The sequence below is a fragment of the Dermacentor silvarum genome, chromosome 11, assembly GCF_013339745.2.
Source record: "Dermacentor silvarum isolate Dsil-2018 chromosome 11, BIME_Dsil_1.4, whole genome shotgun sequence".
NCBI lineage: Eukaryota > Metazoa > Arthropoda > Arachnida > Ixodida > Ixodidae > Dermacentor > Dermacentor silvarum.
The window spans coordinates 80,312,757-80,455,920 of NC_051164.1; the positions used below are offsets into that span (position 1 = coordinate 80,312,757).

Sequence of the window (143,164 nt, forward strand, 5' to 3'; positions counted from 1 at the left end):
GCGTGGCCCCCGCACAGAAACACTTGCAGAAGCGGCGGCAGCAGCGCACGCTTTTGCACTCACGTGAAAGCATCCAACAGAGGAGATGGGTCTTTCTGTCCGACGGAAAGGTCTGACCAACACCAGGGAAGCTGGCTCTTTGACACAATGAAAGGAGGTGTGAGAAAGTGAGGGAGACGGGAAACGTCCTTGACGGGCCTTTAGGCGTTTCTTCTCTTCTTTTCCGGAAATAGGATAATCGCGCCTGCCCAGAGTCCGCCGAACTGCAGACAACACTCGAACACACTATCGCCTGTCACTGGAGAGCGCGTTTTGCTCGCCTCCCCCGGCTTGACCTCCCTCTTCCGATCCATGCTAACGCCCTCTCCACGTCTCCTCGCCGGCCCGGTTTGTGTCGGTAGGGGCACTTGGCTTCTACGCCCTGGCAGCAGCCGTCAGTCAACGAGTCAACCGCGCCGCGAAAACACCGTGGCTGGGTGTCAGCAGCGATGTCGCCGGTTGCGGGAGCGACAGTACTGCACGTGTTCGTGAGTGGAGTGCCCTGTCACTTTCTTTTTAGTGATGCCTGCTTTCCGTCGCGCTCAAGCTCTTTTTGCCTCTAAGGGGCAAAACTGGTTGAGCTGGTGCGTTTGGCAGAAACACGAAAGGTGGGGATTAAGCGGTTTTGCCGTTACGTCGTGAAGGTGATAGCGAAAACGCGTATGGGATTCCCGGGCGAATTCCGCCCTTTACGGCATGGTGTGTCGCGGAAGGGAGAATTGTCATCCACCCGAATCTAGCACGAAGCTGAAAGAGCCACACTTCCCTGCCTTGCGGGATTCCTTAGAACTGATTTGCCATGGTGTATCATATATGTCATTATATGGTACACATGAAACAACTTGTAGCGTAATTAGAATCAATAAAAAGAAAATCCTACATATTCACGAGGAACATATGTTATCTCTAACAACGAAAACACAACTACTGTAGCACTGAAAATAAATGCTCAGGTACCAAAAAAAAAAAAAAAAAAAAAAAAAAACGTCGGCACTGTGCCAACATGATAAATGCTCGGGCATAAAGAGGTTATCTTCACAATTTATAGGCTTGAAATCAGCGCCATAAATTTACCAGGGTGTTTGTTGATTGTTCATTAGCCTACGGTGATGTCTTGCTCGATAAGGATATTTCGGTGGTTCTGTGAGGCAAGCATTACTTGCTCTATAGTTGTGTAAAGCATGCGGTTGACTTGTTTTGCGGATTAAAGCAGAGATTTGTTCCCTTGTAAGGGAATAAACTTGGTGGGAAGATGTAATGTTTGTACGTGCTACACTCTTATTTCTTAGCACTATTATTGGTGATAAAAAGCTAAGAAATTTAGAATGCGAGCAGTGCTTGATGATGATGATGATGATGATGATTTATTGGCATCCCCTTTGAAACGGGGTGGCGACAAATAGTCACCTAGCCTGCTTGATTTAATCAGGTATACTATACATGTTCTTTGCCTCCTTCTCCATGCGTGGCCAGCAACAAATAACTGTCGGAGGAAGAGGAACAAGGTTTTCTTTAAGGCTACTTCAAGCTTTTAAAAATTGTGCAAAGCGAAAATTGACATAAAACCAAGGTGTATAAAAGATCCGGTCCATATGTTGAAGCTATCAATTAGTCAAGCGTTGATATGACATCATCAAAATTTTCAGAAATATATTAGCGGGAGCTGCGAGAAATACACGCTGTTTTTTTCAGCAGTGTTTCAAGTTTTTTTTTCAATGGTTTGAATATTATTTGCAAGATTTCTGCAATGGGCCATTTGCAAAAACTGTAGTGACCTCTTGCGCCAGAATCTGGAACCTCGCCACGCGGTTCAAAATGCATTGCTTCTGGCAGTTAGAACACCGACACGATAGCATCGTTTGAGCTTGTTCGCTTGCTGCAGTTGCGCCGGCTTTTATTGGTTATTGAGGAAGACTATCCCTAATCCATTTTCACAAAGAGGATAGGCTCCTTACAGTGCCGTCTGTGGAACAAAAACGGCTTGCAAAAATCTGTAAGTCGGCTGCTGTTGCAAGGCTGCTTTCAACAAAAACTCTCGTCTTCGAGCTACATTTCATCTCAGTGCGGTCACACGCCGCTCATTCCATCGGAAGCGCGAAGGCTTTCCAAGAATTCATCGGGAAATTTCGTGGGTCCTCATGTTAGCTTCGTGGGTCCTCATTGTTGGCGTTCGACATCATCGACTACCGCGGAAACCCCTCGGAGTAGGTTGGTGTGCAGGGTTCGGCGACCCTGCACACCAGGGCTAACCTGTTGACTGGACACAGTAGTCCGTTTTGTCTGTCTGTGGTATACACTGTTAAAAAATTTACACCCTTAAAAGCGCATAAATGTGTGAATGGGTCTGTAACACACACTTACACCCTTTTTGGGTGTAATGATGCGAGTTAAAGATTGATTCGCTTTTAAGGGCTGTCAATTATTTTACAGTGTATATAGTGTTTTCGTTCGAAAATACCTTTGTCGTGCATGCGCAGCCGCATTTTTGCTGCGTACGGTCAATTGAAATGTCGGTCTTCGTGGTCATCAAAGATGCCAGGAACTGCATGTTTTATCATATATGTAGCGTCCTTCGCTTTCGGGTAAACCCCGATAATTGCCTATTTTCTCACCCCGAACAAGTTTTAAGAAAATTGGGAGTTCCGCCCTTTCGTAAAGGAATAAGGAAACATGTAGGCGTTACAAAAAAAAAAAAAAAAGGCAATCAAGCCCGCCTTGTTTGACCATTTCGTCAGTTTACATCGTACGGCAACAAGTGTATCGTATTGCGAGAAATGTGAAATCAGCACCAAGTGAGACAGGGCATAGCAGATGAATGTCAATGATGTGGATGGCAATAGAATGTGAATGTACGGCGTCTAAGCGTTGGCTTTAGATTCCTGTTGGAAAAGACAACTTTGTAAATCATTCGTCGACTATGTCTCTGCTGAGTTACGTCAGTACTGATGTAAATTCTCTAAAGACTTAGTTTGGACAATATCTCCTAAAGCGATGCCCCGAGTATAACATTCACGTTATTGGCACGACACCATGTACAGCATTCACGTGTTATAGCAGGACACCATGTTGCCCGCTATGCCCCAGCAGTGAACTCGGCGCTGACGGTGCAGTGCATTGCGAACGGCAGCTGTGGCTTTGCGAAGACGTTTTCCCAGCTAAGGTATGCAGCTTCAAAGGCCTGGCGATATAAAAAAAAACATGTAGTTGATCCCTCTTATATAGGAATCGGTATAGAACACGAAAGTGAAACGTGTCTTCACAGAAGTAGTGTAATGTTTATTGCACATTGATATATAATGTCTATTGGTGTTTTGTGGCTAAAGCGCCCTTAGGCGTTGATGCACCCACGCTGACGCCTGGTGGCACGTCTCCTCCATCACGACTACCAACGTCGATGACCATGAGCAACCGTCGTGCATATGGAAGCTGCACTACGCTGCACACGCTAGCACAACGCGAAAGACGAAGCACGTAACTGACACACTAATACAACGCGCAAGACAAAGCACGTAACTGAATCGTCACCGAGTCAAATCAGCGCGTACAGCGCGTCGTAATTGCAGCCTCCGCGATCAACTTCAGAAACATTTTCAGAGCTAATTGCGGAGGCCACGCTCCGCTGTGCTGAGTACGGTGAACGCCACCTAGGTGGCGTTGGTAGTGCTTCTTGATGCCAGCGTCCCTTCGAATGCTGGCATCGAGGCGTCGTAGTGTTGAGACCACCGAAGCGTTCACTGTCGGTGCGCGTTAGTCTCATAATGCAGTACTTCTCTTTTCTGCTCGTAGGCGGCGGCACCGCCCCGAGCAAGAGCGCGGGTACACGGAGGAGTGTTAGATATATAAGGCGCGTCTGTGTAGCTCTCTGCAAATGCGTTTGTGGCGCAATGGGTTAAACGCTCGGCGATCTATCGTCGCGGACCGAGAGGTCGTGGGTTCGATTTCCAAATTTTGCATGTTTGTGGAACTTTTTCTTCTGGTTTCTTTCTTTGTATTATGTTCTATGACGTATTTCCGTGACGGAAATACGTCAGTGAAGTCTTGGTGGACCCCGGCATAAAACACTTTCGTGTTAAAAAAGACACGTAAATGCTCAAAATGCAAAATCATGATGTATGGAAACAAGAGCTTGTAAGACAAGGAAAAGCGTCAAGTCTCTTGCGAAGCGTGCACTCATGCACTACTATTTGTGTTTTATTTCTTCCTCCAATCAATTGCATTTGTTGCATTATTAATTGCTGTTTTTGCTTATGCGATTTCTTTAAGAAAGCGTAAACAATGCCTGCCAACGTACTTAGATTTAGGTGCACGTTAAAGAACCCCAGGTGGTCCAAATTTCCGGACTCCCCCACTACGGCGTGCCTCGATCATAATCAGATCGTGGTTTTGGCACGTAAAACCCCATAATTTAATAATGCCTGCCAACGAAGATTTGTATATAGATAAGTTCCTCGCATGACTTGTGAGCAGCTTTATTTTTTTCAATATGTGCTCCTGCCGGTGATTTAGCTTGTTTAATTGAAACATTAGGTGTCCTACAGGGAACCATTGCATCTATAATTCGTTCGTGAAACTACCAGGAAAGTCCCAAACTTTTGGCCAGACATCAAAACCCCCGATTTCTCACCGAAATTCCTCTTTAAAAATAACACCAGATTTTTATTTCCCGATGTTTCAGAAACATAAAACCCTAAAACGAATGGCCCTACAGTTACATTAGGCGACATTGGCCTATAAAATCACAACCAAGCATTTTTCTTGGTTCTGAAAATTAGCTTTGTTTAGTCCTATCTGGCCAAACAAAGGCTTTTTCTAATTTTTTCACAAGAAACTCAAGATTTCTGCAGTAAAGGGCTAAAAAAATTCACCGACGATTACGATACTCCCTAATGCGAAATTTTAGCGCAGCTCTATACGCGTTTTCATTTCGCGATATATTGGCTGGCGTGGACAAATCTGTCTCGCGCGACACCTTGCAAACGGAGCGAAATGTGGCGTGACTGCCTCGCTAATCGGAAGATCGCGACAGGCAGCGCGTGGGCGACGCGCGGGCGCGATTCACAGCAGCCGCCGCAGACAGACCTCCGCTCATGCAGCGCTTTGCTTCCATATATGGTACCGTTTGACGCGCTCGCCGCATGCCATTGGTGAACAGACGACGGCGTGCGCCAAGTCTTGTACGGCACTATGTTTTTCTTCTCACGCTGCGCTCCCCGTTCGCTTTCATCTTTCGCTGTGCTCGTTCGCTCGGTTACGCTGACGCCGACGCCCGCCGCATGAACGGGCGCCCATGAGCTGCGCTCTAAACGCTATCTCGCTATCTAAGATGAATAGTGGGTTATGCTGTAATAGAACATTGGCGCTTCTGCAATAGCAAGGAAATCACTGTCACGTGATGAGTTCGCTGAGTCGGAAAAGACGCAAGAAAACGAACGACGGGTGCCGACGTCATCCTGAGCTTTCCGTAACAGCGTACCGTGACGTCACTGATTTTGACAGCGTCTACCAGGACTACATCGCAGTCTTAGGAAAACAGAGTCGGTCTACCTAGCAAGTTTCGTATTTCTTTTTCGCAATAAAGAAAAGGCATCTATGAAATCCGTGACGTCTCGCTGACGTGCTCGCGTTGATGCTTAGGCGTGAAATTCAAGAAAGCGATGTTTCGCTATTCTTTGACCTTAATTCAGTGTCTATTTCCGCCGACTGAATGGAAACGGAGCTTTCAGCGACACCGTGACCATGTCACCGAAAGGTGAGCGTGTTTAGGCCCTCGACAGGAGGGGAACTGAAGCGCGGAGCGGAATTCGCAGAAAAGCCACAATCTGTTGTTGAATGTGGAGACTCGCATGTGGTGAATGATGCACGGATGGCTTATTTTGCGGTGTTTACACCGCTTTCGGCGACACGGGCTTCGTTTACGCGGATTCGACGCGAGCGGGTTGAGTCAGAAGTCGAGCTGATTCAGACCCGACTTTACTGGATTCATGTAAACCACTTTTAAAGCGATGCCTTCTTTGCCTCTTCTCCGGATTTTCCGGGCGCTGCTGCTGTGAACTGGCTCGTGCGTGCCGCTGGGTTTCTTGCAACACCACGAGATGGCGCTAGCCTCCGCGCATCCCGGCCGGTGCCGCCGCGTCAGCGTTTCACAGTTTGTGCATGCGGCGCGTGCTGTGCTTGCTTTCCAGTGCGACAAAAATGCAGGTGCTGGGCTGTGATAGTGTAAGCATTACAATCGTCCATAGTCTGACGAGAGCGCTTGGAGCTGGCGTCTCAACAGCGTGCTGGCCACGTATGGAGAAGGAGCACGTAAGCACGCGCCAGCAAAATGGCTCCAAAGCGTTGCACTCAGCGCCGAGGAAAGTGCCAGGCCCGAAAGAAGCGTCGCGCGGAACACAAGCGTCTTCGCTACGCAGCCAAACGTGGGCAGACTGCGAATGTATGCTGGCTCGAAGACTTGAGGCGAGGCGACGACGCGTGGCGGCCACGAAAGACGACAAGCGCTGTGTGCACTACGACCAGAAGCGACAAGCACAACAATGACTATAGTCAGTCAAAGCAAACAGCATACAAAGCTTCGCTTACATCGATTCCCACAGTGCGTGGGCTCGGCATATCTTTATATACAGGGTGTTTCAGCGAACACTTACGAAAAGTTTTAAAGGTTGCCTGTGGCAGATAGCACAATTCTAGTTCATGAGTTGGTCTACTCGAAGAGGCGGACATTACTCGCACAAAAAACTGAAATGCATAATCGACTAATGAAAAAAAATTAATAATTAAGTTTTTAACTAATTACCTTATGGCTCATTGCGATTTACAAATTGTAGCCGCGGATTTCGCAAGGCGGATCCACTTGGAACGAATTTCCCGGATAACACCAGTTTCGAGATATTAATTCCCGAAGTTTGCGTACAAATGCACTGGCGTTCCAGATACGTATATTTATACATTGAAGCAAAACTTTCTGTTGCATTGTTGCGATTGTCATTGTCACCCTGCTGCTTCTTTCCTCATTAATATATTCCATGCTTCGGTACCTTCCTTCCCGAAGAGTAGGCAGGTGCTGTGCCCTTTCCAGTGGCAGTTTTTGCCACTCTGCTTCTTGCTTTCTTTGAGCGCAGATAGCTTCCTTTGGCTCTTTAGGCCGTTTTCGTGGTCGGGGTGGTCGGCACTTATACGTTCGCTCGCTCTCTTGGTTATTTCGTTGGTTACACTGATAGTCATCGTTGATGGTTAGTGCAGAAGTTTTCTTTTTTTTTTCAGATATATTATTGTTTTCAAATAACAATATTAAAACAAGATACGACACTGATACTTTTTGTAAAGATTGACTTCAGAAAAATCTTTCCGTGCTTGAATGGTCCGCGGCCCCCGCTATTACTGAGCTTGGTCCCTCGGCGCTAAGGATAACAAAATCGAAGGGAAAGAAAACGGTAGGTGACCCTAATCTTTGACTTAGGTGTGGCATTCGCACCTAGGCGTTGGTGTTCTGCGCGTTGGTGTGCGGTAATCAGTGATTTCTAATTAATTATAATTATTCGATACACTTCAGTAACTCAACTTGTAACTAAACTTATGCTCTGATATCATATCTATAATGAAACCCATGAATTTGGTACTGCACTATTTAAAAAAAGAAAAAACTTTTTTCTCCGAATTTCGTCCCCAGTCGTGTGAGGAGGTAAACCGGAAGTGCTGCGCAAGAAACAAGAGTGTCGATCACTCGATGCTCGTGTCACTAATAATTACGAAACACAGGTCATACTGTGTCTAATAAAATCGGGCAGTTTATCTCTGATATTGAAAGGTTCTGCGTCGTCAAAAACACGAAGCTGATTTATTTGCTGTATAGGTGTTTTATCACTTTTGTGTGTCATCCTGCTTAGCTTTTCTCCGACGATTTATCGTTGAAGGAGAAGCACGCGCTGTGTCGGCACCTGTACTGCTATGCGACCCACGCGTGGCCACTTTCGATTCCTCCGTCATATCAGTGTTATCGCGTCTCCGCGCTCGTTGTATCAGCGTGCTCTCGCATCGCTATCACTGTAGCAGCCTTCAACGTCGGTCGAATGCACTCGTACACCACGACGTTCAGCAGATGACGGGGCATGCGCTTGTCGATTTAGAGTGCGACGAGGCGCTCTAAATTAGGCCTAACGAAAGTTGCGTCATTCGATCTACCATTCGTGCTGCCGGTAGTCGTCGTCACACTAGTCCTTCATTTTTTAGGTCCGTCTTCCTCTAATAAGAAAGCTTTGTCGTAAAAAAACATGTTTTGTAGCAGGCGTCCCGCTTTTGTGATGCCCTCTAGCAATCGTTTATCTCGAGGCAAGAGTTCGCACGTTGTGCGAAAGTAGTAAAACCGCTCATGCCGCGCATGACTATAGGACATGCGACAGAAGGCCCCCTGAGTTAATTAAGTGTTTTATAATGCTGCCGTAGGTTGCGCAAGATTTCGCTTGTCGACTTTAAGCAAGCCATGTTAACAGGCGTGCGTCTGTTTCTGTTACGTGCCCTATACCGTTCTGCCGTTACCGCTACCACTTGCCTCCACCTGCGCATGCGTGCAGTTAACCCCGCGCGTGCGCAGAATGCGGCGGGCTGTAGCGATAACAGTATGCTAAAATATACTCTCTCGTTTCTTACTATTTCATTGACAGGCGTTCCTGCTTCTTGCTGGACAACCGGGCCGTGCTTCTCACTCAGCTGAAGGCAAGTGGTGACTCAATTAGAGGGCATTGTTACACCAAGGCGCCACACTAATTCTGTACTATCAAGGTCAAATGAAATACGAAAAGCGGAGCGACTGCCCGTATCACAACTGGAGGTATATAAAGTGCGCGCCGTCGGGCAGTGATCGTTGTCCACATACGCGCGCATGTGGTTTTCAGGCAGTGTGCGGGGCTGCTCGCCCTAATGCGATAATGTCTAATATCCTGTATCCTGTATATCCGATGCTTTGTTTCATCACCCCACCCGCTGTAGCGGGGCAGTAATTCGTGTTTTTCTTTAGCGAGTACGAGTGCGTCCAGCGGAGATGTTATACTAGGAGGATGACAGCAAAGTTGAAAAAAAAAAAAGGGGGGGGGGAAAAACTCGAGACGCAGACAGACGAAGCGACAGGAACGTGGCTGAACTAACAACTGATCTTTATTCTTGAAAGAAGCTTCCCCCAAGTCCGTACTGAACATGCGCAAGGCACAACATAACCCACATTCACGGTAATCACCTTATCTTTACATGGCAACACTGTTCAAGATATTGAAGCTCTTTCTTAGGAACACCGGTGGCGCGCTTACACACTTTTCGGGGCCAAGGTTAGAGATGTGACTGAGAGTTGATCGAAGCCTTTCAATGAACTCTCTTTCCTGCTGCGCCTTGGCCTTCCCCACGACTGATACATAAAGATCAGTGGTTAGCGCAGCCACCTTCCCGTCGCTTTGTCTATTTCTGCCTCTCGATTTTTTTCCTTTTTCAAGTTTGCAGGCATTGTCCTAGTATAACCATGTACAAACTAGGCTAAAGAAGTCACTATGAAGTGGAGAGGTATCGCTGAATCAGTTCGTTGTCGCCTCCAGTCTTAGGGTGGTGTTTCGGTGACGTCACAGCGCAGACGTCCCTGTGCACTGGCCTTTCCGCAGGCGATGCGTTCCGCGCGAAGTCGTCCTCCGTGGCCGATCAGCAAGCCACCGTGGAGGGCCTGCTGCGACGGCTCGTTCCCCAGTGGGAGTCCCAAATCACGCTGCACGTCTTCCAGGGAGCCAAGGAACAGCGACAGGACATGTTCGTGGTGCGTATACAATCCCCGCTTGCACTCGCTTGCAGTCCGCGATCCCCTTGCAACATTAATTCAAGGAAGCTCCTCAGGCCCCATCGGGAATTTCGGTTATACATGCACTGGACGTCGTAAAGTGTTTTCTAGGGAGCATTTGACAGCGAAATCTTTAATGCGAAGCATTCTTTGTCTCATTATTGGCACTTCGCGGTAAGTAGGTATAGGTAGGTTCCTTTCTCCCCTTGCTTTAGTATAAAAAGAAAATAGTGTGGGACCGATGGTGAAATCGAACCTCTGCCGTGGAGCGCAGCAGCCCGATGGGCTCTAACAATTAGGCCACCATCGTTGTTTTCCCCTTTATTACCTTGCTTAATTAGCACATTGCAGCAACAGACAGACAAATTTGGTAAAGATAAGGGTGACAGCCGCTCAAAAACGGACACGAGTTATTCAGACTTTTTTCATATCAATCATAAAGTACATCGATCCACTCAGGAAGTTCAGACTGTACCCGGTATATCTATCACATATGCAACAGTATCGATAAGGTTTTCGCACACAAGACGTATAGTTGACATCTGCATGCCTCACTTGCATACATCTTTCATATTCTGTGGAGGCCTAGGAGCATGATAAGGTCATATTGTATACGCCTCCCGTGTTTTCATATGGTAGGAATCTGATTCAATATCGGTATAGAGGCAACTCCTTATGTATGGCACGCTGGATGATGTCGCAGAAAAATATGGAATCCCAAAGTCTGTGAAAACATGTTCTATTGTTTCCGATTTCTTACAAAGTAAGCATTCAAAGGACCAACGTACGAATAAGCCTTTCTCTTCAAGCCAGGTCTTCACAGAAAGAGTATTACTACGCAGTTCAGAAAAAAAAATTGTCGATGACTTAACTAGAAACCTTTTACTCACTTCAGTAGATTTACTCCCTGACCTCCACTGTATATTGAGCGATACATGGGTATAGGAGACAAAGTATCAATGAGGTCATTGTACAACTTCTCTTTAGTTACTGTGCTTACGAATTCGTCAGAAAACCGGGCACTCAGTATTCGACAGGCGAGGATTACTTCCTGTAGGTATACCCTTTGACAGGACCACTCAGTACACTGCGTGACGACACCAGAAATTCCGGAAGAAGACCACATAAGTGTATCCGCATCACTGTGCGGAGGAAACTGTCCTGCTGATCTCGAAATAAAAGAAATCGCGACAAAAGCTGTCACAAAAAAGAAAGAAAAAAAAATGTGAGTGAGACCAAGGCCTCCATCCTTAACTGAACGAAAGAGATTACACCGGCTGACTATCTCCTCCTAACTGGATGCCGAAATAAACACAGCAATGACGCGGTGACGCTTTTGCACATTGACTCGCGATGTATGTAACACGTTAATTCGGTGCCACACTTTAGACAAAAGAAAAAATATTACATATTGCAGATCTGGCAAACACAGCAAAATCACGACAAGCTTGTCACCCGTTAGCATTTCCTTATGTTCTTTTCTCGTTGCACAGTGCCTCTGTGTCCTGATAACATTCAAGGGGCACTCTAGATACTGACTAGGCAGCTGAGACCACTTCAACTTTGCAAAATATCCTGGCTTATCATCCCAATTTTCGCGCCAGACACCACTACCCTTCCAGTTTAGCTGACATCCTGATTGTTTACAATACTTTTCAAATACGGATACATTCTCGCAAATGCTGCCTGTGTTTGAGAAAAACAGCGACATCTTCAGCATACGCGAGGACCCTCACGTGGAACGATTGTAGTACGTAGCCAGTTAACTTATCACTATTCAGGATATAGGGAAACTGTGGCTCAATGTATGCAGCAAAACGCGAGGGTGATATTGAAAATTCCAGACGCATACATGAACGCACGTGCACAATATCGACACCTCACCATTAACAATGACACGTGCAGTACAACTTGCATTGGACATTTTTACGCCTTCAGAAATGACATGACCCACGTTCATATTATCAAGAAAATTGAAAAGGATTTCATGGGATACGCGATCAAAAACCATAATTTTTTGCAAGGCCAAATTGAAACAAAACAACCCGATCCTCAAAGACATCATAACATTAAAAAATTGTACGAGCAACATGGGTACTTGTGGCAACATGACGAGCTTTAATAGCACATGTTTGATGTGGTTCAGCTACGGTATCTCTATGACACTTTGTAACTGCCTCTTTGAAACTTTCATTGTAATTTTGTAATCGACGTTGGTGAGCGTTATTGGACGATAAGACCCCACCAACCGTCGGCTGCCAGGGTCATCTGTTTTCGGAATTAGTGCAATATACGACGAGATGAATGAAGGAGGTTGTACGTTATGCGATTCAGCCAATACACAGGCTTTGTATAAAATGTACCACTTAGTCTATCATCAGGTCCCGGTGCCCTTCCTAAAGCCGAGTCATCTATTGCATCTTCAATTTCACGGATGCTAATTGACTGTTCAAGGCGGGATTTAACGTCTTCTTCAGATTTTGGCACAAGTGGCAAAAACTCAATTTTGAAGCCCAGCTCTGTCGATCTGCTGTTACCTAAAATTTCATTAAAGTAATCCACAGATGCTCGGCGAATTGTGTTAGGATTGGATGTCAGCTAGTTTTTGTAAGTTATTTTGTTGATTTTCTTTTGACGAACATATCTGTTTTTTTCGTCTGCTAATAAGGCACTTAGGCCTAAGGCATTAGGCCTACTGACCTAATGCCTTATAGGCTGCTTAGCCTTATACCATTAGGCTGCTTAGTGGGCATTAGGCCTACTGGCCACTAAGCTACGATCGTACCCACATTTCGCCTCGTTCCTAGGGCAGGCAGTTCATTGAAACACTGGGCGCATGAGCCACGTGCCACTTCCTCGTCTTCTTTCTTTGCGACAGCTCGCGCTTCGAGGCACCGTGTTAGACTGTACTATCTCCGGGACCGGCCCACTTTCTCCTACACTTTCCTCGTAGCATTTTGCGCTACGTAGAAATTGCGACGTTCCATTACCTTCATGATCGCCCAAGCTAATCATGTTTTAACATATCTTCGCTGGAGTACAAATGCCATCGTCGTTTTAACGCACCCCACATGACGTAGCCAAATGTGCGTATGATTGTATAAGACATGTCTACTGATGACGTCACAATCCGTCGTTTCTCTCGCCTAAACGCTCGTCCACAACCCATCTAGAACCCGATAATCGCCATGTCGTAAGCTCGCGTCGAAGGGCCGGCGTGGATATTCCTTTGCACTTTGGACACTAACGCATTTGGCAATTCTCTCGTCAGCTCTTCCGCTGCGGTCCTACAGTAAGCGGTGAATTTGAATGTCATGCCTGTAATGTATTTTTCACTCATTTTCACTGACTGATTGATTGTGCACCGGTATCTTTTCCGATCCCAAAGCTGGTACAATACGGCAAAAACTGGTGCACACGCTGTCGCTTCTATAAGCAGCTTGTTGCAGTGTGGCGTGACCGCACGCACCAATTGTCTCAAAAGGCCAGTTGGCGTTTTGCGCTTTGGATGGGCAAGATATGGGACGTTTGTAGGGATCCAGGTTCGATTTCCCTATTGGTAATGTAATTTCTTTTTTGCTGAAGACGCCCGAAACGAGGCGAGACAGGAATCTATACCTACTACAAGGTACCTGGCATGAGGCGAGGAAATTCTTCGCATTAAAAATTTTAGCGAGGCATGTATAGCAGGAAACGTTAGCACCGAATTCATCAGCCCACAAAAAACAACAACAACCTAATTGTACGATTTTGGATTATATAAAGTGCCTGCGTGTCTAAACCATGGTGGACACTCAAATAAAACAATTGAAATTTGCTGCCAGCACACGCTAGGCGTCCTGGTCACATTAGAGGACTTAGGCAGTAATTTTGCCACTTTTTAAATCACACTGTGAACGCAAATATCTCTCGTGCGGGAGCGGAAGCGTCAACATGAAATCATTTATGGTGAGTGCTTGATCTCCCCATTTACGAACAGCTTCAATTCTAACATGTTTTAACCACAGTCAAGAACATGCGATCACACACATATTCTTTTCCCGTTCCTGATGTTGGAGCTCCGCTTGCGTACTAACGAAGTGTGTTACACCAGCTAGGTTGCGTGCACCGGCTGTGATGACTCGACACGGTTCCTCTGCCCTCGTGATCGTCCTAAACACGTGACATGCTAACCTTTGAGCTGTATCCCTGCAGATGGCTGTCGTAAGTGAAAATTCTCGCTGTCTTGTGCACCGGCACAGCGCCTGCAACTGTGGAATATCATGAAATAACATGCATTGTTGAGTAAACACCCACTGAAACACATAATACTGCCACGGCAGTAAACACGTTCAAGATAACAGTCACTGTAAGTACAGTGATATAACTCCTGTAAAAAACACGTTGTAACGGGTTTTAGGGACAATTTCAGTCATAAAAAGAACTGTGAACGCACTTTTTTGTTTATTTCCTTCCCACTGTACATAGGTGGAGACGTTCAACAACAGCGTGTCCATAACGGGATCGAGCGGCGTAGCGGTGGCCACAGGTCTTTACTACTACCTGAAGAAGTTCTGCAATGTTCACGTGTCCTGGTCGGGCACGCAGACAAAGACTGCCTCGGGAAAGCCGCCTCTGGTTCCGAAGCCAATCGTGGTCAAGCTCAACGGACGGTGAGTTCGATCTATTTGCGTGGCTTAGTTGGATACGCGTCTACTTTTCCGTCTCACCTGTCCCATGAAGCAGTGTTCCGTAGCGAACAAATGTTATGCTGTCATATTTCCCTTACTGCAGGTTCCGCTACTATCAGAATGTATGCACGGCCAGTTACTCCATGGTCTGGTGGAACTGGACACGCTGGGAGCAGGAAATCGACTGGATGGCGCTGAATGGAATCAATCTGCCGCTTGCCTTCACGGGGCAGGAAGAGATCTGGAAGAGGGTGAGACTTCTTGCAGAGGTGACGGACATGGTCGTTGTTGTTGTGACGACTTACGGCCGCCCTGAGGTAGGCTTAGCGGACGGGCCTCCGGAGGTAAGCCTAACGGCTCGGCGTCCGGTTGTAGTCCTTAACAGCCAGACATCCGAAGATAATGACCAGGCACGCAAATGAAAACATTGCTGAGAAGGCTAAGAAATTTCTTTCGTTCCTTATGTCGCCGTATACCAGAGATTTGACGTACATATACGACTTTTGCGAAAGTTACATGAGCCACTGAAGAACGGTGTACAATCGTTTGTAAAAGTTGCTTCACCATATTGAATTGATTCAAGTGTGTTAGGTTATATATTGGTGAGGATCCCAAACAGGCGCATGCATAATCCTACTTAGAGCGGACACTTATAACGTAAGGCAATAATTTGACTTACGTTCAGCTCTCGTAAAGCAATAATTTGCTCGTTCAGTTCTAAATATGCTTGTATGAATAGGAAACTGCTGAAATGTTATTGCATGTCCGCAACTTCGCGAATTCCTACATGGCGTGTAAGCTCCGCACGTTTGGCAATGATTTCGCTGTGTGCACTTTATTCCTCGAGATGGCAGAAAATCTCAAGTCGTAGGGATAAGGGGGTGCCAATGGCGCTACGCCTAGGCACACTGCGCGACGCGGTCTGGTACAAGCTCGAGAAAGCAATCGATTTTCATTTATTATTGCGGCAGAAAATCCTAGATTCCAAGGCGATAAAAGATGGCAGTCTCACGGAGAGCCCAACGCACGGCGGAAAGCAAGTCGCGCGAGAGGCCGGGGGGGGGGGGGGGGGGGAGGGAGGGGGGGAGACGCTGTGCTACGGCACCAAATGCTTATCTTGCAACCCAGCGCAAGGGAAACTGGCAACGCAATCTGCCAACTGGCTGTGGTGGCTCGCCCGCACGCCTAGGCTTTGTAAATGCCGCTCAGTTTCCGTTGAAGCGATAGACCGCACCGCTGTTGGCGCACGCCTGCCCATCAACCGCGGTCTGGTACAAGCTCGAGAAAACAATGGACGACAGCCACGTGGACATTCGAAATTTGCTATCGCAATTACGACCGCAACTAACACTTCGAACAGGCCAGCTAGCTATATATAGTTCACATCACTAAGGGTTCCTTCGTGCGGGAAAATGGCAGTGGCGGTGGAGCCTTCCGCACTCGTCGTTTGCTGGTGACTAAAGAGGCTCGGGCACTGTCGGAGGGATCTCGCGTGACACGCCCGGCGGCGCTGATAGAAGCTTGATATTCCGGTGGGCTGTATGCGAAAGGAAGGCTTCCCTTCTCCCCAAACCTGCTTGCGTCCGATGCAGGCATGCACGCAGATTTGGGGAGAGGGCAAGCGTGTTTGCCGCGCGTGCGGCCGTCACGGGACGCGAGGATTCCCGCAAAGTGCAGACTGTGAGACTCCACTGTGAAAGCTGCGGATTCTTCGTATAGGGCGTGAGCGCTGGGGGAGTGTGACGTCACACCGGAAGAGACAGAAGATAAGTCAGTGAAGTTCACTAGCGTTTCACTCGAGGAGTGCTCGTGGCTGCTCCTGTAGGGGTGTATTTCTACAACTATCGTACGCACGTTCTTTGCACGTGTAGGAAAGGGAATGCGAAAGTTCAGTCGGTCATCTGCTGGCCACAGAAAACAGTGAACTTCTTAAGAACGAAGCTCTCAACGATGAACAATTGAGACGACGCATTTCGAACACTCGCAATCAATCGTAAAAGGCTCATTTACATAAGGGAACAGCCTCCTCCCCACTGCGCAGACACCACGCGTTATTGGGCTTTAGCGTCGCATTAATGTTTTCTCGATGTGCGCTCTTTACGAGTTAAGCGCACCCACCGCTTATATTAAAAGTGCACAGCAATGGACGCATCGGCTTCATTCATCAATGTTCACGATTGCTCATAATTCATCAATGAAAGGAACAAACACAATGCAAGAAATGCAAGTACAAGCTCGCCATGCATGGATTTGAGTAAGACGGTTGGCTGCTTCTATAAAGTGTCTAAAATCTTGCCTAACTCGTTGAAATGATCTAAGTAGTACGCACTTGTATACCCTAAATTATCTTACCGTATTCTCGTATGGGGAGCTTTACAGTGTCCGGCAATTATCAGAAACTTATCCTCACACAAAAACGCGTTTTCCGTGCCATTGAGGGCTTTTATGGCAGACTTCGGGACCTACCTAGGGCACCACTTTTCCAAGGATACCATATACTAAAGACAAATCATTTATGTCGTTTCTGTTTGCTGAAACATACAAACAAAAATAATTTATATTCCACTACTGCGAGTAATACATCCAGCAAATATGTCTTCCGGCGGAAAAGTAAGCGAATCCCCACCACCTGAGCTAACTACTGTGAACCTACATTAAATTACCAAGTCCATGCAATCATAAACCGCTATTCTTTTCATGAAGAATATGATTTGTCCGCAACGCGTTTTAATAAGATCATTAAACAGTTTTTTATTGAAGTGAATGAAGAAAATATCTGAAACGCATGAGGTTTTGCTTTGAGTCAATGTTCTCAGTGCATCTTGCACAAATATTTTACTTACGACGAGTTAATTTTGTTGCAACGATACATTACACTATACATTAATTTTTTTGTGTGTATGAAAGCGTTTTCAGTGATTAGTTTTTTTGGCTGTGCATATAGCAAATATAACATTTTTTTGTTCCCGGTATTGAAAAATTAAGGTATGACCGATTAATTTGATAGCATTGTTCAATAATTTTTTTTATATAGACCACAATCATACTACTGCGTTGTTGTTTTGCTGTATTGTTATTTTATGTTTATGCTGTGTGTCAAGCATAAGTTTGTGTACCGGGCCAACTGTGTGCTGGTAACTGAGGCCCAATCAGGCGAAAAGCCTACTCTTTCGGTTCCCTATTTTGCTTAAAAAAGAATTAAAAAAAGAACTTCAAACTTAAGCTAAGTTGGGAGCCCCAAATTATTTGACAGCCCGTGATCAACGGCATCCCTCAGAGTGCAGCTTTGAATTTCAAGCCACGCCTGATCAATCGAAATGTTTTCAGCAAGAAGATGCCTTCATAAACACAAGCCGGCCTCATACGCAGGCGTTTATGTGACACGCATTCGCCACATAACGCCAGCCCGAGCCAAGTTTTCCAATAGCTGGTGTGCTGATACGCGCATCATGAAGTCAAGTGATGGAAATAGGCCAGCGTTCAGAGCGATACTTCTGTGTGTTTTTCTTATCGACTCCGCAAGTGGTTGTTCAGCCGCAACTTTCGCGTCATAGTTCTCGGCAGGCTTTCACACTGAGATGGGCGTTGTCAGAGGCATATTGTTGCAGGGGAGCGAACTTGCCACTATCTGTGACAATAAGAGTGTTACTGACGACGCCACGCAAGTACGGGTCGATTGCTGCACAAGATCACGCAAGACGCAGATTTGTTTAGGCCGTGTTCATTGTTCACACGGAGTGGAATACGTTTTTTTTTATTTTTAAGTGCGAAGCACTATAGGGGCCCGTGCTGTCGGCGTCTATGGTCTATGGGCTGTCATCCATGGTCACGCGCAAGAACAGGGTCAAAACAAGTGCAGAATTGATCAAAACCGGTTCAAAATGAACTAACATGATTCATAATAATGTAAAAGATAGGAATCATCAAGAATTCAGCCTATTAATTAGCAGGAATTCGTGAAAATCGTGAAAATCTTGTAATGTGATCTCATGTCGTCGTGGTCACGCGCAAACACAAGTTCTCAAAACAGGGTCAACACAAGTGTAGAATTGATAAAAATCGGTTCAAAATGAGCTAACATGACTCAGAATCATTTAAAAGTTAGGAATACTCATGAATTAATCGAATTAATTAGCAGAAATTTGTTAAAATCGCTTCTAACTAGCATGGGCAAAGCTTTGGCTCCACGGATTGTGCGCTGCGGCTTCCCACCAGTTATGGCTTAGCACAGGTGTCAAAACGGATGATGGATTGCTTAACACAAGATAAACGCAGGTTAAAACAAGATAAGCACAAGGAAAACGCAAGGGAAACACCGGCGAATCACTGCTTCGCACTTCCCCAGCTTTCACGTTGAGTGGAACCAAGGCCACTGTCCCGGACCGGTACCCAATTATTATTATTTTTTTTTGACGTTGGCAGCGCGCACGTTTCTCTTAACCTATTTCTCGATTCTCTTTATCTGTTTCTTTGTTTCATTTTTTTTTTACTTGTTAATGTATGTTTGACTGCTGAGGAGGAGGCCGCGAGTTCCGATTTCTGCACGGACACAAGAAACACAGATTGCTGGAATGATTGCAAAGCTTCCCCACTGCACGAAGAACCACATGGACTGTTATCATTGCTTGAATACACAGCGTTTACCGGCAGTGATGGCTCAGTGCCTATGGCATTATGAAGCTGAGGACTAGGTCGCGCGTTCGATTCGTGGCCACGGTGGCCGCATTGTGATGCGGGCGTTGCGCAAAAGCGATCATGCATATCGTGCTTTGGGTGCACCTTAATGAACCTCAGGTGGGCAAAATTAACCTGGACCCTTCCATGGCCTCGGATGCCGTGTCGATGGCGTTGCGATAAAGTAGTGTGCCGCGGAACGCTATTACTGAACGAACAACACGAAAAATCACTTACGTCTAACGACCTGAGCGCATCACGTTCAGAAATCTGCAGTGAAACCCAAAATGAAGACTTTTTTGTCCGCTGTGGTTGATACCTTGCTCTTTTCCTCTTGCAGACATTCTTGAAACTTGGCGTGAAGCAGGCTGAGATTGATGGATTCTTTTCTGGCCCAGCATTCTTGGCGTGGTAAGCTGTCGAAAAAATAAAAAGTGCCTGCTGTGTAATTTTGAAGCCCTCCCATCTCTTTAACACTGCACGCACCAATACAGGTTTCAATCTCACACTGTTCGGGTTCCCATTTGCGATGAGGCAAATGCAGTTGTCACCCTTTACTTTCGCTACATACTCTGTAGTTTTACTTAAACAAACCCATCACTGCGAGTGCTCAAAAGGCCCTACTTCTTACATACTGTGTGAACACGTGGTTTGATTCAGATGCGGTGGCTTACCGTGCAGTACATCCAGCTTCATTCAAAGGAACAGTAAATAAACTAATATGCCTAGCTAGATTACTAAGTTGCAGTTATGAACGTTTGCTGATTTGCGTCGCCGCTGTAGTAATGTGTTTCCGATAAAAAAGACATCATATACACTGCATTGCTTTTAAAATTTTGGCTCATTTGAGCCAATGGTGAGTTCTGAGAGGCATCGCATGAGCCTTTGTCCCCTTCTTGTACGCAGGCAAAGGATGGGAAACTTCCGCGGTTTTGGCGGTCCACTTCCGGAATCGTGGCATGTTCAACAGGTGGCGCTGCAGCACCGCATACTGCGAAGGATGCGGGACTTCGGCATGACACCCGTGCTGCCAGCGTTTGCTGGACACGTTCCACGAGCAGTGGAAAAGTACGCACTATAGCAATTATGTCATTTGAGAAGGGGCGACTTAGTTTCAACTGCGCATGCTCAGTGACTGCGCACTGCCCCGCTGCCACCAAACGCAATGGTATGTGTAGTTATACGAGTGTCTTGTGCACACAGGAACGATATTGAACAGTGCAATTTTTTTTCGTATGGGTGATATTTGCTTCGCCTTGACTGTGTAATATACATTTCTGATTGCTCGTAAGCATCTGTGACATTATTTCATCCTTCTTGTTTGACCTAGAGTAGACGGAACGATTTTCTGCTTCCAAAACGCCTGTATGATCATGAGATATTAATGAGAGACAGAAAAAAAAGGATGTACATCAATGTGAATTACTGCAAAACACCGAAAGAGCGGCCCCGATCTTTGATATATTTTTAACATTATTCATTGATGTTACAGGCGTTCGTCCTTTATTTCGAGAAGTTCTCAATATGATGAAATAAGAAAGCGCTCACTTTCGTATTTTAGGTGGGTAAGAAAAACGCCGTTCTTTCTCATATTTATTCGACGGCTTCTGTGAGGAAAAAAAAGGCTGCAGAGTGACGGGCGTGTTAATATACATTTAAATAATGATTTCAAGCCTCTTTGATGGCAACCTTTTACTTGTACGTGGGTCATTTTTGATGCGAAAGCATCAAATGGCCCATTGAGCGAAAAAGCCTGGCGTCTGTCGTCTGGAGCAGAGAAACGGCACCTAAATTCCCCATTGGCTGCGGGGCTACGTCACGTGCGCGCCTCGAAAGAGCACAGCGGGCGCAAGGGGACGGCTGCTGAAGCGCTGGCGTACCAGGTGTTGCGTGAGGGGAGAGGACATCGCTGCGACGCCACGTCACCCGCGCTCTTGGAAGCCTGTGTTATGCGCGCGTTCTAACTTCGCCTTGGTAATTGCTATAAAGAAATTAATGTATAAAAGTAGGATAAATTCGAAAGGAAAAAACGTTGGCGGTAGTGAGTTTCGAACCTACGACCCCACGCTCAAAAGCCGAGTGTCTTACCCAGTGGATGACGTCATGCTACTTGGACCGAAATTTCTATTGCCAAGCCCGGCGTGACGAAGGCGGTGACGTCAAAATCACCGCGGCTTACAGGGGAGCGTCCCCGTTAGATTCTATGGCAGTCGGGCAAGGTGGCATGACGTCTCGTATTAAAGTGCACCGGCCTTGTGGTGCTATCCAGAGCCGTTGGCCAAGCGTCTCAACGCGCTCGCTTGCCCGCGAGGAATTGGTAACTCGAAGGACCGCTGAGCGGCGTTCAAGTGGACATTAATGCTTTTGCATTCACAACTCATAAGTGCTTAGGTGTACTCTGACGTTTTAGTCTCGGCATATGGCCGCCATGCTTAATGTAGGCGAAGTTACCCGAACCACTATGCTGTTCAATAAAGAGTTCACTGTCGATATATATATATATATAGAGACGGGTAAGTTCGTCATTGTGAGCATCCATCGTGCTCTTTCATGCTCAAAAGCCAGGCTTACTGACATCTCTTTTTTTTGTCAATCATGCAGGTTGTTTCCAAACACAACCATGGCGAGAACATGTTGGCAAAACTTTCAGGAAAAATATGCTTGGTAAGTAGCCTTTATTCATTGCTGCTAGGTTACTTTGTGAAGGAGGTTTTCACAAGCTTGTGTGCTTACGTTCTTGAACCGATGCGCACATTTTTTTTTACGGTAATGGCAATTCGTGTACAGATTGGCACATGAACAAAGGTCATGTCTTAAATTGGTTCAGGTGATATGTAGTATTTTTCTTTTTTTTAGCTTACGTAACTTTTATTGCCCGCTTGTACCACTCTCTTCCTTTGCAGCCCAACATTCGTGTATCCAAACGAGACTCTGTTCGTCACCATTGGAAAGCTGTTCTTGCAAACGGTGAGCCAAATGATAGCCTTAGTGTTAAGGTAAACACGGTACTTCAGTATAATGAGTTGCGTTACTTCTAAATATATGGTCTTGCTTTTCAAGCAACATTAAAATTCACTCTTTAGGCATACTATGCAACTATTTAATGCATGCATGGTGCACCATTTATCCATTAAGCGCGATGTTGCCTTTTTCCTTTGTTTTAGGTTATTATCGGACTCGTTAGGTAAGCAGTCGTTTTAGCGGCAGTAACATTCCTTCGTAAAATATGCGTCTGAGTACGTGTTTACATCGGCCTTCAGTGATATGAATTGTTTTTTTACTGGCTGACAATTTGAGCGAAAAATAAAAAGATGCATTTTCCCCCTCAGTATAGTACACAATAACTTCGCAGTATGCAATCTCTCTATATATAACTCCGAATGCGAATTCTAATCCGACGGGACTGCTCTTTTTCTTTTTTTTTCGCGAAAGCGACTGAGTTTACAATACGCCGCACGACATTTTGTTTGGCTTTGTTTATTATAACAAAATGGTAAACTTCTAAAAATTTCAGCAAGGCAGAATATTAAAGTTCTCAGTAAATTTCTCATTGTAATATGCTCTTCTTCTGTCTTGAAATGATGCCGCGCAGTAACAGGGTCATGACCACAGTCAATAATTAACGCCATGACTCAGGTTGGCGCACGAGCGTTCATTGGTTTAAGCAAGTTTACTAGGGAACACAGAAACACATAACGGCCCCAAAGAGGCCACGAGTATCGTTGTGATTGACCTGTGAATTTAAAGATTTTATTTTTTCTTTCAGTACATCGAAGAGTTTGGCACTGACCACTACTACAACACTGACCTCTTCAATGAGATAAACCCTCCTTCCGGGTAAGAGGCGTCATTTGGGTTCACGTGTCATGACTAACGAGCGCTAATGTCTACTATTCATTGCCATAATCACAATTTAGCAGCCTAGCAACGTGTCTGATGGTGTAGCTAATCCAACTGAGCAGCATTCATGTGTTACAGATGGACGTCGTCAGTTTCACTTGCTACAGCAAAAGGCTGACCGAGGGTAGAAGCTTAGCCTAGTAGTAATTCTCTGATAGGGAGTGGATATATATATATATATATATATATATATATATATATATAACTGTGATGTAGGGCGAGTCCGGTGGAATGGCACAAATGTGGAAATCCTTCCTGTTTGTTATGCTGCCATATATGACGCAAGAACTCGATATGAACGTTCCTTAGGAGCTTTCAGTGGTAAAACGTTAATTCAGCGCCTCGTTCAGTGCATTCACTGGAACGGGGTCAGTGAACATGAGGGCTCTGACTAGTATAAGCATAAATTAAAAATTGAAACTGTAGAGCACGAATACTCTCCTATTTCCTCGACTTCGAGTACAACGATACCGCGGGTGGGTTGACAAATACGAAAAAAAAAAAAAAATTAGGCGCGAAACCGCAGACTTGTACGACTTCGCATAATTGCAACCCAAGTTACAGCGAAATAGAAGAATAGGCCTTGGATCCCGGCAGCTATTTTGTTAGGGTCGGTATGTTTTTTCGGCGTGAGGAACTTCCTGTTCCTGTGGAACTTTTTCGCAGTCCACTTAGGCTCTCTTCGGAGCCTTCGCGTGCCGCTCAAAGCCACAAGTGTTGCGCCGGCGGCGTTGAACTCATGACCGCTTACTTAACGTTTCTGAATCAGTAATCTTGAACATTGAAAAATATAAAAAAAACGTTGGAAATAAAAGAAGCTTTATTCGAACGAAGCACAACCTATAATTCTTGATATGCTGGGGGGAGTTTCTGTTTGACAATAGTTCAGCAAATAATTATCATATACTAAGTAATTTTTACTCATTTATCTTATTATAACTTTTTTTAGTACGACTCTACACTCCATGGTCAGACATCAATGTGAACAATTTGCTTTAATTTTTTATGTGTAATGGTGTTTGATATTTCAGAGGACTTAAGAACGTAACAAACACTTAGTTTATTGTCGTTTCTTTGCGAATAGCTTGCCGCTCACTTCGCCTGCTCCTTTTCGAAAAGGAAATGCGTTAATTGCCTGCGGTAATTACTTTGACCTCCAGGAACATATCCTTCGTTCAAGCATCTGGAAAAGCAGTTTTCGCAGCACTGACCGAGGTGGACCCTGAAGCTGTTTGGTAAGATCTCCGCACTGCAAATACATAGTTTAAAAAACATAAATGCCTTTCTTATGTGTTTTGCTACAGCACCTAGAGAACTAAAACAAGTGACGCCAGAAGGAAAACTGGCAGGCAGTTTTCACTCCGATAACCTGACTCCGCACGCATATGTCAGTACCGAGTGGTAGCCCTGATTGTTGCGTACCCGCCGTAGTTGCTTAGTGGCTATGGTGTTGGGCTGCTAAGCACGAGGTCGTGGGATCGAATCCCGGCCGCGGCGGCCGCATTTCGATGGGGGCGAAATGCGAAAACAGCCGTGTAGTTGATTTAGGTGCACGTTAAAGAACCCCACGCGGTCCAAATTAATCCGGAGTCCCCCACTACGGCGTGCCTCATAATCAGATCGTGGTTTTGGCACGTAAAACCCCATAATTTTTCTGACTGTTGCGTCACTAAAGTAGTGAGCTGCCACTGCAAAACGTGCATTGCAAGAAACACGAGCGTTGCTGTGTCCCGCTGTGAACGTGTGCACGGACGTCAGAGTACGTCCGTGACGAACGCGCACGCCGTGGTACCAAACATCCGTTGCTCACTTTTAAAGGCCTTGCCAACGCTTTCTTTTTTTTTTTTTTCACTTTAAGTTTGAGACTATTTCATTACGCCACCACTAAATTCACCTGAAGAGTGCTTGTTGCATTTGTCCGGAACTGACTCTGAATGGAAGACCGCAGATTGTTTTCAGAAAGAAACGCGCGAACGATTGGCCAATTGAAGCAAATTGAAGCGTCAAGGTAACAATCCCGTAACTCTGCAGCAAATACCCGTAGCGTTTTTGTAAACAATTCTTCTTTGGGTATCACAAGCCAACTGAAATATATGTTGGTTGACCACAAAAGATACAAATATTTATAGAAGAAACCTTTTTCGCAACCTTGATAGCGAAAGCTCCAATTTTGAAGTAAAATGCAGCGTACGTTGATGTTTGTGTGCGGTTGAGATCGATGCTCTTCCAGGTGCAGCTTGCAGAAATGCGATTTTGTGTTTGTTGCGCAGTTGTAAAATTTATCGTCCCAATATTATCAGCTTTGTCGTCAGTCCGGTTGCAGCGCAGCTAGTTTTTTGTTTTCATTCTCCAGTTTCCACTTGAAATTATTATGAACCACTATCTTATTTGCCGATTCTCTCGAGATAGGCAGTCATCGTAGCCGCCTTTTGTAATTCGAATAAAAGTCATGTCTGCGAAGTAAGCACGTACCTCAACAAAGATGCAATTAATGTAAACCGAAGGCCATGTAAATAAGGCATAGACGCAGGGAAGTTTTTTCTAATTTACTGGGGCATTATTTGTAACGTATAAGGGAGCGTTACAATTAGCGCGCCCAAACGAATCAGCGTAGCCCAAAAATAACGCATAGCGGCACTGCGCATGCGTAGAACCTGAACACCGTACGGCTTCTTTTGCACTGTTCGTGTGTGCACAACCGGCCGAAAGCGTCCCCTAACTTTCTGTCCCATAATTCTAAACCTTCCCGCTGATCCACATTCTTTAAAAATGCTTTGCCACAACTATCGCCAACGCTGGAACTACGTAAGTTTAATGTGCTGGTTGGCGGATAAAATAATATTAGGCTAAATAAAATAAAAGAAGCGTGACGAACGAGGCGTGAAGCGAATCTGACACATAAGAGTGGTAATGTTGAGCGATGTTTGAAAGATTTTGCGCATCGTTTCCACTTTATCCATGCCGTTACTGCTGCTCAAGGGGCACATATAGCTACCGCATACAGCTACCACACCCAACTGCCACACTGCGCGTGTGGTAGCTGTGTGTACACGCCTCGCATAATGTACCAGGTAGCACATGACAGAGACGTTAGCGGTAACGGCAGAGCAGCGGGGCTATTATACAGGGTGTTTCAGCGAACACTTTCAAAATTTATTTAAGGTTGCCTGTGGCAGATAGCACAATTCTAGTTAATGGGTTGGTCTACTCTTAGAGGCGGGCATTACTTGCACAAGAAATTGAAATACATAATCGAATATTTAACAATAATTCACTAATTAAGTTTTTATCTAATTACCTGATGATCCATATTGCAATTCACAAATTCTAGCCGTGGAGTTCGCAAGGCGGATCCACTTGGAATTAATTCTCAGGATGACACCAGGTTCAAAATATTAATTCCCGAACTTTGCGGAGAAATGCATTGACGTTCCAGTTAATTTTGTGCTCGAATGCATAAAACGACGTTTTGTTAAGAAACTAACTGGAACACCAATGCATTTCTCCGCAAAGTTCTATAATTAATATCTCTAAACTGGTGTCATCCCGGGAATTCGTTCCAAGTGGATCCGCCTTGCGAACTCCACGGCTACAATTTGTGAATTGCAATATGGGTCATCAGGTAATTAGTTAGAAACTGAATTAGTGAATTATGGGTAATTATTCAATTATGCATTTCAATTTCTTGGGCAAGTAATGTCCGCCTCTTCGGGTAGACCAGCTCATGAACTAAAATTGTGCCATCTGCCACAGGCAATTCCTTTACGAATTTTTAAAAGTGTTCGCTGACACACCCTGTGTATGTTGAAACACATCGCGTTGGGCCCTATTAGAGAGTTTTAGCCCACCGCTCCCGCTATACCGTTACGGCTGGCGTCGCCGCTACCAACAAGGGAAGCGTGCGCGAGCGAAGGCGTGCCGCGTGAATTCGAGGCTTAGCTATAGCACGTACATGCAGTCGTCGCGGTAACGATAGAGCGGTAGCGTTATGGCAAAACTCTGCTTATCGAACAAGCCACCTGTAAATTGAACACGTGGTACACAAGATAACCCGCTCTTCTTCTTAGGGTGCCACCTCCTAATTTGCTAGCAAGGTTATGCTTCACTCAGTGCATCACTTTCCCACTCTGTAGGGTCATGCAAGGATGGCTGTTCGTCAACGACCCTTTCTATTGGACGCCAAAGAGGGCGAAGGCTCTTCTGACTAGCGTGCCTCAGGTAAACGAATAATGACGTCACTGACCGGTTTCCTTCGCGATTCAGTGTTCTATTTGCAAAGTGGCTTCGATGATGAATGAATTAAGCACTCCAAGCAGATAATGCTGACTTTGAGCTCACACGTCTGAGAGATAAGAACCTCAGTACATCGCTGTATGCAGATTCTACTATTAGCATTCATTTTGTTGCTGTCCACGTGGTACGATGCAGTACACCAGAGGAATGGGGATTGTTTTTTGTTGTGGTAAGCAGCGGCTTCTTAGCTGCATGCTGTGCAATAACGGCCTTTAAAGAAGTGGCCGGTAAAAAAGTGTAGCAGTAAACAGCCTAGTGTTTCCGCTGCCTGAAACTTATATTTGCAGCATGTACATAATACTTGCGGCCGGCAAGCTTTATTACCTTACTGACTGCAAATGAAAACGGCGCTGAAATAAAAGTTTTCGGCGCTACACGTCCCTTCTAAACATCTTACGCCAACCGTATGTTACAGTAACACTAAAGTGCATTACTTGTTTTGTCAACTTATGCAACACGTGCTATACGAATGTTATCAGTCACTGATGTGATGAAGAAATCAATGATTCCACTTTTGGCCTTCTACGACTGTCAATCAGCTAGTAATATTTTGTCAGTGGTGACCACCGTATTTAGTCGCATAATTATCGCACCATTTCTTTCTTTCTTCTTTCTTTCTTTCTTTCTTTCGCGTTTTTTTTTTCGAGAAATGAATCCGAACTTGGGGGTGCTATACGTTCGCCGGAAAATTTTCCGAGAGAACGATCTAGGTTCCCCATAGAAAAATAAGTGTCTGTAATTATAGGGGTTCTCACGCCAGTCACTTTAAGCTCAAAGGAAACTATCAGACAGCATTTACCTTTGTGATAAGACCACAGATGCTACACAAGCGGAAACTTCAAAGCCCCTTTGTTTGCTAAACTACTCGTAAGTGCTAAAGGTCACTATTGCTAAAATCTGCCAGGTTATGTTATCACGTTACGTGGCGGAATTGTGCATATGTTGACTGCAGTTTTTGTGCTGCATGGAATTTTTTGTTGCTGCATTCGGATAAATTTAAGCGTATGCGCTCTGTGTGCACTGTTATGGCGAAATAGGCCCGGAAAAAGAAATGGCGGAAACCTCGGCTCGGCTGCCAGGCGCAATAATCACATGACCGGGCTGAACAAGCAGACGACAGTAGCTACAACAATTTTTGATGGTACGATGATTACTTGACGAAAAGAAATTCTAATATTTGATGGTCAATGTGAGGGGCACGAACATTATGATGCGAGTAAGTATGACATGTGAAAATTTGTCGTCGATGCTATTGTAAATACGTAGTACGAGTACGACATGCAGCAAGCTCATCAACTTAAGGCAAAGCCAGCTTGCTATAGACACTTGTACGTTCGCAGGGAAGAATGTTAATTCTCGACTTGAGTTCTGAGCGACAACCCGTGTACGAGCAACTGTCCATGTTCTACGGCCAGCCATTCATCTGGAACATGCTGCTCAATTACGGTGGTGTTCTTGGAATGTACGGCTCACTGAAATCCGTAAACGAGGTAAGTTGGCATTTTATGTTATTCTGGTTACATTTTATGGCAAAACGAGGTTTATGCACACCTTTAGGTACAATATTCTAACAGAAAATGCAGATAGACAGATATTGCGCTTCATTATGTACAAGGCAGCGTAAAGATGGCAGGCAAGGTTTGAGAGCAGAGACAGCTAAGTTTATAATTTAAGGAATTCAGCCTCATCCTACATGAGATGTCGTCGAGCACTGAACAGCTTTATTTCCGCATTTGCAAAGCGTGCGAGTAAGCTGATAATTGAATGTTGGTTAGTTAAGGTGAGTGAAAGAACTTGTCAGCTATTATAAACGTTCATGATGTCGGCCGCTTCTGTGAGTGTTTACCAGTCAAAAACATAACGGTTGTCTCCAATCTCATAATAATTGGAGAAAGCCGTCACAGAAATAATCGGTATCTACACTTCAGCTGGATTTTGTGAGCATGGTTTAGAAACGTGAACTTCCCCCCCCCCCCCCCTCAAAAAAAAAAAAGTGTCATTCAGGTTCGCCCCAAAGCGTTGAAGCATTGACAACGACAACAAGGTTTAGCGTGGCGTTGCTTGGACTCCTGGGACGGTTTTAATTGTACGTGCCTGCGACATGTTACACAGTAGCTAGGAACTTTCGGATAACGAATTGAATAGTGCTTCTCTTCGATTCGGTCTTCGAATTGAATAGTGACAATTCCTAAATGCGATTATTTTTCGAATACCTTAAGAATACTTCAAGACGTCAGCTGCGCCAATTAAACATTCAATTGGAGCAAAAGTACGGCAAATTTTCACCCCCGTGGGCGTGGTATAGACATAAAAGATGACAGCCTTTGTAGTGGAGCAGTCTACGTCGCTTAGGTAGCTATATACTTTACTTGCTATACAGCGATAATTCGCGTTATCTGAAGAGTCCTGTACATATGCGAAGAAACTCCTTGCTTGCTGCTAATTCTCCATTCGTGCTGTTAATAAACAACGCTTGATAACGTACTTGTAATCACAGGAACTTGCTAACATTATGAATACAAGGATGCGGACATCATGTTATATTAATCGCGGTAATGGCTGTTGATTATTCGAAAACGATTCGATATTCGGTTCTAGTCGATTCGTTTTTGGCACTATTCAATTTGTATTCGATTCGGCCTCGAAAATCACCATTCGCACACCCTTAGCAGTAACGCTGTACGCATGACAACTCCTGCTGTGTAGAAGGAACAGCGCCGTATCAGCTGCCAGGCGTCTCACAACGCTGGCTGGACGAGGAGCGTCCCCAGTGGCGTTGCGGGAGTTGCGCCTCGCGGTGGTGCACAAGATGTGATCGACGGGGAACCGTCGGCGTTCCTCAGTGCCCGGTGAAATATTAGATAAGGTTAGCTTGACGTTTACCCGTTCCGCTCGGAGCTGCGCATGCGCACAACTCAGCGGGGACGCTGCCTATAGTGACGTGCGCACAACGCTCGTGCCAGCAACGGAAGGCAGAACGCTGCTCTGCCACCGAGGCTATTTTGTGTAGCGTTGACGTCGCCGTCGACTTCGCTTCGTCGTTGCTGACGCCAAAGGCACTCCGCGTCCCTAAAGACCTTGTAACCTTCCGCGCGCTAGCCGCGCATGCGCCATCGTGTGGGACAGCGAGACAACGGCTGTGCCAATGGCGTTTTTGCGCCTTGAATATCTGCATGATTGCTGTCGCAACAAAGTATGCGCACTTTGGAAACACGCCCGTTCGTAGAAGACGTGAAAACCGAGTCCATAAACTACGCATTTTACCCATTCTGTTCTCACGGAATTAAACGCGTCGATTTAGGCCTAACTAATACGTCTGTATAGACCAACAAACCCAACAGTTGTACAGTTGTTTCTTCTAATACACGCCTACTTTCGTTTACGCCGTCTCAAGTTCGTGTTACGTCGCCGTAGTATTGGCTCTGATGCTTATAGATCAGAGTTCATGCCACCTTTGGTGACCATATACGTACGCAGCGTGACGTCGCACTTTCGAGTAACTGCACTTATTGGGTGCTCGACTTTAACATTACCATGTCGCGTTTCATACCGCGAGTATAATACAGCCTTTTCTAAATTACACATTCATGCAGTGCTTTCTTCGCAAATGACACCGTCCTGCGTGAATATGGACTATTCACATAGGCTCCATAAGACAGTAGAATTATCTCACAGAAAAAGTGTGTATATGTGAACTTATTCTGCATGATGTTTACAAATGTGATGTGCACTTTAGGGTCCGTTCATTGCCTGGAAAGCAAATGACTCCACTATGGCCGGGACCGGCTTGACACCAGAAGGTATCAATCAGAATGATGTTATGTTTGAGTTCATGAATGAGAATGCCTGGAGATCGTCACCCGTCAATGTCAGTGAATGGTGAGAACTGTGCTTTTAGATTTCACTTGTGCCCGCATGCTATTCGAAATTCCTGATGTATTATGCATGCATTTTACAAAACGTCAACGTGATGACAGAAAAAAAAGTTGAATTGTCTCGAAGAACTTGTCGATTTAGGAGAGCGCGATATGCTTCAACACAAGGATAGCGATGTGCTTCTAAAAAGATTTCGTACACATTCTGCGAATTCTGTTTCACAAATTATTCGCAGGAATGCATAGGAAATCCTGGTCAATTTCGCATGCTTCCCGCACGAGTATTAAATAAATGTTTGAAATTACAACAAACGCATACGAAATTTTCTAGTGATGATTTTTATGGAAATTAAATGCCATTTTGTTATTGTATAACGAATTTATCTATGGGAGCATTTGCTTGAACGGCCGGGTCGTGCTGCGTACACCTATACATGTCCAGCATGATACTCAACAAGGCCCTATAATACATTTTTTTGGGTGATCTTTAGGGTGATTCATGCCGTAAAGTACAGCGTTTTCTGACCGAGTCATGCGCGACAGATGAAGGTGTATAAGCTCAATCTGGTTAAAAAATAACACAGTGTCAACTGTGGTATTTATTTTGCAGGATCGAAAACTATGCATTAAGAAGGTATGGCAAGGAGAACGCCAACGCCACTTCTGCATGGAGACGCCTTGCGGTGAGACACTTTCGCTTCAGCTGGGCGTTGTTTATTGTTTTTGTTTTGGTAATCTATAATGTTGAATCGCGTTGACGATTTATGCAACAGCGCATATTTGCCATTAAACGCCGATGGTATTTATGTATGTACAAGGGCAAATGCCTTTGCGCACACTTACATCATTCAACGCCCTAGGAACAAGCGGCGCCAAGCCGCGCGTACGTGCGGAGTATTGTTACCAAGTCACTGTTAAAGCTGGTCAGCAATTCCGAAAAATTTAGCACGACGCATCACTGGATGCAAAGGGCACTATACGGGAAAGGTGTGGCGCCGTATTTTTAAGCGAAACATGTCACTCTAACCTAGTCATGTTTGCGAGACATATTTCCTAATAACTCGTGCTATAGCTTTCGGTTCATTTTCTCTAGATGCAGCAAAAATGCGGCAAAAAGAAATTGGAGGACTGTATGTGCGAGCGAAAGCATGCGACGGTGAGCCGGCATTCACGGCTCGCGCACACAAGGGCGGGAAGCGGGAAGGAAGCGCGCAGTCTTCCAGTCGCGCACAACGCTCCGGAGGGAGGGTGGGGACGTGGAGGGGCCGCGCCTTACTTCGGCCGCGCGCTCCCGCCGCGCCGGAAGTCTCCGGGGGGAGGACGCGTTCTGCGCCGCAAGCGCGCAGAACGGATGATATTTTTGCAAGGAGGAACACGCGGCGCGCCCCTGTATGAGTGGTAGAAATGCTAGAAAAGGGGGGGGCTTGTGTTAGAGTTTCAGCGTATATGTTTTCTCGTATATTCAAACTCAATACTAACTAAAAGAATTATTATTAGCTCAGTGTATTGAAAATCGATTGTGTCATTTGGATATTTATTGTGACATTAACAGGGAGTCTTAATATTGCTAGAGAGCACGTTGGAAGTTTGAGGAATTAATGATTCCCGCGGGCAGTTTGTTGTGTTCCAAAGATTCTAGTCATGTTAACCTATCTTTTTTGCTTTCTGTGTTATTATGTTCCGAGTCTCCATTATCTATTGACCACAACAAGATATCTTCCGGTTGACCTCTCATCCTTTCCTCTCTTATTTCTTTCCCTCTCTGTCTCGCTAAATATGCGCGCAGAAGCATTCCTAAGGAAACACGTACGAACCACACTGAACACGTAACAATCATTACGTATTGCAACGAAGCCGTTGTCTGCAAGACAAGGCTGAATAGCTCAAGTGGAACTTACTCCAGCTAACTTTCGTCAAGGGCTATATGTATGTTCGCTGTGTCGTTTGATTTCAGGAAAGCGTTTATGACTTGAATCCAGCCACTCTTTTAAAGGATCATGGCCAGTACACACTTGTGGTGCGACCGTCACTTCACCTCAAGAATAAGGTGAACTTTCTTTTCATGTATGTTGTGGACATGACGCGTAACAATGTGAGCGAGTAGCAGCATACTTTAGCATTCAGAATGATCTTACAATTTACATTCGTCTAAGCAATGTTAATTTCTAACATACGGCTTCGAAGCACATGCTCTTGGTGTTAAGATGGCCTAGTTGTCAGAACAGACGTCAGATGATAAACATTCAGCGTTTGTAAAATAGTGCTACAACACAATGTTTTCAACTTTTAAGCGAAGCATGCTAGTTATGTGCATGACACTGGTGAAAAATGTTTGCGAAAAAGATTTTGTTGCCATACCGGAACAGATCAAAACAATATACTATACGTCTCACATGATTATACTACCGTTGTATGTGGCAACATCGATATTGCCGTTTGTCAAGGGTCTTGAGGTAACGATACTGCGCGCATAGGGAATTCTTTCAAATTTCACTGCTCTGCCACCATACAATGGGATACAATGGGATACAAAATGGATATAATGGGATACAATAGGATGCAAAAGGATTGTGTATCAAAGTTAACCTTCTGATACTTCTCACAGACTTGGTATGATCCAGCAGATGTTTATGCAGCATGGAGAGATCTCCTGAACGCTGCCACGGATTCCGAAATTGCAGGACAAGAAACATTCAGGTAAGAGTAAGGCGTGTTGTGAAAAGCTGAGACTGTAGATGGACTGGCTGTTGTGGTTCGCAGAAGAAGACCAGACCCGTCGTCTGACATATGGACGAAAAATCAGGTGATAAGGAGACGCAGAGATCAGTCGCAGGTACGCAGGAAACATACGATCGGTAAAGGGTGCCTCGCAGACATGTTACATGTAAGACTGCGCTCCCCCAATCGCAGCGCAACTAGATGACGCACATTGTCCAGAAAGAAGCGCGAGGGAGGAGCCCGGTTGTTGCATGACGCGTTTCTCAGCGTTCGCACGCACCGGTGCGTGCCGGGCTTCGCTACGGCGGCGCTGATTGTTCTCGACAGTCACTGTGAGATGGGTTCTGCCAAATTTTCTTCTTTTTCCTGGTCAGGGCTTAAAGCACCACAATAATATAGTACTGCTACTCTGCATTCATCACCATTCTCGTGGCCGACTGGCAAAACATGCTGGTCTTCGCGGGGGTGGGAGGTGGACAGGCATGCCCTTGACGGGGGATTCACGTGTTTCTCACGTTAAGGAGTTGGTCCTGCCGCCGGGTGGTACTGCTGGTATCTGTCCGGTCTCCTCGATAGGGGGAGCCATGGGCAGGTTGCGGGGCCCTGCGTAAGCGCAGAGGCACGGTTTCGGAATCCCGGGATACGTAGGGCTCCCCACAGTACCATTTTTGTTAACACTAAATTACGTTAACACCTTAACGATACACTTATATAACTTTTCATCGGGCCATGCTTAAGCCGGTTAGTACACCTAGTTGTTGTTTAGCATGAAGATGACGTGACGATCATCATAGAATGACGATCGTCATAGTATGATATAGCATGACGATCATCGTTATGCTTAAAGGGACACTAAAGGAAAATATTAAATCAACGTGGAATGTTAAAATATGATCACAGAAACCTCGAAACGGTTGTTTCGTGCCTAGAAAATACTTGTTTTATGAGAAAATTGCATCTGAAGCGTCCGCGTACCTCTAGCGCCATTCAAATCGCCCGCCCCGAGCAAGGAGCGGTGACGTCATGGTCTCATAGTGACGTGACGCCGGTGAGTAAAGCTTGGTAAAGCGCCGCCCGCAGACGGCGCTACGGCTTTTTTGCGGAAAACGCGGACGCGCGGCCAGAAACAGAGCCAAGACAGAGCCGACGGCAGTGCGAAAGCGGAAGGAAAAACGTGCGCCGAATTGGACGTGCCGTCGCGCGGGCCGTTCGGGCATCCCGCGACATCACATCGACGTGGCATTCTCTGCTACTTCCAATTTCAAGTGCGAGTTTAGCGAGCCAGTAACACTTGCGCAAGACTACGCGATATCGGAAGCACTGAAACTCGAAAGTGCGCGGCGTGGAGTCAAGTCAAAACGAAACCTTTAAGGCCAACCTCCATGCAGCGAACTTTCGCGACGAATTTCACGTGACAAAAAATCCAGCGCGAAGCGCCGTCGCGAATTCGTCACACCACACTCCATGCAAGCAAGAGCCGGCGAACGCCGCCGACCATGCGGTCGACGCAGCCCGCGAGGAGTCATTGTGGCCAGACGAGATAGGCTACGAAAGCGACGTTGGCGAATGAAAGCAGAAGGCAAAACAGCGCCTAAATCAATGTTTTTACACTTAAAATAAGGCGCCTGACCTGAAAAAGTGCGTACAATAAGTGCTCGCTGTTAGCCGGAATCTATTTAGACTAACTTTTCTTTCTTTTTTTTTTGCGAATACCGTGACACGTCGGTATTTCGCAGATACTTATCCCTCGTCTGTCACCCTGTGTTTGTTTACGGCTCTACCACCCATGTGCACGTTTAACGGTTTCCACCCAAGGGTAATGCCAAAAAGTTACTTTTTCTGAGAATCTAATAGAAGTAGACAAGTAGCATTTTCTTCCGTCTTATATTCCAACGGAATTATCTTTTTAATCCGAGTGGTTGAGTATTATAGTGACGTTATTTTTCGAGGAGTGCCTTCGTCATCGGTAAGTACCTGAATGTCCCCGGGGAGTCTGTTATCGTGCCCTGCATTTACCTCAATTTAACGATTACTAAACCTCTGTTCGCGATTATATTGACGCCTTAGACGTTCTAGAGCATTACTCTATCACTTTAGCTTGGCTTTTTATTTGCCTTTAGTGTCCCTTTAAGGCAGTCTGTTTATGCTGTTTGGAGATAGTACCGAGATCAGGAAGCTCTGGAGATTCCCAAAACATCCGCTGCAGATCATATACGCTTTTAATGAAGCACAATTACTTCAATAGAGTTGCTCGACGTAGAGTCGGCAATTGGCTGCGTAGTCACGCAGTCGCTCTTGCTCGGCTTCTTCGATTTATTTCATTCGTTTTACGTTGCTTGTAATGCAATTGACAGAGCAAAACGTTCGTTGCTGGCAAGCACGTGACCTGTTTTCTCGTGTTTAAAAACAAAGGGCATACAATGATTGCCATGTGGACAAAGTAAGAAGTGCGAGAATTAACGATATGTGTCGTCGGCAAATTATCACAGTTCCTTTGTTAATCGTCTACCCGAGCCATTTCGATGCTTACAATAACAGAATAGAGAATTTACACAACATGCTGGAAATTTTTCAAAGTGGTAGCGATGCATGAAGCGAGCCACGAAACACTGCTCGGAAACAAATGCTGAAAGTGCCAACGTCGAAATGTGCACATTACTTGAAAATGTTTGAGGAAGCTCATCCTAAGAATAAAAAGTAATGTCAGTGAAACTTCAGTGTAGTTGGGTAGATAGGGAAGCTGCAACAAATTAGCAAAACCTATTTCTGTGTGTGCTGTACGTTGATGTTGACAGAAGACTAATTTCCTGACGTGAGAGAACTGCTGGGTATGTCGCGCTTATGATTAATGATAGTTAGCCTGAATATTGTTAATTGCTATTGAAACCGCAAGGGAAACTGTTTTCACTAGTACAGTTATAGTGAGTTTTGAGAGAAGTAGGCTATATTTCACGGTGAATGGTATACATTGCAGGTACGATCTCGTTGATGTGACACGCCAGTCTCTCCAGCTGCTTATTGACAACATTTACGTGGAAGTTAGAAGCTGCTTTTGGAAGAAAACGAAGAGTGCTTTTGGGTAAGTGTGACGACTGAATAACCGAAACGTGCTTGATGGAACAGCCCAGCCGGTTCATTTAGAGATATGCTTGCTGCTTAGTTATGGAGACAGTAAACAGGTTAAGCCCATATCCTCACATATTATGCTACAGTTTTACACTTATTGATGTTGTATGCTGCGAATTTACTCAATTATACAGCGACTGATTTTACGCCTCTTTAATGCTATGTTACATATGCCGTACGTAATTCATTGGCTTATCGACTACTAATCACCACATGCATGGCGCGGTTTGACTAAATCTGGCACTTGCACCACGGAGCACCTCACCTCATCATCATATCCTGCTAAAACAGTAAAACTCAAATAATTAATATTTATTTCTCAGTAGCAATGTATGAAATTTATTTGAATCAAGTTACTATTTTATGTCATGACCCAGGAACTGCGCTTTGGTCAACAAAGTCCACAAGTAAACTTTCGTATAGCAACGTAGTACAAAGGCCAAATAGAACTTTCGCATCTGGGGACAAAAATGGACGTTGAGAGAAAAAGTGAGAAAGAGAGAGAGAGAGAGAGCAAAGTGTTTCATAAGAGGACAAGCGAAGATGTTGGTCGGAGGAGCGTGTCTTGGACCTTCTATACCCCACACTGGGGTAAAAGGAAAGGGTTAAAAACGTATAGGAGCATGCGAAGTGATGATGAAATAATACAATGAGACAAGCACCTGCGGTCCGATCTGTCCGATTTGACCAGTGCGTCTGACAACTGCACATAAAGACAACTGCTATGTTTACACATAACTGCATGAAATCGTGTATGTACGTACATAAATGCATAGTTTCAAATCGCACAGCCTAAAGAAATCATTGGCAGACATCACAACACCAAATCGCAGCCGTTTGTCCATGCCGGTTTCACATATATAGTCTAAAAAGACATAGGCACCTTGGGAGTCATAAGCCTAAAATATTCGCTTTTCCGTACGGGCACCAAGACATGCGACTTTTACGTGTTATGATTTGACTACTTTCATTTTATCAATGCATGGGAATGGCTTTCAACGTAGTAACTTACTAACCAGAATTACTTATTTTTTTTTCAGGAGGCTAGCTGTGCTCATGACAGAGCTGTTTAATGACCTCGAAACTTTGCTGGCGTCTGATCCGCACTTCCTTCTTGGAACGTGGCTACGTGATGCACGAAGTTGGGGAATGACAGAACAGGTACCTTTATTTATTTTTTGTTTGTTTCACGTTTTATCGTAGACAGATATAGGCGCTGGCGAATGCTTGTACCTTGCTGTTGTACCGGTCACATCAACCAAAGCTTGCGCGCTTATTTCTGTCACAAGTGAAACGAAAAAAAAATTGCTGGCTGTCCCTAAATCGAGAATAGATGTAATCATGAAATGGCTACCGGCAAACCGCTGCGCACCGCAGCACGCCATACTGTGCACTGATCCATATGGACGCTGCCCAGCGAGAAGAAGAAAACCGGCTGGCGGCGGCACGACAGGCAGCGAAAGACGCCAGGGAGACAGAGCGCACTGCCCAGCTAGAAGAAGAGAGGAAAGCGCCTGAAGCAGGCGCCACGCAGCGTGGCGCCATCTCTCGAGGCGATGCAAAACCCACGCCGTGGAACTCACGGACTGCTGGCGCTCAAAAGAGCACAGGCAACCCTGTCTCAGCGTCAAAAGATTACAATCAAGTGTATGGTGGCCTGTATCTGCCTTTTGAACGTCGCTTCTGGAAATGACAAAAAAAAAAAGCGTACTAGAAGTTACAGCTTCAGTGATATTGTGAACGAACTTAAGGAAGAACTCGGAAGCAATATTTTTTGTAACTTGTTTGGGCAGTAACTAGCGTAAGTAATGCGGTCCTGTACAAAGGGTTGGGGGCCAGAGACCGCAGTTTCTTAACTTTTGACTGGTTGCCCGAATGATCTCGTTTTGTTCTCGTAACGATGCCCAGATGTTCTCGCTTGAGTGCCCGGAGAACGGCTCTGGCTTTTGGCTCAAGGTCAGCTGAATGTCGCCGTCAACGGTAGCTAGAAGCATTTCACGATTTAAAAAAGTTGTCGCAGTTTCACCTGAAAGGCGAAGCATCAATTGCGATAGCAAATTTGTAGAGAGCTATATGGAGTAATGATATTAGCTTTATCAGCTGTATAAACTTGGACATGCAGCAGCACCGAAAACACGCAGAACTGTTGTCGACGCCGTCGGCGTTTTGCCCGCGTTCGCTCAAAATGCGTGCGGCGTTGGTGACTGTTGCCGGAGGCACTTGGTGCCGCAGCTAAACGTCTCCTCCCTTCCCTCCCCCTCCCCCCTCCCCCATGGCCTCTCGCGCGTCGGAAGAAGGCGCGTTTGCTCTACATATATGGTGATTGTAAAGGAGGAAAGAGACGCCTACTTCTGCAGCCCTTAAGCGAGCACGGCGCAGAACGCGCGTTTGTTCTCCGCCGTGCGTTCACTCCCCCTGAGAGCGCGCGCCCCTCGCGCCCTTTCACTCGCACATACAGTGTTCGGCGACGATTTCATCTCCATTGACGTCATACGGAACCTCACGGCGACGGCGACGCCGACGGCAGAAATCTGCTTTTGAGTGTCCATATAATTGCTATCGCAATAATAATACGCTTGGACTGTTCTTGCTTCTTTGAGGCCAGTATAATAAAGGGGACAGTATGAAGAGTGGTAGAACGAGGAATGTCGCGAGAGCCAACGTTTGGATAAGGGGTCTTGCCTTGTGACATTCCTTGTTCTGCCCTCTTCATTACTTGAAGTCTCCATCTTCCCGCGAACTTCTCTATTGTTTAAAGCGACATTAGCTATTTTATGTTAGCACTGACAGCGCAGGCTGTCAGTGCCTTGAATTTGGATCCGTATATCAAATCGTTTGCTTTTACCTTCAACACAAGGTAATCAAGTCAGGCACGAACGGGAGAATCGCCATCCACCCGACTTTATTGTATAGCACGAAACTGCAAAGGGCATCGCAAAACGTCTGCGGCATTCCGTAGAAATGGTTTGCCAATGAATGAGACGAGTCGACGTTACCGTTGCGATTAACGAGAATAACTTGTCTCTTTGGACATGGCTGGAACGGTGGGGCCAAGGTGACCGTAAGGATTCGGGTCGCTAAGGGGCTTTTCGTCTCGAAACAAGGCTGAAATTACAGAGTGCATGGCTTCACATCGGAGCGAAATGAACAGTGCTCGTCTTTGTTTCACACATTTCTAAGCACGGTGGCTTGTGTGTTGCATTAAATTGGTGTATACCGTGTGTCCCAGATAACATGAGCCAGGCTGTTCAAGGGAAAAAAATAGAATAAAAAAAAACGGCAGATCCCACACCCTGTGGGAATCGATGTCATGCAAAGCAGTCTGCGGGGAGCCTACCAAGTTAACGAAACGACCATGAGAGCACCAAGACGTAGGCGGCTTTTTCATGAACTACATGACACGCATGTCATGACATTAATGTCATGAGTCCCCGGAGTCCCTTTTGCCACACCTAAGAGACCTTAGGGCGAAAGCCTTAGTCAAACTCGTGACTATGACTCCGACCATCATCCTTTAGTGTTTTCTTTACTTAGTGCCCACGTCCGAACCAATTCCAGTGATTTTTGAGTGTTAATATTTTTTCGCTCAGTCATTGTCATTTTACTGAGTCATGCTCAAGACTATGACTTCTACCAGCATCCTTTAGTGTTTCCTCCCTTAGTACCCACGGACGGACCCATTTCAGTGGTTTTTGAGTGCTATACTTTTTTCGCTGATTTATTGCCATTTTTGCTGAGTCATGCTCATGACTATGAATTCTACCACGATCCTTTAGTGTTTACTTCTCTTAGTACCCTCGTCAGAACCCATTTCAGTGGCTTTTGAGTGTTAATCATTTTTCGCTGAATCATTGTCGTTTTTGCTGAGTCATGCTCATGGCCATGATTTCTACCATAATCATTCAGTGTTTTCTTCACTTATTGTCCATGTCCGAACCAATTCCAGTGATTTCTGAGTGTTATTCTTTTTCGCCGAGTCATTGTTATGACCTACATGACACGCAAGTCATGACACTGTCATCACCTATCATTTATGTTCGTCATACACTTCTGTCACACTATACCAACTTTGGTACCTACCAACTTAACGACATGACATGATATTCATGTCATGACATATCATTTATGTTCGTCATATACTCTTGTCATGGTATGCCAATTTTTCGTTCATACCAAGTTAACGAAACGACCACGAGAGCACAAAGTCGTAGGCAGCTAGATAGATAGATAGATACTGTCAAAGTAGCATATGTTCGCCAAGAAAAGCTTCGCATTTAAAAGATGCGGTACAAGCTACAACTATACGATTTACGGTGTATGGTTGGCAGACGTTTGACAAGCGAACGCTGCAAGTCGTATCTTGCACCGTGCTCAAAAAAAAAAAAAATTTTTATCCGCGTTGAAGAGCTTGGATAACGTTAGCTGGCACACCCTTTATACATCAAGCTCAATGCAAGGGATCTTGTCGTTGACATGCGAAGCACGCTTAATTGGCCTTTTTATCGCGTCCTCGTTTTCATTTTACTCGACGCCGTAAATGATAGGCAGAACAGACGCTCGCGCTTCAACAGATGATCCCACGGCGAAAAACGTATTTCGCGTTGGACACTTTCTTGAAACCACACAGGAGTAAATATACGTTGCTGTATATACACTGCCGTAGTAGGGATGCTTTATACTCACGCACGCTCAAGCGCTAGGCATGTAGGCGCACGTATTGGGGCCCACTATGCAGTAGTAAAGATCAAGATATTTTATGCCGTAGTAGGGAGCCTACACGCAAGCGCTGTTTTAAAACAGCACTTGCATGTAGGTTCCCTATGCCGTAGGCGCACCTAGCGCCATCTGGCCAATATTGTGGAGTCGAGCATGCCCTTCTCGTTTATTGTTGCATGATCGCATCGTCTGCAAAATGAACGTGTACGTTCGCTTACATTATAAGAACTTTCAGGTTAGGTTATATGTTAGGCTAATATATTACCAGGGTCCTGATATTACATTGCAGTTGCTAATCGATGTCCCTTTGGGAGAACGTTTGCTACGGCAAGCAATATGGAACATAGAGCCCAGAAATGTAATGAATTAATATATTAGGTTAAAAACAATACTGTCTCACTGAACATCTTGATCAGCGTTGCAGCACTGTCCAACTCTCACAAGATTTGAAGATATATTGTGACAAACTTCCCCTAGATCCCCCGAGCGATTATGGAGGTATTGTATGCTATAGATAGTCCTCTGGTGCGGCTGCAATTGATAAAGCACTCAAACAATGAGAACATCCCTTCGTTGAGGTATTCTTGGTTGTGTCCTAGGGAATGGTTGATGAGTTGTTTCTCGCAGTTCGTTATTGTTCATTTTTCTGTCAACTATGGGAACTGTGTTTTATGTCCGGAGTGTCTTCATTGGTGACATTAGATGCCTTTATCTGAGTGTAGCTTACGATACGTTTCATTCACACATTATGGGTCGACGCAGTGAAGAGACTTGCTTTGATTCGGAATTTTCGATGAGTGAGTCATAGTGCGTCTCTCGGATATGCGAGCTGCGAGCAGTCAGCTTGAAAAAAAAAAAAACCGCATATCCACGGGGTGAATGATGATGAGTGGGCGAAGCTCCGGAGGGAATCATCGGTAAACCGTGAATCTTCCGTGTAATTCGCCCAGTCTCGCCGCACTAAATCGAACGATTGACTTCCACCAATGACACGCGCCATATGTGACGTCATTCCTATTTTATAAAAATAAACAGCGTCCTTCATTATAATTGCACCATCTCCCGCTTAAGGGGACGCTAGCACAAACGCGTTAGAAACGTGCAGTACTCTCTAGTAAGGGGGAGAGGCCACAGCGTCTTACGCAGCCGTTTACACATGCCGGAACGTGCACCGCGTTTGCCGACGCCATCACATGACTGCTGAGAGAGTATAACCCCCGTATTCATAAACGCTCCTCGACTTGAACTTGAGTTGCCACCGCCTTCAACGCGTTTCGAACGCGCTGCCCAAGGCAGTGGCAAGTCAAGTTCAAGTCGAGGAGCGTTTATGAATACGGCGGTAAGGCGGAGAGGCCACAGCGTCTCACACCAGCTTCTTACACGGGCCGTAACGCGCTAGCACAAACGCGTTAGAAACGCGCAGTCTTTCGTTAATGTTGGGTATTTATTGTCATCGTGGTGCGTGTGTCCATGTGCGCTTCGTGGCGTAGTGGTTAGCGCCGCGCGTTCGGAAGTGAGGGGTCCCTGGTTCGATTCCGCGCTACGGACACAACTTTCGGAATTTTTTCTTCTCATAAAAGTAGACGTGGCTACCTACTACGACGACTACTACTACATACTACAGAGGAGGTACAGACCCACACCCTAAGGAGCTTCGCCCCTAAAAAAGAATCGTCGGCCCTTCCCCTCCGTGAAGATGGTTAACCATCGAAGCTGAAACGTTCGGCCCCGGTGTTTATCACTGGGTTAATCCCGAAGGTTCATTAAAGTATTTCTCAATTATGTGGTTAAACAGACGTTCGGCTGCGACGGAGAGAACGACGTCACTAACGGTATGCCTGCAGTCCGCCGTTCTCGCTTGCGTTAGATGTCTCGAGTTTGCTCGGCGGCGTGGTTAGCAGCATTCGCCCGCCATTGCTGCTTGCGATTCTTCGAAATCAAATTGCTTCAAAATTAAATCTGTCCGTTAAGTAAGATAATGAATGGCTCATACCCCCTTAAGCAATGGCTCATACCCCCGAAAACGCGGCCTCCCCATTGCGACGACAGAAGAGAAGTGAAATTCTGCGCTGGAATGATGAGCGGCAACGCAGCCAGCTGTGGAAGACGACGGCGACGAACCCGGGAGCAGTAGCACGAGCGCGTGCCAAGCACGAGCACGAGAAAACCTGCTGAAGGCGGCACGACAGGCAGCGAAAGACGCCAGGGAGACAGAACGCACTACCCATCTAGAAAAAGCGAAGTGCCCGAAGGAGGCGCCACGCAGCGTGGCGCCATCTCTCGAGACGACGCAAAACCCACGCCGCGGAACTCACGGACTGCTGGCGGTCAAAAGAACACAGGCAACCCTGTATAAGCGCCAAAAGATGACAATCAAGTGTATGGTGCCCTGTACCTGCCCTTTGAACGTCGCTTTTGGAAATGACAAATAAATCTTCAGCGTACTAGAAGTTTCAGCTTCAGTGATATTGTGAACTAACTAAAGGAAGAACTCGGAAGCAATATTTTTGTAATTTGTTTAGGCAGTAACTAGCGTATGTAATGCGTTCCTGTAAAGAGGGTTGAGGGCCAGAGACCGCATTTTCTTAAATTTTGACTGGTTGCCCGGATGTTCTCGTTTGAGTGCCCCGATAACGGCTGTGGCTTTTGGCTCAAGGCCAGCTGAAGGTCGCCGTCAACGGGAGCTAAAAACATTTCACGAGTTAAATAATAAGCTTGGACTGTTCTTGCTTCTTTGAGGCCAGTATATTAAAGGGGACAGTATGAAGAGTGGTAGCACGATGAATGTCGCGAGAGCCAGCGTTTGGATAAGGGGTCTTGCCGTGTGACATTTTTTTGTTCTGCCCTGTTCATTACTCCATCTTCAGTCTCCATCTTCCCGCGAACTTCTCTATTGTTTAAAGCGACATCAGCTATTTTATATTAGCACTGACATCGCAAGCTGCTGCACGGGACTTTCAGTGCCTTGAATTTCTGCTATTGGATCCGTATATCAAATCGTTTGCTTTTACCTTCAACACAAGGTTCCCTTTTGTGCCTGACTTGAGTCAGGCACAAAAGGGAGAATCGCCATCCACCCGACTTTATTGTATAGCATGAAACTGCAAAGGGCATCGCAAAACGTCTGCGGCATTCCGTAGAAATGGTTTGCCAATTAATGAGACGAGTCGACGTTACCGTTGCGATTAACGAGAATAACTTGTCTCTTTGGACATGGCTGGAACGGTGGGGCCAAGGTGACCGTAAGGATTCGGGTCGCTAAGGGGCTTTTCGTCTCGAAACAAGGCTGAAATTACAGAGTGCATGGCTTCACATCGGAGCGAAATGAACAGTGCTCGTCCTTGTTTCACACACTTCTAAGCACGGTGGCTTGTGTGTTGCATTAAATTGGTGTACACCGTGTGTCCCAGATAACATGAGCCAGGCTGTTCAAGGGAAAAAAATAGATTAGGAAAAGACGCGGGACAAGCTACAACTATACTCGCGGACAACTTTCTGTGGCAATGAAGGAAAGCTGCGGAGGCAAAGCGCGCAGAAGCGAGAGCGCTTCTGAAAAGAGTCCCTCGTTTTAATCCACGTTGGTTTAGGCTGGGGAAGAGAAAACATAAACAGCTTATTAACAACAGTTAAATAAGACAGAACACACCACTGAGCGTAAAAGTTTACTTATTTTGCGGCTTTTACCTTCCGCGTCTGGGGAAACGCGAAACCGTCGCACGTAAAAGCTGCGTCGATTCAGCGTCCGTTCCGAGCAACCAAAAGCACTGTCAAACGCTGCCGGACTACTTGGCGCGCTAACACATGTGCGAGAATCCACGCGCCCGTAGCTTTCCCTTCATTGCCACAGAAAGTTGTCCGCGAGTATACAAGATTTACGGTGTATGGTTGCCAGAGGTCTGACAAGCGAACGCTCTAAGTCTTAAACTCGTATCTTGTCCGCGTTGAAGAGCTTGGATAACGTTAGCTGGCACACCCTTTATACCTCATGCTCAATGCAGAAGAAGTTGTCGTTGACATGCGAAACACGTTTAATTGGCGTCTTTTAATCGCGTCCTTGTTTGCATTTTGCTCTACGCCATAAATGATAGGCAGAACAGACGCTCGCGCTTCAACAGATGCTCCCACGGCGAAAAAGGCATTTCGCGTTGGACAGTTTCTTGAAAACACACAGGAGTAAATATACATTGCCGTAGTAAGGATCCTTTATACTCACGCACGTCAAGCGCTAGGCATGTAGGCACGCGTATTGGGGCCCATTATGCTGAAGATCAAGGGGTTTTATTCCGTAGGCGCACGTAGCGCCATCTTCTTTTTTTTCTTTCTTGGGTTTTTACGTGCCAAAACCAGTTCTGATTATGAGGCACGCCGTAGTGGAGGGCTCCGGATAAATTTTGACCACCTGGGGTTCTTTAACGTGCACTACAACGCAACCACACGGGCGTTTTTGCATTTCGCCTCCGTCGAAATGCGGCCGCCTCGGCCGGGATTCGAACCCGCGATCTCGTGCTCAGATAGCGCCATCTGGCCATTATTGTTGAGTCGAGCATGCCCTTCTAGTTTATTGTTGCATGATCGCATCGTCTGCAAACTGAACGAGTACGTTCACTTACATTATAAGAGCTTTGGGCTTAGGTTATATATTAGGCTAATTTAATATCAGGGTCCCGATATTACATTGCAGTCGCTTATCGATGTCCCTTTGGGAGAACGTTTGCTACGACAAGCAATATGGAACATAGAGCCCAGAAATGTAATGAAATAATATATTAGGTTAAAAACAATACAGTCGCACTAAACATCTTGATCAGTGCTGCAGCACTGTCCAACTCTCACAAGATTTGAAGAAATGTTTTGACAACCTTCCCCTAGATACCCCAAGCGATTATGGAGGTACTGTATGCTACAGGTAGTCCTCTGGTGCGGCTGGAATTGATTAGGCACGCAAACAATGAGGAGGTCTTTAAGAAACTCGCTGTTTAAACCAATGCTTTTACTTTATAGCAGGTGGTCATTCTAAGTGGAAACATACTTAGTAATGTTTCTGCTACAGGTTGTGCAACTGTCGCATCAGCTGTAGGGATCCTACATGCAACGCCGTTTTAGGGTGGTGACAGCCTTTGTAAGGGCACTTGCCGCCGCCAGCTAAATTGGCGGGTTAATTGTGGCGACAAAAATGGCGAAAGATCAGCCGACGGACCACACTTCCCGCAACCCTTGGTGACGTGAAATTAATTAACTTCTTTTAATAAACGTTGACCTCGGCAGCCAGAGACAAACGGCGCGTCTGAGCGCCGTACACGGCACGTCTACGTTTTAGTTAAACAGATCAGTAAGGACAGTCTTTATTACAGCACACTTCGAAAAGCACCCTTTATATATTATGTACAACTGGAAGGCAACGACAATGCTTAATGCAGTTCACATTCTTGGCGTGAGATAATCCTACCACGAGCACACCATCGTGCCTTATAACTTCTTGCTTTATATGTGTCACACGACATGCAATAGAAAAGTAAGTTTGATGTGTTCAAATAAAAGGAAAAGGCAACTAGTATATTAAAGATGTATGCAGGTTTCTTGTGCACACTGGCGGAAAACTAAATTAAAGAAATTTAGTAGATCACGTGCCAACATGAGTACATCAGAGCGGGACAAAAAAGGCAGAAAGACTGGGGACAAAAATGGCTTCCCACAAAATTTGGCGGTAAAAGCAGTCAAAATTTTGGTGTTGTCACCACCCTAAAACGTCGCTTGCATGTAGGCTCCCCAATCAGCTGGATTGTAATGGGATTGTATACGTACTGAGAACAGTTGTCATTTAGAGCCTCTACAGTTGACCAGACGTGCAGCTGGGAACGGAATTGCATACATGTATCAATGATGTAAATAAGCCTATTTTAACGAAATGTACTGCATGCAAACTTTGTACGCGTATTATTGTGTGTTTAGGTTTGCTTGTTGTTGCTTATAAAAACAGTATTTTCTCAAATATATTCATTTGATTTGAAAATTACGCTATTCGAACCCAATTTTGAGCTTACTAGACCTTCTTGCTATTCTTTTTTTTTTTCTCTCAAAATGTGGCCACTCAACCATAATGCGAATGCCATGTTGTGCATTTAGACGTTTAGTTTTAGAGTGCATAAGTTTATAACCAGCATATTTCCTGTACGGAAAAAGCACTTGCACGCTAGTTATATACGTCGAGAACGTGCCCCAGCGAAAGGGGATGCAGGCTCTCGAACTAGTGCAATACAAAACTCGCGTGACCAAAGTAGCGTGGCACACTGACTCCTCATTTTCGTGGCATGGGCACGCATCTGTGCCTACTTTTTCACCAAGCAGTGATTTTCGAACCTCTTAAGTCGCCGTGAGAGTAAAAGTATTTAAAGATCTCTCACTTCCAGCGGAAACTTCTGGTCTATCTAACCGGTTTTCTCGGTTTGTGTTCCTATATCATTAGCTGTTTATACATTCATTTTTTGCTGTGTTGGATTGCGCATTGCTTATGTTATATAATCAGTATACTGCTATCATTATGCTTGTACTTACATGTGTATTTCAAGATTTAATTATTCCTGCTCATTTATGTGCAACCTTCAACTACCAGATGCTTGATTAATTACTTCTAATATGTCGATTTGCAATGTTTCATAATCACAAACCTAAGGTGATGTGATGTCTTGTTCGTTTACTTCTGTTATGTTGATTTGTATTTTTTCCCGCTATTTTTACCTTAGTTGCAATTGGTATGTTCTACATTTTTGTACATGTACAAACAGGAGGTCCCCCTGACAGTTTTTACTTTGGGACCTCTTCCTTCTGTGTTACTATTAATTTGTAATTGTAATAATATCTAATAATGATTGTTTGATTGATTGATTGATTGATTGAATAGCAGCAGAGGAGGAGATGCTAGAAAGGGTGCAGGCACCGCGAGGAGGAAAGCGCGGATGCGCCGCGGAGCTCAGAGGCGCTCGCTTATTACGTGACGTAACAGGGAGGGGAGTTGCGGAGTAGTGGGAAATGGGGGCGGTGACGTCAGTTGTAGGTGCTCCAGCACATGCCTCACTCGGTGAAGTAACAGAGGCCGAAACAGGAGTGAACACATGTTTATTGAGTTAGTCGTTTAAGTATTCGACTCTGGCGTGACGTCATGTCACTCAGGCCTTGACGCATGCGCTCGTGCCATTCGCTGATACCACACTCGGGATCACGTCACTTCGTTCACCGCGCGGCTCCTCCACACGTGGCGCGATGACGTCCCGCCGGCTGGCCCGCAGAAGTACCACACGCCTTATGATGAAATTTCCTCAGCTGCTGGTGCGCTCATTCGCTGAAGCGTGTGATCGCGCATTGACACAAAACCTGTCACTGACTTTGAAAGCTATGTTTGATGGGCTCTGCGAAATTTATTCTGTTTAGTTTTGAGCAGCGCCGTTCTGACGCATTTGGAGTAACGCAATATACGTTTGAGGCAAAGAATATGCGCCGCTATGATTTCTTGTCTACAGTGCTAGATGCTGACAGTCTTTCTGCGGCAACTATGTTTTTTTTTGTACTGCAGGAATCTGATATATACGAGTACAACGCACGTAACCAGATCACACTTTGGGGCCCGAAAGGCGAGGTGAGACTTATTTGTTTGTTTCGTACTTCGCAAGCATTTTTTTTCCACTGTGGTGAACGTACTCTGGTGAAATGCCACTGTAACGTTTCAGATCCGAGACTATGCTGCCAAGCAGTGGTCAGGGCTTGTGCAAAGGTGAGCGATGTTCAGGAACAATGGTCACATTGGTCCGAGTAGTGTATTTGGGTGTGTCAGGCGCTGCGTGTTTTGGCGAAGGCTGGTTATTTGTATAATGCGATAAAGTATATTTTTGTTGTGCGAATGCATTGTTCGCTGTAGTTGACGTAGGGAAGTGTTTCAGAGGGCCGTCAGACATCCCATAATTAGAAATTTACTTTTAATCTCTTTAGATAATGTTATCTGTAATTATTCTGTTAATGTTAGTCATGCTTTTCACGCGGAATACGATTTCTCCTTGCAGTTACTACATGCCACGCTGGGAGCTGTTCCTGAAATCTCTGTGGCAGAGTCTTGAGGAGCACCGCCCTTTCAACGACACACTGTTTGAAGAGCAGGTTTTTAAGCTCGTTGAAGAGCCTTTCACGTTGAGGCAAGGAGCGTACCCCACATGGCCGCAAGGTAGGATATTTACAATTTGGCTTATCTGCCAGGTAACGTGCAAGCAAGCTGAAGGCAAGCGTTCAGCGCTATAATCTGTTTAATGCGAATGAGTCCTATCCACAAGCAATCCTGTGCATTCTGACCGGGAAAGAGGCATCCTCTTAGGAGGAATCAACACGTCTTGCGATGTTTTTTTCCCTTTTGCGGTCGGTGTCCACAACTGTTCTTTTACATGTTACTCGCAGCAGCTATCTTTCTCGGTTAATTCCATACTTTTTTATCCACTGTCAACACGTAGAAGTTTGCAAGTGCGTTGATACGAACAACACTGTGCCGATCCGGTTAATATTTTACTGCAAACAGTAGTTCCCAGCTGATAATAATGGTCCGATCGGGTTTGGTCAGCCGCTTTCCGCAACCTTTTATAGTTGCTGCAGATGATACTGTGACTTGACCAATTTGCAGATCTTAGGGGCACGCCATAGGTATTTGGCAGCGAAAGTGATACCACTTGTCAGAAAACGCGCAGGTATGCGTGATTTTCCTGTATTGGGCGGAAAAGCCATAGGGTTTCTCAGTAGCGATTTGGCCTGAGTGTTCAGACGAGTGCTGGCAGGTTTGCGCCAGTCAAACTTTTAAAGGCTGTATCTTTTCTTGTCCAATTCAGTGCCCCAGTATCAAGAACACACAAAAAAAGTCACAGGCCTACGCGGCACACGCAGCACAGTCACAGCGTAAGCTGGTGGAGCGGCTCAAGAGTAGCTCCAATTTATGCACCACGCACAACGGGGTCCTAGCGGCAGTTTGTTCGCCTGGTTTTGACGGAAACGACCTGAACTGTCCGCCCGGCGTCGACGGCGAGCTGCGGCTTGTAATGCTCTCTGCACAGCAGTCTGCTGAGCCCGATCAAGCCTTACAACTGCAACTTACATGTCGGGCATGCTGCGTTTGCAGGCATCTTAACTAGATGGCGCCACCATACTGGCGGAGGCTGGGGATCGCGGTTTTTTTTATTGCGCGCCTCGTCTGAATGGCATCTCGTCGTCTGCGCCTGCGCACGATGCGTTTGCAGGCGCCTTAACTAGGTGGCGTCACCATACTGGCGGAGGCTCGGGTCGTCTGCGCCTGCTTTAAAGGGCATTTTGCCGGCGCCCGATAGTAAGCGCTTGCGTGGCTCAGTGGAAGAGTATCAGGCTCCCATGCAGCGGGCGCGGGTTCGATCCCGGCGGGAACCGGGTACTTCTTTCGCATTTCCAGCGATAGCGGTTACGTTCGCCGGACGCTCGTCGGCGGAGGCGGCGGCGGCGGACACCATCGCGAACCGCAACGGCTATTGGAATGAGCGCATAACAGCTTACGCTGTAGCATATGCCGACGATGGCCAAATGAGATTGACATCTACCTGTGTGATTCCAACCTTTCATAGTTTTATGATCATTGTAGTTAATCAGGCAGGGTGTTACAGCTATGCTGCGCAAATCGTTAAAACAATCTGGTTCAGGCTTCGCGGGCGCTACCGATGCAGTTGTGCTCGCTAACCTTTTCGATGGCCAGTTCACACTATTTATCACTGTGAGTACTAACCTAATACGTAACCTTAAAGAATAATTAGCTTTTTATTTAGTCACCGCAATTCAAGGCCTTTAATCCAGAAGTAGAAGAACACATTCAGAAACGTTCGAACTATTTGCTTCCAGTAAACAAAGCAAATATTGTTCAATTGAACACTTTTGCGAGCGCAGAAATGTTGCGCTCACACGACTTGTCACGCTGTACTTGCGCGCTTTCTTTGGAGCCCAAAAAAGGGACGGCGCAGGTGTTCTCACGGAAAGAAATTCATATCGTATTTATGACTCTATATAACTTCTCGATATAATGTTTTTTTTGTTTTAATAAAAGCTTGATATGTTAGCTGAGTATTCGCTGCTTACTAAAGTATATACTGATCTCATGAACTTTTATGAGTCCGACAGGATAGTGAACAATCCTGAATTGGTTGTATTTGGGTAGCCTGCATATATGTTTTTTTTTGTCCTACTACAATTTACTGAAATGTTATATATAGGTCCCCGACTCGATGCTTATCGCTGAGTGTTTCTATGAATTAAACAATCTTGGGACGTAACTGAAGTGATACTGACATCTTTCAGTAGAATGTTTTCATTACATGTAAAATAATTGAGAAGACGTCACAATCTTTGTACTTTAATAATCTGTTTTCACATACATGCAAAGCATCGTTGTGTAGACAGTGTGGTAATAAAGAAGCTGTATGTTCGTGTTAAATTGACAGTGGCTGTAGAATCATGTTCTTAGCATGTCCAGAGGATATGCTAACCTCTGTGTGCTTGTATTTCTCGAGTGTTTTTAAACTGAAACGAGGCTTCATTTTTGCTGTGACAGGTGACTCCATCGCCATCAGTAAAACGCTGCACAGGAAGTACGGGCCCATGCTGTTTTGAAATCATCCAGAAGAAAAAGAGCCATCGTGCGCCTCAGTTAACGACCAACTGCAACAAAAATCTGAGCCGTGCGCAAATTAAGCCTTCTTTCTGGGTTCCTTTGTAGAAAACATACCTTCGGACCAGGTTTTACGCTCGTCACTCAGTATGTCACGGAAAGCTCGCAAAAATTGTCATTTTTAATACGGAAGCTCAAAGTCGCCGCCATTACCGCTCACCGGAAATGAATGAGGCAGGACCCGAAACGTCAGTATACCGAAGCCCGTCCAGGCGCAGCAACGAGATGCAGCACGCATGCGCGGTTCTCGGATCTGCGCCATATCCGCTTACCGCCAGGTAATCTTGTCGTCTGCTAATATGCATATTTCTAAGCTCCCGAGACGTTGGGAGGTTACCAGCCTGGCGGCTTCGCCAAGATTACCCAATTGCATATACACTAACTCGCATATAATCAATCCAGCAAATCTCAAATTTCGTTGCACTTGGTCTTTAACACCACGTGATCACCTCCCCACATTATAAGTAATCTTGATCTGATCTCGCGCGCGGTATGCACCATTGGTATGCAAGTGAAAGCCTGCATTTGTGAAGTCGCATTTCGAACGTTTTCAGATAAGTGTGCCATCGAGAGCAACCAATGCCAGCATCGGTGCTGACATTGGGTTAACCGAGTCCTGCTCTTCACAAAAAAAAAAAAAAAAAAAAAAAAGAAAATGCTGCCATCGCATTTCGCAAGTTTGCTCTCCTGTCTTTATCTTCTCTGCCTATTAGCGTGTAAAGTGTCGAGTAATAAACTGAATATTTAAGTGTAATAAACTTCTGAAATTTAACTTTATTATGTGCGAGAGTTTGTACAATTATGAGGAGGGCGAAAGACAAGAAGCCTCTCTTCCATCAAACTATGCATTGCGCTTGAACGCATCACACAAGACCTTTTGAATTTCATTGACTTTCTACATCCTGCATCAGCATTACCCTACTGTAAGTACCGACGTACCGACAAACGATTGTGGTACGCTATCATCATGGAGGCTCTGCCGTTACACGGAATGAGATGACGGCGTGCGCTGCCGGCAGATAGTCCAACAAAACTTGCCTTCACACAAAATGCTGAAAATAAAGAAATGAGCGGCGACGCGGTGCAAAAGATGTGAATATAAAGTACTGGCTAGAAAAAATTGAGACTCAGCTGTAGTTGACGTCTACATAATGCGGAGTATTCATGATTTGTAGAGAGAGGTTCTATGAATAATATAAGCGTGTACTGAACGGTTATGTAGAAATTTTATGCTGTAACATGTTTTATAATTTATAGAAAGTAAGACAAAATATTTGTATTGACTGACATGGTTGAAGCAAACTAAACTCTGTGGCACATACGCAGTGGCCCCAGGGGCCACGTAGTGTGAACACATACCGAGGCAACCACGTGTACAGAGGGGTCCCCTGTTAAAGGGAGCACCTGAGTGCGGAGCTTGTCAAGGTTTTTCTATCTCGCAAAAGTACAATCGCCTAGGTTTACTGCAGATAATGTGTGGTCTGACTCAGTTCGATTTACCTGTGCAGTGCACTGCCATTGCTTTCGCAGCCATTTTCAGCTAGGGCGCCAGCAAAGAGAGAGGTGCGCGTTTGTGTGTTCCCTGTAGCAGTGAACCACATTGTACATACTCAGTGCATATACCCGGTCACGCTGTGGCATATAATCTTAGACATCACAATCGCCGGGATCGGCCCATGTAAACGGTGACTAACCGTGATCGGCCCACCTAAACGGCGATATACACCGCCCGCCTCCTTGGCTGCGAAGAGTCGACTGCACTTGGAAAAGAATGCTTCGCATTACAAAATGTATTCGCCGTTCACAAAGTTGCTATCCCTAGGAAATTGTACAGACCCGTTGTACGCGATAGGTCGAGAATCGAGCAGCGATACGAAACATAAGTGCAGAAATAGAATGCGTACGCATTTCTCTTTGCATCGCAGGCGCCGCGATTCAAACCACTATATTTTCGGTTACGAGCTCAACACTTGAGGCCTCTCGTCTACCAGAACGGCCCAGGCAGCGCATATCAAGTCAACGGCACACCTAGTGAATTTGGTGGCTCGAGCCATTCAGTCATTATCGTTCTAGCATGGGTAAGAAAGCAGTTATTACCCGGTGATTCTCCAAACGCGGGCTGCTTTGGTCGCGTGTTGTTCAAAACACAAATGCCAACAGCACCCGAGAGCGATGCGAATGCTAAGAGCACGCGTTGTGAATAAAAGATTTTCATGGCCCCAAATGACAGGTAAAATGCGGCGATACGCATGCCTCTCGACCGTCATTGCATATGGCCGCTCATTACCATAATTCTCGCGGCTCGTCGCACCACAAATTATGCCGGAAAATCTCTGCAATGGTGGCCCAGCGCAACGTCACGCAACGTCAAAATGACGTTTACGAAACAGCCCTTCCTGTGACGCTCCTCACGGGATATTCCTTCAGCCATACAGCAAGCTGACATGCCGGCTATCTTGGAACGCCACCACATATTCGCAAAATTGCAGATGCATTGCACGGGCTTCTGCACGCTACCGTTCACTTTCTTTTTAAAGCGCTAAAGTCGCAATATAGGGACCACGAAAAAGTATTAGTCGATAAAATTTGCAGCTCTACGTCACGTTTCGTCATTCTGATGAAAACGCAAAATTGCATTTTACCAAACTTCCGTTTTCCGGCACAAATTTCAAAACACGTGACCTCTGGACAGCCAATGAGATAGCCAAGATGGCGGATAATGGCGGCGGCGCAGCCGCCATGCGTGTCGAGAATAGAGCCTTTGGAACGAAAAGCGTGCCAAAACCTATCGCCAGAGATATTAGTTAGTGGTGCACGATTGAAGCGCGACTATGTGAGGGGGGGACAAACACTGAAACTAGAGGCCGCTCCACCTCCCTCCGGAAAAAAAAAAGACTGCGCGCTTCGTTCCGGCTTCCCGCCCTTGCATGCGCATGTTTCACCATGCTTCACCACGCATGCTTTCACCGTCGCTAGCTTTCACTCGCACATAAAGCATACGGCGTGCGGCGACGATTTTACCGCCCTTGGACTTTTTACAGTACCTTACGGCGACAGCGACGCCAACCGGAGAAATCCGCTTGGAGTGTCCATATAATTGCTATCGCAATAAAAGCCGGCAGATCCCACGGCCTGTGGGAATCGATGTTACGCGAAGCCGTGTGCGGGCATCCTACCAAGGTAACGAAACGACCACGAGAGCACCAAGACGTAGGCGGCTCTTGCATGAACTACATGACACGCATGTCATGAATTCATGTCATGAGTCCTCAAGAGTCCCTTTAGCTACACCGAAGAGACCTTAAAGGGACACTAAAGAGAAACAGGAAGTTCAGCTGGAATAAAAGAGGGACCTTCAGGAATGCATGCAGTTTTTGTTGGGTGCAAAAATATGAGTTATTAGCGGAGAAATTCGTAAACAAAGACCAAATATCTCTTCCTCAATTTCTCTCACCCCAGATTTGGCGCTGAAGCAGTGTCGTCACAGATTTCATTGCTCTCGGCGAATCAGAATGCGCTATGATACGTCACCGCTAGCGTAAACGGCCGAGGCACTGGATGCATCATGGCTGCATGCATGGTCGCTGCGTTTGCGTTCGCCGCGATGGATACCGTTGCTGCAGCTAAACCTTGCAACGAAGAGCTCGCCAGGGAAGCAGGACTGCATTTCAGCGATATTCAGTGAAACGGAGCGCGAAATGATCCTCCGTGCTCGAGCGGTAGGTGTTTCCGCGTGCGATGGCGGTGAGCCGCCGGCCGCGGCGGCGGAGAGCTTCGTTTTCGTCGACGGAAGGTGAAGCGTCCAGTCCGCCAGGCGTCGATGTTCCCGACAGAACAAGCGTAGAAAGCTGCGCACGTACACGGTATGGTTATTTCGTGGCTTTATTTAATGACATTCAGCACTCACCGAGCCGCCAGTTTGCTGCTGCAGGGGCACCGGAAAGGGGTTTGATGAAGGCCGCATTGAGGGAACAGCTGCTCGAGAAAGGACTGGCCTCTGGGGCACGCCAAGATACTTTCCGAGGGCGAGAAATGCAGAGAGCACACCATCGGTTTCTCTGGCTATTTTGCCGTTTTATCATCGGCAGAGCACTGAGCCATTGCGAACGCCGGGCAACCGGGGCTCACCGCGCGACACCACATGAAAGGACACAATCGAGTCAACACTGCCGCTGCCCCTGAGCAAGCGCCTTGGTCCATTTATACAGCCCTCAACACTACACACACGAGGCATTTGCTGGCTGTTTCCCGCGAAGTCAACGTTTTTCGAGCCACGCAACACGCAACCAAACACCGTAGAGCGGAACAGGCGCGCGACGATGCATTGACCAAAAACGAAACTACGAAACCCTAGTGGAGATCAGTGGTATCGCCATGCCATTTACTCTTATTTATTTAATTTTGTGCTAAACTTGTACTTCCTCGCTTGAAACGGTTTAAAAAGTTGGCAAATGCTGTTTATGTACGTTTAAGGTGTATTTCATTTTGCGTTTTATTAACAGCGATAAATCGCTCTCGACCAATCGCGACCGGCCTGCATTTGTAATCTCCGACGTCAGAACGTGTAGTGCGGGAAATTCGAAGGGGCGTCAGCACCTATCCTTCAGTTTTTCGCTATTTTCTCGCCTATTAAACATCTGTTTGCAGTAAGAATGGTATGGCTGTGATCGTGAAAGGATAATCTACCATTTAAGCTCAACTTCCGGTTTCTCTTTAGTGTCCCTTTAAGGCGAAAGCCTTAGTCATGCGCATGACTATGAATTCTACCATCAACCATCGGCCTTTTGCTTCACTTAGTGTCCATGTCCGAACCCATTTCAGTGGTTTTTGAGTATTATTCTTTTCTTTCGCTGAGTCATTGTCAGTTTTGCTCAGTCATGGTCATGACTATGACTTCTACCATAATCCTTTAGTGTTTCCGTCACTTATTACCCACGTCAGAACCCATTTCAGTGGCTTTTGAGGGTTAATCTTTTTTTGCTGAGTCATTGACGTTTTTGTTGTGTCATGCTTATGACTATCACTTCTACTACCATCCTTTAGTGTTTCCTTCACTTAGTACCAACGTCCGAACCTATTTCAGGGGTTTTTTAGTGTTAATTTTTTTTCGCTGAGTCATTGTCATTTATGTTAAGCCATGCTCATGACTGATTTCTGCCATCACTCTTTAGTGCTTCCTTCACTTAGTACCCACGTCCGAACCCATTCCAGTGGCTTTTGAATGGTAATCTTTTTCGCTGGGTCGTTGTGATGACCTATATGACACGCATGTCATGACATTTATGTCATGACCTATCACTTATGTTCGTCATACATTCTTGTCATACTATGCCAATTTTGCTACCTATCAAGTTGACGGGACAACCATGAGAGCACCAAGACGTAGGCGGCTGTTTCATGACCTACATGACACGCATGTAATGAAATTCATGTCATGACATATCATTTATGTTCGTCATATACTCTTGTCATAGTATACCAATTTTGGTACCTACCAAGTTACCGAAACGACCATGAGAGCGCAAAGACGTAGGCGACTAGATAGATAGATAGATAGATAGATAGATAGATAGATAGATAGATAGATAGATAGATAGATAGATAGATAGACACTGTCAAAGTAGCAAATATTCGCATTTAATAATGCCAGGTATCCTGGTACACAGAATTGTTTATTTACGGTCGGACTCGTCGGTCGCAGAAATGGCGCCTTGGCCGCCGGTTCATTAAAGCCCCGATATATAAAAAGTAGCGCCATTCTTAGATCTTGCCGCCACCGCGCTCACCCCGGCGTTTCCTCATTGCCGCCTCCTGTCGCCCCAGCCTCCTCCGCTCCCCCATTGGCCAATCCGTGTCACGTGGAAGCACGCGTTGCGCTTTTGTATATTTTTTTTCTTTCCAGCGCGCTCCGACTGCCATTCTCGGGCCTGTGCGACGAAAGTGCTGTACGCACAAACGGATCAAACGTGTCAGGGACAAGAACTTCGTTGTGATGGCATGCTGCTGCACCTTAAGTTGCCGCAACCGACAAGGCGAGGGCAAAAGGCTTTTTTTTGTTTTTCATCCGGCGTGCGCAAACGCTTGCTGCACACTATGATATTTGCGCCGTCTCGCATCGTCGCGTTGCTACTTCAAAAACGGCATTATTAAGACCAGTTACTGACTGACGAAGCAAAATCGCGCCTCAAAAACTTCTCCGCAGGGCACGATCGAAGTTTTCCTCAGATTTCCTCTGGTAGCGCGTTAGCTGTCTTCTGCCACGGCAGGCCCGACACAGGCGGCGCCACTGTCGATATCGCGCCTCGATCGCGCTGGTCGCGCCGAGCGCGATAGTGGAACGGAGGAGGAGGGAAGTGGATGGCGCTACTTTTTATACGGTTCATCGCTCAGCTCGCTTTATCGGCAGAGCCAACGCTCTTTCCCCTTTCCTCCTTTCAACGGCGAGACCGACGCAGTGCCAGCGGTTCGAGCAGTTCGAGCACCGCAGCTTCAGCAGTGGCGTCTGTCCATCTGCGATGCGGTGGTTTGCACATTTTGCGCGATGGTTGCGTGCTTGCTGGCCTGCCGTGAACCACGTCGGCACGTCGAGAATTCGCAAGAACTTCGACTTCAAGTGTCCCTGAGACGTGGCTACGACGTATGCCGCACTTCCAGGTGCCACGGACCGACGCGCCTTTGCACACCATCACCGAGCACGCAAGGCATAAGGTATGGTGACGGCTTTCTGATCTCCGCCATCGCGTGCTTGATTAATTCTTCACAGTTATCTTAGATTTTGTTAAATCGCTGCTCAGTTTAGTACTTTGTCACCTTTAACACCACTTTATGTTTCCGTAAGAGTGCAAGCAGCTTGAAGGCGACCGCGCTCTTAACGCAGATCGCTTCCTTCTGCAAGAACGCGATCTTAATTTTCGTATTCGACATTATGTTGTGGCCCCTTTTTGTTCTAACCGCTATTGATTTGTGTGCCGCAGGAATTGTCTACGTTAGCTGGATGGTCAGCCCACGAAGTCGGTACTGAATTACCAGCGTAGGCTGATGGGTGCTAGCTATTGATTTATCTTCTAAATGTTAGGCGCGTTGTGGCTCTTGTGATGTGCTCTCCAGCAGAGCAGTCAGATTATTTGGCGACATTGAAAAGTTTCTGTTCGCGTCCCAACTTGGTTGGAAACTCCAAACGTGTTTTTCATTCAGCATGAGAAATAATTGGTTCTGGTTATGGATACCGTAGCCTAGACTAACGCGTTTCGTGGGACGTTGTTTCTTCACAAGTAGTATCGCGCTCAGTATGGGCTACACCGCGGGAGCGCGCGGCCAAGCGCCCTGTAAGTGGCGCCGATCGTGACATGTTTTCGAGTTATCAGGGGAGGGCTTGGCTGTTCCTGCGAGCGCGCATCTCCTCCACTTGCTTTCACCCTCTCCCTCCTTTATTTGAAGGAACTTCCTGCCATTTATTTTGATCGTTCATTCTGTCTTTACTAAAGAGAAATTCGAAGATGATACAGCAACTTAGCCGCCGACCAGAGATGGCGTGCGAAACTTATCAAAGAATGAGCGCTATCTTCGTCCAAGAAGGGCTATGCAAGTGCTTTTTACTTACACTTTCTGATCGCGTCATGTTTCTAGCGAAGAGAGATACCCGGTGACGACACAGGCCATGCAATATTTTCAGTAGATAGTTTTAGCAGAGCTGTGCTGCCAATGGCCAACGCGTTGCCGTTGATACCGTTCGGGTATCATTTCTTCTGTGGCCGCAGTAGCCGTACTTTGCTTGTTTACCGGAACTACACCTGATATTACGTTCGAATAACACCAGTTATTAACATATACCAGTCTCCAGTCAGTTCGCCTATAATTGGGAGCCGGCAGGAAACGCTTTTCTTGGCTACGTCAACGTGAGGTCGTGTGCAGTGCTCTTGACTAAGAAACTTAACTGGCTTCCCAAAAGATTGTGTGATCAACAAAGGAGAGCTAAATGCGGCTGAAATGAGAAAAGTGCTTCCAGTATTTCATTGAAAACAAAAGCTGCGCTGCTTTTTTTTTATTTTTGTGTGATAAGAATTGACATGCATAGCGTAAGATGGTAAAGAAAAGCCAATTTCTCGCAGTCAAAGAAATTAGAAACAGAAAAATAACTCGAGTATTATAATATATCTTCATTGGAATACAAAGCAAATAACATAGGGATCAAGCCCTAGTCAAGATAATTATACGAATAACAATGCGAACAAAGTATACTGTCTGGATTCAAAAAGCATAGAAAGGAAAGGCAAAATTGTAGTAACAACAGAAATAATGACATTTTCTAATATGAAAGGAAATATTAAAGGGCAAAAACACGAGTAACGAGAAAATAAAATGGATGGAGCGGTCGTCACGCCTTAGTAGCGGGTCATGGCCACTTGAACGGCAATCACGTTCTGCATCCTAGACGGGAGTGACGCGTTATTCTGCTACAGCACCCCATAGCTCATCAGCGGATGATCTGTGCAATCCTGTTTTGTAAAGCCCGATCTTCATTCTACCCCTGAAAGCCACCTGAGACACTGCACCCCTCGCATGTTCAGGAGCTCCTCAACAACCTTTGCAGTGTGGACAGGTGACAGATCTTGTTGGAGCAGGAAGTCTCCTTCAGGAAAAGGCCCATTCAAAGCACAAGGGATCATGACATAATCAAGGATGTCTCAATACCTTGCCGATGTCAGCGGTCCTTCAATACAGTGCAAAACGCCAAGTCAATCTCGGGACATTGCGCCCCAAACATTGACAGCAGTGCGGCCGCTCGATGCGACTTCCTGCACGTAAAGGGGGTCGTTGACAGGGCGCCACACGCGTTGCTTTAGGTTGTCAAGTTTAGGCAGTCAAGAGCACGTTGCCTGTTGTGAAGGGAGACTCGTCGGAAAAAAGTACAGTTTTCCAATCGTCTGTGGTCCAGCTGGGAGACGTATTCGGTCGCGAAGTTAAGACGCACCGTCTCGTTTGCCTCGGAGAGACGCGGCTTCTGGGCCGCAACGTGGCTCCTGAGTTTTCCTTCCGCTAGTGGTCCCTTTATTGTCGACACGCTTGCAGACACACGAGCGTCAGCACCGATATCCTTCGCCGTGCTGAAAGGACTTGCCTGCGCGGCGTCGAGGGTATCCATGTCCTGAGCAGCAGTCGTTGCACGGGGTGCCGCTGATGCGGCCTTCATCCCTATAAGCTTGGATGGTGCGATTTGACAGTCTGATTCGACATCCGCGTCATCTCTGCTATTTGCCATTGAGTATATTGCTTCAGGGGCAGTGGAACTATTCGCAGGGGTTCAGCGTTTCGCACTCGGGACATTTTCCCAAGTGAAGAACGTATTAGTGTTTCATTGTGCGCACTACACGCAGCCACTTACACGCAATAGGGTGCGCGGCGCATCAGTCCGGAATTCCCCATGAAATGAAATGAAGTCATACACAAAGAGCCAGGCTAGATATCACCTGTTTTGTGAAGCTCCACTTGTCGATCACGAAGTTTGGTCGTCAAGCCAGGGCGGCAGTTATCATTTTCGAAGCTAATATCAGCACAGGGCAAAACGAGGGCGAGCGTGAAAGCAAGCAAGTGGAGCTCCCGCGGTGTAGCTCATACTGAGCGCGATAGTACGTCACGACATAAGCATGTAGTTCAGGCATACATGACGACACATTCTCATTTAGCTCATTAAGATGTCAAAATACTCGAAAATCGCGTACACCGAGTTAGAAAAGACAGGAACCTCGTCTTGTCCCGCTTGCAGTCGTTCCGCAGAACGAGATAAGTCTGATAGTAAGGCTTCACCCTTTCTAACTACCGAAAGCAGTGACTCACTGTGACTGCTTCGCATACATAGTCTACCCCGAGGCATCTACTCCCGTTTGTCATACCATAAGCTGATGTACAATTTGGTTATACTCCGGCGGATCGTTTTGAAATCGATCACGAAACTGTATAGTATCGTTGACTGCAGATTTACTACCAATATACGCAAAATCACCTTTCTTGAAATTTATTAGGCTAAAGTGGCGCAGGGCTCTCCAATTCAACCATGACGTAAGCGCAAAGCCCGCACCACGATTTGCTGGCGATTGCGCATCGGAAGACATCACCCGCGCGCCGGTTATCTCACGTTCGCCGTGAAATGATACGCTATATAAGTGGCAGCTAGGGCAGCGATGACTTCAGTTTCTTCTGTCTGCATGTCGCTATCATACACGACTGCGCGCGTTCTTTCGGCAAGCGAGTGAGACCGATTGTTAGCGTGATTTTCGCAGTCAATGTCTGCGTCGCTGCCTTATCGATTTCTCAGCGGCTGCCTCGGAGGCTAAAAGAATTTCACCTCGCACATATAAGGGCAATTTGTTGACCGTGCGCAAGCCTTTCGTCACAGGCGCTTCCTTTTAGTGGGGTTTCTTTTAGTGCAGCAACACTAAGCTGATATTGCGGCAAACCGGTTATTCGAATTCGAAAACCGCATATCCGTAGTAATCGGTTAAGTTGGTCAGTTATAATGTTCGGATATTCAAATATCTGGATATTTGTACTATCGCGCTCCGAATGAGCTACACCGCGGGAGTGCGCGACTAAGCGTACTTTAAGGTACAGTGGCGCCGATCGGGACATGTTTCCGAGTTATCAGGGAAGGTTTTGGCTGTTCCTGCGAGTGAACATCGTCTCCACTTGCTTGCTTTCACCCTCTCTTCGCTTCGCCCTGTGGTGATACCTAAAATCCCTATATAAGAAAAGTATACCGCCATCCTTTGACAAACGCCGCTTCTCTCTCTCTCCTGTATCTCCGATTGGACGATGATAGCGCGCGCTTTTCACTTCTTTATATTTTCTTTTTTTGCGCCACCATCGACTTGGCTTTCGCAAGCAAAAAGTAAAGAAAAAAGCAAGCGCTTTAGGAGAGGAGGCGGCGGAGGAAAGAGTAGATGGCGGTACTTTTCTTATATAGGGACTTTAGTGATACCAGCTTCGAAAATGATAACTGCCGCCGTAGCTTGAGGCCTTCGTGCTCGACAAGTCGATGCTACACAAGACAGGTGATATCTAGCCTGGCCCTCCAAATAAAGGAAGCCGAATGTGAAAACAAGCAAGTGGAGGCGATGCGCACTCGCAGGAACAGCCAAACCCTCCCCTGATAAACTAGGAAACACGCCCCGGTCGGTGCCACTGTCGAACCTTACAGCATAGAGTAACGTACGGATTACAAGAGTGGCCACTCCAGCCTAAAAGCGGCCGAGCTACGCAGCTTCATGCCGCCCGCTAGAGGGCAATTCAACACTCCCTGTCTCCAAGGGAACGCGCGTAGTAGTTATCTACTGTAGTAACTTTTCTAGTGCACTGTACGTCTACTTGTCTATGTGGCTGTAGACATAGAGTTTCTCACTATATTACCTAGAGGGAAAACTGGCGCTGCTGCGCTGTGGTATCCATGGGAATGCCGGTATATTGTGACTTCGGATTGGCATCGTTCTTGGAGAGCCAGAACGCCTTGAAGACGCGCCTGACTAGCACCGTTCCGTCTGTCATAATGATTCGTTTACTGCTAAAACAGCACGTAAGAAGCTGCTTTACCTTTATTATTACACAAAAACATGTTTTAATTTTGAGGACTCGCTATTGGATGCACAGTTATATGAAACGTAAAAAGTATCAACTGGCCGCTAAAGTTAGAGGGCAGACGACATTAGCGCTCGCTTTAAAATAACTTGAAAAATTTTCTTCAACCGCTACAGAAAACCTGGCAGAGGCATTGCAATATTGATAAAAAATACCTTCGCGTGCGAGGAGCTGTCCAGCCGAAATATTGCAAACAGTGACTTGGAAATGCTTAGTGTGCAATCTGGTCGCCTCGCGCTTTCAGTCGTGTATCGCTCACCTCAGGGAAACGACCAATGTATATTCTTTGAATATACTTGAATGGGAAGTTTCTTACTTTTCTGCTGGAAGTTATCAATGCTTCATAGCAGGTGATTTTGACATTGATATGGGCGATGACCCAAATTGGAACCTAGTGCGCGTCTGAGCTCTCCGAACGCCGAGCTATGGTGGCCGTGCCGCGTGGTCTGTTTTAGGGTGCCTCGACGCCCAGCGCCGCCGTCCAGGGTGGAGACAACCCCGCTGGCGCCGCCATATTGAGTCCCACGAGCTGAGACTCAGCTACGCTTGCGTTCATAAATAGTGTTACTCGCGGCGCACTTCCAAGTGCTTTGCCTTGATGAGGATTTTTTTTATCGGTATCGCATCTGCACAACTTTATAACCAATAGCCGTTAACTCGTCGAAGGTCCAAGACGTAAATGTATGACGTCGGGAACATGCCCCAAGTTGCCTAATTCAATTTACATTTAACATGCCGTGTGTTTGTTTGAAATACGCACTATTTTTTTTTTTGCGCTTCGATGCTTGGTATATAAGGTTTGCGACCCCCTGTGTGTGGCAGTTTTTCTTTTTCGCTGTTGTATTTTGGTTTACACGTCACGCCTCCTTTACCGTAGCCAGCCACTCGCGCACGGCGGTTAGTTTCCCTTGCGTTGCGCGTGCTCTTCGCGTTCGTTGCAATTATTTGACGATATCTAGTGCAATTTTGCTTTTTTTGCCCACAAGACTGTGTGCTGACAGGATTAAGCTGGTGTAAAAATAACTGCGATGTGAAAATAAGGTTTAGGTAGTGCTGTAGAGAAACATGTAACGTTACTTGTCTGTGTCAATCTTGCGTAGTACACATAAGAAACCAAACGATGCACAAAATACATTTACTTAGTAATGTCTAGTACAGTCAATCATGAAACATGAAAAATTATATGTACTGTGTGGCGCCTGAAGGTTATGTTGAAAGACGAGATAAAAAAAATCGCAAGGTAGGCTCGACACACAATTCAGGATAGTGAGAGTTTAAAAAAAAAATATTCAATACATGGGGGGGGGGGGGGTTTCAAGTGAGTACATCAACTACATAGAGTACATCACACAATATAAATCGAAAACAAGAATGCAAACAAGAAAACGCAACCGCAGGTAATATTAATCAAGATATCCAGCCAGAATACATCAGCTACCGTCGAATACGTCGCATCAGCCAAACACATCGATGGCGAGTACAGAACATTTTATAAATAACCATTAGAAGACTGATAACTACATGGAAAAAATAAACACTGCATACATATCGCGTACAAAAACCGTAAATGAAACTAAGACAGTCAAATACAGATTAGCAATGTTTTTCACTTCGAAAATATAGTCCATGATGATGTAGGGCTGTTGACTTTAACAGACGGCGCCCATCCTGTCGATTTCCCTCGTACTGGTCCTCTTCAAAGTGTTTCTAAGTACAAGTAAAACAACAAAAGTGATTATTGATATGAAAAGTTGCGTTGTAAATACAGAGAACCCATTACAGTGCTTAAAAATAAATTTTCGCAGAAGTAATGCTGTATTACGTCGCTTCACACGTTTCGAAGAAATGCACAGGATACAACAGACACCATGCCAGAAAGCGCCGAAACATTTTGGTCCCATGATGCCCCTTAACTCTACTACACCTGGGCATACTGTGCCCCGCAGGGGCGTCTGCGTCAGCAGGCGTTTGGTGAGTTGCGCCACCACGTACCCGAGCACACGAGGGTTGGACCCTCCCGCGTGTAGCCGTGCGTGGCTTAGCCGTGTCCGGGGAAAAGAGGATCCTGGGGGTTGAGCCGATGCCGGGTGCTCGGACCTTCATGGCCCCTCGGCTGAGGCAACACACCTCTTTGGCCTCCGCTTCACGTAGACGGCACCCCTGGACTGACCCACCCAGAGGAAATCGGTAGTCGCCTTTTCCTGTCCTTCTCTTCAATCTTCGTCTTTCTCCCTCACTTTTAATCTTTCCTGTCTTCTCTTCTCTTCCATTTACTTCTAACTTTCCTGGCGGCGAGGGTTAACCTTGTGTGTTATAACCACCCTTGGTTATACGTATTTGGTTATAGCGGGAATGTACAGCTGGCGTTTGTGGGACTTGTGTTTACAGGTCCTACATCGTCCCCTTGTTGGGCTCCATGGTGGGTGGCTGGCGTTCCTGCCGAAAAATTATTATTTTTGATGGCTTTTTCTTTCCCCGCATTACCCGATCGCCCCCTTAAGCGGGGGCGCACCGAAGATGTATTCAAATTTTTTGGCCGGCAAACTGAAAATTTTCCTCGATTTCACGTATTCCATTGTGAAAAACCCGAAAAGGCGGTCAGAACGATCTCACCTTTTCTTGTTTCAAAATGCCTGACAGAGACAATAGGGGCCGGCTACAAAGCTACGAAATTGGCTAGCGGCGACCTTCTTCTTGAACTCCGAGATATCAAACAACATGAGAAACTGCAGACTCTCGTATCAATTGGAGACCCCACATCGCACTATGAACACCAGTAGTGGTGTTTCGGATGATGATTTGATGGAGCTAAGTGAGACAGAACTATTAGAGGGATGGAGTGACCAAAATGTGATCAATGTCAGAAGAATCAAGATGAGGCGTGACGGAAAAGAAATTCTGACCAAGCATCTCATTCTAACCTTCGGCTCAAGTGTACTGCCCGAGACTATCGAGGCAGGCTACGTAAAGATCAGAGTCAGGCCGTATATCCCTAATCCCCTGCGATGTTTCAAATACCAGAGGTTTGGCCATAGCTCACAGAGCTGTCGAGGTCGAACTACTTGTGCCAAATGCAGTGCTTCTGAACACACATCTGAGTCGTGCAACAATACTCCACATTGTGTAAACTGTGATGGCGAGCATGCCGCATACTCGCGGTCCTGCCCATCCTGGAAAAAAGAAAAAGAAATTGTCACGATTAAAGTCAAACAAAACATTTCGTTTAAAGAGGCACGAAGGCAGGTGTCCTACCTCCCAAAAACCAGCTTTGCGGATGTGACGCGTCAGGGGGCAGCGTCGCAGCGGCTTCCGGCTGCTGTCCGGCCCACACGTAGTGAGCCGGCGGTGAAGCCATCTGCCCCCTCGGCGGCTGCAGCTAGCACTGCTCCGCCATCCCAGAAGGGGCCATCGACCTCCGGGCTGGTGGCCTCCAAGGTCTCGTCCCTCGAGACGAGGCCTTCACCGCGAACAAACCGTTCTCAAGAGCGGGTGTCCAGCGCTCCGCAAGAGCCGATGGACACATCTTCCAGCCAGACGGCGCAGCCAGCGCCAAAGGAGCGGCGAGAATCTCTCGACCGCTCCAAAAAAGAAAACGCCCGCATCACAGGGCCCGACAAGGGCTCTGTAAGTTAAGTTAGTGTTTTCACACGAGACACACAGCACAAACATTGTCTGCAACATGAACACACAGATACTACAGTGGAACGTCAGAGGATTACTTCGTAACCTCGACGACATCACAGAACTCATACATAAATTTAATCCGAAGGTGCTGTGTGTACAAGAAACACACTTAAAGCCTACACAGTCCAACTTTCTGAAGCAATGTGCCATTTTTCGTAAAGATCGTGACAACGCTTCTGCCTCGTCCGGAGGTGTAGCCATAGTTGTAAATAAGTCTATTGCCTGCCAACAGTTTGCCCTACACACGCCTCTCGAGGCTGTATCCGTGCGAGCAATTTTATTCAACAAGCTTATAACCATTTGCTCCATTTACATACCACCCAACCATCACCTGAGTAAAACGGAATTTTACAGCCTCATCGACCAGCTCCCAGAACCATACATTATCACTGGTGATTTTAATGCTCATCATACTCTTTGGGGAGACTCGCGATGCGACGCGAGAGGTCGGCTCATCGAAAACTTCCTTGTTAACTCCGGTGCGTGCCTGTTCAATAAGAAGGAACCAACATATTACAATATCCACCATAGTTCATATTCATCAATAGACCTGTCAATTGGCTCTGCCTCACTTTTCCCTGATTTAGATTGGCATGTAATTAAAAACCCATTCGGAAGTGATCATTTCCCAGTAACCCTAAACTTAGTAACCGAACATGACTCTCTTCCCCATGTCCCTCGCTGGAAACTGGCCTCAGCTGACTGGGAATGCTTTAGGGAATCCACGTACTTATCACGAGATTTTATAAATAATTTTACTATAGATCATGCCGTATCATATTTTACTGCTTTTATCATTGACGCCGCTGAGAAGTTCATTCCTCAAACAAGTGGCACTTCATTCAAAAGACGGGTCCCCTGGTGGAATAACAGTTGTAGACAGGCACGAAGGAAACAAAATAAAGCTTGGGGCAAACTACGTGAATGTCCTACGGCTGAAAACCTAACAGAATTTAAACATGTTAAGTCCCAGGGAAGAAGGACGCGAAGACAGGCTAAGAGGGCAAGTTGGGAGAGGTTTCTCTCAGGTATCAATTCGTATACTCAAGAGGCAAAAGTATGGGACAGGCTAATGAGGCTAAATGGAAAAGAAATCCATCCATTGCCGCTAGTGAACGACGAAGCGAACAGCTTGGAAGACCAAGCTGACGCTCTTGGCGAACACTTCGAGCGCGTGTCCAGTTCGAATAATTATTCTGACGCATTCCTTAAGCACAAACAAATCGCAGAACGCAAGGCTATTGACCGTAAATGCAGACAGAATGAACCCTATAACATGCCATTTAACATCGCCGAATTGAGAGCCTCCTTGACTGCCTGTCGGAGCTCTGCACCTGGACCCGACAGGATCATGTACGACATGATTAAACACATTCACAGTGATACGCAAATAACGCTACTCGCACTTTTCAATGCTATATGGGCTGCCGGATACCTACCTACTGCATGGAAAGAATCCCTTGTCGTTCCGATTTTAAAACAAGGTAAAGACCCCACATTAGTAACAAGTTACCGCCCAATAGCCCTCACAAGTTGTATCTGCAAACTCTTTGAAAAAATGATAAACCGTCGCCTTTTACACTTCCTTGAGTCAAACAAAATTCTTGATCCATATCAGTGCGGCTTCAGAGAAGGACGGTCTACAACCGACCATCTCGTGCGCATCGAAGCAAACATTCGTGATGCTTTCATACATAAACAATACTTCTTATCCGTGTTCCTTGATATGGAAAAGGCGTACGATACGACCTGGCGTTACGGAATCCTACGCGATCTGTCGGCAGTGGGCATCCGCGGTAATATGATAACCATTATTGAAAGCTACCTACACAACCGCACATTCCGGGTTAAAATAGGTAATGCACTGTCGCGTCCATTTATACAGGAAACAGGTGTACCCCAGGGAGGCGTGCTCAGCTGCACACTGTTTATCGTGAAGATGAACACACTTCGTGCCTCATTACCACCGGCTATTTTTTATTCTGTCTACGTGGACGATATACAAATGGGCTTCAAGTCCTGTAACCTGACCGTGTGCGAGAGACAGGTACAGCAGGGGTTGAACAAATTGTCTAAGTGGGCAGACGAAAACGGTTTCAAAGTTAACCCCCACAAAAGTTCCTGTGTTCTTTTCACAAGAAAGAGAGGCCTGATTCCAGATCCTTGTGTAGGACTGTGTGGACAGCAAATATACCTGTGAACAAAGACCACAAGTTTTTAGGCATTATACTTGACTCTAAGCTAACTTTCATCCCGTACATCAAATATCTCAAAGCAAAATGCCTAAAAACAATGAACCTAATGAAGATTATATCTCACACAACATGGGGCAGCGACAGGAAGTGTCTATTGAACCTTTGTAAGAGTCTGATTCGTTCACGACTAGATTATGGGGCTGTAGTATATCACTCTGCCGCCCCAAGCGCACTAAAGATGCTAGATCCCGTTCACCATCTAGGTATCCGACTGGCCACAGGCGCTTTCAGAACAAGCCCTATCGAAAGCTTATATGTAGAATCGAATGAATGGTCACTCCATCTGCAGAGATCATACACCAGTTTCACATATTTCCTCAAAGTACACTCTAATCACGAACATCCGTGTTCTAAGACCGTTAACGATTTGACGTGTACTACACTTTTTCATAATCGACCCTCTGTGAGACGGCCTTTTTCACTGCGTGTGAGGGAGCTTAGCGTTGAAATGGATGTCCCACTCCTCGAACATCGCATAATGCCTCCAGCTAAACTGCCACCTCCATGGGAATGGCAGGTGATAGAATGCGATATATCTTTTGTAAAAGTTACAAAGTACGCAGCAGACCTCGAAATTGGAATGCATTTCCGTGAACTCCAATCTAAGTATTCGTGTGCTGAATTCTACACTGACGCATCAAAGTCGCACGCTGGCGTATCTTACGTGGCAATTGGTCCCTCTTTCTCTGAATCGGACGTATTGAACCCTTATACAAGCATCTTTACTGCAGAAGCCTATGCGGTGTTGTCTGCGGTTAAACACATTAAGAAGTTAAAACCACAGAATGCAATAATATTTACGAACTCCTTAAGTGTCGTAAAGGCACTAATGTCTATAAGAATACACAAAAATCCTGTTTTTATTGAGCTTTACACATACCTGTGCAATATTTATTCATCTGGCAGACATGTGACAATATGCTGGGTTCCTGGCCATAGAGGCATTGAGGGTGATGAACTGGCAGACAAAGTGGCCACATCAATTACATCTCAAGCAATTAATCTTACCGCTGCTATTCCTGCCATAGACCTCAAGCCTTTTTTGCGAGCGAAACTGCGAAACCACTGGCAACGCTTGTGGGATGCCGCAACAAATAATAAGCTCCACTTGATTAAACCACAGCTAGGCTTCTGGCCCTGTACAACAAAAACACGACGAACTGATGTCCTATTCTGTCGTCTCAGAATAGGACACACATATGGTACTCACAATTTTCTGTTGACTGGTAACGAGCCTCGAACCTGTGGTCGATGTGGTGAGAGGCTGAGCGTCCTCCATGTCCTCCTGGAGTGTCGGGAAGCCAAAACAGAGAGAAGGAAACATTTTCCTCTTGCATACAGCTATTGTGTCCCGCTCCATCCGTCCATGTTTCTTGGTAAAGAACCACTTTTTACAACCAAAGCAGTCCTCGCATTCTTGAACGATGTTATCCTACATGTCATAAGCCCAATAAATTCGTAGCGCATCCTCTCGCCAGAGGATGCCGCTGTGACAGTAGTTCAGTATAGCACCTGCCTCCAGGCCCTTGTGGTTCAAGGGCTCTGTTTAGGCAGTAGTGCTTTTGCCAGTTACAACATGTGAAATAACTTGAATATCTTCACTCTTTTTTCAATGCATTCTTCATTTTCATAGTAAACGTCATTGATCATTGTCATAACCTTATTACATGTAGATTTTACGCTCTTTACAGCGACTATTTTTTAGGCCCCTTTACAGCCATGCTTCATCTAACGTTTTATCCACGCCTGATAATTCACTATTCATGTACCACTGACACGCCATTATCATCGCCTTGGCGCTCTTTGGCCACATCTGGCCCTTGCGCCAATAAACCCTACTAATCATCATCATCATCAGGCATTTAAAGACCGTCACAGTACCCACTACGATCGGGAATGAGCACGAATGACCATGGGCTTACGAGCACCACGCTACAAATATATTCGTCTAAAAAATCAGCTATATAACGTAACAACCTGAGATCCGCAAGATATCTGCTGAGAATAGAGAAAATCACAATGCTTCGCTTGCCACCTACACAACAGGCGCTCTCCCCAGAAGAAGCACTGCGTTCTTTAGTCCCAAATAACCAGTAGCGAAAAAAGAAACTGAGGGGAAAAAAAAAGAAAGAAAGAAGAGACACACGATGTGTGCTTCCCGTGAAAAAGTAAAATAGGTGGTTTGCATGACGATTTGTAGCTAATGTAAGGCTATTTCGCGGCGAAGCATTTTCGTCAGTTCTTAAAATAAGGGTACTACTCGCATAGACTGCGCTGATCAAAACGGCAAAAGCCTATATATGCGACGCGCGCTCGCAAACCATAGGCTACTCAGCATCGGTGCAGTGCTTAGTTCGTGAGCGAACGTAGGTACGTGAGCGAGGATCAGAGAATACTTTGTTATTTATGAAAAACACGATGCGATAGTCTAAACTTTCTTGACACTTACCTCGCAAATGTAGGAGCTATCCGTTGCCTTCCAGTGATACCGCTTTACTTGGGCTTCCCATCTCTTCCTTCGCTCTGGGTCCCGGGGGAAGCGTAAACAACGAAGCCCTTTACGCGTCGATCCGGTGCACTTGGGGAACACAACAGCCCGTCATGTCGACTCGATGCACTTGACAAGCTTGTCATTCATGCGGCTGAACACTGTCCAGCAAGTAGAAGCGTCAACGAAGCATCCGCGCGCACTGTGTCTCGAACTAAGCACCGGCACCAAGCACTCGCAACCGCTTGCTGTGACTCAAGATGGCGTCGCAGCGAGAAAGCGGCGGCGCGGGTGGGGTCAAAGGATGACACCACCCTGAACGGCGGTGCTGGCATCGAGGCACCCTAGTCTGTTTTAAGGGGCTTTAGTCTGTTTCTGCAGCGCGCACCCCTAGCGGCGAGTGGAGCAAGGTGAGCGACCACGTGGTAGCGCGCAGTGGTGGCTTTCCGAAGATGAGTTTTTTTTCTTTTTTTTTAAGGCTGCACTACCTTTGGGATCGACCCACATTTTTAGAAGATAAAATTGCGGCGTTCTTGAGCGTGAACTTGCTCTGACCTTGGCTCTGACTGATCAAGAAAAAAAAACGATTCGCATTTTAAGATTAAACACTTCTTAATAATTATCTGATTTGCTGGATAATTAGTACAACACATTTTTTTCTGGTGGCGGGACTGGTGCCCCAACACCGTAGTTTTCATAACCAGTTTAACAGCTTGTCTGGCGTTTGCTGTGGCTCCTTGCATAGGAAAAAAAAAAAAAAAACGTTTGGTCCGCAACAAACTAAATATGAAGACGTACAAACCATGTTTTTACACACAACCCGTGTCGTAAATGTGGCTTAAGTTCGCAAATTTGCAGATATCGTTTGCTCGCTGAGTAAAGAACACCCAGTTATAAATTGCCGTGTTTAAGCTTTCAGTCTCCCTTTAGTTTGGTTTCTATCTATTTTTTAAAACCCCCGCCACTTGTAAAAAATATTCGTCGGCCCTTCCGCTCCGTGAAGATGGTTATAACCATTTAACCGTTTTATTCTGTTGACAATTTCTATGCCCAAACTGCGTATTTTTAAAAATTTGACATTGAATATTTTCCTACTAAAAAGCAAGTTTTCTATGTTCAGAAAAAGATTCAAGCACATATAAGTAAAATTAGCATATTATTAAAGTTCGTTATTACTCATGATAAAGGATGCCAGCTACCTGCTGGTAATCAGCAATAAAAAACGGCAAGAGCGCAGTTTCGAAAGTTTAACCATGACCAAACTTGCGTATTTTTTATATTTGACATTGAATATTTTCCTACTAAAAAGCAAGTTTTCGATGTTCAGAAAAAAATTCAAGCACATATAAGTAAAATTAGCATATTATTAAAGTTCATTATTGCTCATGATAAAGGATGCCAGCTACCTGCTGGTAATCAACAATAAAAAACGGCAAGAGCGCAGTTTCGAAAGTTTTCTCAAATCATCATCATCATCATCTTATATTTGTCCACTGCAGTACGAAGGCCTCTCCCTGCGATCTCCAATTACCCCTGTCTTGCGATAGCTGATTCCAACTTGCGCCTGCAAATTTCCTAACTTCATCACCCCACCTAGTTGTCTGCCGTCCTCGACTACGCTTCCCTTCTCTTGGAATCCATTCTGTAACTGTAATGGTCCACCGGTTATCCATCCTACGCATTATATGGCCTGCCCAGCTCCATTTTTTTCACCAAATGTCTACTAGAATATCGGCTATCCCCGTTTGTTCTCTGATGCACACCGCTCTCTTCCTGTCTCTTAATACTAGGCCTAACATTCTTCGTTCGAACAGGTATAACCCCTCTTATATATAACCGCATGGCGCAAGCGCTGAACGCGTGAGCAGACCGTTAAGCCTAATGTTAGGCCTAACATTTTTCGTTCCATCGCTCTTTCTGCACAGTGCAGTGTTGCCAGGTCGGACGAGGCGGCGTTGCCCCAAAGCTAGAGAAATTGTAGCCCAAATGTAGCCAGACACAAAAAAGAGGAAGAAATATTTGTAGCGAAATATAGCCATTTTTATTTGCAGTTTTATTTGTACATACATTAATTTTCACATTATACTACGGCAATCCTTTTTTGCACAACCCGTCGTAACAAAATGTCCCTGATGGTCGATCCTTGAAATCAACAACAGCGCCACAGTGCTTGCAAGCAGAGCACTTTTTGCCGGCTATGCATGCCAGGCTAACCCCTTCTTGGTTGGCCCCGGAAGCTCTCAAGTACCAGTAAAAAGAAAGACGTAGTGAAATCGAAACAATTGGGCATGATGCTTTCGAAGGTGATGCACAACCTGATATGAGATCTTATGCAATTGCGCAAGTAATTAGTAATATAATTTTTTCGAATTAGGTACGAAATGGCAACCGAAGTATTCACCAGCTTGCGCAAAACACACTTTGTGTCATCGTGCTATCTTGTTTCTCTTTTTTTTTTTCTCAATTAGCTTGGCTCAGGTTAGCTGGGGCACACTCTATATAGTTTCCATTTACATCAACCTGGCTGCCATCTTAGGTCTCCAGCACCACAAGAACATGCATTAAAAAAAGTGAGAGACGACAGATGCCAATCACTGTCTGAATCGGTGTAAGCGAAGCTTAAAAAGAATTACTGCGCAATACGGCACATCAGTGTAAAAAGCGCGCAGTCGTTTTCGGCGACGAGCACGCTCCCGAAGTAACTCGTCGAAATGGTAATAGCCGCGACTGGCGCACAAAGAGCAAAGGTAAACGACAAATTGATAACAGTGGTAATCCTGCGAAGACAGGTTACTGTCAAAAAGCAAACCATGTTCATGTGCTAATAATAATTGCTGGGATATTGCGTGCCAAAACCACGATATGATTATGAGGCATGCCACAGTGGGGGACTCCGGATTGTGACCACCTGGCGTTCCTTAACGTGCACCTCAATGTATGTTCCCGGGTGTTCCTGCATTTCGCCTCCATCGAAATCTGGCCGCCGTGGCCGGCAATCAAACCCGCGTCCTTGAGCCAGCAGCGCGACACGTCGCCTGCTAAGCTAACACGGTGGGTGATGTTCGTGTGACGTGGTGCAGTGATGTCATCGTGCCAAACATGTTTCGATATTAGCACAATGAGTACCTGCATCTGTGACGTTACGGGCAAACTATCTCTACGTAAAAGCACCAGGACCCACCTTTGAGCTCGGGGTCTTGCTCCCATTTCTTTTTATACTTCCTCGCATATTTGGCCCACTTCCCCATGGTTCGACTTTCCTCTAGTGGCATCGGTTTCTGCTCTCATCGTCTCGACCGATCTTATGATAATTTTCAGTATCATTCAAGTAGAGCGCTGCATGCCTCTTCTTCCGTATAATGCTTCTCGTTGGACGCGAGTGGGCAGATATGGGGGCGAGGAGTTACGGAGTCGCCATCTGTCGAACGCGCCTCGCTTGCGTAGTATGAGGGATACCGCTGCGCGCTCCTCGTTGGTTTGGCTGGCGACACTCAATAAAAACCCCACGCGGGAGTCCTCCTAGCGATTTCTGTAAGTACTCTCCAAACGAGGGAAGTTTCTTGCGGTCAAAATAATAATCTTGGCAAACAGAAAGCGCAGCACAGTTTACAGTCGCTATCTCTTTGCCGAATACGTACAGTGAGCGCCCATTGCGCGCGGTCGCCCTTATGGAGACCCCCGAACCGGCCTCGCGTGAGAGGTAGGCGCTCGTCGAGAGCGGACCATGTGAAATGTGTTCGTATAGTGTGCTGTCTGTATTACCAAAGGGAGCATAACAGAATGAAGCCTCAATGCAGCGATCGCACGGGTTCGCAGCGACTGACTGCGCGTCTGCATGCATGTCCGCGCACAATGTTTCGCTTTCGCTGCGAACACGTTTTCGCACCGTGCCGTGAGCTTTAGGTCACAGCATATGAACATTTGACAGCACGCAAGCAACCATTATTGCGTTGACGCTATCAGAGTTAAAAAATAATTGCGTTACAACTAGGGACTTCGACGCTATACGGCGACTCGTGATGTGCGATCGCGATGATTCAATCTTTTTTCTTTTCTTCTAAATTATTGGACGTTTCAAAATCGTTATTTCTCAAGTTGCGTTGCACTGTATGTTTATCGGTCTTCTCAGCGAGGAATTTCCTGCTGCTTATTATTGTTAATACAGTGCATTCATTGTTTGGTGCTGACACAAACAAGAGCATACGCCATGAATTTTTTTGAGTGTGCTTATTTCCGTTCCCTTTAAATTCTGGTGAACTTGCCAGTATCTAGCATCAACAAGTTGATAGACCAAATCTCTGACATTAACCGGGTTGCGCGCGCTTTCCGCTACTCGCCGAACATCGCATGCCCCAACGCCGTAGCAGAAAACATGGACCAGGTCGAAAGCAGTGCCCGGCGCGATACTTCGCCCAGAAGCCATGGTCATGAACACACTAGAGCGTGTCGTATACCCGTGCTTCCCTTCTTTCATTGCGACCCTATTTTACTGTTCTCCCTTTCTCAGCATAGCCACGATAGTACAGTGTGCTGTAACACCCTCTACTCCCAGGCTCACCCCGATGCCCGGTATCGGGTGTCTGATGATTGAAACCGATAACACGAAGATGAGACGATGTTACTGGCGCAAATGTTAGCACGGTGTAACGTTAAGTGCATCAAAGATCAAAGCCACCGGCTCAGACAACGGCGCAGAGAAAGGGGGAGGGGCGGGGATTTCGCGCACGCCCACACGCACAGCCGTGCTGCCGGTTCAGCCAGCTAAAAGATAGCCTTCGAGACTTGTTTCTACTCGATTTGCTTATACTGTGCAGCGTGGATTAGAGTGTCACTTATAGCCTAAACAAAGCCAGCTTGCAATTTTTCAGTAGCCCAAATATAGCCACGTAGCCAACTAGCCCAAGTCGACGCCAAAATTTTTTTCCTGCAGCCCGATTTGGCTATATACAGCGAAAACTGGCAACACTGGCACAGTGTAGGGTGCCTCGATGCCCTCCTCGCCCACCCTTCCTCTTCCACTGGGAAGTCGCGTTTGCTCTTTTTATTGCGATAGCAATTATATGGACACTCCAAAGCGGATTTCTGCCGTCGGCGTCGTCGTCGCCGTTGCCGTGACGTTCCGCATGGCGTCAACGGCGATGAAATCGTAGTAGTAGTAGTAGAGGTTGCAAGAGAAAAGATGCATGTTTCTGCAGCCCTTATAGGGAGCACGGCTCAGCATCTGAGTGACGGGGAAAGGGGGATGTAAAGTAGGAAAAGTAATCGCCGCCGCGCTCCGGACGCTGTATGTGCTAGTGAAAGGGCGCGAGGGACGCGCGCTTTCAAACTCACCGCGGAGAACAAACGCGCGTACTGCGCCGTGCTCCCTAAAGGGCTTCAGAATTAAGCGCCTCTTTCCTCTTTTACAATCACCATATATATAGAGCAAACGCGACTTCTTCCGTTACGCGAAAGGCCGTGGGGGGACGGGTAAAAGGGAGGGAGGGAGGGGAGGCGACTTTTAGCTGCGGCACCAAATGCGTAATTATATAAAAAAGTTGCGAGGCGAGAAGGTGGGTAAGAAAGAAATGGTCCATAGTTTCTGGTTCTGGTCCATAGTTTCTGGTTTAGGCGGGGAACTCTACAACGGAAGCTTGATAATGTCACCTCGCATTGTCGTGAAAGGCATTTGCTCCTGTTCCACCGGAAATTTAGATGTCGAAAATCCTCTGCGGAAAGTAGGGATGATTTAGTAAAATTTAGAAATAACAAGCTTGAAATCTAGCACCTGTTATAAAAGCGAAATCAGGAAGGATATTTAAGACAGGACCATTTAGTGACAATGATGCGAGCGAGTCAACTGATTCATTTAAAGAAATTCCACTATGACCGGCGACCCATACAAAGCGGACTTCAGACAAATTGTCTGGAACAAGAGTCGAAAATATACTCAGTAGGTGTGACCGATTGTCACACCTACTGGAGTTTTGCTCCCTTAAGGGCTGCAGAAAATAGCGCCTCTTCCTCTTCACAACCGCGATCTCTCTCTCCGCCGTGCGTTGGTTCCAAGTAAAAGCGCGCGTCCCTCGCACTTTCACTCGCACATACAGCATACGGCCAACGAGAGTTTTTTTTTTTTCTACATCCGGACGCGACCATCGAAATCGAAGAGTGAGCCTTTAAAGGACTGAACTGGACAAACTTCATTTCAGCCTTTAAAGGTTCACTGTAAAATTCATAGCCCTTCCACTGCTGTGAAGATGGAAGCCAGCGAAGCTGTGGCTATATGGTGGGTTTGCTGTAGTCAATATTGCCCCCACGATGAGAATGGGCGTATCGTCGTTGGGTATCACCCAACCGAACATGTCTATCATGAACGTTTCGATGTCTTTCGTAGGCGTTGCAGGGGGAACGTGCACAGTCGCGATCACCGTACCGTCAAAGCGTTTTATTAAAGACAGCTACGCCAATCGCGGCGCGCACACGTGGTCGCCAGGGTGGCCTACATCACGTAATTAAGAAGTAAACGTGAGAACCGGTGAAAACCGTGGTATAACGCACACTTTTTTACAATCGTAAGCTTGAAAACGCCGCCAACCCGGCGTTTTCATATGGCTCCTCAAGGTGACGTCGAGGCGGAGGGACGCTTGGAGGCGCAACCCACCACCTTGTTTCAAAGAGGACCTTCATGGCATCAATTAATCCATCCAGCAAAGGAGCGCCGACGGCCTAGCCTCGCTAGCCTCGCAGCCGGGCCCAATTCTACTCAGGGGGAAACGCGGCATAAAAGAAGGTCGATTGGCGCAAGAGGAGAGAGATACCGGGGGTTCAGCCCTCCGGCAGGGAGGAGGGGCCATGCGTTCAAAAAGATGACGCTCGAGCCAATGCTGATGAGTTTTATTGCGATAGCAATTATATGGACACTCAAAAGCAGATTTCTGCCGTCGGCGTCGCCGTCGGCGTCGCCGTCGCCGTCGCCGTCGCCGTGAGGTTCCGTATGACGTCAATGGAGATGAAATCGTGGCCGCGCGCCGCCGAACGCTGTATGTGCGAGTGAAAGGGCGCGAGGGACGCGCTCTTTCACGGGGAGTGAACGCACGGCGGAGAACAAACGCGCGTTCTGCGCCGTGCTTCCTTAAGGGCTGCAGAAGTAGGCGTCTCTTTCCTCCTTTACAATCACCATATATGTAGAGCAAACGCGCCTTCTTCCGATGCGCGAGAGGCCGTGGGGGAGGGGGGGAAGGGGGAGGGAAGGGAGGCGACGTTTAGCTGCGGCACCAAGTGCCTATTTATATCAGAGGCTCCGGCAACAGTCACCAACGCCGCACGCATTTTGAGCGAACGCGGGCAAAATGCCGACGGCGTCGACAACAGTTCGGCGCGTTGCCGGTGCTGCTGCATGTCCAAGTTTATACAGCTGATAAAGCTAATATCATTACTCCGTATATCTCTCTACAAATTTGCTATCGCAATTGATGCTTCACCTTTCAGGTGAAACTGCGACAACTTTTTTTTCTACACGCGGACGCGATCCTGGGGAACCTAGCCCTTAACAGCACCGCTGTAAAATTTTATTGCTACAGTCACAAGATTTTTACTTTTCCCTAAATAATATAAGCCTCTTCAAAATCGGTGCGGTGTTGAAGCATTTTAATTGAATTTTGAAGTTCGTGCTAGCGACGACTACGTAAGTACATCTGTCGATGTATATAGTTATCATCGTAGGTCCCATTTGTGAACAATGTTACGTCGTCAGTTTCGGTGATTGACGCATGCACGCACGCACACACTCTCTCTCTTTCGCCTTACAAAGGGGATGAAGTATTTGGTAATACGGGTACGCCGAGAAAAGAAAACCAAAGACTGCACAACAATAAACGGTGTCCGAGAGAATGCGGAACGACGCGGCAAAGCCGCAGTGGTCCCGCCCATTCATAATCCAAGTGTCGTACAGACTTTAAAAAATGTCGCAGTTTCGCCTGAAAGGCGAAGCATCAATTGCGATAGAAAATCAGTAAAGAACTACACGGAGTAAGAATAGCAGTTTTATCGGCTGCATAAACCTGGACACATTCGCTTACTGATTGAATTAACAAGCATGGTGTCAGCGCGCACAAGCAAGCATGAATAGATCACACTCGATGACCGCCGACAACCACTGTCAAAACGCTGGCGTGAGCAAACGCGGCAGCAGCAGCGAGCGAAGGTTCGTGCGGTCTATCGCTTCAACGGAAACTGAGCGACGAAAGGGCACAGCGGCGCAAAGGTCAAAACCATGTGGGGATCGCTTTCAAGATACAGTGCGCGCAACAGCCCGAACTCGCGCAATGTATAAGTACGCTGTTGCTGGCAGAGTAGAAGCCACACCCACTCCCTCCCACGCTGCCTTCCTCCTTTCGCGTGGGAGATTGAGTCACCAGTTCCCCTTGCGCCCGGTCCCAAGATACGCATTTGGTGCCGCAGCTAAACGTCGCCTCCCCCCCCTTCCTTCGCCCCCCCCCCCCCCCCCCCCCGCGGCCTTTCGCATTTCACGTCGCGTTTGCTCTCGCCGTGCGTTCGCTCTCCCTGAAAGCGCGCCTGCCTCGCGCGCACAGTGTAAGAATAAGCTCGCGCGCTTTCACTCGCACATACAGCATACGGCACGCGGCGACTATGTTATCGCTTTGGACTTTATACGGAAACTCACGGCGACCACAACGGCAGAAATCCGCTTGGAGTCTCCATATAACTGCTATCGCAATAAAAGATCGGCCAGCATGCAGGTGTTCGTGTGGTGCTTTCCGCTCCGCTTAAGTTGTCTTTACTAACGAAAAGGAGCAGAAAAGCAGCTTACAGGATTTCTTTAAAGCCTTGCGGCGCCTGCTACGTCGGTCAAACTGGCAGGTGCCTGAACGAATGCCTTCGGGAACATGCCGACAACGTAAGGAACAAAAAAAGAAAGGCGTTTTTTTACTTTACATTGTAATAGCTGTGGCTGTACACCAGTGTTCGAAGACACCGTGGTAATTTACAAGCACAATGATGTTCGCGCATGAGTTATAGTCGAAGCGACACAAATGAAACGGGAGGAGTGCGCATGTGTCAGTAAACCTTCTGTGTATTTATTAGAAAAGGAACTAACTTTTTTGGAAAGTGACGGCTGGTGTGACAGGCGCTCGCGGTGCTTTGATTAACCACTAATGCCTCACGTTTGGTGAAGGTCTTTTTCCACACGTGGCGGTCTTCTCCTTTATCTGTAATACTGCTTTCTAGCAACATGTATAAAAATCATCGGTTTTCCGCATTAAATTCAGTTGGAAGTAAGCGCTTGTCTGTGTTTCTTGTCGTCGCGTCTTTGTTTGCGCTTTTAAACTTATTAGACTATGGAATACCCACTAGCCCAAACTGCTACGGAACTATAAATTAGGGTGCGAGATAGCTCGGCAGGCTGATAGCTTCGCACACAGTGGAGGGTAGCGTTACCATAACGTAGGATGCTTAAAAAGCATAGTAGCAGTAACAGCTTTGATATTACACTACATTGGCTGCGCAAATATTTAGAGACGTGTGTATTTTAAAGCGAAGTTTTCTTGGCTGACCCTCCCGGTTTAGGCGTTGCTGTGGCTGCTGGGTCAGTCGGTTCCTCGGCGTCATCACCATACGATATGTATATCTGCTCCAGGACGAACGCTTGTGCCTGCGATCTCCAATTACCCCTCCCCTGTCTTGCGCTAGCTGATTCCAACTTGAACCTGCGCATTTCCTAACTTCATCACCTCGCCTAGTTTTCTGCCGTCCTCGACTGCGCCTCCCTTCTCTTGGCATCCATTCTGTAACTGTAATGGTCCACCGATTATCCATCCTACGCATTACATGGCCTGCCCAGCTCTATTTCTTCCTATTAATGTCAGCGCAAATATCGGCATCCCCGCTTGCTCCCTGATCCACATCGCTCTCTTCCTGTCTCGTAACGTTAGGACTAATATTTTTTGTTCCATCGCTCTTTGTGCGGTCCTTAACTTGCCCTCGAGCTTCTTTGTTAACCTGCAAGTTTCTGCCCCATATGTTAGCACCGGTAGAATGCAATGATTGTACACTTTAATTTTCAACGACAGTGCTAAGCTCCCAGTTAGGATTTGGCAATGCCTGCCGTATGCACGCCAACCGAATTTTATTCTTCTGTAAATTTTATTACCGTGATCAGAGTCCGCTGTGAGTATTTGACCTAGATAAACGTACTCCTTTACAGACTCTAGAGGCTGACTGGTGATCCTGAATTCTTGTTTCCTTGCCAGGCCATTGAACATTATCTTTGTCTTCTGCATATTCATCTTCAACCCAATTCTTACACTTTCTCGATTAAGATCCTCAATCATTTGCTGTAATTCGTCTCCATTGTTGCTGAATAGGACAATGTCATCTGCAAACCGAAGGTTGCCGAGATATTCGCCGTTGACCCTCACTCCTAAACCTTCCCTGGCTAAGAGCTCGAATACTTCTAAGCATGCAGTGAATAGCATTGGAGAGATTGTCTCTCCTTGCCTGACCCCTTTGTTGATAGGTATATTTCTACTTTTCTTGTGCAAAACCAAGGTAGCTGTGGAATCTTTGTAGATGTTTGCGAAGATAGTCACGTATGCCTCCTGTACTGCTTGATTACGCAATGCCTCTATGACTGCTGGTATCTCTACTGAATCAAATGCATTTTCATAATATTTGAAAGCCATATAGAGAGGTTGATTGAACTGCGAAGATTTCTCGATTACATGATTGATGACATGGATATGTTCCATCGTAGACTATCCCTTCCTGAAGCGAACCTCTTCTCTTGGTTGACAGAAGTCAAGTGTTACCCTGATTGTATTGAAAATTATCTTGGTGAATATTTTATACAATACAGAAAGAAAGATAATGGGTCTATAATTCTTTCATTCTTTAACGGCTCCCTTCTTATGGACTAGTATAATGTTGGCGTTCTTCCAGCATTCTGGCATTGCTTTTCAAGTATTATATCTCCTCCATCTTTGATTAAATCGACTGTTATTCCATCTTCACCAGCAGCTTTTCCCCTGGTCATGTCTTCAAGGCCCTTCTAACTTCATCGCTAGTTATAAAAAGTTGTCGCAGTTTCACCTGAAAGGCGAAGCATCAATTGCGATAGCAAATTTGTAGAGAGCTATACGGAGTAATGATATTAGCTTTATCAGCTGTATAAACTTGCACATGCAGCAGCACCGGCAACACGCACAACTGTTGTCGACGCCGTCGGCGTTTTGCCCGCGTTCGCTCAAAATGCGTGCGGCGTTGGTGACTGTTGCCGGAGCCTCTGATATAAATAGGCACTTGGTGCCGCAGCTAAACGTCGCCTCCCTTCCCCTCCCCGCCACGGCCTTTCGCGCGTCGGAAGAAGGCGCGTTTGCTCTACATATATGGTGATTGTAAAGGAGGAAAGAGACGCCTACTTCTGCAGCCCTTAGGGAGCACGGCGCAGAACGCGCGTTTGTTCTCCGCCGTGCGTTCACTCCCCGTGAAAGCGCGCGCCCCTCGCGCCCTTTCACTCGCACATACAGCGTTCGGCGCGCGGCGACGATTTCATCTCCATTGACGTCATACGGAACCTCACGGCGACGGCGACGCCGACGGCAGAAATCTGCTTTTGAGTGTCCATATAATTGCTATCGCAATAATAAGAGTAGAACGCGATAGTGTTATCGGGACCCGTTCGCTTCGCATCGTTCGCATACTGCAAGTAGGGTTCATTCTCTGCAACACTGAACGTGGGAAAGCCAGCTTACAAAGACCAATCTTACACCCATCCCCTTAAAGTCGGCTTCACTTTTAAACTGAAATGCAATGCTGGAAAGACGTTTTTCGAGGGGCAATATAAGTGGTCTTATATTAAAATGTGAAGGCCCTAGCAGCTTTTCTATTATTTTATTAATTGCTTGCTATTGCCCCGACACGCGCAGGTCTGGTAGAAATGCTGAAAAAGGGGTTTGGTGTTTGAGTTTCCTCGTAGCAGAATTAGGTTTTCTCGTTCATCAAAATTACAATCCAACGCCGATTGGTAAACAATCCGACGGCGAATTCGATGCCGAATGGTAAAATCGTACTTTACCATTTTTCTGACGGATTTCACTGTGAGAAATTAAATTTTTGTTCACCAAAACCTTGCGCCGCGTGGAGGGCCTGCGCGGTTGAAGGTAGCGTGACTGCTCTGGCAACTGTACAGGTCAGTATAGAATTATCCCGATGCTATTTACTATGTCATCGAAATTGCTGATGATGTTACCTTGCTTATCTTTCAGTGCATACATTTTGCCTTGTCCTGTGCCTAGTTTTCTTCTCACTGAATTAATGCTGCGTCCATATTTTTTTGTTTTGGGTAATAAAGAAAAAAGTAAATTTCTACATCAGACCTCAACATATCATTCTGCCCATAGGTAAATGAAGCACGGTATAATTATTTGATTTTCTTTGAATTAGCCATTCGGCATGTACCACTGGGTGTGAACCATTTTATTTATTCTTATTTATACAATACTGCGGACCTTGCACATGCTCAAGCAGGCTGGATACAATCAGTAGCAGGTTCAATTGGGTACGGCATAGTTTTCCAGTGGTTAATAGTTCGTGGAAAAAAGGAATACTTGAACACTTCAGTGCGTGCGAAATATGGGCATAAAGTGTGAGGTTGGTGGTGTAGAATTTGTCTAGTTAAGGGTTTAATAGATATATTGTTGGGTCAATAATTAATATGTTACTACTAAATAAAGAAAGTCAAGGCGCAATTTTTTTTCTTCGTAAAGCTAGCAAGTGTATTGCCACCATGAATACTGTGCCATTTCACGAGCCACTCTTTGGCGAGTCATATAGAATGCGCATGTGCCACTGTGACGTAAGAGATACATAATCCTTAATGTATCTAGGAAAGGGTCACGTGAATATACCTTTCATTGCCATTGTTCCGTCGAGAAGCATCCAAGTCACCTATGTCCACGTGACACCGCTGCGTAGGTGTCCGACACTGTGCGTCTGCCGGAATTAGTGTTTGAATTTTGCGTAGATTGTGAGCGGGGTATAGTCTACAAGCATAAAAAATACCATGAGATTAAAGATGTAATCTTTGCGGTGTATTGTCATAAACATTGTATGGGTATACAGGATGCACATGATGAAAGCATAGAACTGTACGCGTCGCCGTCAGTTGTATAGAATTTAGTTGCAGGCTTCACTGAAGCTTCGGTTGGTATAAATTCCAAGTTGAGCTTGTATCCACATACTTTTGCTTTCGTGTGACATGCATCAGGCATTTCGAAGTGCTAACAGAAGCTAACTGGTACCTTGCTTGCTGTACAACAGCGTGACAATGCAGCAAACAAAATTCTACTCAGTTATATATATGGTACACCGTTTTGTGCCCCGTGGTGCACAAAAACATCAGCTGATAGGCAGCACAAGTATTTAGTCTCTGCTCTTCGCCTTCCTACTACAGAGCCCGCGTTATCTTACTCATTTCTGGACTCGCTGTACTGTCAACGTATTTGTACATCTCGCGAATATGAAGCTGCTGATGAAAGCATCTACGACTTGGGCTCGTTGGTAATATAGTACAGATATACTGTTAGTGCAATAATGGACGGACACAAGAGAAGTACGTGAAAGTAGAATCTTCTGGCAAATTATTTCAAGAATAGGAGAAATACATTTACATGTCATCCAATCCGAGAGAACATTACTCTTTATGCGATAGCGCAACTAATACTACCCTAAAGCATAGGGGTGCGCGAATAGTGATTTTTGAGGTCGAATCAAATACGAATCGAGTATTGCCAGAACCGACTCGAATATCGAATACTGTCCGAATAGTTTTCGAATAATGAACAGCCGTTATCACAATTATTACAAAACAATCTTCACACCCTAGTATTTCTAAAGTTAGCAAGTTGAAACGTTCTTTAATAAAAGAACAAATGGAGAATCAGGAGAAAACAAGTATAGTTTCTTCACTTGCACAGCACTCTTCAGAGAGTGTGAATATTCAGTGTATAGCGTGTAAAGTATGGCAACCTAAGCGACGTACCCTGCTCCACTACGCAAGTTCTCATCTTTTATGTCTAACTATGCCCGCGGAGCGGAAAAACTTTCCCCGCTTTTGCTCAAATTCTACGTTTATTTGGGCACAGTTGACGTTCTGAAGTATTCCTAATGTATTCGAAAAATTCAGAGCCCTTCCACTACTGTGAAGGTGGAAGCCAGAAAAGCTGTGACTATGGTGAGTCTGCTATAGTAAATATTGCCACCTGTAGGTAGTGGGTCAAGGGCAAGAGTGGGTCGAGCCCAAGAGAAGAAAGAAGACCGCGCGCTCCTTCTCTGCTCGAGCCAGCCCCGACGGTCGCGTCTTCCAAGAGCCAGCTGCTCTACGTTTATTAAACCTTCAGGGCTACTTCTCGAGGCTCGTGACAAACTGGTGGAGGTGCTGGGTAAGCGTCTTCACGGATGTTGCAGACCCCTCCAAGGATCCGCGCTACGAATCCAGTGCCTGTCGACACTCCCGTGCATCGGGCCAGCCGCAGGATCAGGGGACTGTCTCCAGAAGTCGTCAACGCTACAGTTCCCACCACATCAACCGGTATGACCAGCGCTTCTCTTCAAACCGCCCCAACCGGTACGGGAAGCACGATGTCGAATCGTTACACACTTGAGAGCCCACGGATCCCGAAGACGTTTCATGGCACAGTGTTCGAAGACGTCGAAGACTGGATGGTCGAATACGAGCGCGTGGCCTCCGTGAACGAATGGAACGACACGGAGAAACTCCGACACGTCTACTTCTACCTGGAGGATGGCGCGCGTACGTGGTTTCAGAACCGCGAGGGGCAACTGACGTCGTGGCGCGAGTTTTGTCATCAGCTTTTGGAGACATACACCAGTCCTGATCGCCACGAACGAGCGGAACGTGCGATTCAGGCCCGCGTCCAGTTGCCAAACGAAACTGTGACCACTTACGTCGAAGACATGACGCGCCTCTTCCGACGGGCCGATCCAAGAATGACGGAGGAGAAGTTACGTCATCTGATGCGCGGGGTCAAGGAGCAACTCTTCGCTGGCCTCGTACGGAGCCCTCCGCAGACGGTCGCGGAGTTCTTGTCCGAGGCCGTGACTATGGAAAAGATGCTTCTGCATCGCTCGAACATGTATGAGCGGCAAGCGAACAGCATGTCTGCTGCTGACATTTTCACGGCCATAGGAAGCAACGGTGACTGTCTGCGAGAACTCATCCGCTCTGTCGTGCGTGAAGAGTTGCAAAAGGCCGCCGTAACACCGCACCCTACGGTAAGCTCCATAGCGAGCATTATCAAGGACGAAGTGCACCAGGCGCTCCGTGACACCTCGCCTCCTGCTAACGCTGCGGCAGTACCTGTTGAATATCCGCGTGCGACCTACGCGGAAGCCCTGAAGCGCCCTTCTCCCTCTCCGCCGCGGTTCGTTCGTGCTCCTCCTACGGTGTCAATTCAGTCGGCGCAGCCGATGTCGTACTACGACGCTGGGTATACACCGCCGCCGGTTGTTCATGCCGCTCCATTTGCCCACCATTCGGAGCAAGCGGTATGCTACGTCGACGACAGACGCCCGCCCCCTCGGAAGTCGGATGTTTGGCGCACACCCGATCATCGGCCTCTGTGCTTCCACTGCGGTGAAGCTGACCACCTGTACCGCCAGTGCCCATACCGGCGCCTTGGGATTCGCGGCTTTTCCGCATACTCGCCGCCACCCCGATACGGCCAGCGACCCCGGGACATTGAGGACTACCTCTCTCAGCAGCGCTTGCCACCGCCTGCCAGGCGGCAGTCGCGATCGCCGTCTCCCAGACGATTTTCACCTCCGCCCCAGCGCTATTCTCCCGAGCGGTCGACCAGTCCCCGCCGGGAAAACTAACTGAGGCGATCTTTGGGGGCGAGGTCGCTGACGGTCGAAGCGCTGAAGACCTCCGACGGACGCAGTTACGGAAACATACCGATCCGCCATCACCTGCAGCTGAACGAGACGACCGGCTTTCGCTCGATATACCGGTGACCATTGATGGTTATGCCGTGAGTGATTTAGTGGACACCGGCGCAGACTACACCATACTAAGCAGGAAAATAGCAACGCAGCTGAAGAAAGTGATCACGCCCTGGCATAACTCGCAGATTCGGACGGCTGGCGGCCACGTCGTTACTCCGCTGGGCGCCTGCACGACTAGAGTTGAGATTCAAGGATCTACATTCGTTGCGAGCTGCCTTGTCTTACGCGAATGCTCCCGCGACGTTATTCTTGGGGTTGACTTCCTGCAGGAGTACGGCGCGATTATCGATCTGCAAGAGCGTCGTATCACTTTCTCTGCCGCGCGAGCAATCGACGTGCAAGACGGCCAACGGCGCGACGACGTACTTCGTGTTTCGGCAGACAGTGTCACGCTTCCTCCACGAGCCAGTGTCCTCGTGGACGTTACATGCTGTGGCTTACGCGATGGCGAAGCGGTGGCCGAAAGTAACTTGGAACAGCTACTGAAGCAAGGTGTTTGTGTGCCTCGAAGTGTTATACAGATTCGTGCTGGTCATTCGCAATTGCTTGTTACCAACTTTAGCTACGAGCACCGACACCTGTTCCGCGGCACTTCGTTAGCGTTTGCTGACGCAGTAGCAAACGTTAACAACTGCTTCACGTCAGCAGTAGTGGAGACAGCAGACACGTCTCTGGGCCATCTCGACATCAATTCTGAACTGTCCACCGATAGCCAGACAGCACTGCGCAAGCTCTTGCTTGAATTCAGGACCTGCTTCGCACATTCTTCCAAGGTACGCCAGACTTCGATCACTAAACACAGGATCATCACGTACGAAGACGCACGCCCGATACACCAGCAGCCTTACCGCGTGTCGGCAAAAGAACGTGAAGCCATACGTACGCAAGTCCGCGAGATGCTTGACGATGGCGTCATCGAACCTTCTAACAGCTCGTGGTCGTCTCCGGTCGTTCTTGTCAAAAAGAAAGACGGAACGCTACGCTTCTGTGTCGACTACCGCAAGCTCAACAACGTGACTAAAAAGGACGTGTACCCACTGCCGCGTATCGACGACTCGTTAGATAGGCTACGGCGTGCCCACTATTTTTCTTCTCTCGATTTAAAAAGCGGGTACTGGCAAATCGAGGTAGACGAACGCGACCGCGAGAAAACAGCCTTTGTGACTCCAGATGGGCTCTATGAATTTCGAGTGCTTCCTTTTGGCTTGTGTTCAGCCCCGGCTACTTTCCAGTGAATGATGGACACTGTCCTTACTGGACTGAAGTGGCAGACCTGTCTTGTGTACCTGGATGATGTGGTCATCTTCTCTGAAACGTTCGAGCAGCATCTTCACCGCCTACGGAGTGTGCTAGAAGCCATCCGATCGGCAGACCTCACACTTAAGCCCGAAAAGTGTCACTTTGGTTACGAAGAGCTCAAGTTCCTCGGGCATGTAGTAAGCGCCAAAGGGGTCCGACCCGATCCCGACAAGCTTGCCGCTGTGGCCGCGTTTCCAGCTCCTGCCGATAAGAAGGCCGTCCGGCGCTTCCTGGGTTTGTGCGCCTACTATCGCCGGTTTATTAAAGGCTTTTCGAAGATAGCGGAACCCCTGACACGCCTTACGAGGGACGATACGCCATTTGTGTGGCATAATGAGCAACAGGTGGCTTTTGCTGAATTACGACAGCGCCTGCAGTCAGCACCCGTTCTTGCACATTTTGACGATGATGCTGATACTGCGGTGCATACCGACGCCAGCAGCATTGGCCTTGGCGCAGTGCTCGTCCAGCTTCAAGATGGAGTGGAAAGAGTTATAGCGTATGCCAGCCGCTCCCTGTCCCGTGCCGAGGCGAATTATTCGACTACGGAGAAAGAGTGCCTCGCGGTCGTGTGGGCGATCATCAAGTTTCGCCCCTATCTCTATGGTCGTCCCTTCAAAGTAGTGACGGACCACCATGCCCTCTGTTGGTTGGCAAGCATGCGCGACCCTTCAGGACGACTGGCACGGTGGAGCTTGCGGCTACAGGAATTTGACATCACCATCGTTTATAAGTCTGGCCGTAAGCATGAAGACGCTGACACGCTGTCCCGCGCACCCATTGATCCTGCCAGTCAGGAAACAGAGGATGATGACGGCTTCCTGGGCGCCATTAGTTCGTCGGACTTGAGCAGACGGCAGCGTGACGACGCTGAGATTAGACCGATCATCGATAATTTAGAGGGCCGCGACACAACCATACCACGCCATCTGTCCCGCTCGCTGACGTCCTTCTGTCTGCGAGACAACGTGCTTTATAAGAAGAATGCTCGTTCGACCAGCCGTGCTTACCTCCTGGTGGTTCCAAGGGACATGCGCGACGACATCCTCTTCGCTTGCCATGACGAACCGACATCTGGTCATTTAGGCTTTTCACGAACACTCGCTAGAGTAAGCGAAATGTACTATTGGCCCGGGCTTTCAGCAAGCGTCAAACAGTACGTTAAAGGCTGCCGTGAATGCCAGCGCCGCAAGACACCATCCGTTAAACCGGCTGGCTTACTTCAGCCAATTGAAGCACCTCACACGCCTTTCGACCAAGTCGGCATGGACATTCTCGGACCGTTTCCTCTCTCGGCCGACGGTAACAAATGGGTGATCGTCGCGACTGATTATTTAACACGCTATGCTGAGACGCAGGCGATCTCACGAGCCACGGCCTCAGAGGTAGCGCAGTTCTTCATGCGCCACATCGTCTTGCGTCACGGTGCTCCCTCCACTGTAATAACCGACAGAGGGACAGCTTTCACAGCGCAGCTTATGGACGAAGTTTTTGAATTGAGCAACACCAGGCATCGCAAGACGACCGCGTACCATCCGCAGACCAACGGACTTACCGAGCGACTGAATAAGACTGTCACAGACATGCTCGCAATGTACATCGACGTTCAACACAAAACATGGGATCGGATCTTGCCTTACGTGACCTTCGCGTATAACACCGCCGTGCAAGAGACGACGCGCTTCACGCCCTTTCGCCTTCTCTACGGTCGCGAAGTCCAGACGATGCTGGACGCTATGCTGCCGTGTCAAGACGCTGACCAATTGACAACTGACGCCGAGGAATTTGCAGAGCGTGCTGAGGAAACTCGGCAGCTCGCGCGGCTGCATATCGGCCAGCAGCAGCAGGCAGACGCACGACGCTACAACATCCGCCACAGGGACGTGTCCTACAACCCCGGAGACCAAGTTTGGGTGTGGACCCCCGTTCGCCGTCGTGGCCTCTGTGAAAAGCTTCTGAGCCGGTATTTCGGTCCGTATAAAGTGCTCCGCCGCGTCAGTGACGTAAACTACGAAGTTGTTCCGGACTCAACATCGCAGACACGGAGTAGGACACAAAGACAACCGACCTCAGACATAGTTCATGTTGTGCGCATGAAGCCGTACATTGCGCGTCCGTAATTTTTTTTTTTCATTTTTTTTCTCTCATTCCCTTCTTTGTTTCTACTTTTCATTTATCTTTGGGAGCTTGCTTCTTCGTTCATTGACTGTGCCGGCGTGACGGCTACATTTTTTTTGTGTACTTTCGCTTTGCCTGCCTTCCTCTTCTTTGTCTTCTACGCCTATTTTTTTTTTTTTTTTTTTTAGCATCGAGGCGATGCTTTTGTTCGGAAGGGGGGATATTGCCACCTGTAGGTAGTGGGTCAAGGGCAAGAGTGGGTCGAGCCCAAGAGAAGAAAGAAGACCGCGCGCTCCTTCTCTGCTCGAGCCAGCCCCGACGGTCGCGTCTTCCAAGAGCCAGCTGCTCTACGTTTATTAAACCTTCAGGGCTACTTCTCGAGGCTCGTGACAATATTTATATAGTGAATATATACATTATCCTTAATGACCATATTGAGCGTCTTCGGCATGTTCGTCCAAGACCAAGGAAACCGGCGTCTTGTTTTCATCCGGCGCGATGGCTAAGTAGTGCGCTTAATTGCTGCGCACTACTCGTCATAGACTAGCGTATGATCGTCATAGACTAGCGTATGAGCCACAGCGTTCATAGCCGCCGGAGCCTGACGTCAGGATCCTGGAAGATGTGGTTAAACGAACGTCCGTCCCATAGCGAGTCCAAATTGAAACTGTTGATAACAGCGCTAGCGCGATCTCTGCGTCACGAGACAAAGGGACACAATGGTTGGTTAGACGTGCCGCCATCGAGTATGGCGACACTTGTAAAAGAGGCATCGGCGTTGGTAAGGGGTATAACAATGCGCCATCCATCATCCGTTTTGACACCTGTGCTAAGGCACAGCTGGTGGGAAACCGCCACGCACATGGAGCCAAAATGGTTGATCTACTTGCGTTGCCGGACGCGATCTCCTGGAACCTAGCCTATAACAGTGTCGCTGTAAAAATACTCGCATTTACGAATAGGGACTATTCGATTCGAAGACCGAGTCGACTAGGACACTATATTCGATTCGTTATTGTGAAGTTTCGAATGTTCGCACACCCCTTCTAACGCATGACAAAAACCAGCCGTCGCGCACCGTCTTGTTAAGTGTGAAAAAGACGTCCGTGAAGAATTCCCTGAACTCATCTGTCTAAGCAACTATCCACCGGCTACAACAAAATTTACTGTCCCCTTTAAGCTGACAGATATTACGCCGGTGAGAAAAAAAAGTCACGCGAAAAGAAACTTTGGTTGAAAAATGAGATCCAGAATATAGATGCTGGAATAACACGGCCATCGGTGTCGACTTTCGCCTCGCCTATTACTCTGGCTCCCAAAGAAGATAGATCTGTGTACTGATTACCGGATCTTGAATAGCCAAATGGACATTTTTCTTTTTCCAATGCCATGGATCAGCGAGATAATTGAAGAAACCGGAGGGTGCAAATATTTTCCCGTATAGACCTTTGCAAAGGATTTTGGCAGATTCCGCTCGAAGAGTAATATAAAATATATACAGCCTTTCTCATTCCATTTGATGTGTACGAATATAATCGTTTGCGTTTTGGATGGAAAAACAGTGCAGCATGGTTCCAAAAGATGATGAATAGTGTTCTCAAGCCATTTTTCGCTAACATATGCATAAGGATTATTGCGAACATTCATCACTAAATTTGACAAGAAAAAAAGAGTTTAGGAAACACGTGAAAGACAAACAGAAATCTATGATATGCATACCAATTTACACAAACGAGAACAATGTTCAGGGAAATACACGTAAGGAAAAAAAGACAATTTTACCTGCTGTTTTAATGTATTTTCTAGCTGCATAGCGTGTCTGACAAAGATTCAATAATTCTCGCAGTTTTCTATTCATTATTTGCTGTCCATAGGTAGTTATGCACCTCTCTACGTTCGAAATTTCCATACTACGTGTATCACATAAAGGAGTTTTCTTAGACAAAAGCTAAAGCTGCGACAAAGATTGTTTTCATTTACATCGTTTTATTGCGATAGCAATTATATGGACACTCAAAAGCAGATTTCTGCCGTCGGCGTCGCCGTCGCCGTCGCCGTCGCCGTGAGGTTCCGTATGACGTCATTTGGAGATGAAATCGTCGCCGCGCGCCGAACGCTGTATGTGCGAGTGAAAGGGCGCGAGGGGCGCGTCTTTCACGGGGAGTGAACGCATGGCGGAGAACAAACGCGCGTTCTGCGCCTTGCTCGCTTAAGGGCTGCAGAATTAGGCGTCTCGTTTCTCCTTTACAATCACCATATATGTAGAGCAAACGCGCCTTCTTCAGACGCGCGAGAGGCCGTGGGGGAGGGGGAAGGAAGGGACGCGACGTTTAGCTGCGGCACCAAGTGCCTATTTATATGAGAGGCTCCAGCAACAGTCACCAACGCCGCACGCATTTTGAGCTAACGCGGGCAAAACGCCGATGGCGTCGACAACAGTTCTGCGTGTTGTTGCTACCAAAGCCGCTCACATTACTTCGTATGACATTGCTGTGTTGCTATCGCATTCATTGCTTCGCCCTTAGGGCGAAACTGTGACATTTTTTATATGTTAAACGCAGGCGGTATGAATACATCTGAGTAATTTTCATAATTTCCAACTTTTCAAACAAAGGCAGAGAGAGATGGGTGATCTCGAGAAACACCGAGAACATGTCGCAACTATCTTTTCTGCACTGTAAGATTTTTTCGTAAATTTATAACAGTCGTAGTCCCCCAAACTAAATGTGCATGACTAACATAAGAGGGGCATAATGTAATGTAAGGAATAAGCTTGACCTGCACAGGCAGCACCTCTTTATTAATGTACGTAACTCCTACGACACTTGAAATCTTATAAACAAGATGTTCCACGTGGTCATCCCACGTTAAGTTCTCATTGAACACAACGCCAAGAGTTTTGAATGCGCGGAGTGTTTTTTAAGTCACCTAACAAAACATGTGTATTTATAAAAATTCGATTATTTCTCGGACGGAGAAGTATGGCTTTTGACTTGGCCGTGTTTATTTTTAATGCGTTAGCACTTCACCACTCATGCAAACGCGATAGTGAGCTATTTGCTCCATGAATTAGATCATTCGGACATGCACCTGAGAAAAGCATAGTCGTGTCATAGGCATAAATGATATGTTTAATGTTCGGATTAATACATATAATGTCATTGAAATAGATATTAAATAAAAGTGGTCCAAGGATACTTCCCTGAGATACTCCTGATGTTATTGTTTTTTTTTTTTTGTCTGAAGAGAAACCACTGAGGCAGACATAGTGTTGTCGATTTTGTAAATAAGATGCTAATAGTCCTAGTGCATTACCACGCATTTCATATGTATCTAATTCTTTGAGTAAGATTGAATGTTTAAGAAAATCAAACGATTTTGTAAAGTCTACAAAAACACCCAAGGCTGCTACTTGTTTTTTTTTTTCTTTTTCAAAGGCGTGTAAAATAAATTCTTTCTGCTCCAGTAAAGCTTGTTCCGTCGACCTGTGTTTACGGAAGCCAAATTGTGACCGGGATAGTATGCTGTATTTATCGCAGAAATTCATTATTTTGGCGTAAATTACTTTTTCCAGCCCTTTAGAGAAAATAGGAAGTATGGACACGGTTCTGTAATTTCCAATGTCATTCTTATCTCCTTTTCTTAGAGCACTGTCACTCTAGCAACCAGCAATCGTTTTGGAAGCACTCCCTGTAGAAAACAGATTAAATACGTACGTTAGGCATTTCTTGCAACTTTTATACCGTCTGCATCGCTGCTTTTACTGTTATTTAGTCCTCGGAACACCGAAATAACCCCAGGCTCTATTACAGGACTGAAAAAAAAGGGGATTCTTGGTTTTTAGTTCTGATGTAACCGAGTGCCCCGTCAGTCGGACGTTCTGCTTTAAGTTCAACAAAGTATTTGTTGAATTCGTCCGCCAACGAGTGCCTGTGATCTCTTCAATGTTGGGCTCAATTTCGTAACAAAGCATTTAGTGCATTTAGTTTTTTCATATTTCGTTTGTTTTACCTGCAGAAAGAAATTGCAAATTTAATCATTTCTTGCAGTTCTAATCTCCATCGAAAATTTATTGCGGAACACTTTAAACGTTTTTAATATATCTGAGTCGCATGTGGCCATGAATTTTGCATACAGCTTGTCTCTAATGTCAATCTGGCTGAGAATTTCTTTTGTTTAACCACTGACTTTTTTTTTTGTTTATCACTGACATTTCGACACGCATTGTCATACGTGGACTAGCGTTTGGGCAGCAGCGTTCATCGCTCCGGGCGCATTGTTCTTGTCTCTTTGGGTCCCACGTGTGACAACGTCAGTTCAAGGGCGTGTTACAGGTCCCTGAGCCCACAGGGGTATGTGCCATTGAGCTTGCACCCTTTCTGCACTATCACTAGGATCGGCCCAATTTTTTCTAATTGTTGTTCTACGCGCTGTTTTGTCCGCGGACGCGATCCGCCAGAACCTAGCCATATACAGATTATCAGTAATAATCTTCGGTCGCAGCAGTATCACGACATCTTCTTTGATACGTCAGTGCCCAGTGAAGTTGCTTGAAAGATACACGCGTACGTTGCTTGTTGCTTCCCGACGTATTGTGCTTTGTCGAAGATGCTGTTGTTGATTGCAGGTGATATAGAATATAACCCCGGGCCTGGTCTTGATTTCTTAGCTAACACCCTGCAATCCGTATTAGAAACCGTTCGTAAATTAGATGCTGGACAGTAGGCTATACTGGGCGAACTACGAAGTATAAAAGATAAGCAGGAGGCAATGGAGATTGAAGTAAGGCACCTGAGAGAAGAACAAATAGTTACTGCTAGTGAAGTCATGCGCCTAACCGACGACCAAATGCCATGTCTGGGGAAGTCGCCAGCTTGACAGCTGAACTTGCATCCATTAAAACTGCTGCTGACTCGCTTAATCTGGCTGGTAATAGCGCCGGCCACAGTTCATTGAGCGGCATAAACGATCAATTGCAGACTATTGCCGCAAGGTGCAATGACACTGAGAATCGCAGCGACACAGCAACAACGATAACGCCAAGAATTTATCCGAGGTGACAGCAGCCGTTCTCCTAGTTCGCTTGCATTATTGGCCGGGTTGTTCAAGTATAGGGTAATTTATCGTTAGTTTTGTTGATTGCTGTGTTTACTTATGTTTTCATTTTAGGTTGTAGCAGGCCATTTTCTTCATTTTGGTACGTTTGAGACTGGAGATATGTCCAGTAATTCTCCTGGACAGGGGAGTTCCCCTTGGTGAACCTCTCTTCAAAATGAACTACCTCTTGACCTCTTTCTCCGCAGTGGCATGAGCAGCATTCCCGTCGCTCCGGTTCCCTTGCATGGGGACTATATCAGGTTGCACAACCTTAATGCTATCCAAGAACAACTACATGCAGTGACTCTAAAACTACCCGAGTATCACCGACGTTCGGCAGTTTGGTGGAGGTGGGACCGTCTAAAAGTATCCAGACCAGGCGTGTGGAACGGACCTGCTGAAGTGTTCCTCGTTTGCAACCATACCGGTGAGTGCGTATATACCGCCACATCTTGCATGCATAAAGGGCATCGTGCGTGGCGTCGACTCGCAACTGTCCATAGGAGACCTTGCAGAGGCTTTGTATGGGAGGCGTGGTAACTGAGTAGCGCTGCGATCGCGTTGGGGAATATGGGTCCCAACTGATTCAGTGATTGCGATTTTTGCCGATACTTCTTGTCCATAAGAAATTCAAGTGTGGTCTTAGATGTTCAGGGTCCATCCGCTGGCGTCACGTCGCCTACAATGCCGGCATTTTGGCGATATGGCCTCACTGCTGGCGCTTGTAAATCTGGTTTACGATGCGATGAGTAACACGAGAACAAGGTGAGAGCAGGAGCCAACGTTTCGACAAGTGGACTTGTCTTCTTCAAGGCAACATATGCTCTCCTCGGCACAGTATATATAGGTAGGGTTCTTCTAAAGGGGAGAGAAGGTAAGGCGGGTGGGTGAGGTAACGAGCGAGAGTGTGTTAGCGGCGAGGGTGTACAATTGAAAAGAAATCTAATGGGCTGCTGATAGTCGGTGGAGGAGTTTGTGGCAGCGCGTGTGTTAGCAGGTTGACGTGTCATGGCAGGTTCCTCTATTCATGCAAGGGGGGGGGGGGGGGGGAGCCTGCACCGCTGGGGGTCAGTGAACTATCGTGCCTGCCAGGGAGAATAAAAGTAGCGGCGGAAAAATGGTGTTCAGGCGCACAAAAAAAAAAAAAAAAGGTGGTAAAGCGGGGGGGGGGGGGGGGTTGATATAGAGATAAAAGGACGAAAGAATTGAGTGAAAGCAATGGGAGGTTGGCATATTGTTGACAATCGCATAAAAAATTGAAAAAAATTAAACAAAAGAAAATCACCTAAGCAACTCAATGAACAATCACTAAGTGCTGTTGCCTATGCTTTTCAATTTAGCATAGCGAATAGATTCTAAAGCTCCCTTTGAAACGTTCATGCCTATTGGTTGCAATGTATTGAACTTATGAATGAGGTACGATTCTCTATATTTTCTGTCTCGTGCAGTACGAAAGTTTGATTGTAGTATGTAGAGTTTAAGTTCATCAAAGTTATGGCCTGATTGGTTGGAATGTTCGGCGACGGCTTTGGGAAGCTTTTTAGCTGTGTCCGCGCGATGTCCGTTTAGCCTGATGTTCATTGATTGTCCCGTTTCACCGATATATTGCTTCTTACAGAAGGAACACTCAAGCATATAAATTACATCGGAGCTAGTGCAAGTAAAGCTAGTTTTCACTTCGTGTGTGTAACCATTTGCGGTACTTTTAATTTCAAGGTCAATTTGAAGGTGCTTACAGGTTTTGCACCTGGGGCGAGAACATGATTTTATAACGGGGGAATGATGTTGGTTGACTTTTGAATGCACCAACATGTCTTTAAAGTTTCTGTTGCGGCGATAGGTAACCCTTAGTACATCCGGGAACGCTTTTCTCAGACGCTCGTTACTTGATAATATTGGGTGGTATTTTCGTAGGATGTTGTTTGTGTTTGGGAGGGCGTTAGAATATTTTGTTATAAAAGCTGGTGGTCTATCAGATTTTGGTATAGGTTGTTTCTGAGCTAATGCCGACTGCCTCTCTAATCTTGACGCGACGTCATAAGCCTGATCGAGAGGAATTTGTGGATGGTTTCGTTTCGCTAGCGTTGCTTTAAGGTCATTTAGGTGGTGGATATAATCGTTGTCGTCGCTACAGATTCTTCTTATTCGTTACGCTTGCCCGACAAAAATTCCTCGCTTGCAATGTCGCGGGTGATGACTGGTGTAGTCTAAATACTGCTGGCTATCCGTAGGCTTCCGGTAAAGTGTCGTTCTCAGTTTTCCATTTTCTATGTAAACCGTCCGTGTCGAGGAAGTTGATCTGTCTAGGAGAGTGGTGAGCAGTAAACTTAATACTCGGGTGAAATTGGTTGAAATGGTTAATTAGGTCGGTTAGCGCGTTTGTGCCGCAGTCCCTCGCAATCAATCCTCAGGCACACGCTCCCGAAGTGTACCTGTCACTTCTAGAGTTAGTTCTTATGCTCAACTATATCGAATTCGATTCCATTCACTACCTACAAACTTTCGGCACAAGCATGGGAACACCGTTCGCTCCGACGTATGCCAACATTTTCATGGGACAGCTTGAAGCAAACCTGATAATATCATACCCTCTAAAACCCCACACCTACTTGCGTTACATTGACGACATATTCATAATATGGGAACACGGCACAAACGCGCAACTGAACCGCAACTGAGTTGCAACTGAACCGGCTGCCGTAGCCACTATGGAGTCTGACCGAAATACTCGTACCGTCACCGATGTGAGTCAGCAGCTGGACGCCGCTCGCGAACAGGACACCGCGCGCCAAGCAAACATGCAACACAGTCGCCGGCCCGCAAATCGTGCGCCTTTAACTGCAGCGGACCGTGAGTTCACGAAGCAAACATGCAACAGCTTCTGTGAAGACACGTTTCACTTTCGTGTTCTAGCGATTTCTATGATAGAGTGATCAACCGTAATTTTTAAGGCTGCACTGCGTTTGGGATCGGCCCACATCTTTAGGGGATGAAATTGCCGCTTTCTTGAGCGTGAACTTGCTCTGACCTTGGCTACGACTAAGGAAAAAAAATCGCATCAAAGATGAAACACTTGTTAATAATCGTCTCTAATTAGCTAGAAATTAGTACAATTTTTTTCTGCATCGAGGGGTCCCCGTCTACCGTCCCCAATTGAATTGCTCCGACCCCTATACCGTAATTATTATTATTTATTGGATACTGTAAGCCTAATAACAGAACAATAGTTATCACGTTACCTCAGCACAAAGTTTTACGCGACAATGCTGTCTACACAATCAAGAGGAACAGCATTTAATTTCAATTTTACATGGAGCATTTTTACGTCTACACAAGTCTCAGAGTGATTTTTTTTTAAATGTTGACTATTGCAATGTTAAGGCTTCACACAAAAAGAAATTGCTCGATTTTAGCGGTAAGCGCCTCCAAGGATTCAACGTTCAAGCAAGCGTGTGGCAGAGCGTTCCATTTTTCTATGGTAGACGAGAAGAAAGAGCACTTGTATGTGTCGCAGCGTGTTATATATGGCCTGATACACTTTCTATGATTAAGCCTGCAAGAGCACTGATCGGGTGGTTTGAGGTAATAGTTCTTATTAACAGCAACCTTATCGTGATATAACAAGTACATCATTTTCAAAGAGGCAACGCACCGGCGGGTTTGAAGTGTCTGTATTGCAGCGCGATAGCGCAGTAGCGTCACACTGTCTTTCCTAGAATATCTAGAATAAATGAAACGGAGCGCCTTGTTTTGAATTGCCTCAAACTTGTTAAGACACCCTTGGTAGAGATCCCATACAATACTGCCGTATTCGAGAATGGGGCGTACCAGAGATTTATAGCATGACAACTTAACATTTGGGGGTGCTGTTGCAAGCTTTCTGCGCAGAAACCCTAGTTGTCTGAACGCTTTTTGACACGTATTGCTGATGTGCGTGTCCCATTTCAGTGTACTTGTTATTGTCACCCCTAAATATTTGTACGATTCTGCCCGCGCAACGTTCGATCCCATGAGGTTGTAAGTGAAGAAAAGTGGCTTTTCCTTCCGCGTTATTGACATGCATGCTGTCTTAGTTAAGTTTATTTGCATTCCCCATTTGTCGCACCACTTGGCAATATTGATCAAGGATGAATTTAGTTTAACCTGATCCGCCTCTGTTCGTATTGTTTTATATATGACGCAGTCACCTGCAAATAATCTTAGTGTAACGTCTGGTTCAACTTCAAGATGCATGTCATTCACGTATATTAAGAATCAGATAGGACCCAACACAGACCCTTGGGGTACTCCCGAGAAAACTTCCAAACATTCTGATTCCGCACTGCTTACTTTAACGATTGTGTTTGGTTATAAAGGTACGCGCTTATCCAGGATACTACTTTGTCAGTCTATTCCAATGTTCCTAAGTTTACTTATTAATTTCCAGTGGGTTACCCTGTCAAACGCTTATGAAAAGTCTATGAATATGGCGTCTATTTGTAGTCTAGAATTAATTACTGCAGCAAAGCTGTGAATGGTTTCCAGAATCTGTGTTGTTGTCGAAAGACCTTTGCGGAAGCCGTGTTGTTTAGTGTATAGCAAGTTGTTTTCTTCCAGGATATGTCATAATTGCTTTGTTAATAATGTGCTTCATGTGCTTGTAACATCAGCTGGTTAAGGGATACGTGATCTGTAATTGTTTACCTGTAGTTTGCTCCCGCCTTTGTGGATGGGGATGATCTTTGCACGAAGCCATTCCTCTGGAACGCTAGCAATTTTAAAGGATGCAGTGAAATTTTCATGAATAAATGGAGTCAATTGCCCTGCATAGCGTCTGAGAAATATTTGAAAAATATTTCTCAGACGCTATGCAATAGCAACAATATGCAACAATATTTCAAAATATTTGAAATATTGTTGGGCCCCGGTGACTTTTTTACGGCGATTTGCAAGAGGAGGTTTAAAATTCCCTTGCTGTGAAAATTCTACTGGCGCCATTGTGGAATCGTGAACTAGCGTTTCGTCGTGTTCCGGAGGTCTTTAAGTGCGAGTGAAAACAGACTGAAAACATTCGTTAAACGCTTTTGTGAGAATGGAAGCGTCGTCCTCAATTACACTGCTGATTTCTAACTGCGCAACACCGTTTTCAGTCTTGGACAGATAGCGCCAAAATTTGCTCGGTTCATGTGTCATGAAAGTTGTAAGTGTGGCAGCAAAAAAGTTGTTACATGCAGAGCTAATTTTCTGTTTCAGTTCAAGGGTTAATCTACAACTTCCTCAGCATTACCGTTGTTTGCGCATTCGCTTTATTTTTATTTTCTTGTGAATAATATTGCGTGACATCGATGGCGTTCTGCTCTTGGTACGTTTTATTCTTGTAGGCACAAATTTTTCTTCACAGTAAGCGATCGCTTCTTTAAATGTTTGCCACAAATTTTCCACTGTACCCTATTTTTCAAGTCAAAAGTTGTCCGATAATGCTTCCAGGTAATCAATGACACCAACATCATCAGCTCTGTTATAAACTTTGACGGGAACACGTGATTGAGAACCCGATTTTTCACAACCAACGTTCAGTGTAGATATGAAAAGCATATGATCGGATATCCCATCCTCTACTGTTAGGTTCGGATGACAAAGTATGTGACGCAAATGCAAGATCCAGTACCGAACTCGTTTGCTCTTTGATACGCGTGCGCTGAATGACAAGCTGATCTAAAGAGAAGCTATAGCCAATATTCAGCAGAAGCTCACAGATGGATGCTTCCTTGCCTGTTATCGATAATGTGCTCCAATCAATAGAAGGAAGATTAAAATCGCCGATAAGGACTACTTTGCTTCTATTTTTAACATGTGCGGTAAGGTAATCATGAATCCGCGTCAGATATTCGTCAGGAGCATTCGGCTTTCGATAAAGGTATCAAGGTATCGTGGCCTTTTATAGTGCACCAAACACTTTCGTGATTAGGGATTCCTTGTTCAGCGTGATATGTAAGCCCACGTTTTACAGCGATAGCCACACCACCCCCGCGACCGTCACGATCAAACGAACAAAGGAGTAACAGGATGGAATAATTTCGGAGTCATGTATGCCAGAGTGCAGCCAGGTTTCCGTGATCACGACAACGTCAGGAGAGTACAGGATAAGCAATTGTTCAAGTTTGTCAATCTTATTTACTATACTTCGTGCGTTAAAACAAATAAACGACAATGAAGACGCACTCGCAGTTTAAGTACGCCTACTGTAGGACCCCCCTGTGCCTTTATAACTAGGTCTATCAAGCAGTACCCTTGAATTTTCAGCTTCATTCCAAACATACAGCTGATCATTAATTTTTAGTTTGTCAAATACGAGGGTGACCTTATCGCCCCTTTCCCGTTCAGCTTTCGATGAACGCCAGAGCTTACTACGTAAGGCATGAACAGGCGCCGAGAGTCGCTTTCGGTGCCTTATTTAGAACCAGGCATGACGTGGGTGTAACTCAAGTCCACCCCGTCGCTTCTGGTAACAAGCTGGGTCCAGTAACTGACTATGTTGTATACGACAGTAGTAGTGGTTTATGGTGCAAAATGACGCTTATTTCTGCTGCCCAGTAGGGAGCACGGCGTAGCGTCAGTGGAAGGGGAAGTGGGAGACAAAGATGAGAGGAATGGAAGAGAAGGAGAAGCAGCAGGAGTCTCGTCCGATCATGGAGGAGGCCGGTGTTGAAGGCGATGGCCTTCGGGGTGCGGGCGCTTATCGATAGGCTGCGATCCCGTTCACCTCCACAAACTCCATGAGGCTGTGGAGAGCTCGGAGGTGGGGAGGCGACGGGAACAGGAGGCCGCTGGGCGTCGCAGCAGGTAGGCCATGCCGCCATGCTGCCTGTGGACAGTGATGACCCTTGAGCGTTCCTGCGCAGATAGGCGCTCAAGGGTCTCGGCGTCACCGCAACGTCCGCAGACCGGTTAGGGGGAGCATCCCTTGGCGTGCAGCCGCGCCACCGTCCAGACGCAGCCCATGTGGAGTCGAAGCAGCGTTGAGCGTTCCCTCCTGGTAAGGCCACCCTCCATAAGTAGCCTGGGATCCATGCGGTTTGCCACTCTGGCATCCGGGTTGACGGTTGTGAGCAGTTTTTTCAGGCGCTGCCTCGAAAAGGCCGAGGAAGCGACTTCAAAATAGTGGGTGGTTTTCATTACCGGCTATTCTCACATGGGAAGGCAGCCAGTGAAAGGAGATTTTACACAATCAAACACTTACACTCAGAAACCCCATGCCTATGAATTTTTGGTATTGCTCCTGCGGCCACCTGTCGAGCTTCACCGCTATGTGTCAGCGTAGCTCAATGGATAGCAGTAAAATATATATATATATATATATATATATATATATATATATATATATATTTCAGCATATAGCGGTCTAATGTCAACAACGTTCAGTTACCACCGTCGAGGGTTATATATGTGTGTGTGTGTCCAAGGACACACACGCACACATACTTCCCCATTCAAGATGATCGGAACAAGCCCAACTGTTAACTTCAGTGAACTGCATTTGTAGTTTCCGAATATCTTGCCTTAATTAAGTTTTGAATCCGTATGTAAATTGTTGTATATGGCGTGCGTGCAAAGATTATGTGCAAATCGCGCATTATTTACTTGTGTGTGTAAAGCACTTCATTCTCGACCAGCATTTTCCTATTCTGACGTCTTCATTATTCTTGCCTCCCAAGAGCGATCGCCGACCCGGACCAGGGGAGAGAAGGCCTGCCTGCTTTTCCGTGACGTCAGCACACAGATTGCATTGGAGCTGTCGACCAAGCAGGCAAGTTTCTGGCAACCGTGGTTTGCTGCGAATTTATTATTATTTTACTGCCATAGCAATTATATGAACACTCCAGGTGCACTTCTGCCGTCGCCGTAAGATTCCGTATAAAGTCCACGGGCAATAAAATCGTCGCCACGCGCCGTATGCTTCATGTGCGAGTGAAAACGTGCGAGGGCGATCGCTGCTCAGTCTCCCGCACGCAAGCGAACGAAGCGCGAAGGAAGTACCCGTCTTCCAGTCGCGTGCAACGCTCTGGAGGAAAGGGAGGGAGCGGGAGGGGGAGGGGGGGGTTTTACTGCACGCGCGACCGCCAGGGCCGCAATGCTCCGGGGGGAGAGTAGGGAGAGTGCAGGTCGCGTACTACGCCGCGGGCTCCCGCCCGGGCTGCAGTAACTTGCAAGCCATCTGTGGCGGGGGCAGAGTCCTTCCTCCATGCGCTGTGTTTTCGCGGCTTAGTTCGCGTTGATGCGAGCGGCGGGACGAAGGTCAGTTCGCTCGCTGCTGCTGCCGCGCTTACTCACTACTGCGTTTTGACAGCGAGTTTCCGCGGTCATCAAGTGAAATGCGTTCATGTTTGCTTGTGCGCGCGTGACACCATGCTTGTTAGTTAGTATGCCTTTGTTTACAAGGTTATACGGCCGATAAAACTACTACCGTAAAACGCAAAAGTAATGGGGCGAAAAGATGTATTCACTTACCGTAAAATACCGCGGAAGAGCCCACCCCACTTTCACCGAAAATTGGGTCAATTTAGATATGGGCGCAAGAAAGCCTTCGCCGTCAGATTTTCAGGAATTTTTCCCTTATAACCGCAGGTCCGAAACGGCATTAACCACCGCCGCCATTTTGATTATCTCGCCGCCTCGAACTGGCGCTCTCGCACGCAGATCCGCTCGCAGCTGTAGCCACCACCGCGGCAAAGCTAGGCCTAGCTACTTCGATGTTCGCTGCAAGTTTCTTGCTGTTCGGTGCTGTGCTTTTCATTGAAACAAGCACGGCGCCTTGCACAATGCCGGTTCCCGAAAGTCACCTTCGCTTCAATACAGCAATGTTACGCGGTGAAGCATACGCAAAGTATTGCGGTGAAGCATGCTGGCGCTTTGGAATGGGTGGTTGATAACTTTCAGAATTCTGAAGTTTTGGAAATGTTAATATTGGGCGCATGTGCGAAACGGGCGCTTCCGGCGTATTTTACGTATAAGTACTTGAAACAGCGCATCGTTGGTAAATTTCTGATAGAGGTGGGAAAAAACAACACTTGTAATGAATAATAATGAAAATATGTAATTTTACAGTAACTTAAGTCGCACAATCACCCTGTTCAAACTAGTAAACAACTTGGAACGGAATGTATTCAGCAAAAATTTCAGGAGTGCAGCAGACTAAGTTAAGCACTTAAAATAACCGTAAAAAAAAGTAGTCCAATCTCTCTTTCCCTCACCTCCCGTCCCACCCACGCGATAAAACAAAAAGCAGTAAGAATGCATGAAATCTGTTTGGGATTCACGTTTTGCCGAACGCAGACATCGTTTTATCTTTGTTTTCTTTTAAAAATACCGTTTCTTTTGAGCACCTAGTTCACCCTGTTATTCACTCCGAAGTGCGACTGAATGTTATTACTTCAAGCCTTAGTTAATCGTAACGGGACTCTGACTGACCAATTATTACTGCAGGAAATATCCACACTCACGACTGAATGAAGCGGGCGTAGACAAAAAAATGATTATATGCTTTTCCTCATTCGCGATTGTGTGCAACGTCAGTGTGAACGTAGGGAAGGTAGAAAATGTCTGCTCTAGCTTTGTGTGTTCGCCAAGCATGGCACTCTCCAACTACTGTCGTCGTTTTTTTTTTTTCGTTTTTTCAACTGTTGATTTCGCAAGTGTTGGTATTTTGATAGAAATATATATATATTAAGGGTGTTCAAAATTAACCTTTACGGGATTTTTAGAAATCGCCTGTGGCAGGTAGCACAATTCTTATCATTGAGCTGGGTTATTCGATGAGGCGGACATTAGTAGCACCAGAAATCGGAACACATATTCAAGTTATCAGCATACATTCACTCATTAATTTCTTAGTTAATTACCTTACGACACATATTGCCATTTACGAATTGTAGCCGGTGAGCTTGTCAGGCGTATCCACTTGGAATGAACTTCCAGAATGACACCAGTTTGGAGATATGTGCCATCAAACTCGCCGTAAAAATTTACTGTTGTTCCAGTTACTTCTTTACCAAAATGCTTTTGTATACATTGAAGCACTAAAGTAACTGGAACGCCTATGTATTTCGTCCCACACTTTGGCAAAAAGAAAAAAAAAAGCCGAAAGCTTGCACTTGGCCGCGCAAAGCTCAAGACACAGCGAAGCTGGCCGAAATGCCGACACCGCGTTCCACCGCGTTGCAATGCCCACAACGCGTTCCAGCAGACCCGCTCCGTGAATGCGTGTCTCTCTTGCTCTCATTCTCTTTATGTCTCTCTCGTGCATAGCGCGCAAAACCTCTTCCCCTCGCAGAGCATTGGAACGAGCGCGTGCGAACGCGCCAGCTGTGGACGAAAACGACGACGCTCGAGCGCAACCATATGGTTCGCATAAATGCATGTTCTGCAAGCGTGGCTGTATAGCCTAGTGTTTTTTTAGTGGTCACGACGCTCGCCTTGGGACCGTGGGTACGCGGGTTCGAATCCCACCTTCGCAAGAAAGTTTATTTTATTTGATTTCTTTCTTCATTGCTGATGATGGTAGTTTCTTGATACGAACCACAAATTACGGCTGGCTTAAACAGCTTCGCTGTTAATATCTCGAAACTGGTGTCATCCTGGAAACTCATTTCAAGTGGATGCGTCTTGCAAACTCACCTGCTACAATTCGTAAATTGCAATATGCGTCGTAAAGTAATCAACTAAGAAGTTCACTAGTTAATTTTTGTTAGTTAATTGAACATGTGCTTCGATTTCTTGGGCTAATAATGTCCGCCTCTTCGAATAACCCAGCTCAACGATACGAATTATGCTACCTGCCACAGGCGATTAAAAAAAAATTCGCGAAGCCTAATATTTTGAACACCCGGTATATTTATGTGCCTTCCATAAGACCACAGTCGTCGCGGCCCGAGACACTTTCTCGAGAGTCGGTCGCAGAACATGACGCCAAGTAAGTAAACTATGGGTCAACGCAGCTGTGGAGCGGAAGCACGATCTTGAGAGGAATCTTAACTTGGGGGCAACTCAGATTCCCTTATTCTAATGCATGTAAAACGCAGAAATGCTCTTGTAGGACGAACGATTTGAATGAAATTTATTGCATTTTAGAAAACAAGGTAAATTCTAGTGCCTGCTGGAAGCAAAATTTTGATTTAACGAAATATGATAAGTTTCGAAGAACTGCAGCACGAAGCTTACAAATCGGTAACCCGCTACCAGAAACATACTCAGTACATCGCAGTTCTGTGAACATTGATATACGACATCGTCATGCGAAGACGCTTATTCGTCCCTCCAGCCGTCCACAGCTGATAGCCTTGTGTGGACTGGGCGTCGCGAAATCGGGGTGGCATCGCCATCTTGCAAGTCTTTCGTCTGCTCTACCGAGGATTCTCGAGCAAACATCTTTTTGATTCAGGCTGTTGTCCGCGAAGAATTGGCAAGTGCAATGTATCCCACAAGTCTCTTCCGTAAGTCGACCTTGGATTAGCCCTACTGCTCCACTTCCTCCAGCCACGTTTCGGCGCTTTCGGTATCCGGCCCAATGGTGAAGGCCCGACGATAAGCCGGTCTGCCTTCACTGCAGCGGCTATTCTGATTAACATCCTTGCCTTAACTGCCTTTCCTTCCTCTTCTTCCTTCCCAAGCTGCCTTACAAACATCCTAGCAACGAATATATTATTCTAACTCGATCCTAAGGTGAAGCTTTATCTCGGGGGCTAAAATGGCAAATACATGACAAATAATCGGCAATCACTTTTATGAGCAACCATTGCACTGACTTTAACGAATTATGTTGAATATAACAGAAAAGCTTAAAGTGTAGGGATTTCAGAAAGCGAATTTTTTATTCAGTTAACCTTTTTTACAGAACTTCAAAAAAATTGCAAGCTTGCAGGAAACAAAACGTGAAGTGTACCACTCTGCACCTCATCAACTAAAACGGTATCGCATTTCTGCAAGCTGCAACTAATACTGCATCTGAAGCGCCAAAAATGATTTATCACACGCCACCCTAAAATTTACCACTAATTTGTGAATATGACATTTGTAAAACCCTCCAAGCATTGTAACGAACTCACATAAGTGGTAAATTCATACATCAATTTTGTCCGCTATGGATGCTCCAACCCATGCAGTTGATAGAAATGCGATATGTGTCCTTGATGCTGAATTACGGATTTGCAAACTTCGTATGTATTTCTTTTTTTTTTTTCAAGTTTACCGAATTCCTGCAATTCTTGTCAAAAATTCCATGCCATTTCAAAGTTCTCTTTGTTGCAGTTCCTGTGAATTGTCTCTCTATTAAATGCAACAAACTTGATTAGAATCGGTTCAGCGGATTTCTCATAAAAGCGGTTTTTCAATTTTACACGCATTTCAGTAGCCGACATCAGAGAAAGCCCCCAGCTAAAGCTTGCTCCAAAACAATGCATGAAACAGAACGGTGACGTATGCGCAAGCCTGCAGCCACAGTGGTGCACTCATAAAAAAGAAAAGCATTCAAGAAAACAATATTCAACGGAAGCTTCGCGGGAGCAGTTATCTCGGCCAGACATCTCATCGGGAATGCCGACTATATGTCTGTCCAGGTGTCTATCAAAATCGTCGATTCATTGCAAGTCGAGCAAATAGCTGGCCGTCTTCGTGATGAGGCTGATACATAAGCGCACTCGTTTTCAAGTACCGAGGTGAAGCGGCAGTCTGAAGGTGTGCTTCTCTTTATTGCGTTTCTTTGGTTGTTCGTCATGGCATACGTCATGGCGGAAATAGAACGAAATGACCCTAATTCCTCGCTAAATTCATACATCAATCTTGTCCGCTATGGATGCTCCAACCCATGCAGTTGATAGAAATGCGAGATCTGTTTTTGATGCTGAATTACGGTTTGATGACGCGAGCATCGAAAAAAAATGAAATGAAGTTAACAGACAATAGTTTTTTTGTTAATTCGTCCCCACTAAAACGAAAGCGCTTTGCGTATTAAAGAAGTTATGCTTTGCGAGTTGTTTGTCTTGCGTTGCCTAGCGACAAACCAGTGACACGCTAGACATAGGCCAGACACGCCACCGAAGCGAGCACGACCGGCTGCGAATTCGGCGTGCTGCTTTTCCTGCGTATCTCGGACAAACTCTGTTCTTCGGGTTTGGCAGAGTACGCTGCATTTCAAGCAATTTAGCCTTGGGGCATGCTGCCTGCACCAGCCTCTGTGACGCAGTTATATATTTATTTATTTATTTACTTATTTATTTATTTCACAATACTGCAGGCCATGACAGGCCCATGCAGGAGTGGGAAATCAAAACACAATTAGTATAAATCGGGATTACACGAAACGTTATTTGAGCGTAATTACTTCGAGAGCAACAGAAAGGACTCGGCTCAGCTCGCCTGTTAGAAACGGAACATGGCCCGATTGTCCGTCCCCACGCTTCGCTGTTATAACGTTTTACAGCAAAAATCAGCCGAAGGCACATATCGCAAAGGCGCTACACGAAACGTTATTTGCGAAAGACAGGGCGGCCGCTTTCGCGCAGTTAGTTTGGCGTGCATTGAATCTTAGTGGGACAAGTTTTTGGCACTTTCTATGACCCCAACAATATATAGCTTATTTCGGGACATTTAGGCTGGCCGCACCGCCCACTTACGTGAACCGCTGTGGCGGCCAACCTGTCTCGGTTAGATGTTGCAGTGCCGACTTGTGGGAAGGGTGTTTCGGCTTCACCGCAATACATAATGCGGCGACAAGTTGGCTTCACCACTGCACAGACCGCGCGAACTTCTTTTACGGTGTTTCAGGCACTTCTAGAACTCCTCAATGCGTACGCGGCTTCCTTCGTCAAACGTAGGCGCCATTACTTCCCTGTCTCCAGTTCTCTACCCACGTGCTATTTTTCATCCTCCTGTTGGACCACAGATATCACGTGACATAGCGCCCTTTGATGCATGCTTCACGATGTTTCGGCCGAGAGAGCCCAATGAAAAATGTCGCAGTTTCGCCCTAAAAGCGAAGCGTCAATTGCGATAGCAAATTAGTAGAGAGCTATTCGGAGTAGGGATATTAGTTTTATCGGCTGCATAAACTTAGGCACATCATCTTACTAACTGAATTAACACGCGTGGTGTCAGCGCGCACAAGCAAACATGAGCTAGATCACAGTGAATGACCGCACACAACGACCGCCAAACGCTGGCAGCAAGCGCAGCCGCCGCAACGGGCGAAGGTTCGTGCGGTCTATCGCTTCAACGGACACTGAGCGGCGAATGCACGGCACATACAAAGGTCAGAGTCGTGTGGAGATCGCTTTTAAGAGACGGTGCGGGCGACCGCCACAGCGGGGCAAAGTACAAACGCAGTTGTTGGCAGAGTATAAGCTGCCGCCCCCTCCTCCCTCCCGCGCTGCCTTCCCGCTTTCTTGCTCTCGCGTGGGAGATTGAGTGGCCAGTTCCCCTTGCGGCCTGTTGCAAGATAAGCATTTGGTGCCGCAGCAGAGCGTCGCCCCACCTTCACTCCCCCCCCCCCCCTTCCCCCCGCCCTGTCGCGCGACGGTCGCGTTTGCTTTCCGGCGTGCGCTCGCTCTCCGTGATAGCGCGCGTCCCCCGCGCGCTTTCACTTGCGCATACGGCGCGCGGCGACGATTTTATCGCCCTTGGACTTTGTACGGAACCTCATGGCGACGGCGACGTCGACGGCAGAAATATGGTTGAAGTGTCCATATAATTGCTATCGCAATAATAATGTCGATGCTGTATCACGGCCGCACAGCGTCGTGATCTCTGAGGCGATATAAAATAGGTGGCATCACGTGATAAATGTCGTATATGAACGAGGAGAATAGGATCGCGAAGCCCGGCGAGAAGAGAAAGGGGAAGAGCATGTTCTGTGGCGCCAAATTTGAAATGGTGGCGCTATTGTGAGGCGTTATATTCGATGCGAGGCTTTATATTCGGCGCAAACAGCCTACATTTTTTCCTACGGTCTGTGGTGTGGTGAAGGCGACTACTTGCCGTATCTGGTCTTGAGGTGAAGCCAATGCGTAGCTGATAATGTAATGCATACTATAAATGATAATGGTAATGTAATACTATAAATGAAAACGAAGCGAAGGGAACAAACCATTGCTTACCTCGCTATAAACATCTACCGTAGATTGCTGACACGTGGACGACAGTCTATCAGCTGTGGGGAGACGACGGGCGTAAAGGAGTGAAAGCACTTGGATACAGAGTAGCGTAGATGAGCGTGTATCGTTCAATAAGGCTTCAACTTGGGCTGGTTGGCATGAGGTCTTTCTGTTTACTGCGCTGTACTGTTACAGTTGGATGGACAATTAAGAGAAACTGACCCACTTGTGCGCGATGTCAGTTTGCCCAGGTGTGTGTCATTGTCTTTTGTGTAATTTTCCTTTGTGTTAGAGTTTAGCGCAGTAAGCAGAACGACGATATATAAAAAGAGAAGAGAGCAGTTTACATATATAAACAGAGCAACTAGGTAAAACACTATCCAGAGTTCGCGTGTGGAGTCGCTCCCTGTCACCCGATCCCGTAAACTGGCACTGTTATTTCATGTGGAGGAGCCCGGTGGCCCCGAGCAGCAGCACTATGCGCGCCACGTTGACACTTAGCTGTCCACTAATTTGCTATCGCAATCGATGCTTAGCCTATCGGGCGTAACAGCAGCTTTTTTTTTTTTTTGAAAATACTGCGAAGTAGCCGGATCAATGTTGGCTGCTCGTTTATGTAGGACGCCCCCGTGGGTTTTGGTTTAAATAACGTGGGGACGGACAATCGGGCCATGTTCCGTTTGTAACAGGCGAGCTGAGCTGAGTCCTTTCTGTTGCTTTCGAAGTAATTACGCTCAAATAGCGTTTCGTGTAGCGCCTTTGCGATATGTGCCTTCGGCTGATTTTTGCTGCGAAGCGTTAAACAGCAAGGCGTGGGGACGGACAATCGGGCCATGTTTCGTTTTCATTCTTGCATTCATTGTATTCTTAAATCTGTTGCGCTTGACAGATTCCGGTGACACGTGGGATACGACGACGACGGATGCTGGCATTTCCGTGGACCAGGAAGACGGGACAGAGAGCAGCACGATCAAAGCCGGTCCCGTAGCAGCGAGCACCGAGAACTTGCCGACCACACGCGGACCCGACCAGCGGGCTCCCGAGAGCCCAACGCCTACGACTCTGCTATATGAGTCCACGACGCAGTCAGAGTATCTCCAAACTACAACCGCTGTCCATTCGCCATCGTTGTCCACGGCAGTTACAACGTCACTTGCCGTTCCCAAGACCAGCAGGATTCGAGGAGGAACGTCCGGTCCTTCAGCCACAGTAGACCTCACGACAAGTCCGGTAACGTCGCTTCCCACGCATGCGCCCCCTGCGACAAAGGTGTCGCCACATACTACGAACTTGCCTACCGCGGCCTTAACCTACAGCGCGAGTTCAAGTTCTTCTTGGCGTGAAAGAGACGCTACCACTACTGCCATTCCTACTACGTCACATCTTATTACTAGCAGCTCGCCAAATTTAAGCCGTCAACGACGAGCGAAAGCAGAAAACCTCATGCGGCCACCGCAAGCCCCGCGTTCCCGGCCAGTACCTCAAGAACTACATCAGGGACAGTATCGGGCACACGAGTGCCTACACCGACGCGGCAACCACCCACAACTTCCGCTGGGCTTCGTCCGACCACTTGGCTTCGTCTAAGCACTTGGCCAAGCGTTTACCCAAGCGTTGACGGCAATACGGTGGGACCGGATGTTACGTCAGTAAAACCCTCAGGGGGCAAAGCGACCACAGCGGCGCCGTACACGAGAAGTCGCACTACTACGTGGCGCGCATTCACGCAAATGAGAACAGAAGCCGCCAAGCCTACAACGCTTCGGCTACCGCAAAGGACAGCGGCTACTCGTCCAACTACCCGCCTCTATGTCGCAGTGAACAGGACAATAGCATACAGCACTGCGTCCCCACGACTGTTCTCAAGCGGTCCCACTACTAAAGGCCCTGCAACTAGAGCAGTATCGATCACCGAAACGACTGCATCAAATCCCCTGACAAAGCCGACTAAGCCGAGGAAGAAAGCCACGGAAATCTACACGAAGCCCGCCATGTGGACGCGAAAGCCAACCGGTAAGCCGGAAGCTTTCACAACTTCGCTTCCCCATGTCCGCACTTCGACACCCTCTTACTCAAGCACGTCGACTTCTAAGCCAACGATATCAAGGCAAATGACTTCAGGTATGCCGACTTCCAACCGCCCCTATTTAAGCCGTCTTCCGCAGCCATCTTCTCGCACTCCAAAATTCGCGCCGACGGACGAGAGCAACCACGTGATGAAACCCGTCACGAAGCCGTCTGGGGCCTCGTCCACGTCCAGCCCCCGGTCGAAAAACGACGAAGGCAACGACGTCATGCTGAATGACATGTCGGGAATGCCGGTGCTTCAGGAGAAGCACTCGGCGGCCGCGCCACTTACCGGGTCAGCCTGGAGCGTCCCGGCCCTTCTCATCGCCGCTGGTCTTGTTAGTAGCCACGGCACTGTACCGATGCCGTCGACGATACAGGGAAAGCGCGGATGATTCCGAAATAAGGCCCCTGTCCAAGTACGCGGATGTAGATGCCGGCGAAACTTTCTCTTGAGCACGCCTGCTCTGGTCACGTGTGAGCTTTAGCGTGAAGTAGTATCGGCCGTACGTGGCGTTTTGTCAAAACCTGAGTGACCGTCTCTTAGTGGACGCTTGAAGTTCAAAGCACAATGCACGGTAGGTCGCGCACCGCGATGTTTGCTATTTTTGTTCGCTATTGAGACTGATTTGAACTTTCTCGGATGCAACTGAGCGTCGCGACATCCTCCGACAGAATGTCGTACTCCCCAGCTCTTTGAAACGCTGCATAAAGATGTGAATTATTTAAATTGAGAATCAGACTGCCCCATATAGTGAGCGCTCTTAAGCTCGCCGTAGTACCGGGCACTTTGAGTGAGAAAGAGTTTCGGTGATTCAGGCGAAAGAAATGAATGCTTGTTGGGCAATCTGCCGCCAGGTAGATATTGCGTGCAAGTACGTTCTTCCTTTGGCAAGTAGGAGCAAGAGGAAACGTAAAGTTTTCCGACTTGGCCCATGATGTCTCTGCGATCAACAATTCCGTGGAGCGCAGCCTTAGTGCTAAACAACCAACACTGACTGTTCGGTATATCTCTGTTCTTCCTTATGAATCATGACTTTGATCCACTTCCGCGCTATGTCAAGTCGTGTTGTCACTTGGACGCTTTATAGCATGCTGCGTGAATCTCGGTGCTCACAAGTTTGCTTCAACGTCCCGAACCTTTGGTGGAATGAAAACAATCTGCCTCCTGCTTCGCGACTTCACTTACGCTCGTTGGGGTGGTCGTCGTCGTCGCCAAATATGGAGACATGAGTCTTCGAGACACGTTCCTTGCTACTAGAAGGGGTATGTTCAATCTTCGCAATTAAAGTACCGACGTTGTTAAATTGTCTATTTTTGTTTTGGGAACGACTTTCCTTTATAGCCGCCCCACCGTTTGCCAGAACCGGTGTGTGGTGCGCTTCCTTCCTTCCAAGTGGCCTGGACGAACTTCTGCGGTATTTCACCGTGTTTTATATTTTGTGCAGGCATTGTGTTTGCTCTAGATGTGTTGTAATTTGTTTAACCTCCTTTTTTTCGTTCTCCAGGGCAGGGTAGCAAACCGGACACTCCCGTGCAGATAACCTCCTTGCATTTACCCTTATTTAATCTTTTTCCCGCTCGCTCATTTTCTGATGTGCGAGAAATATGCAGTCTGCATTCAATGAAATAGCGATCTCATCCAAGTAAGAAAATGAGATTCGTGCAACGTGTTTCCTTGCGGTTCTTTAAGAAAAAAAACTTTACGTCGGGCATTGGCAAGTCAGGTGCATGACCAAGGCGGACATGCTCTCGTCAGGTAAACGTTAAATCTTGTTGAATAAAATTAATCGAATAAGAAATATGGCAGCGTATTGACTGATTAGTTAAGGAAATTACGGGCTCAAAATATATGTAAAAACGAATAGTGAATTGTGCAAAATATTAAGCATTCCCAAATATTGGTTTCGACGATTTCCCAACGAGAGTGTTTCTGCATTTCGAGTGCAGTTCAAGGGGTGAAACCCGAGAGGTCCCTGCGCTATAGCTTCTTATTTGGTAAGAAAAATAAATACCACGTCGCGCATTTCAATATCTCGTTTTTCAGCCCTCCACTGGAGTGACGTACCGCCTATCCACAGTAAGTATTGAAGAGTGATGGCGAAATCCTTACCTTATGCGTGTCTGTTTTATGTTGTGTTGTGTTGTTTTATGTTTATGTTGAAGCTCTGACTAGCTAATGACACGGTTCTCTTATTAATGATGATACCAAGAGAAGGGAAGCGCAGTCGAGGTAGACAGAAAACCAGATGGGATGATGAAGTTAGGAAATTTGCAGGCGCAAGTTGAAATACGCTAGCACAAGACAGGGGTAATTGGAGATCGCAGGGAGAGGCCTTCGTCCTGCAGTGGACATAAAAATATAGGCTGATGATGATGATGACGATGATGAACCATCCTAACACCGTCCCCTGGTCACCTCTCGTGCCTTTCCGAACGATGTTCGCAGAGTAACAACGGCACTGGCAGAGCAGGCAGGCTACGTTGAGCAGGCTCGTGCGCGGGATGATTGCCAGAACAACGGCGCAAAACTGCGGCCCAAACTTGCAGCGTTCTCATTCTCCCCCACGTTTCGTAACGCGGCAGGAGGGGTGCTATTTTCCGGGCGCCTGCAGTCTCCATCAAGAAACGGGCGGTGTGTGTGTGTGTGTGTGTGTGTGTGTTGCAGGCGCGCCTGCAACTTCTGTACGAAGCCAAGAAGACAGCAGGAGGCAACAGAAGCGTACTTTGGAAGTGCAAATGGAGACTTTTGAAACTGCAATAAAATGAGCTGCGCCAACCGCAGCGCCTATGAGTGAGTTGTCATTGTGTTCCTTGCCATGCCACAAAGATAGGTCGCAATAACGACACAGCTCATTGTTCAATCGATGCGGTCAGGGCGTGGGGGTCGGCGGGGGGGGGGGGGGGTGATTAGCGACGAGGTCGGGTCAGTTTTCACGCGTATGTCGGGGGGGGGGGGGGGTGATTAGCGACGAGGTCGGGTCAGTTTTCACGCGCATGATGGGGGGGGGGGGGGGTGATTAGCGACGAGGTCGGGTCGTTTCACCAGGTTGGGGGGGGGGGGGGTGATTACGACGAGGTACGGTCACTTGTCACGCGTAGGTCGGGGTGGTGGGGGGTGATTAGCGACGAGGTCGGGTCACTTTTCACGCGTATGTTGGGGGGGGGGGGTGATTAGCGACGAGGTCGGGTCACTTTTCACGCGTATGTTGGGGGGGGGGGGTGATTAGCGACGAGGTCGGGTCAGTTTTCACGTGTAGTTGGGGGGGGGGGTGATTAGCGACGAGGTCGGGTCACTTTTCACGTGTAGTTGGGGGGGGGGGGGTGATTAGCGACGAGGTCGGGTCACTTTTCACGTGTATGTTGGGGGGGGGGGGGGATTAGCGACGAGGGTCGGTCACTTTCACGTGTAGGTTGGGGGGGTGGGGGGGTGATTAGCGACGAGGTCGGGTCACTTTTCACGCGTAGGTCGGGGGGGGGGGGGGGGGTGATTAGCGACGAGGTCGGGTCACTTTTCACGCGTAGTTGGGGGGGGGGGGGTGATTAGCGACGAGGTCGGGTCACTTTTCACGCGTAGGTCGGGGGGGGGGGGATTAGCGACGAGGTCGGGTCACTTTTCACGCGTAGGTCGGGGGGGGGGTGAGTTAGCGACGAGGTCGGGTCACTTGTTCACGTGTATGTTGGGGGGGAGGGGCGATTAGCGACGAGGTCGGGTCACTTTTCACGCGTAGGTCGGGGGGGGGGTGATTAGCGACGAGGTCGGGTCACTTTTCACGCGTATGTTGGGGGGGGGGTGATTAGCGACGAGGTCGGTCACTTTTCACGTGTATTAGCGACGAGGTCGGGTCATTAGCGGACGTAGGTCGGGGGGGGTTTACGCGTAGGTCGGGTTTTCACGATGGGGGGGGGGGGTTGATTAGCGACGAGGTCGGGTCCACTTTCACGTGTATGTTGGGGGGGGGGGGGTGATTAGCGACGAGGTCGGGTCACTTTTCACGTGTAGGTGTTGGCGGGGGGGGGGGGGTGATTAGCGACGAGGTTCGGGTCACTTTTCACTTTTCCGCCGTATGTGGGGGGGGGGGGGTGATTAGCGCGCGAGGTCGGGTCAGTTTTCACGTGTATGTGGGGGGGGGGGGGTGATTAGCGACGAGGTCGGGTCAGTTTTCACGCGTGTAGTTGGGGGGGGGGGCGATTAGCGACGAGGTCGGGTCAGTTTTCACGTGTATGTTTCGGGGGGGGGGGGTGATTAGCGACGAGGTCGGGTCAGTTTTCACGTGTTCTGGGGGGGGGGGGGGCGATTAGCGACGAGGTCGGGTCACTTTTCACGCGTATGTCGGGGGGGGGGGGGGTGATAAGCGACGAGGTCGGGTCACTTTTCAAGTGTTGTGGGGGGGCGGCGATACTAGCGACGAGGTGGGTCAACTTTTCACGGTAGTTGGGGGGGGGTGATTAGCGACGAGGTCGGGTCAGTTTAACGTGTCTGGGGGGGGGGCGATTAGCGAAGAGGTCGGGTCACTTTTCACGCGTATGTCGGGGGGGGGGGTGATAAGCGACGAGGTCGGGTCAGTTTTTCACGTGTTGTGGGGGGGGGGGGGCGATTAGCGACGAGGTCAGGTCAGTTTTCACGGGTTTCTGGGGGGGGGGGGGGGGGTGATAGAGACGAGGTCGGGTCACTTTTTCACGCGTATGTCGGGGGGGGGGGGGGTGATAAGCGACGATGGTAGGGTCAGTTTTCACGTGTTGTGTGGGGGGGGGGTGATTAGCGACGAGGTCAGGTCACTTTCGTAGTGTTGTGGGGGGGGGGTGATTAGCGACGAGGTCGGGTGGGGGGGTATTAGCGACGAGGTCGGGTCACTTTTCACGTGTATGTTGGGGGGGTGATAATGCGACGAGGTCGGGTCACTTTTCACGTGTATGTGGGGGGGGGGGGTGATTAGCGACGAGGTCGGGTCACTTCACACGTATGTTGGGGGGGGGGGATTAGCGACGAGGTCAGGTCAGTTTCACGTGTTGTGGGGGGGGGGGGGGCGATTAGCGACGAGGTCGGGTCAGTTTTCACGTGTATGTTGGGGGGGGGGGGTGATTAGCGACGAGGTCGGGTCACTTTTCACGGTATGTGGGGGGGGGGGGTGTTAGCGACGAGGGGGTCGGTGTACTTTTCAGCGTTGCGTGGGGGGGGGGGGGGGTGTGATTAGCGACGAGGTCGGGTCAGTTTCACGTGTTGTGGGGGGGGGGGGGCGATTAGCGACGAGGTCGGGTCAGTTTTCACGTGTTCTGGGGGGGGGGGTGGTGATTAGCGACGAGGTCGGGGTCACTCACGTGTATGTTGGGGGGGGTGATTAGCGACGAGGTCGGGTCACTTTTCACGTGTTGTGGGGGGGGGGGGGGGGGGGGGGTGATTAGCGACGAGGTCGGGTCACTTCACCGTATGTTGGGGGGGGTGATTAGCGACGGGAGGTCAGGTCAGTTTAACGTGTTGGGGGGGGGGGGTGATTAGCGACGAGGTCGGGTCACTTTTCACGTGTTCTGGGGGGGGGGGTGATTAGCGACGAGGTAGGGTCACTTTTTCAGCTGTATGTTGGGGGGGGTGATTAGCGACGAGGTCGGGTCACTTTTCACTGTATGTGGGGGGGGGGGGTGATTAGCGACGAGGTCGGGTCACTTCACGGTATGTTGGGGGGGGGGTGATTAGCGACGAGGTCGGGTCAGTTTTCACGTGTATGTGGGGGGGGGGTGATTAGCGACGAGGTCAGGTCAGTTTTCACGTGTTGTGGGGGGGGGGGGGTGATTAGCGACGAGGTCGGGTCACTTTTCACGTGTATGTGGGGGGGGGGGGTGATTAGCGACGAGGTCGGGTCAGTTCACGTGTTGTGGGGGGGGGGGGGGGTGATTAGCGACGAGGTCGGGTCAGTTTTCACACGTGTGTTGGGGGGGGGGGGTGATTAGCGACGAGGTCGGGTCACTTTTCACGTGTATGTTTGGGGGGGGGGGTGATTAGCGACGAACGAGGTCGGGTCACTTTTCACGTGTATGGGGGGGGGGGGGTGATTAGCGACGGGTCGGGTCACTTTTCACGTGTTGTTGGGGGGGGGTGATACGACGAGGTCGGCACTTTTTCACGTGTTAGGGGGGGGGGGGGGATTAGCGACGAGGTCGGGTCATTTTTCACAAACGCGTAGGTTGGGGGGGGGGGGGGGGGAGTTTGGGTGGGGGGGGGGGTCAGGTAGTTTTCACGTGTTCTGGGGGGGGGGTGATTAGCGACGAGGTCGGGTCACTTTTCACGTGTATGTTGGGGGGGGGGGTGATAAGCGACGAGGTCGGGTCACTTTTCACGTGTTGTGGGGGGGGGGGGCGATTAGCGACGAGGTCGGGTCACTTCACACGTATGTTGGGGGGGGGGGTGCTAAGCGACGAGGGTCAGGTCAGTTTTCACGTGTTGTGGGGGGGGGGGTTATTAGCGACGAGGTCAGGTCAGTTTTCACGTGTTATGGGGGGGGGGGGTGATTAGCGACGAGGTCGGGTCACTTTTCACGTGTATGTTGGGGGGGGGGGTGATTAGCGACGAGGTCAGGTCAGTTTTCACGTGTTGTGGGGGGGGGGGGCGATTAGCGACGAGGTCGGGTCACTTTTCACGCGTATGTTGGGGGGGGGGGTGATTAGCGACGAGGTCGGGTCACTTTTCACGTGTAGTGTGGGGGTGGGGGGTGATTAGTGATGAGGTCGGGGCGATTTCACGACTTCTTACCTTGAAACAGCATTTGTGCATTTTTACATCGCTGCTGTGGCGCGAGCGTCTGCTGACGCATGATGGTCGCATGGTCTCCTCACGCACGTGCGCCTCACGCAAAAGGCGCCCCTTGCACGGGCCAAAAGAGCAACAGGTATCCACCCTCTCGGATACCCGGGGGACAGCGAGGAGAAATAGTGTGCACCATGGCACAAAACTTCTCCTTGTCCACCACATTCCGGCGGCCGAGTGTACAGCCGGGTCTCGGAAATCGCCCGGAACACGACCTGCCTGGAGACCTGTATGCCAGTACTAGCGTGCAGGTCTCCGCTATACTAGTCTTAAGCGGTCGTTCGAGCTTTTTTTTTTTTTTTTAATGCTCTTTTTTTTTTCAATGGATCGCATTTTTTAATGCAATTTAAATCCAATTATTTTTAATGCAATTTAAATCCAATCATCAGCCGACTCGCAATTGCCGGCACCCGGATTCGAACCACCGCCGTTGAGATTACGAGCTGAACAACTAAACCACTCGGCTACCGGAACGGCACAGATAGCATAGGAAACAGGGCGACCAGTAGCTTGAGCAGCTCGGCTGTTATCGCGGCCTATCTTTGCGGCGTGGAATGATGCGACGCATCCACGTGATTTCGGAACACTGCCGTCGTTGGATAGGAAAGGCCTAATATTTTCTTTTTTCCGGCGAAGAGAACGTCACGTACGGAGCTCGAATAATCATGAATATTCAATCATCACTGGATAATAATCGTGGCCTCGGTCTACGACCTCGTGCTCGCTGCTGTCGCGGTTAGGTGACATGAGGGCTTCGAGAGCTCGAAATAGTTCTGCGACGCCGTTGCGTTGAGTTGTCCACGTCCGTCGCCGCCTCCACACCTGGACGGGATGACAGCGGGTCATAATAAAACACTGTCACTCGATGGACTGGCATTCCACCAACAGACCGACCAAAAGGCGAACCGGCCATTCGCCGACTTTCGGGCGGAATTCGGGCACTTACATGCGCACGTGTGTGTACGCTCAAGACGTAGACTACATCGGCGACGGCTCCTTTGTCCCCCAACGGCCGATCGTTACAACTCTTCGGTGGGCGCTCCTTCGTCTCGATGTCCTCGAGAACACAGTGGGCGCACGTAACGCAATTCACAATCCACGCAGCCGCGCGTGGAGGTATCAGGTTAGGTATCCTGATCTGCACAGTGACAAAACGAAGTGGACGAACCGTCACTCTTTGTTGCGTGACACGAGCTATACAGAAACTACGCCGCGACTGAAACGCTTCTTGTATAGCCTAGCAAGAGTACGGCGTTAAAAACCGCGCGTCTTGGATGTTTCCACCGTTCTCGAATAATGAAGACATTGTTACGCGGTCGTCGTGACGAACTAGCAAGCTCTTTCCGTTGCCAAGTCTGCACCACACATTTACGACAGAACAAAGAAACTCGCAACCCACACGTAATCGCGATGTCGACCCAAAGGGAAGTTTACGCCCAAAACCCACGCGCCGGTAACAGTCGACTTCGTCTCGCCGCTTTCGTTGCGCAACACAGGACAAACCCGTCTATCGTTGGTTGTCCTTTTCACTCCTGTTTAGAAGCTCACTTCAAAGCAAACCTGCCAGTGGAGCTGCTCCCGTTACTCTCTCCTGGCGGCGGGTGTATACATACGTAAATAAATAACGCTTCGCCGGTTTCACCTCACCTCCTTCCTCACCACAGGAGACAGCGATGTGGATGAGAGAGCAAACGGGGGGCCAAATTCTAGTTGACATTAAGAGGAAATGAGCTGGGCAGGCCATGTAATGCGTAGACGAAGGAGGTAACCAGTGGTCCATTAAAGTAAAGACCATTCCCCCGTAAAGTTTGAGCGCGTATTCAGCAACATCACGGTGCTCCTGGCGTAAAGCAGCTGGCGCCAGCTGACCTTGCGAACGGATCAGCTGGCGCAAGACTGGGGTCATGGAATATCGCTGGAAGATGCCTTCGCCCTGCAGTGGCCATAATAATGATGCTAATTACCTCGCTATCCTTAGAGAACTACGAGCGCTTGGAAATTTATACATATAAGGCGTCATAAACGTCAGAAGAATTTTCGAAGCCACAAGCACTATGACTATAGACAAACCCATGTAATATCATTCCCATATAGGCTGAACGATCGCAGCGTTCCCTCTGGTATAGTTTTTGTAGAAAATTGCACGAGCCACCATACTAATGGGGATGCTGCTGGTTGAACGCGAGCTGCTTCGGCCAAAATTCAGTATTTACACTTCCAGACTCAGCTGCGACCACGCGCCAAGCAAATATCGGGATGCTGTGAAGCAAGCAGATATACGGTTAGACCAGCTTGATCAGAAAACAGCGGTGGATCTCCTAACGAGCGAATGCACAGGCGTAAAGAACAAACTCCGAATTCCTTATTTGCGTAATGACAGGCAAACCAACGTTACGCGTGCGTTACTGCTATCGTTTTGTTTGATCACGTATTCAGTAACATCACAGTGCTCATGGCGTAAAGCAGCTGCCAGCTGACCTTGCGAACGGAGAGTACGTGAATTAAATGTTATTAGCGGTGCGCACAACGATCAGAACTTAATGCACGATACGCATGACTACACCTATACTGACCTGTTCCAAGCGAAAGAAAGGCAGCGTAATCTTTTAGCAGTCCTCGGGAAACCTTGTACCAGAATTTTCTTAACATTACCCATAGGAATATGCCACTGGGTAAGTATACCACTGGTTACGTCTTCACGCCGCTGGGTGTGTGCCATCGTCATCGTCCCGCCATTGTCGTCGTCATCCGATCAACATACGGTCACCGTGACGTCATTCTTTCTACGTCATTACATCATACTATCCTTGACATTTCAGAATCGCACTGTCGTGATACCGATGAATGCTAAAAAAAGGCACACTCGTAGCCGTTCAGCGATTTTTTTTTATTTTCCACTAGTTTTGAGCCGATGCCAACGCCTTGTGTCTGGTTCAATATGCGCGCGAAAGCCAGCACGTCAATCGTGCACGCGTTATTTGCGTCCACGAAAACGACTGATGTGGAAAAAGAACAAAATACGTACCGTGGCTTGATAATCGCTGGTTTGGAGCGTGTAACTTCGTCGTAGCTGTTGGGAGGACCTGTAAGCTGAGTTTATTACGTCATTCCGTGAGTGGAGATGAGAATGGCAGCTAGGTCAACATGAAGCATAACGTCTGGTTTGCTACCCTATACTGGTGGGAACGATGATGGAAGAGATAATTATGGGAAAAAAATATAAACAGCTCAGTAGTGCCTTCGACGCAGGCTGATGTGACGGTCGTATAGACGGGCATTCCAGGATCACCTGCTCCAAAGGAGATCGGTCGGCGAGTCGCGCTAGCCCGGTCGTGAGCGACCACCTGTTCGTGCTGTTGCGAGGACATCGTCAAAGAGAACGTGTTCGACGTTTTCCTCGCTGCCACAATGGATCGTCAGAGGCAGCACTTTCGATCATTCTGGGACTGCAAGCAAAATGATACGTAACAGTAATAATCGGGTAAGAACAGTTGCCTCGATTCGATGTACGGGGTGATCATTTTTACGTCAACCGTAATTTTTTTTTAAAATCGCTTGCAGCAGTAAGATAATTTTAGTCCTTGTGCTGGATTATAGAGAGAGGCGGAAATTATTTGCACGTGAAATCGAAACAAATATTTAACTAGTTAAAAAATCACTAATTCTTAATTACTTTACGGCACATGTTGCCATTTACGAATTGTCGCCGGTGAGTTTGCGAGGCGTATTCATTTGGAATGAATGTTCAAAATGACACCCAGCGCATTAAACTCTCCGTAAAAATACGCTGTTGTTCCAATTACTTTTTCAAGCGAAGCTTGTATACGCTAGCCTGCACCGGCGATGTAACGCTAATACTACTACGGCTCATACCCGCATATACTACGGCTGATACCCGCCAGGTACAAACAATAAAGACAGAAGGAAAGAAAGACAGAAATAAAGAAGGAAAGAAAGATCAGGTGTGGGGAACGTTGCGACGGCGCGTGATCACGTGACGTGCGCGACCAATCAGAAGTACTGCAGATTGGGCATCGTAAGCTTGTCTTGCTTTAGCGCAACTCAGTTTGAGTATGAGCATTGTGTCGGAGGGTGTCGACGTAGTGGCCCGCTCTAAGGGAGTGCGGCCTAAGATCTCGGTCAGACGCATTGCTGAGTACTTGAGTGCTAACTCTCTTTGTGTTGTGCCAGCTGATAAGGAAGGCGGGTTCTGTGTGCTTTCAAGCGGCGTGTTTTGTGCCAAAGCCAGTGAGGCAGTTGCCTCAGTATTCGAGCGCCACGACGGAGTGTCACTAAGCAAGGTAAAAACGTCAGCTATAAAGCTTTGCAAGAAGTTCAATCTCGATAAGCTATAAGAAAAAAAAAATCACAGCATATCCACGAAGCGAATGATGATGAGTGGGCGAAGCACCCGGGGATCATTCGGGTAAACCACAGCTACGGGCGAGAGATAAAGAGAGCGCGCGTCGGGAACGAGAGAGAAAATTACACCATCTTCCCGTAGGGGAACCCTGAGTAGTATGCGAAGCAGCCATGGGGTCGACTCAAGGTAGTTTTATCAGCTGTATAAACTTGGACATGCAGCAGCACCAGCAACGCGCAGAACTGTTGTCGACGCCGTCGGCGTTTTGCCCGCGTTCGCACCGAACGCGCGCAAAGTGGAACCGGAAGTGGAACCGGAAATGGAACCGGAACCGGAACGCCATCTAGTGAACACTTCATAAAACTACAGGTGGCTACATACTACATCGGAGGACGGACAGACCCACGCCCTAAGGAGCTTCGCCCCTAAAAACATAGAGAACGGTAAGAGGGAACACCTGATGGTCCTGTTCAGTGCGAAAACGCATAAGATTAACGTTCCCTTAAGGGTGATCGTTTCAGAATAGGATTCTTGGCAGAAGCCAATTGCTCTGTTTTTACAAGCCAAACTGAGGTGCTTGCCGGTTAATGACCCTTTCCTAATAAATAACTCTGAGGAAGTAATTGAATTCTTGAAAACTAAGCCCCGCCTCCCCCCCCCCCCCCAAAAAAAAAAAAAAAAAAAAAGTCACCAAGCATTTTCCATAGACATAAAGGATCTCTGTTACTCCATTCCCCATAAAGACATTCTACTAGCTGTGGAACAATCCATTGACGAATATGGTACCATACGGTTCCAAAATGATGTATCGATGTCCAGTGGCCATTTTTTTAGAGCTTTTAAGCCTTTTACCTCGTATCAACTTTCATCAGGTCGGACAATGCTATTTACTTACAGAAAGAGGGAATATGCATAGAGTCCTGCATAGCTCCCATACTCAGCGATTTGTTTTTATCAAGACTAGGCGCTAATCTCTCAGAGAAGCTTATGCCGACCAAAGTGTTGAAAGCCTTCCGCTACGTTCATTTTTGTTCCTTATCGAATGCTCATCAGATGAAGTGGAAGAACAGGTCGCCTCAATTCTGCCTACAATTAGGCCATGTCTGGCTCCCCTTGAAATCACTTATGAAATTCCACAGGAAGGTACTATCCGGTTTCTAGACCTTCGTCTGTCTTGCTCAGTAGAGCACACTTGCTGGAGCTATGAACCGCGGTCCAGTAAACTTCTCCTACCATACAATTCAGCACATTCCAAACCGATAAAAAGAGGGATAGCCAAACTTTGTTTTAATAATGCCCTGAAAAAATCGTGCCACCACGCTGTGTTCGCTAATTTTGAAGGGCAAAGCATGCGCCTGTCAAAAGCAGGCTACCCGATGCCTGTGCAAGTGTCCGTGGCAAAATGCTTGCTCAGAGATTCTCGGAAGCGCATACGCCAGGAGAACGGTGCAGTGACCGCTGGTTGCAAAACAAGTGTGTTGCCATACCATTCACAATGTTTCTCACAATTTAAAAAAGGTTGCACAAAGAGCGAACATCCGAGTTGTTTTCTCTGCTCCTGATAAATTGTATAGGCTTTGCAAACTTACTAACCCTAAGAAAGACGCGCTACCAGTGTGTGAAAAAAGACACGTTAACAAGTATGTTGATTGCACTCGCGCAGTAGGATATAAGTTTCCTTTCTCGTGTAACAGTGTCTACATTGGGCAGACCGGTGGGTGTATTAACGATCGCTTGCGCGAGCATAATTGCAATGCTAACAACAAAATTTCATCCAGCTGGTTCCTTGCCATACATTGCAAATCTTGCGGCTGCAAACCACTACTTGACAGGTGCATCATCACAGGACGTAGCCACAATCAAGTGACGCGTGAGATTATTGAGGCTGATGCCATTTTGAAATGTGAGAAGATGTGCGTAAGCACACCCTCCTTAGCTTTATTATGCAAGGAACGTGAATTTCTTAAATTGTCAGCACAGGTTCAGTGAACTGCACTCGCATGCTTCATAATTTTGTTATGTCACGTGCGCTTTGTGCGGGCTATATAATGCGCAATAGGGCCATGAAATAAAACCAGTTGGAAGTTAGCGCTCGCCCTGTCACCTGTTTCTTTTTTCCCTTCGTACTCAAACTGAGTTGCGCTAAAGCAAGACAAGCGACCAATCAGGGTCGTTTGGTGTGTCACGGGTAAGGAAAAGGAAGGAGAGTTGGCGAGCGCTCCGCCGGGCTTCCCTCGCCTCAGATCAGTTTCGGCGCCCGGACGGGAAGGCTTCGCGTGGTGCGTTCCGCCGAGGAGCAGGCTGTGTTGGAGCAACGGCGCCGCGAACTCACTCGGGAAAGGGCTCGTCGTCGACGTGGCGATTCCAGCGTGAGGGCTTCCGAAGCCCAGGCGAAACCCCGAGTTGCGGACCACGAGTTGCGGGAGCGCGATGTTGAGACCAAATGTCAGCGCCACCTACCCCGAGTATAGGGCAAACGAAGCGGAACGCCTGAGACAGCGTCGTCTTGCCACAAGCGTCGCTTACCACCATTTCCTCGACCGTAAAAGGCTTCCGAGTTTTAACAAAACTCTTTTATGCATTGAAGCAAAAAAATATCTACAACACCCACGTATTTCGTCTCACAATAGGGGAAATAAAATATCGAAACTGGTGTCACCGTAGAGATTCATTTCAACTGGATATGTCTTGCATACTCACCAGCTACAATTCGTAAATTGCAGTATGGGACATAAATTGATTGAATTAAAAGGATAACTTGTGAATTTTAAAAAAATTAGTTCAACATGTGTTGCGACTCCTCGTGCCAATAATTCCAGTGATAGTAATGCCCGCCTCGTCGAGTAATCTAGCTCAAGGACAAGAACTATGCTATCTGCGATCTACTAAAAATTCCGGCAATCTTAAAAAATGATCGCCCGGTGTAGTCCAGCTGACTAGCACTGTGACCGATACATCGCAGGCGTGAAACTCCTCATCTGGTGCCTCCAAGTTACACAAACATTCGTAGAGTTAATTCATTTACAGAGATGATCGTTTTGTTGGAATCCCACAAAGGCCTCGCTCCGACCTACAACCCCCTCGGGTGAAGTGGTCCGTCAAGTGGCATGGGCAAAACCGAAAGCGGGAACTTGGATGCCCAAGGAGCTGCAATACAGAGAAAAAATCATAAGTGATTATCCGACACGTACAGTGGTCAGCGACTGAAACGCGAAATCTGCCTACATGCGTGGCGGCCGGCGCTTTTTGCTCCACCGATGGGCGCTGGGGACACCGAGAGAGAGAAACGTTCTTTAATGATAAGCTGGAGATGTTAGCCTGGCTGTTCGCCTGACATGCTACTCCAGGTTCTAGGCGATGATTATGATATATACAGCTAGAAATACTTAAAAGCACATACATATTAAAGATGAATACGTATAGATGATTGAGTACCTTAATCGAGAAAGTGTAAGAATTGGGTTGAAGATGAATATGCAGAAGACAAAGATAATGTTCAATAGCCTTGCAAGGGAACAAGAATTCAGGATCGTCAGCCAGCCTCCAGAGTCTGTAAAGGAGTGCGTTTATCTAGGTCAATTACTCATAGGGGACCCTGATTCATGAGAAGAAAATTTACAGAAGAATTAAATTGGGTTGGAGTGCATACGGCAGGCATTACCAAATCCTGACTTGGAGCTTACCCCTGACGTTGCAAAGAAAAGTGCACAATCATTGTATTCTACCGGTGCTAACATATGAGGCAGAAACTGGGGTTAACAAAGAATCTCAAGAACAAGTTAAGGACCGCACGAAGAGCGATGGAACGAAAAGAACACCTAACTGTAAGAGACAGGAAGAGAACGGTGTGGATCAGAGAGCAAACGGGGATAGGCGATATTCTAGTTGACATTACGAGGGAAAAAATGGAGCTGGGCAGGCCATGTAATGCGTAGGATGGATAACCGATGGGCCATTAGAGTCACAGAATGGATACCAAGAGAAGGGAAGCGCAGTCGAGGGCGGCAGAAAACTAGGTGGGCAGATGACGTTAGGAAATTTACAGGCGCAAGTTGGAGTCAGCTAGCGCAAGACATGGGAAATTGGAGATCGCAGGGAGCGGCCTTCGTCCTGCAGCGGACATAAATAGGCTATATGATGATGAAGACAGTCACAAACAGACACACATACCTATATACACTGTAGGAGGACACCGAGCTGATGGACTGTAGTTTACGATGAAAGCGAAGGCCTTACAGTGAAGAGATATAGAAGAGGCACTCTAAAGAGGTAAAACATTTTGAGCTATATGAGTTAATCACCGTGAGAAGAGGGCTTGATAAGCAAGAGAAGACACAAAAAACGAGACACCGGTGGCAGCGGGCTTCTGTGACGCGTTGTGACGCAACTTGGCCCACTCCGAGCGATCACCTAGCGCTCACCAGTGGCGCAAGAAGTGCCGGCCGACATGCGGACCGTTCATCGCTGAGGTAACTAACACTAATTTAACACACGCGCTGAGTCAACTTACACACACCTTAAAAAATTACGGGGCTCTTCCGTGCCACAACCACGGGATGATTATGAGGCACGCCGTATAGTGGGGGGACTCCGGATTCATTCTTACCACCTGTGGTTCTCTAACGTGTCCTCAATGCACGGGGCACGGGCGTTTCTGCATTTCGCACCCATCGAAATGCGGCTGCCGCGACCGGGATTCGACCTCGCGCCCTCGGGTTTGGCAGCGCCGCACAATGCCAAAGCCACTACGCCACCACGGCGGGTACGCACGTTCTATTTGAAGAGCATTCAAATCCCGCACACGGCGGCCGCATTTCGATGGGGGCGAAATGCAGAAACTCGCGTGAACCGTGCATGTTAAAGAACGCCAGGGCGGCGAGAAGTATTCCGGAGTCCCTCGCTACGGGGTGCGTCATAGTCAGATCGCGGCTTCACGTAAAATCCCAGAAATGTCTTTATTTTGAACGGCATGTGTCACTGCGTACTTATCTTCTCGTTGTATTGTGTTGTATTCTCGGCTGAAGAGCACGAAATAAAATTCTCGAGTGATACTACAGGACTTATATAACCGTGCTAAACTGCAAATAACAAAAACTATAAGAATAAATGTGTGGGTAGGTGAAATAGGGAGGCCAGTGTGCATGCACAGGTATAACTTTGGTGTTCTAGTTGACGCAAAACAAGTACTGATGCTCTGCAGACATTGAGACGTAAGCAGCTTTTACGCAATCAAGGAGCTGACACATCGAGGTAGTCACATTCGCAGTTAAATGCTAATTAATTTTCGTCACATCCGTAAAGCATACCGTTATTTTACGAAGAACGTGCTGCTTTTTTTTGTTAATGTTTCTCCAGTTGGTCATGCCTACACACGTCCACACATACAAGCTACATGAAGTATTCATGTTTGTATACACGTAGAACTATTCCCGACAACTCTGAAGCGGTGGTCACGTCTGACACGTGGTAACTACTCCTCTTGATCACGCACACGCGCTTGACATGGATGTCTAAAAGAGCACGTAGCCAATGATTGGGCTTCACACGAGACATAGCTGGTCATCTGGTGCTGCTGTGTATCATATACTATAGTTGTCAGCACTATTGCTCCAGACGCGCCTTGGAATTGTAATTTTCAGCGTATATATACCGCACAAATAACGATAGGCAATCTTTTTCCTACACTTTCCTATTTCTGTCTTTAGCTCCGAGAGGAAAGATCCCTTGGTCGTTCCGATGATGCAAGCCGCGGGTCCAGCAGCCCTTCCTATCTCGCTTCCTGTCTTGCCTGAGTTACGACTCGGCTCACCGGAAAGATCGAGCTGGGGAAGCGCACTGCCAGATCGCCTCGATAAGCTATGGAGGCGGCGAAGACAAAGAAAAATGTAACCGTGGCAGAAAGAAAAGGGTTGCAGTTCTGATTCTCGTTGTTTGTTTTGTGGGGCTCATTTGAAATTCTTGTGGCACTCGCGCGCTCTTCGAAGTCTGACATTGCGAAACACTACTAGTGAGACGCCGTCACAATATTGTAACGCACAGCATTTCACCAACATAGGGCCCCCGTTTATATCTTAGAAAGAAGCTCCGGACGAAATGTGCTATGAGTCCCACTTAATGTTCTGCTCGGCAAATGCCGCAATAACAGTGCAGAGCACAGCGAGCGAGCGAGCGAGTCGTGGTCTGTCAACCAACACGACCGAGCGGCTGACCGACATTTTGAATGAGTTAGCAAGTAAGGAAGCAAGCAAAAGTTTAGAGGATGCTTAAGCTTCGCCTTTAAGAGAGGAACTCGAGATCATTCAAAGCTCCCTGAATGCTTGTCAGGCTTCCCGGCAATTGCAGCTTTCTTTTTAAGCGAAGCTTTATTGGCTCACAAGTGTCGGCGGTGGTGGCGGCGATGGCGGTGTCACGCTTAAATGTGGGCCGATCCTGGTGATAGTGCCGAAAGGGTCCAAGCCCAATGGCACATACCAGGGACAAAAAAGAAAGAAAGAAAGAAAGAAATCTCCCGCTTAAGGGGACGCTAGCACAAACGCGTTAGAAACGTGCAGTACTCTCTAGTAAGGGGGAGCGGCCACAGCGTCTTACGCAGCCATTTACACATGCCGGAACGTGCACCGCGTTTGCCGACGCCATCACATGACTGCTGAGAGAGTATACCCCCCGTATTCATAAACGCTCCTCGACTTGAACTTGACTTGCCACCGCCTTGGGCAGCGCGTTCGAAACGCGTTGAAGGTAAGGCGGAGAGGCCACAGCGTCTTACACCAGCTTCTTACACGGGCCGTAACGCGCTAGCACAAACGCGTTAGAAACGCGGCCTTTCGTTAATGTTGGGTATTTATTGCCATCGTGGTGCGTGTGTCTATGTGCGCTTCGTGGCGTAGTGGTTAGCGCCGCGCGTTCGGAAGCGAGGGGTCCCTGGTTCGATTCCGCGCTACGGACACAACTTTCGGAATTTTTTTTTCATAACACGCCGGAAGCGTACTCCGGAAGCCGGAAGCTGGCTTCCGGAAGTGGAACCGGAAGCGGAAGTCGGCTTCCGGTTATACTACACGTATTGACCCTTTTCGTGGCGATCCCGTGGGCGCTGCCATGTTTGATCACGTGGTGACGTTTCCATTGCTTGCCTCGACTGCCTCCGTTGCCTCCTTGTTTACAATGGAAGTGTACGACGCCGGCGCGGCTTGGAAAACCTCTGTTTTCGGAGATATCGTAGACGGTGACTGGGTGGACGACACGAAGCTTTGATCACAGCTTCAGAGAACATGCAAAAGCGCCTTCGGAGCTGATTAAGCTGTAGGTCCAAACGGCGCAAGCAGCGTATATGGTGCTTGTTCTAAAAGCGGGGCTAAATATGTATTCCAAGCTATCCAAGCTTTCCGATTATGCATTCAGTCAGGATTAGTGTGTTTTGCTCTTTGTTCTTTATTCAGCAAATATTTTGAAGCAGTGGCTTGTCAGTTTCTGACTCAGCGAAGTTCCTCGATCGCTGCGGCCACTATCTGATTATTTTCTGCCTAATCGCTCGCGGGTGGGTTCAGTTCCGATAGATTTGTTCTTGCTGCGCACAATGCTTGAAACGTAGCTGTTTTGTACATTCTAATACTTTGTAGCAAATATATATTACAGCTAGTAACTCGCTTACTCTTGTGGACCGTCACGAAACATTCAGTTTCGACCATTCGTGCGCCATAGGTGTAGTCCGTCATTTATTGTGCATATACAGTGCGCATATATTCAAGAATGCGCCCATTCAGTTATTCTTGATACGTCGGCGATAGAGTGGGCTAAAGTTTTCCTGCCATTTGGGACAGATGTGTATATATGACGTGCGCGAAACTTACTATGACAGGAAGCGGCGCTACTCCCTTTGTCAATGTTTAACTAGTGGTACTCTCTTGCCGACGTTCTGGGGATGAAGCCCTTTCTTTGCAGGTTAGCGATACAAGGCTGGTGGATGAGCAAATTTCTGTATCCTCGAGGAAAGCCGTACATCACGAAGTGCTGGTAACACGTTCGGACAGTTTCAGCAGCGGTCCGCGAACTTGGCCACACAGATTCATTCTATTCCTTAACATGCCAGCCACTATTTTTGCAGCCAACTACTGCACACGTCTTCAATCCACATGATTCAATCTAGCATGATTGGAGCACAGTGTGTTAGCGAAAACTCAGTTGCCTTTCCGACAGCTGATCGCACAGAAGCAAGATAGAAGCGGTAATGGTTTCGTATTCGTGCGCTGTCGCTGAGGAGAGATATGGCGCGCCGCCGTGAGCGCCATCTCGTTTCTCTAAAACAAACTGCTCCGCGAAAAGGGTCAATACATATATATTGTTACGGGGAGAATATATATAGAATGGATATATTTACAGGGTAAGGCGCACAACGCTGCAGCAATCGTTCAGGGGAGCGCGTGCACACCAGAAAAACCACCCGTCGTCGTCGTCATCGTCCAAGCACCGACCACAGGATCGCCGCTCGTGACATTACCCGCCGGCGGCAGAAGCACCGTCCCGGTGCAATTAGGGCCCGGGCTGAGAGTGGTACGGTTTTAGACGCGAGACATGGACTATGTCACTCGCGCTTGTTGCAGAGGCCGACGTAGGATTTAGCGGAGCGATTTCATAGGTCACATTAGTGACTTTGCGTACGACGCGGTAAGGGCCAGCATAACGGGAGAGAAGTTTTTCGCATAGACCAACGCGACGTGACGGGAACCACAGCAAGACGAGCGATCCTGGAGGGAAGTTCACCTCCCGGTGTCGGCGGTCATAGAGACATTTTTGTTTGACCTGTGAAGCCGACAAGCGATCGCGGGCAACCTGACGGGCGATGTCAGCACGGGCAAGAGCATCACGAGCATAGGCAGAGGATGTGTCTGCGTGAGCATGAAGTATGGTGTCCATAGGTAATGGTGGGTCGTAGCCAAACAGTAGATAAAAAGGTGAATAGCCAGCTGTGTCGTGACGAGAAGAGTTGTAGGCGAAGGTCACAAAAGGCAAGTTAATGTCCCAGTCTCGGTGGTCCTCAGACACGTACATAGCAAGCATATCTGTGAGAGTACGGTTGAGGCGTTCAGTAAGGCCGTTTGTCTGTGGATGGTACGCAGTGGTGAACTTGTGATTGGTCTTGCAAGAACGAAGAATGTCGTCGACCACTTTAGACAGGAAGCAGCGGCCGCGGTCTGTGATTAACTGACGAGGAGCACCGTGGCGCAGGATGACGTCGTGAAGAAGGAAATCGGCTACATCAGTAGCACAGCTGGTGGGAAGTGCTCGTGTAACAGCGTACCGCGTTGCGTAGTCAGTAGCGACTGCAACCCATCGATTGCCAGTGGTTGACATGGGAAAAGGCCCTAGAAGATCGAGTCCCACCCGGAAAAATGGTTCATCAGGGATGTCGAGGGGCTGAAGGCTGCCAGCAGGCAGTAGGGCAGGAGTCTTGCGTCGCTGGCAGTGGTCACAAGCCGCAACGTACTGTCGCACAGAACGGTAGAGACCAGGCCAAAAGAAGCGCCTACGGATGCGATCATACGTGCGTGACACGCCTAGGTGTCCGGCCGTCGGTGCATCGTGAAGCTGGCGCAAAACAGTAGAGCGAAGATGCGCGGGGACAACAAGCAAGAGCTCAGCGCCGTCAGGCCGGGCGTTGTAGCGGTGTAAGGTGTCATTGTGGAGCGCAAACATCCGTAGGGAAGGGTCAGGGTGTGGCGAGTTGAGACCGTCTATAATAGGCCGCAAAGATGAGTCGCGGCGCTGTTCGTCAGCTATGTGGGCGAAGTCTGTAATGGCCAGAACAAAGGTGTCAGATTCATCTTCCAGTGTATCAGGGGGATCGACCGGGTATCGTGACAAGCAGTCAGCGTCTTGGTGAAGCCGTCCAGATTTGTAGAAAACAGAAAATGAGTACTCTTGCAAGCGGAGTGCCCAACGGCCAAGGCGACCAGTGGGATCCTTGAGCGAGGAGAGCCAGCAAAGCGCATGGTGGTCTGTAATAACTGAAAAGTGCCTGCCATACAGGTACGGACGGAATTTTGCGATGGCCCAGACGAGTGCTAAGCACTCGCGTTCTGTGATAGAGTAATTTTGCTCCGATGGCGACAGAAGGCGGCTTGCATAGGCGACCACGCGGTGGAGGCCGTGCTGCTGTTGTGCAAGGACGGCGCCTATACCGTGGCCACTGGCGTCGGTACGAACGTCCGTGCTGGCTGACGGGTCGAAATGTGCTAGAACAGGTGAGTTCGTTAGGATAGCAACGAGCGATGAAAAGGCGTCCGCTTGGTCACGACCCCAAGTGAAAACGACGTCCTTCTTGAGTAGGCCAGTTAGAGGGCGGGCCACTTCCGCGAAGTTCTGGACAAAACGACGGAAGTATGAACACAGGCCAAGAAAACTGCGGACATCCTTGGCCGACCGTGGAGTAGGGAACTGACTAACCGCGCGGACTTTGTCAGGGTCTGGCTGCACGCCTGCAGCGTCAACAAGGTGGCCGAGAACGCAGATTTGACGGTGCCCAAAGCGACATTTCGACGAGTTAAGCTGAAGACGAGCGCGGCGAAAAACATCAAGGACGGTGGACAGGCGAGTGAGATGGCTCTCAAACGTAGTCGAAAAAACGATAACATCGTCCAGGTAGCAAAGGCATATGGACCACTTGATGCCTCGAAGAAGAGAGTCCATCATACGCTCGAAAGTAGCAGGGGCGTTACATAGGCCAAAAGGCATCACTTTAAATTGATAGAGGCCATCAGGAGTCACGAAGGCGGTCTTCTCGCGGTCTTGGTCGTCCACAGCGATTTGCCAGTATCCTGAGCGCAGGTCGATGGAAGAGAAATATCTGGCGCCGTGCAAGCAGTCCAGCGCGTCATCAATACGCGGGAGAGGATACACATCCTTCTTGGTAATCTGGTTAAGGTGGCGGTAGTCTACACAGAATCTCCAGCTATTGTCCTTCTTTTTCACGAGTACGACGGGAGAGGCCCAAGGACTGCATGAGGGTTCAATTATGCCTTTACCCAGCACCTCCACCAAAGATGTTACGGGGAGAATATATATAGAATGGATATATTTACAGGGTAAGGCGCACAACGCTGCAGCAATCGTTCAGGGGAGCGCGTGCACACCAGAAAAACCACCCGTCGTCGTCGTCATCGTCCAAGCACCGACCACAGGATCGCCGCTCGTGACAATATGTATATATGGGTATACATACATATACGAACACACAGCGCCATCTATTGAGCAATTCATAAATCTAGACGTGGCTACCTACTACGACGGGGACGAACGGGTGCCGCTATAAGGAGCTTCGCCCCTAAAAATCGAAGAACCCGTAACCGCTGTCGTAACACGCGACCGCGCAGCCTGTACTGATGGCGGCAGCTGCCATGCCGAGATAAGGGCGTGAACGGAGAAGCCGGAGGGCAGTGCGTGTGCGTATAATGGTGACTAGACGACCGGGCATGGTCCTTGCCTGAGCTATGCAAATAAAGTGACTGCTAATTTCCAAGTATTGTAAGTTTTACTGAAATCAAGAGCCTGCAACTGCACCATCAACAACTGCACCATCAACAGCAGAAACCATTTTAGCTATGCTAACGAATATTTCATAGTGCCGCTTTAAGTTTGGTGTTGTCATGCAGAAATCTCATGACAACACTTCACCCATCAAGATGTGAATGCCCTAAAAATGTTCAAAATGCCTCCCTTCCACAGCAACGCAAAGCATAAACCGCTCTCGCGTCGACTCGATAACTCTGCGCAGTACAATTGAAATTTGTAGTCGGATATCTCGGAGCACGGACACGCTAGAATAATTCTTCTGACTGATACAGTGTAGAAACACGACTGCCTCTAAGTTTTCAATACAAACATACGCACTTACTGCAGTCGACAAAAATAATTGTTCAATTGTAGTTAATTGGGCTGCTCACGGCGATAATTATCATCTCACTTTGTGTGTGTTGGGTTGTTCGGTGTGTTATATTGGGTGAACACACACTGTTCACCCAATGGAACACACCGAATGGCGAATTCAAAGAAAATCAAGTGCGTTAAAGAATTGATTATAATGTGCTAATTCATCAGAACGTCTGTGCGCTTTAGAATCAAAAGAGGGGGCTGACATAGGGAGTAGCACACGTGATATAAAGGTTATAAACAGGGATAAGGTACCTCAGAAAGGCTGGCTAACGTTTCCATAGGAGGACCTATCTTCGTCAAAGGCGGCCTCGTCATCCTCGATCGGCAGGTTAATTTTAAAGGGTTAGTAGAGTGACGTCACGTCAATGTTGGTGGCGGCTGGCTGGAAAGGGGGAGACTGAAAAGAAAATGACCTCTGTCGTTTGACTGTCTCTAGGCGCGGTTTCTAAGACGAGGGGACAAGAGCGGGCGAGGGGGAAAGCGGCAAAAAAAAAAAAAAAAAAAAAAAGAAGTCGACATAACAGGGCGTTGGGGAAGCGAGAGGTTAGGGAGCGCTCAGAGGTGTCGTGAACGGCGTGCGTTTGGGGTCTTTGGAGAGCCGGTCAGCCGGTCAGTGTGCGAGTAACAGCAATACGAGTTGAAAGAATGAATTCAGTAGCGTAGCAGCAATGCGTCGGGTAATTTTGAAGGTGATAAGATGGCGACATGGAGTCTGGAAAGGGGGGGGGGGGGGGGGGGTTGTGGTTGACAGGGTGCAGCTCGGTCTTTCAAGGGACGTTAGCCTCAGTAGTTCGCCGTAGGCGTCGTCACGGCGGTATACAGAAGTGGCGGGACCCTGTGTGATCGAAATGCCGAAAGAGGTATCCTGGCGTCCGGGACTTTGGAATGTGTCGGTGTGGATTTTAAAAGGAAAAGGAAAGGAAACAGAATAAAGAAAGAAAAAACAGCGGCATAGGAGGGTGACAGCGGAATAAAGAAAATTTTAAATAAAAACAGTGAGGGGACAGGTGTACAGGAGAAAAGCACTCGTATGGTTGATCTATGCGTAAAAGCACGAAGAGAACAATAAATTGATTGGTAGGGAAGAACTGTAAATGGAAAAATGGGTGAGGTTGAGAATCCAGATTGGCTGGAGGTCTAACGTGTTTTGTGCCTTTGTTAATGGTATAACAATTTCAGGTTTATGTTACTGCTTTAGCGATTCTAAGTTGCCACGGGCCAAATTGATCCCCGTCGGGTGCAGGCATTTAAACTTGTGTATGAGGTATGATTCTGTATATTTCCTCTCACGAAGTGAACGGAGATTTGTTTGTAGTATATAGAGTCTTGCTTCATCGAATATATGGCCATGCTCATTGAAGTGGCTGGCTACTGCTTTAGGTAAATTGATTTTTGTATCTGCGCGATGGCCGTTGAGTCTCGTGTGCATTTCTTGTCCAGTCTCACCTATGTATTGCTTCTTACAAGCGGCACAATCTAGACAGTAGGCGAATTTCACGTGCACGTGAAATTCGAAGTTACCTTGTGAAGGTAATCCGACGCTGTACTTTTTACTGTAGTAGTAGATTGAATATGTTTGCATGTAGAACACCTGAAGCGGCCACAGGGACCGGATGTTGGCTTTGTCTTTGTCCTTAGTTTGGCGTGTACAAGAATGTCCTTGAAATTATATTCTGTCTGTACACTACTCTGGGTGGGTCGGGAAAGATATTAAGTTTCTGGTTGCTGGTGAGAATTGGGTAGTATTTACTGAGGATGTTGTTCACGTTGGGGCGTACGTTTGAGAATAGCAAGAAGAGGCGTTGTTGTCCTTGTGATCTTAAGGCGGAGTTTGAGGACCTCGGCTCGATCAAGTTTGATTGCATCGGTGTATGCTTTCTGAAGGGCAGTGTTCGGGCAGTTTCTGCTTGATAGGGTTTCCTTAAGGTGATCGAGTCTGTCTACGTAGTGATGCTTTTCAACGCAAATGCGACGAAGTCATGTGGCTTGACCTTTAAAGATACCTTGTTTTCAATGTCTGGGGTGGTGGCTTGTATATTCTAGGTACGGTTGTTTATCAGAAGGTTTCCTATACAGCGTTGTTTTTAGTGTCCCATTATCAATATATATTGTGTCCAGAAAGTTTATGCGCTCATTTGAAGATTCTGATGTTAATTTTATTGTGTGAAAAGAATAATTTAGGACAGTTACAAATTGATCTAAACTGTCCTGACCATGTCCCCATATTATGAATATGTCGTCTATGTATCCTAGGTATGTGTGGGGCTTGTGTGTGCAGCAAGATAACACTTCCGTCATTTGTACAAGACACCCCCCACCTACTCAGAATTTAGAGGACATTAATACTAAAGGCGAGCTACCGCAAAACATAATTCTCGCAACACTAGACGTCACGGCCCTGTACACCAACATTCCGATCCCTGATGGTTTATATATATAATTACTTCGCATTTAAGGAAAATTACTACCTACAAATACATGGGACAAGTATGGGCACACCTTTTGCACCAACCTACGTGAACATATTTATGGGTACTTTAGAAACGGATCTCGCTGCACACACAAACCCCACACATACCTACGATACATAGACGAGATAATATGGGGACATGGTCAGGAGAGTTTACATAAATTTGTAACTGTCCTAAATTATTCTTTTCACATAATAAAATTCACATCGGAATCTTCAAATGAGCGCATAAAATTTCTCGACACAACAATATATATTGATAATGGGACACTAAAGACAACGCTGTATAGGAAACCTTCTGATGAACAACAGTACCTAGAATATACAAGCCACCATCCCAGACATTGCAAACAAGGTATCTTGTCAAAGCATGTCATAACATTCATATGATGCGTCCTCCGGAGTCCCTTTAGCTACACCTAAGAGACCTTAAGGCGAAAGCCTTAGTCATGCTCACGACTATGACTTCGACCATCAATTAACCTTTAATGTTTTCTTCACTTAGTACCCACGTCCGAACCCATTTCAGTGGTTTTTGAGTGTTAATCTTTTTCGCTGAGTCATTGTCATTTATGCTGAGTCATGCTCATGACTATGACTTCTATCATCCTTTAGCGTTTTTTTCACGCAGTACCCACGTCAGAACCCATTTCAGTGGTTTTTGAGCGTTAAACTTTTTCGCTGGGTCATTGTCATGACCTACATGACACGCATGTCATGATATTCATGTTATGACATATCATGTATGTTTGTCATATACTCTTGTCATAGTATGTCAGTAAAACATACCAAGTTAACGAAACGACTATGAGAGCACAAAGTCGTAGGCGGCTAGATAGATAGATACGAACAAAGTAGAAAATGTTCGCCAAGAAATGCTTCGCCTTAAAAAAAAAAAAAAAAAAAAAAAAAAAAAAAGCCATCGCACACGTATGTGAGAAGCACAGTGAAAGAGGTGAGGGCACGAAAACTTGACGTTCTATTCTGTACACCGTCAGATAGCGAGCTCGTCACAGAGCCAGAAACGCTTTCGGTCGGTCATATACTCGCATAGATCAGGTGTGATCGCCCGAGAAGTGATCGCCCCAGATGTTGCTGGGGAGAACCATTGGCCGGCCGTGCCTCGATGATAGTTATTCGCCTGCATATTCCTATATACAGCAAAGCCAGGTGAAACGCAAAGGTACGGGCCGTGGTGTTTTATGGCAAGACATTAATAGGCTCATGGGCAGTAAATGATGGTCCGTAAAAGAAAAAAAAAGCAAGTGTTACACGTTTGTAAAACGTGAGGCCGAAAGCCTGCCCGCTGTGGAAGAAGACGTCGATGAACGCGCGAGCTGTGGCACGAGCGCGTTGCGTTGTCTGTTAACGGAGCTTGTTTTGAGCATTATGCGCAAATACGTACATTCCCCAGTACAGACCTAAACGCTCTAAGTATCGCCACTGGTTCTCGTCCGAACTCATAATTGCCGTAAAGCATAAAGATCGCGCGCACAGAAAATATACATTTCCTGTGCCTAATGAGTGGAGAGAAGAATTCCGTTTTTTTTTTTCGGGCTCTCTGTACACGCCTCTATGAGCGGCATCACCACTATTGCATTCTTGGAGAATAGCGCCTCCAACCGGCCGGCGTAATTTTGGAATTACATCCATAAGCGCTCCAATAAACGTAAAGTGTTTTCGCCTGCCGGCTATAGAGGAGTCCAAGCAGTCGGGGATTGTTTTACTGCCCATTTATCATCTTTATAATAAAGCTGCAGGTTTCAACGCTGGTTTCCATCAGCAGCACACAGCGGTTCCTACATCGAGGCTTGTGTTTGATGAAAAGCTCACCCACGAATGCCTTAAGCGCTTGAAGCCTTCCCAAGCTACCAAGAATATTTCTACAGCGTAGCCGCGACTACAAGGCTCGTCTTCGGGCTTCCATCCGCATGGACCTCACCAACAGTGCCTCTCGTCCATTTAAGCAAGTGGTGTGTCGGCCCGCCTTTCAGTGGGCACGGAAAACAGTGCCTTCACACAGCGTCTAATCACCGACTTTTCACCATGCAGGTGTGTATTAAGTGTACTCTTTACGCTAAAAGGTGTGACGACCCATACTTAATGCTGTTTCCGTGCCCGCAAGTGTTGTGCGAAATAGCATGTGGTTGTTAATTGCTCTTTACTTCTATTGCTTTTACAATATGGTGATGTTGAAACTAACCCCGGATCTAGCGCGCGTTCAGAGACTGTAACTGAAATATAATCTTTACCGTAAAATCCCGCGGAACAGATAAAAGTACTGTTTCAATTACTAAAAGATGTACACGCTCGTTCGCTCCGAAGTTCTAAAGCACCAACTGAACTGGCTGCTGACGTGAAGGCTATTAATTACCGGAATACAAAAAGTACTGTTCGAACTTGAAGAGAAATCGCAGAATTTCGATCATCTTGGCAAAGAATTAACAGAAATGCACAACCTATTTGGCACTTTAACAGACCGCAGTAATTCCTTCCGAACACGCCTTGGTGAATTTGAAGATAGATCGAGGTGTGAGAACTTAATCTTCCATGGTCTTACTGACGCTAAAGAAAATGGAGCGAAACAGAAAATAAATTGTCAACCGCGATAAAAGGAGTGTTTGAAACCTTTAGCACCGATTCGATTGATCGCGCGCGCCGTCTTGGTTCGTTTTCACCTACCAAATGCCATCCCATTATAGCCAAATTGGCGAGCTTTAAGGCCAAACAAAAAAATTATTTCACTTCGCAACCAGCTGAAACAACAGAGCATTTCAGTGAGCGAGGACCTTTCCCCCACCACCCCTGTCTTTCTATCTCTCAAAAAAAAAAAAAATTCTAAGAGTCAACCAGATTCCCCGCAGTTCAGATTGCGCCATAATAGATTGTCCATGCACAACAAATGCTTTAGCTACAGCCTTGACCTGGACCGCATTCAAGAGATGGATACGCGTGGCTTTGGGGCAAGTCACCGTGACACTACTGTATCGCGTGTTTCACCTTAGGAAAGGCAGAGGGGCGGTGGTATATCATCGCAGTCGCAATCATCCGAAGTATCGGTACTCTTTACTAACGCCAGAAGTGTTGGTAATAAACGTAACACTCGCTCATCCGTGATAGATACATGCGGCGCGAAAATAATCGCCTTAACTGAAACTTGGTTGCCCGCGCATGTGCTTGACTCGGAGATATTTCATGATGCGCACCAGTTTACAGTTTATCGCCGTGACTGCGCCGAGTGTAGAGGAGGAAACGTGCTGCTTGCGGTTTCAGAAGACCTACTATCATCACCT

General features: G+C 47.2%; 2 protein-coding genes across 4 annotated transcripts; both read left to right on the plus strand.

The window, feature by feature from the left end:
• The first annotated feature begins 400 nt into the window (after nt 1-400).
• LOC119433952 (alpha-N-acetylglucosaminidase-like) lies at nt 401-53,307 on the plus strand. Its single transcript, XM_037701243.2, has 23 exons — nt 401-527; nt 8,697-8,748; nt 9,678-9,826; nt 14,315-14,499; nt 14,621-14,768; nt 19,532-19,602; nt 20,098-20,259; nt 21,793-21,855; nt 22,095-22,158; nt 22,958-23,028; nt 24,252-24,326; nt 27,225-27,309; nt 28,725-28,874; nt 31,121-31,263; nt 31,870-31,942; nt 33,214-33,306; nt 33,865-33,956; nt 36,952-37,056; nt 38,144-38,264; nt 49,387-49,449; nt 49,541-49,584; nt 49,871-50,028; nt 52,414-53,307. The coding sequence occupies exons 1-23, from the start codon at nt 489-491 to the stop codon at nt 52,470-52,472; spliced, it is 2,265 nt and encodes a 754-aa protein (XP_037557171.1). The 5' UTR covers nt 401-488; the 3' UTR covers nt 52,473-53,307.
• Nucleotides 53,308-58,976: 5,669 nt separating this feature from the next.
• Nucleotides 58,977-116,314, plus strand: LOC119434119 (mucin-5AC-like). 3 transcript variants are annotated; one of them, XM_049658465.1, is made up of 4 exons: nt 58,977-59,238; nt 97,332-97,552; nt 104,778-104,911; nt 113,137-116,309. In XM_049658465.1, the coding sequence occupies exons 1-4, from the start codon at nt 59,072-59,074 to the stop codon at nt 113,233-113,235; spliced, it is 621 nt and encodes a 206-aa protein (XP_049514422.1). In that variant the 5' UTR covers nt 58,977-59,071; the 3' UTR covers nt 113,236-116,309. The 3 variants fall into 3 exon arrangements, with proteins under 3 accessions (XP_049514422.1, XP_037557367.1, XP_037557366.1); XM_037701439.2 differs by having other exon boundaries at nt 58,983-59,238; nt 104,820-104,911; nt 113,137-116,304; XM_037701438.2 differs by lacking the exon at nt 104,778-104,911 and having other exon boundaries at nt 58,984-59,238; nt 113,137-116,314.
• Nucleotides 116,315-143,164: the final 26,850 nt, after the last annotated feature.

What these genes read in the sequence shown, in the direction of transcription:
- LOC119433952 (XM_037701243.2), top strand. Translation starts at nt 489, where the DNA reads ATGTCGCCGGTTGCGGGAGCGACAGTACTGCACGTGTTC. An exon ending in AGGAAGAGATCTGGAAGAGG is followed by an intron (nt 14,769 to 19,531) that starts GTGAGACTTCTT and finishes TTCCTCTTGCAG; the next exon opens with ACATTCTTGAAACTTGGCGT. An exon ending in GGCCCAGCATTCTTGGCGTG is followed by an intron (nt 19,603 to 20,097) that starts GTAAGCTGTCGA and finishes TCTTGTACGCAG; the next exon opens with GCAAAGGATGGGAAACTTCC.
- LOC119434119 (XM_037701438.2), top strand. Translation starts at nt 59,072, where the DNA reads ATGGTTGCGTGCTTGCTGGCCTGCCGTGAACCACGTCGGCACGTCGAG. An exon ending in CCGAGCACGCAAGGCATAAG is followed by an intron (nt 59,239 to 97,331) that starts GTATGGTGACGG and finishes CTTTCTCCGCAG; the next exon opens with TGGCATGAGCAGCATTCCCG. An exon ending in CCTCGTTTGCAACCATACCG is followed by an intron (nt 97,553 to 113,136) that starts GTGAGTGCGTAT and finishes TGCGCTTGACAG; the next exon opens with ATTCCGGTGACACGTGGGAT.